The 117,219-nt window shown below is 40.9% G+C and overlaps 2 protein-coding genes across 9 annotated transcripts; one reads left to right on the forward strand and one right to left on the reverse strand.

Moving 5' to 3' along the window:
* The first annotated feature begins 5,866 nt into the window (after window positions 1-5,866).
* NOPCHAP1 (NOP protein chaperone 1) lies at window positions 5,867-17,162 on the forward strand. 3 transcript variants are annotated; one of them, XM_086401120.1, is made up of 5 exons: window positions 5,867-6,003; window positions 6,205-6,328; window positions 8,113-8,199; window positions 10,647-10,783; window positions 13,480-17,162. In XM_086401120.1, exons 4-5 carry the CDS (start codon window positions 10,679-10,681, stop codon window positions 13,717-13,719), a joined length of 345 nt encoding a protein of 114 aa, XP_086257246.1. In that variant the 5' UTR covers window positions 5,867-6,003; window positions 6,205-6,328; window positions 8,113-8,199; window positions 10,647-10,678; the 3' UTR covers window positions 13,720-17,162. The 3 variants fall into 3 exon arrangements, with proteins under 3 accessions (XP_086257246.1, XP_086257245.1, XP_086257247.1); XM_086401119.1 differs by lacking the exon at window positions 6,205-6,328; XM_086401121.1 differs by lacking the exons at window positions 5,867-6,003; window positions 6,205-6,328 and adding an exon at window positions 6,574-6,820 and having other exon boundaries at window positions 13,480-16,982.
* Window positions 17,163-18,793: 1,631 nt separating this feature from the next.
* Window positions 18,794-81,647, reverse strand: ALDH1L2 (aldehyde dehydrogenase 1 family member L2). 6 transcript variants are annotated; one of them, XR_015164021.1, is made up of 23 exons: window positions 81,479-81,641; window positions 66,939-67,083; window positions 65,506-65,740; window positions 63,361-63,526; window positions 58,876-58,977; window positions 58,585-58,674; window positions 56,067-56,201; window positions 54,524-54,649; window positions 53,673-53,764; window positions 50,885-51,032; window positions 46,297-46,416; window positions 45,552-45,679; window positions 43,734-43,884; window positions 40,069-40,139; window positions 39,882-39,987; window positions 35,754-35,841; window positions 35,130-35,223; window positions 33,868-33,967; window positions 33,163-33,261; window positions 30,794-30,915; window positions 28,827-28,932; window positions 25,920-26,119; window positions 18,794-23,076 (listed from the first exon to the last, which is right to left on the reverse strand). XR_015164021.1 is itself a non-coding variant. In XM_086401115.1 (23 exons), the coding sequence occupies exons 1-23, from the start codon at window positions 81,524-81,526 to the stop codon at window positions 23,021-23,023; spliced, it is 2,772 nt and encodes a 923-aa protein (XP_086257241.1). In that variant the 5' UTR covers window positions 81,527-81,647; the 3' UTR covers window positions 18,794-23,020. The 6 variants fall into 6 exon arrangements, 4 of the variants coding, with proteins under 4 accessions (XP_086257241.1, XP_086257240.1, XP_086257244.1 ...); XM_086401115.1 differs by having other exon boundaries at window positions 30,794-30,959; window positions 81,479-81,647; XM_086401114.1 differs by lacking the exon at window positions 18,794-23,076 and adding an exon at window positions 24,724-24,909 and having other exon boundaries at window positions 30,794-30,959.
* Window positions 81,648-117,219: the final 35,572 nt, after the last annotated feature.

Here is a 117,219-nt window from a genome sequence, read left to right on the forward strand (position 1 = left end):
TCTAGTTTTTAATGTACTCTTGGATTCTCTTGCTAGTATTTAATTTGTTTCATCTTAAAGAGATGGGAATACCAGACCACCCTATCTGCCTCCTGAGAAACCTATGTGCAGGTCAAGAAGCAATAGTTAGAACTGAACATGAAACAATGGACTGGTTCCAAACTGGGAAAGGAGTACATCAAGGCTGTAAATTGTCACCTTGCTTATTTAACTTACATGCAGAGTACATCATGTGAAATGCCAGGCTGGATGAGGCACAAGTTGGAATCAAGATTGCTGGGAAAAATATCAATAACCTCAGATATGCAGATGACACTACCCTCATGGCAGAAAGTGAAGAAGAACTAAAGAGCCTCTTGATGAAAGTAAAAGAGGAGAGTGGAAAAGCTGGCTTCAAACTCAACATTCAAAAAATGAAGATCATAGCATCCAGTCCCATCACTTCATGGCAAATAGATAGGGAAACAATGGAAACAGTGAGAGACTTATTTGGGGGGGCTCCAAAATCACTGTAGATGGTGACAGCAGCCATGAAATAAAAAGACACTTGCTCCTTGGAAGAAAAGCTATGACAAACCTAGACAGTGTATTAAAAAGCAGAGACATTACTTTGCCAAGAAAGTTCCATCTAGTCAAAGCTTATGGTTTTTCCAATAGTCATGTATGGATGTGAGAGTAGGACCATAAAGAAGGCTGAGCACTGAAGAATTGATGCTTTTAAACTGTGGTGTTGGAGATGACTCTTGAGAGTCCTGTGGACTGAAAGGAGATCCAACCAGTCAATCCTAAAGGGAAACAATCCTGAATATTCATTGGAAGGACTGATGCTGAAGCTCCAATACTTTGGCCACCTGATGCTAAGAGCCGACTCATTAGAAAAGACCCTGGATGCTGGGAAAGATTGAGGACAGGAGCAGAGGATGACAGAGGATGAGATAGTTGGATGGCATCACCAACTAAATGGACATGAGTTTGAGCAAGCTCCAGGAGATGGTGAAGGACACAGAAGCCTGGCATGCTGCTCCATGGGGTCGCAAAGAGTTGGACACGACTGAGCGACTGAACAACAACAAATCTCTCGCATCAATATTCATAATTAAGACTGGTCTTGTCATAAAGGTTGTCAGTGCCTCACCCACATCCCATTGGCACTTACTATTTATATACACTTCTGCCCAATTTTCTTTTTTCAAAAAATTGTTTTAATTAATTAATTTAATTTAATTTAATTTTTAGCTGCACTGGGTCTTTATTGCTGGCATGGGCTTTCTCATTGTTGCCATGAGCAGGGGCTGCTCTCCAGTTGCCAAGCATGGGTTTCTCATTGCAGTGGCATCTCTTGTTGCAGAGCATGGGCTAGAGCTCATGGACTCAGTAGTTGCAGCAGGTGGGCTTCAGAGTTGTAGCCCAAGGGCTTAATTGTCCTGAGGTATGTGGAATATACCTCAGAGCAGGGATCGAATCTGTGTGCCCTGCTTTGGCAGGAGGCTTCTTAACCACTGGATCACCAGGAAAGCCCCTGCCCAATTTTCAATGACCAGCATTTGTAACTCTCTGCCTGAAGATTTTCTCTTGCCACTGGAGCCCACTTAACTAGAAAGCAAAGAACAGGCTGGTAATGCTGGGCAACTTGTACCACGTAGGAGCAGCCCTCAACCAATAACTGACATGAGCTAGTAGACAAATACCTAGGCTCACTGAGGGTAACTGAGAATTCCCCAGCAGTATTAAGTTCCAGTTGCCCTTAGCCACAATTTACTTGATAGTAACACATTATTGTTAATTCTCAGGTGGCGCTAGTGGTCAAAGAATCCGCCTGCCAATACAAGAGACTTCAGAGAAGCAGATTTGATTCCCTGGGTTGGGAAGATACCCTTACCCTGCAGTAAATTCTTGCCTGGGAAATTCCGTGGACAGAGGAGCATGGACAGTCCACGGGGCCACAAAGAGTCGGACACAACTGAGCACATAACACAATACTGGTTCCTTTCCTTCTTTGTTTCTCTTCCCCCTTCTGGCTTCAAAGCTACTTGCACTTGAACCTCATCTCTAGGCTGGCTTCTAGGGAAACCAATTAAGCCAGTTCTATGATTTTCTTTTTTGTACAGTCTTTCTGAAGTTTGGGTATCAATGCTATATTCATTTCTTAGAACTTGGGAATTTTACTTTTATTTCCCATGCTCTGAAATAGTTTAAGTAGCATTAGGTTTATCTGATCTTTGAAAGTTTGATAGAAATCCCCTTGTAAAACCAACTGAGCATGGTGTTTTTATGTGAGAGCTCTGACAACCCTCTCTGTGACATCTATAAAAATTGCTCTATTTAGACTTGCTATTGAATTCTGGGGAAATTTTGTAAATTATATATTTCTGGAACATTAACCATTTCAAATGGTTTCATTTAGGCTTTCAATTTCCTTTGCATAGAGTTGTGCAAAGTAGCGTTTATACGTTTTTATATATTTCCTCTGATTTTATGGTTATTGTTTCATTACCTTTTATTTCATATATTTATACCTTCAAACCTTCCTTCACCCCTGTATTTTGACTCACATTAAGCTAGTGGTTAGTTTTTTAAGGGCAAAGGTTCATTTCATTATTTCCTTTTAATGCAAGGATTGATTAGCAGTGTGTTTTTACATTTTTAGGTGGAAGAGACTTTTTTAAAAGTCATTATTTGCTAGTTATATAGAATTGTGATCACAGAAGGCCACTTATATCATTTATACTTTTGGAATGTATTGAAATTTTGTGGACTATAATACAGCAATTTTGTGAATTTTTCATGTGACTTAGAAGAAGGTTTAATCTCTGTTATCAGGATTCAGTGTTTACATTTATTATATTTATGTGTGTGTGCTCAATTGAATCTAACTCTTTGTAACCCCATGGACCGTAGCCTACCAAGCTCATCCGTATGTGGAATTTTCCAGGCCAGAATACTGGAGCAGCTTGGCATTTTCTACTTCAGGGTATGTTCCTGACCCAGGGATCAAACCTGTGTCTCTTACGTCTCCTGAATTGGTAAGGTGGATTTTTCACCTCTACTTTATTTATAATTTTGTTTAGGTCTTCTGTAACCACATAATTTTTTGTTCAATTAGATATAGTCTGTTCTGAAACAGTGTTAAAATTTCCAATTATTAGAGTTTTTTTGCTTAATTTTCTTTGCATTCCTTTTTAGTTTCTGTTTTATAATACTTGTTGCTATTTTATTAGGCACGTGGATATTAATGATAGTTTCCTCTTTGCAGATTCTAGTATTTAGCATTATATTTATATTTAGCATTATAAAGTATCTTTTTGTTTCCTTTTAGGGGAAAGAGCCTGAATTCTTTTCTTTCTATCTTATTAATTTTTATTTTTATGAATATTTTTATTTTGTTCTAATAACTGTACTCAATATCATTCAGTCCCCTTTTATTTTGATATTGTCTTACTATGAACAACATTGTAACTTACAAGTAACCTCCTCTTTCTCTTCTCTCCATTACCCCCAACATCTAACTTAAAATACTATCCTTTTATTTCAAGTTTTTAAAAAGTCAGATTTCCTCTTACTATATAGTCTCTGCTTCTCCCCCTTTTTTGTTTTATATCCGCACTATCAAAACCTATAAAAATTAAAGACTATTCTTTCAACCTTATTCTCACTGTTTTCCCACAATTCTACTGTAAAATGCTCACTACCAAAACTTAAGTTGCATTTCTCCAATTATTTTCTGAATCATATTTTCTAGGAAATTCCTCAAGGAGGGTTTGGGAGCAATATTTCCTGAGTTCTTGTATGTTCATAATGGTCTATGTCTATTATCATATATCTGATAAGAAAATATAAATAATTCCTACAATTCAACACCAACAAAGCTACCTGAACTAAAACAGGCAGTGGATGTGAATACACATTTCTGCAAAGTAGATACACAAATGGCCAATGAACACATGAAAACATGCTCAACATCACTAATTGTTAGAGAAATGCAAATCTAAACTACAGTGAGTTATCACCTCACACCAACTAGAAAGAAAGAAAGAAAAAAAGTGAAGTCTCTCAGTTGTGTCCAACTCTTTGCGACCCCATGGACTGTAGCCTACTAGCTCCTCTGTCCCTGGGATTTTCCAGGCAAGAATACTGGAGTGGGTTGCCATTTCCTTCTCCAGGGGATCTTCCCAGTCCAGGGATCGAACCCAGGTCTCCCACATTGCAGGCAGATGCTTTACCATCTGAGCCACCAGAGAAGAACTCAACTAGGATGGATGGCCACTATTAAAAAAAAAAAGAAAGAAAAAGCAAATAAACATTGACGAAGATGTGGAGAAATTGGAGCCCTTGTGCCCTAGTGGTAGGAATAAGATAGTGCAATCACTATGGAAACACACTGAAGGGTCTTAAAAAGTTAAAAATAGAATTACCATATAGTCAGTAATCACACTTCTGGGTATAATATATCCAAACAAATTGAAAGCAGGGACTTCCCTGGTGGTCCAGTGGCTAAGATTCCATGCTTCCAGTGCAGGGGGCCCATGTTTGATCCCTAGTCAGCGAAGTAGATCCCATACACTGCAATGAAGATGGAAGATCCTGCATGCCACAACTAGGACCTGGCACAGCCAAATAGATAAATATTAAACAAAAAGGAATTAAAAGCAGTACCTGGAAGATATATTTGCATATCTATGTTCACTGCCTCATTGTTCAGGGTACCCAGAAGGAAGCAACCCAAACACCTGCCAAGGGATGAAATGCATAAAGAAAGTGTGGTATATGCATGGAATGGAATACTATTCAGTCTTTAAAAAGATGCTGCTGCTGCTGCTAAGTCGCTTCAGTCGTGTCCGACTCTGTGCAACCCCATAGACAGCAGCCCACCAGGATGCCCCGTCCCTGGGATTCTCCAGGCAAGAACACTGGAATGGGTTGCCATGTCCTTCTCCAGTGCATGAAAGTGAAAAGTGAAAGTGAAGTCGCTCAGTCGTGTCCGACCCTCAGCAACCCCATGGACTGCAGCCCACCAGGCTCCTCCGTCCACGGGATTTTCCAAGCAAGAGTACTGGAGTGGGTTGCCATCGCCTTCTCCGTTAAAAAGATGGGAATCCTATTACTTGCTACAACATGGATAAACTTTGAGAATGCTATACTAAGTGAAATTTGCCAGTCAAGAAAAGGCAAATTTTGTATGATTTCGCTTATATGAGATATCTGAAGTAGTTAAACTCACAGAAACAGAAATTAGAATGGTGGAGGCAGGATGCAATGGTGGGGGAGGGGTGGGGGTGGGGCGTTGCTCAATGAATATAGAGTTTCAGTTTTGCAAAAATTCTACGGATCTGTTACATAACAATGTAAATAGTTAACACTTCTGAACTATACCCATAAAAATAGGATTATATGGTTTTTTTTAAGATTTCTTTTTGGTGTGGATCATTTTTAAAAGTCTTTATTGAAATTGTTGTAATATTGCTTCTATTTTATATTTTTATTTTCGTGGCTGGGAGGCATGTGGGATCTTAGCTCCCAGACCGGGAATCCAACCTATACCCCCTGAACTGAAAGTCCTAGTCTTAACCACTGGACCGTCAAAGTGTGTTCTATATCACAGAGGTTTGAAGAGGAGGGCAGCCCCTATGGTGCGCTCTTCACTTTTAAATCCAGCCTTGCTAGCTCTTTCATCGAATCACAGGATCTCTAGAGCCTCCACCTACCTTTTCTCCGGATAGGAATGGCCTCCTCACTCCGCTAGGTGCCGCCCTCTCCGCGGGCCTCCCTCGCCCTGCCCCTAGCCCCGCTCCTACGAGTTTCCTCCAATCGCAGTCCTGGCCCCGCCTCCTACCCCAGCCTTTTTCCTGCATCCGGGCTTGGAGAGGCCGCTGTGAAGACCAGCGAGCAGCATGGAGGTTTCCGGCGAATCCCACTCCGGCCCAAGCTGTTCGTCGTCCTCGCGGGATGGCTCCGGGGTTTCGGTCTCCAAGGAGTTGCTGATGGCGGGGAGCGGCGGCCGCGGAGGTGACGAATGGGTGGTCGGCAGCGGCGTGGGGCGCGCACGTGCAGCTGGGGGCGGCGCTGCTGGAGCTGCGGGTCAGGGGCTACCTGCCTAGCTAGCGAGGGACCCGGACATCACCCCGGCTGCGGGGTTGGGGGACTGGCTGGCCTAGGTATGGGCATCCGGCCTCGAGCCCGAAGGTGGTTTGTGTTTTCATGTTTTAGGCACAGTGCTGAGTGCCCAGTGCTGAGCGCCGCAGCACGACCTTCCCCCGCACCCCTCCTCCTCCCAAGGGGACGACCTTAGAATCAGGTCTGGGTTCCAGCAGTTGGCTAGTAAGGGGAGCAGGTGAGTATTATGGATTGAGCACCCTCTCTCTGCAGATGCTCACAGAGCCATCCTTAGTGCGCTCCCTTAGTGCGCTGCTCTGGTAGAGGGAGACGCGTCCAGGAAACCCTCACAGGTTTTTAGACATCATAATAGAGAGCTAAAAAAAACTAGGGTTCGAATCCCAACCCCACGAGTAATTAGCTGTCGAACTTTTTTTGGAGGAGGGCGGTGTTTGAAGAGAATAAAGTTCATTCGAGTGGTAGACGCTGTTAGAACAGATGGCTGGCTCAAGGAAGAGCAGAACCAGCTGTGGAACTTTTTTGTGGCTCGGTGTCCGACGCTTTGCGACCCCATGGACTGCAGCACTCCAGGCTTCCCTGTCCTTCACTATCTCCCAGAGTTTCCTGAAACTCATGTCCGTTGAGTCGATGATGCCATCCAACCATCTCATCCTCTGTCGCCCTCTTCTCCTCCTGCCCTCAATCTTTCTCAGCATCAGAGTCTTTTCCAGTGAGTCGGGCTCTTCACATCAGGTGGCCAAAATATTGGAGCTTCAACTTCAGCGTCAGTGCTTCCAATGAGTATTTCAGTGTTGATTTCCTTTAGGATTGACTGGTTTGATCTCCTTGCAGTCCAAGGGACTCTCAAGAGTCTTCAGCACCATAGTAGGAGAGTTGTTTACATCCCCAAAGCTTCAGTTTTTACATTTGGAAAATGGAAGTAGTAGTACCTATAGTGTTTGTTTTTGTTTTTTTTTTTTTTCTGAGAAGAAGAATGAGTGTAATGTCTTGGACATATCCTCATTAAATATTAACTTGAAAAAACATTCTTTGAGAATCCAGAGCATCCGATAATAGCTGAAGCTTCTTAGTGCCTACTCTGCCCCAGGAATTAATTCGCTAAATTTAATCCTCACAACTTCCCTGTGTGGAGTTGGTTCTGTTAGGGCAGTTGTACAGATGAGGAAACTGAGACCTGGTGTATCACACAGATAAGTAACTTGTTGGAGATCATGTGGCTGGAAAGTGGCAAAATTGGCATTTGAATCCAATCGGTGTGGCCCCAGAGTCCATGCTCTTTTCACTAATCCAATTATTAGGTATAAGCTATTGATAGTAGCTAGGAGTGTGGAGCTGCTGCTTTGAGGGTGAACAGGATTTTTATGCCAGAGTGAAGAGATTTTCCAGGTGTGGGAACCGGGGTGCATAAAGCCTTGGGTTTTGAAAGTAAGTCCTGTTCTCTGTGCTCTGATGGGCTGGAGAGTTGGGTTGATTTGAGGAGCTGTGAAAAGGCTAAAGGGGTTCTCTTTAAAGGGCTGTTTTGTCTACATCAGACATCTTGACTGAAAGGGAACTTACCAGGCAGAGATGTTTTATAAATGAAGAAATTAATACTCAAAAAGTGTAGGTGATTTGCCCAATATAATGTAGCTGGTAAACCATTTCTGGCTTTACTTAACCCTTATGTATTCTGTACTGCTTCCTGCATTCTGTCATTGCCGACCTACATTTGTTGCTGGTAGATTTCTGGCCCAGAAAGGTGCAGTTTAGTGGGCATTTACTACCTGGCATTGGTGAGGCAGAGATGTAAGAGACAGGTTTAAAGGGGGGAGATCTGCAGAAAGAACTAAAATGTTGTCATGGAACTTGGAATGTTCCTTCTTTTTTTGTTGTTGTTTAATGTGTTAGAAAGTGAGGAAGGAACAGTCAAGACTTGAGGGTGGAGGGTGGTCTTGCAAAGTTTGCTCTTGGGCTCCTATTTCTTTGTGCTGTAATAAAGGAAGTGTGTGTGTGTGTTTGCAGGTATATGGGACAGGTTGCTCATCAACTCCAAGCCTAATTCCAGAAAGAATTCTACTCTTCAAACAGTTCGGATAGAGAGGAGTCCCTGTAAGTACCCTTCCCTCTCTTCTCTTTCTCTCTCTCTCTCAAGAACCCTCTGTGATATGAAATTCTGCCTAATTAATCACTTATTTGTTGGGACAGTGTCTGCTTTTGTTGTCAGAGAGTCCATTCTAGCAAGTCTTACTTGGAAATTACATCATGAATTCAGTGCACAGGGATAAAATTTCTTGTATTATTCCCCTGCTTTAAGAGGGTGGGGCTTAAACCAGGCAGGAGACTCGGGTTTGATTCCTGGGTTGAGAAGATCCCCTGGAGACGGGAGTGGCAACCCACTCCAGTATTCTTGCCTGGAGAATCTCATGGACAGAAGAGCCTGGCAGGCTACAGTCCTTGGGGTCACAAAGAGTCAAACACGACTGAGTGTGACTAACACTTAAGAGGATAACCTTGCCCAGAAAAACTTGTGGGATGGATTTTTGGAAATCAAAATCAATTATTGTTAAACTCCATGGGGAATGTTTCCAGAGGTTACTGACTCCTAAATTTCACACACGGATGTGGGAAAACACCACCAGATTTTATTAAATTGGACACAGTTACTTAAATGGTAAACGTTACTCATAACAGGGCCAGTTCTTTTTATTAATTACTCTGTGATATTGGTGTACCACATACTCTAAATATATGTGAGTCAGACTTTGTTCAGATAGCATCATGTAACACTTAGCATTTGTGTAATTCCCTTTTAATGTTTAAAAGAAAATAAAGACAAGAATTAGTAAAAATGGTGTAAATGATACATGAGGTTATCATGTCTGTAAACTACAAAATCGTGAGTAGTCGAGGGGAAGTTAACCATAATATGCACTAAATGTACAACAGCTGAAATGATTGCATGGTGGGTCCCCATTCAAATATAAGTTTTTGTGTAGACATAGGTTTATATTTTTGGAGCGTACGTATCTCTGAGTGGAATTTTAAGAATTTTTATTTTTTAGTATTTTGGCCGTGCCACCCATCGTGTAGGATCTTAGTTCCCCAACTAGGGGTGGAACTGTCACCTCCCTGCATTGGAAGCATGGTGTTTCAGCCACTGGACCCCAAGGGAAGTCCCCAGAGTGTATTTTTTAATAGAGAAAAGATTGCCAAATTCTTTTCCAAGTTGGGTATACCATCTGGAATCCTAGCAGTCCTGTTTCACAATTCAAGGCCATTTCTTGATCCTCACCTCCATTTTCTTCTTCCATGCTCTGAACATTTTAGTCCACTGTTACATGGCTGTGTCAGTGACTTAAGTTCTGAGAGCTCATAATGTGCATGGTTATATGCTGGGCCTCTTGAGAGCTAACTCAGTAAATGACATATCCCTGTTCTTTGTCTCCCCTGTGCTTAGCACTCACAGATGAGTAAACTGAGGTTTTGATTGGTTAAATTAAATGTATTAGATTCCTGTGGTTGCACATGAATGAAACCCAGCTCCAGTTGCCTTTAGCCAACTGATGTTGGCTCATTTTTGGGGGAAAAATACCCCCAGTGATTTCAGGTACATCACCTGGGATCTGCCACTCTATATCTCTTAGTTCTACTTTCCTAGGTGACTTTATCTAGAACCAGTTCTTCCCTGATGATGGGTGGTAGCTGGGCCGGTTTATCAGCAGCTCTAGGTTTACATTCAGCAACTCACCTAGTCATTGACTCTGGAAGAATGGACATCTTTCTCAACAGTCCAAAACAGAGTCCCAGGGTGATCTCTAATTGGCTTGCCAGATCACGGTGTCATGAGACCAAATCCCAGTGGCCAAGGTTGTGGAATACATAGGCAGGAACTGGGTAGGGGCAGGAGTGACTAAGAGTGACAGAGCTTAAGAAAGTCATCATTATCAGAAGAAAGGGAAACAGATGTGGGCCTCATCAACATCCATTGCTTCATTAACCTGCCCAGGTAACTCAGGTAGTAAGACGTGGAACTGGGGTTCTCTGAAGAGCCTCAGCAGTCTGACCCCAAAGCCTCGGAGTCTCATGCATTTAACTATTAAGTCCAACTGCCTACTTAATCAGTTTACTGTCTGTTGAATGCCATTCTTCTAGGAATTTTCAGTTCTGGGCATATATGAAAACCAGAAAACTTTGAGAAATAATTGCTGAATTGTACAGTCATACTGTTTTTCATGGACAGAGGAATTCCCCAGACAAGAATACTGGCGTGGGTAACCATTCCCTTCTCCAGGAGATCTTCCTGACCCAGGGATCGAACCCGGGTCTCCTGCATTGCAGGCAGATTCTTTACTGTCTGAGCCACCAGGGACGCCCACCATTTTAAGAATTCAGAAGAGAATGAAAAGTTTTAAAATAGAAGGAATTTGAATGCTTTTTTATTGAACTGTTGTTATTATTCCTGTCAGATTGAGAAGTGTTTATATAGAAATTCTGAATTTTAAAAGTTTGGCCAAAGACTAACATAAATATTGATAAATGATATTTTCGCTCCTTAGTATTGGACCAAGTACGGACCTTTCTCCCACAGATGGCTCAGGCAAACGAAAAGCTAAGAAAAGAAATGGCAGCTGCACCACCTGGTCATTTCAATATTGAAAATACTGATGAGACTCTTGGACAAGTTATTCAAATGGTAACTATGCCTTGTTTTCATTTCATAGTATAAAATAAACAATATGTTTCATCACCTGAAAAAGAAAGAGAACTTTTAAATTTTAATTCCAAGTGTTATTTTCCTTTTTGCAAAGTCAGCTCATGTTTCCAGTACTGCACAGGTGCTCAGTCATTTGATGATTAAATGACCGAGTTATTTAATCCTAATAACCTCATAAGTCAGCAAGCTTCCCTGGGTGAAGTCTAGGAATTTAGTCGTTCAGAATCATAGAAAGGCTTTTTCCACTCCAGTAACACATGTGTTATCTAGAAGCATTTATATACTAAGTGTCCTGAGTTTTTAAAAGTTTTCCCATTCAAGGCCCAAAAGAAGTAATCAGAGTCTGATTCATTGAGAATGCAAAAATAAACAATGTGTATAACAGAAAAACTGCTTATATAACTCAGGTGTGAAAATTGTCTTTCACTTTGCTGCTGCTGCTGCTAAGTCGCTTCAGTTGTGTCCCACTCTTTGTGACCCCATAGACGGCAGCCCGCCAGGCTCCCCTGTCCCTGGGATTCTCCAGGCAAGAACACTGGAGTGGGTTGCCATGTCCTTCTCCAGAGCATGAAAGTGAAAAGTGAAAGTGAAGTCACTCAGTTGTGTCCGACTCCTAGTGACCCATGGACTGCAGCCTGCCAGGCTCTTCCATCCATGGGATTTGCCAGGCAAGAGTACTGGAGTGGGGTGCCATTGCCTTCTCCAGTCTCTCACTTTGGGCTCCTCTTATTTCTGCACTGAAATCCCCTTTATAACACTCATGTCTGGACAGATCTGACACCATTTTTAATAATCATATACCTGATCCATCAGCAGATATGGCAGCTCTGCATCTAGAGTACATCTCGAATCAAGCCACTCCTGCTCGGCACCCAGGACCCTCACTCTAGGTGATGACAGTCTCTCCTCTGGATTATCCCAGGAAGTTCCCAGCCAGGCTTTCTGCTTCCACATTTTTCCCCCCAAAGCTTGTTCTTGACACATTGTATGTGGCTCCCAGTTTGGGAACCAGGGGGCTTCCCATCACATTTCTAATTAATTCAGAGTCCTTCATGGGCCAGTGTGATCCTGCCTCCATCTCTCCATTGACCTTCTCTCCCACCAAGGACCCTCACTGATTGTACTCCAGCCTCCGTCTCCTTGGCTCTGGGCCTTTTCCCTCTTTGTAAAATCCCATCCCCAAATTCCTCCATCTTTCATCACTTGTCACCTCAATGGTTTTCTTTCTTCTTTTTTTCTTCTTTAACTTTTCACTGCCCTACACTGTGCTTTCTGAGTAATTGTTTATTGCCTTTAAAAAAATACATTTATTTATTTGGCTGTACCAGCTCTTAGGCTTTTAGTTACAGCACGTGGGATTTAGTTCCCCAACCAGGGATCAAATTTGGGCCCTCTGCATTGGGAGCGTGGGCCCACTGGACCACCGGAAAACCTGTTTCTTAACTAAAACAGAGGTCAGCAGCCATTATTTGTAGGGGGCCAGATAGTAAATAACGTTAGGCTTTGTGGACCATGCTGTCTCCGGTATGACTGTCTATTTCTGCCATTTCCATGTGAATACAGCTGTGTGTGTGCGCGCGCTCGGTAAGTCGCTTCAGTTGTGTCCAACTCTTTGCGACCCCTGGACTATAGCCTGCCAGGCTCCTCTGTCCATGGGATTCTCCAGGCAAGAATACTAAAGTGGGTTGCCATGCCCTCCTCCAGGGGATCTTCCCGACCGAGGAATTGAACCCACATCTCTTATGTCCACCTGCATTGGCAGGCAGGTTCTTTACCACCAGCGCCACCTGTGAAGCCCCAAAGACAGCTGTAGATGATACGTAATGAGTAGGCACGTTTTATATACTTTTTATGGAATCCAAAATTTGAATTTCATACAATTTTTGCATTTCATGAAATACTATTCTTTTGTTGTTTTGTTTTTTTCCTACCACTCAAAATGTAAAAGCATTCTTAGTTCATGAGCTGCATGAAAACAGGCAGGGGGCTGGGTTTGCCCTGCAGGCCATGGTTTGCCACCTCCTGCTCAAAAACATAAGTTCCACCAAGGCAAGGATTTTGTTGTTGTTGTTGTTGAGATTCTAATGTGGTGCCCGGTTAATGTTGGTATTTGTTAATATTTGTTGAGTGAGTTTTGTTGGGTAGATTCAGCTATATAGAATTCAGCTGTGAGGAACATTTTAGACTTGTAATAAAAGTAAATCCTTAGGCCAGACTCTGGCAACTGAAAGAATAATGCTGCTGCTGCTGCTGCTAAGTTGCTTCAGTCGTGTCCGACTCTGTGTGACCCCATAGATGTCTGGCAGCCCACCAGGCTCCCCCGTCCCTGGGATTCTCCAGGCAAGAACACTGGAGTGGGTTGCCATTTCCTTCTCCAGTGCATGAAAGTGAAAAGTGAAAGTGAAGTCGCTCAGTCGTGTCCGACTCTCAGCAACCCCATGGACTGCAGCCTACCAGGCTCCTCCATCCATGGGATTTTCCAGGCAAGAGTACTGGAGTAGGGTGCCATTGCCATCTCTGGAAAGAATAATAGTATTGTATTAAAAACATTTCCTGTCTTCTGTGCTTCAGTATTTGTCCTAAGTGTTGGTCATTCCCAAAGTTGTTTTTATAACTTTTTAGGGAACTGCCCCAAAATAAATCTCCCACATGGTGTGTAATTTTTTTTCTTTCAGGACGTGGCCTTGTTTGAGATGAATCAGTCTCATTCGAAAGAAGAGGACAGTTCGGAAGAGAATTCACAAGACAGTTCAGAGGAAAGTTCAGAATCTGAGGATGAAGACGACAGCACCTCTTCGGAAGGTGAAGTCACCATAGATAATATTAAGCTTCCTCATTCAGAAGATGGAAAAGGCAAGATAGAGGTTCTGGACAGTCCTGCTAGTGAAAACAAAGAAAAACAGGGAAATAAGTGATCTGAGAAACAGGTGATAGATGCCTGCTAATTAAAAGGCAACCCACTCCAGTATTCTTGCCTGGAGAATCCCATGGACAGAGGAGCCTGGTAGGCTAGTCCACGGGGTCGCAATGAGTCGGACATGACTGAGCGACTTCATTTCACTTGACTTCAATTCTATGGAAAAGAGTGTGACTCACTAGTTGTTTTGCATTTCAGATACCTATGGTGCTTTTTTGCAATATTGAATATACTTTGTTTTTTGGAGAAACAGAAGCTGGCTTTTAAAGAGCTGGAAGAGATAGCATTTGGGGATCCTCTAAGAGCACACTGTATTTGATTTCATGCTAAAGAGATTGCGTTTAGAAAGCTTAATTTTATGTATGGTAATGAGTGAGATTGTTGGCATCCTTCTTCATAGCATAGACTTCAGAAATCTCAAACTTATTTTAAGGTAAAAATACATATCACCTGTTTGTTTTTACTTTAAATTGTCCACTTGGATAAAACAACCTAGGTTGGTTTTTATTTTTTAAGTTTTTATAAAGTCAGACTTATTTATTACCATCAAAATGGGGTCAATGAGGTAGAAATCTTTTAAAGAAGTTTTTTACAAAGAAAATAATTACTTACATTTAGCCACCCTCAGACATATCTACTTTCATTAAAAAAAAAAAAAAAATTCCTTTCCAATTTGAGCGGGAAAACTGGTGTTCTGGTTTAATCACTGGTTTAAACTGGATTAAATTGGTTTAATCACTGTCGATGACTCTGTAGCCCCTTATTACATACTAATATGTAGAATTTTTATATTTCTCCCTTGCCATGGCTGTCTCATATAATACAACCAGGTGTGCTATACAGTTAAAGAAGTCATCTAAGTTCAGTTCTCTGAATTGTATGTAGAATTTACTTTTTTGGTTTTGTTTTTTCTTTTTCTCATAAAGCAATGTTTTTGTTTGTTTCAACTATTGAAATTATTCCTCACAGTTGCCCAGTTTTGAAATCTGTTCATTGTAGAGAATAGGGACACCCCAAGAAAAATAGGGAACAGTACATAAAAAGATAGTAATTGGTTTTCCCTTTCAAAAGACAAAATGATCCTACTTTGGGGTCTCCTTTCTGCCTTATTCTTGACCTTATTAAACTTGTTTGGGTTCTTATTTGCCATGGAACTGGCTTTGCTCAGGATGTAAACTAGAGAATTTAGAGGAGTGTCTCCAAGTGCATTGAGCTGATGGGACTTTGTTCCCTAATGTTTTAGGGTTTTTTTTTTTAACTGTTTTTTTTCTTACTCCTCACCTTATCCTTGTGAATACTCTGAAGATTATTCTCAAGGTTCTTTCTGGTATTTCCCATTGGAAATTGGAACCCAGGCTGTGCCTTAAAAGTATGCAGAGTGAACAGATCTGGAAACCAGATTTCTTAGCTAGAAAAGATACTATGTTGTACCTGGTAGCACCAAACACAGCTGTGATGAATTATTGGTGTAAATATGTATTTAAATAAATTAACAAATATTTAAATAATGTCTTCTACCAGCTAATATTTATGCCACATTGTGGGAAGAATTGCATTTGTCTGGTTCACTCCTTAGCATGGTGCATGGTATACAGTAGGCACTGAATGATGTAGATAAATGAATCAACAGGTATATGGGGATGTACAGGGCATTTTAAGCCATGGTATCCATGGGGATATGAAGGTGTAAGTTCACCAGAAATGCATACCTAAGTAGTAGACTGGTCAGTGAAAGAGACTAGTCAGTGTAGAATTACATACTAGTACGTAGAATTTTAATATTTCTCCCCTTCTTTGGCTATCTCATATAATACAACTAAGTGTTCTATACAGTTAAAGAAGTCACCTAAATTCAGTTCTCTGGACATTCTTATGACATTGGAGGAAAAAAAGAAATCTAATATGTGATAGGGTTGTCCTTTTCAGTTCAGTTCAGTCGCTCAGTTGTGTCCGACTCCTTGCAACCCCATGAATCGCAGCACGCCAGGCCTCCCTGTCCATCACCAAATCCCGGAGTTCACCCAAACCCGTGTCCATCGAGTCGGTGATGCCATCCAGCCATCTCATCCTCTTTCGTCACCCTTCTCCTCCTGCCCCCAATCCCTCCCAGCATCAGAGTCTTTTCCAATGAGTCAACTCTTCGCATCAGGTGGCCAAAGTATTGGAGTTTCAGCTTCAACATCAGTCCTTCCAATGAACACCCAGGAGTGTTTTCCTTTAGGATGGACTGGTTGGATCTTCTTGAATTCCAAGGGACTCTCAAGAGTCTTCTCCAACACCACAGTTCAAAAGCATCAATTCTTCAGTGCTCAGTTTTCTTCACCGTCCAACTCTCACATCCATACATGACCACCGGAAAAACCATAGCCTTAACTAGACGGGACCTTTGTTGGCAAAGTAATGTCTCTGCTTTTGAATATGCTGTCTAGGTTGGTCATAACTTTCCTTCCAATAGTTAAGTGTAAATTGGATCCATTATTTAATACACAGTGTCAGGGATGGCTGTTTTTAAACAAAGTTAGAATCTAGGCTCATACCATGTACTAAAGTCAAGGGACAAATTGGGAAAAATATTTGCAATAAAAGGCAAAGAATGAGTGTTATTAGTATAAAATGGGCTCTTACAAATTAGTAAAAAAAAAAAAAAAGTAATACTCTGAGTTAGTGAAATGTGAGCAGATAATTCACAGGGAAAAAATGCTCAGTCCCATTTTTCAAAGAAATGCAAATAAAACCAAGGTTATACTTTTTTACCTGTTGAAGTGGCAGGTGAAACAACAGCTAGTACTTAACTAGTACTTAACCTTTTTGTGTGCCTGCCACTATTCTGAGTGTTTTGTGAGTTACCACCACTCTCACACATAGAAAAATTTATCGAGTTACACATTTAACATCTGTGTACTTTATGTATGTTATACCTTAATGAAAAAGCTGTTTTGTTTGTACGCAGCTTGCTCTACAGTCTCTTGGAAACTGAGTCACCGTCATGCTTTGGTTGGTCTGACCCTGTGCATTCTCTGCCTGATTCTTAGGTGTAAGGTGACGGCTGCCATTTGAACAGTCTTGTTCCTGCTAAGGCTGCTCAAATGTTCTCTTTAGCCTTGTGTGTTATCTTTTTATGGCTCTTTGACAGTCATAAACTGGGTAATTAGGTTTAATGGTCTTGGAAGCAAAAATATTCTTAATGAATCTCCTCTATCCTCATAATACTTTGTGCATCAAATGTGGTATTTATTAAAAAAAAAAAAACTGCCTTGCCAAGTAGCTTGTATTCCTGTGCCTGAGTCCACGGCTGTGGCAGAAAAGACAAAGAGATTGAGTCTTTCACTTGTATTTCCCTCAGTGCCTGGCATGGTGCCTTTCACTCGGAATGTACAGTAAATGTTCATGAAAAAAAACTTTTTTTTTCCTCTTGACGCCAATAAAGTAATACATCTTAAACATCAGTGGTCACCAGTCCTGAAGAAAGACAGGTTTACTACTGTCTTTTGTCTAACTGATTAGTAGACTTTTCCCCAGAGTTTAATGTTGGCGTCTTTGTGGGTGACTCCCCACCGTATGGGCTTCCCTGGTGGCTCAGACAGTAAAGAATCTGTCTGCAGTGCAGGAGACCCGGGTTCGATCCCTGGGTCGGAAAGATCCCCTGGAGAAAGGAATGGCAACCCACGCCAGTATTCTTGCCTGGAGAATTCCATGGGCAGAGGAACCTGGCAGGCTACCGTCCATGGGGTCACAAAGAGTTGGATACGACTGAGTGAGTGACACTTTCACTTTCTCCACCATTTGTTCATGGAAAATCCTGGCAGTGATTGGTTTGGGCGATGGGTATGTGACAACCTTCAGAAAGCGGCACAAGCCAAGTCTTATTAGTAAACTTTCTGGAAAGAAAAGGATTTCTTATTCCGAAGAAGGAGGCACATGAAAAAATGGCTCCTTCTTTGGAACCGTGGATATCTTGTGGTTGGATATGGCTCTTGCCACTCTGACCTAGTGGGCATACCTGGAGCCACAGTCAGCACGCCGAGGAGAGCACAGAGAAGCAAGGAACATCACTGAATTACTGCATCAAATAACTTGACAAAGCTATCACTGGATTTCTAGTTTTGTGACAGTGAACTTCTTTTTTATTTAAAAAAAAAAAAAAGGCCACTACCTTATGAGATACTCTTATAGCTACTTCACAGATTTAAAGAAAAAAGTGGCAGGGAGACACTAAGCAAAAATTTTAAAGCCTCCCAATAGGTAAGTGGTGGAGAGACTTCCCTGGTGGTCCAATGGCTGACTGTCCTTCCAGTGCAGGGCGCCCGGGTTCAATCCCTGGTCCAGGAATTAGATTGCACATTCTGCAACTAAGACCCCATGCAACTTACGTGGTGGAGCCACATTTTCAATTCAGTCAGCCCCACACTGCCATTATGGGTCTTTGTGCCAGTCACAAAGCCACAAGCGTAGGCTCTGAAGCAGGATCAATCCCAGCCCAGCCACTTACATTAGTTTTTCCATTTGTAAGATGGGAATAATAGTATCTCCCTTATGTGGTTTTAGTATTAATAAGAAATGAATGACTTAATACCTATCACGTGCTTAGAACAGTGTTTGGTAAGTGTGAGGTGTTATGCTATAAGAAAAATACAGTGGTGGCAAAAATGTGGAGAAACTGTTGGCAAGATTGCTATATCCTTTTAATCAGAGATTACACCTCTAGGAATTTATTCTAATTAAGCAAATACAGTTTTGTTCACAAACTTCTATATAAGATTGATTGCGGGGACCTCCCTGGTGTCCAGTGGTTAAGAATCTGCCTTGCAGTACAGGGGACTGGGGTTCAGTCCCTGGTCAGGGGACTAAGATTCCACATGCCTCGGAGCAACTAAGCCCGTGTGCTGCACCTACTGAGCCCACACACTGCAACTAGAGAGTCTGTGTGCTGAGACAAAACATCCTGCGTGTCGGATCAAGTAAGACCCAGTGCAGCCAAATTAATATTTTTGGGGGGAAAAAAAGATTGATTGCAGTGTTTAAAACAGTCAAAAAGCAAATATAAATGTCCAACAATAAGAGAACAAGTTGAATTAAAGCCAGTGAACATATGTAGAGGTATTTATTGACATAGAAAGATGGTTACATATTTTTAATTGAAAAAAGCAGATAAAGTTATGTACAGTATATATTAGTTCTAAAAAAAAGTATATTCATAGAAAAAAATCTGGAACAATTTCAGATATCATCTGGTTATTTGTGGAGAGTGGTTGAATCTTACCTTCTCATTTTATTATTTTTACAAAATAAGGTGTGACTTAATCATTAAAAGTCCACTTAGGTATTATTTGCATGATAGTAATAATCATAATAATTCATCCTTTCAATCATGTTCATGTCTGATAACCTACTTCTAGACCAGGTTCCCTTGAGAGCTTCTGTTTTCTTAAAAAGGCAGGTATAGGGAAACCAATTTGTTTCCTTGCCCTCTTTTTTTTTTTTTTCTTGCCCTGTCTCTTGATGTTTCCACAAAAGCTCTCACATGTTCCACTCAGTTTAGCTTTGAGTTTGACAAATATTTAACACATGCCTACTCTTCATTATCCAGGGTCTGATTTGGTTATGGGCAACAACGGGATCTTAGCTTGGTTAAAAGACTTTCAGCTTCATTGCTTGAGTACCTGCTCTGCCACTGAATAGCTGTTTGATCTGGGCTGGTTACTTAACCTCCTTCATTTGAAAACAAATATTTATTGAACTCCTCCTATGTGTTAGACACTGGAGATACAGCATTGAACAAAAGCCCCTGTTCACAAAGCTTCAGTTCTAATGGGAAGAGCTGGATGGTTAATAACCATGTGGTGATAAGTGCTGCAAAAACAATGCAGGAGAAGGCAAATGACAAAATGAGAGGACAAATGAGGTGTGGATGTGGGAATCTCATGTGCTATTTTAGGAAGAGTGATCAGCGAATGGACCTCCACTGAGATGGTGTTTGAGCAGAGACCTGGAGATGAGGCAGCCTGTTGGGAGGTGGTGTGTGGGACAAGTTTCAAAAAGAAGCAGTGGTGTACTGGCTGTAGCCCACACTTGTTCTAATCACACGTATCTCTTCCCAATTCTGTGTTCAGTGAAGTTTGTACCTTGAAAGCAGCCAGTATGAGAGCATTTATACACAGAAATCAGAAAATGCTACAAGTCAGAATTTTGTTTTTGATTTTTTTCCCCAGAGAGCCACTTGTTAAATATTTACCAGCACGCTGCTGGGAAGAAGGAGCAGTAAGTGCAAAGGCCCTGCACTTAGGAGTTAGGAGTGTGCTTGATCAGTTTGAGGAACATCAAGGCAGCCAGGGTGGCTAAACAGAATGAGAGGGTAGATGGTAGGAGATGAGGTTAGAGGTAGCCAGGAACAAAGTTGATAGGACTTTGCAGGCATGGTAAGTGGTAGACTTTATTGTAAGCGAAATGGGGGCCATTAGGAGGTTTTGTGCAGAGGAGTGACACGTTTCTAACTTAGGGTTTGAACCACACAGGGAGGGATCAGGAAGGCCAGTCAGGAAGCGCAATAACCTCTTGGTGGGGTGGAGCCAGTAAAAAGAGCGCCTCGATTTATTCATCTTTTCAGATGTGAAGTTTAAGTAAGTTGGCTTAGCATAGTGACTAGCATACAGCAGCCCCTACATAAGTGATAGCTGTTATTATTGACAGATGCCAATCCTGGGAGTGGGGAAGGGGTTCTCATATCTAATTAGGAAGATCAATCATTCCAGCACCACGCGGTAAGAACTGTGTTCCAGACAAAGTATAGAGGAGAGATACTTAAAACCAAGTTGGGCACAAGAAAGGTCAGGAAGGGTGTTTGAACAAAAGGGCAGCACTGGGAAATGGAAGGAAAATAGAACGTTTAAAAGTGTCCACACCTCCTCAACTCCCCAGTTAAGGGAACAAATCACAGCTTTATCCTTTAGCAAAATAATCAGTGATGTGAAGAAATGGTGATAAATTACTCTGTATGTTAATTAAATTATCTAGCAGGCTGTGTATCATTATATTCTCATTCAAATTCACTTGTCATTTTATAAATCCCATGTAGCCTTTGACTCTGGTCAGCAATTGGATATAAAAACTCAAGCCACTAAGAACTTCAAAACTCACTATGGAAAAATGAGTTCTTAATCTAGAGCTCAAGCATGGGTTTTAGGAGGTCTGTGAATTTCTTGAAGATATTTGCAGAATTAGGTGTGCAGGTGTGAGTTTTGGACAGGGGGATCCATAGCTTTTATCAGATTCTCAAAAGAGGTTTATGACCCCCCCCCCAAAAGATTAAAAGCACTGCTACTGAGATTAATATTAGAAGGTAAAAGTCAGTCTAAAAGAAATGGGCATGTTTTTGTTTGCCATTTCATCTATCAGTAAAATATTCAGTGATATAAAATAAAGTGATATTTTAAATCACATGAAATCAGTAAAAAAACTGCATTTAAAATGTGGTTCCTTTATAATAAGAACTTTGTCATTTTATTCAAATATGAACTATCAATTTGGACCCTGTTGGGTCCAAATTTAGAATTTTACCTGTGCCAGCTTGCTTACAGGCAAAATTTGCTCTATTGATCATGCCAGGATCATACCTAATATTCTTCCTTTTGAAAGTTTTCTGTCCCTGATTTTGTTATTGTTGTTTATTGATTAACAATTCCCTGCACTCTTCTTGGTTAAACTGCTGAGTTCCAAAGTAGTTAAGTAATCCCTAAGGGCTTCTTCAAAGCCAGAGAGATAGGAATGTTTACTGAAATTTTACTTTAAAAAGAGAATTAATGGAAATTAATTGCTCTGACAAACTTCTAGAGACTCTTCAAGTCAGGATCTCACCTTCTGCTAGTCACACCTGGACTACTTACCCACCTATTTTTGTCTGACATCAGGCAATTATGAAGTGCTTCATGAGTTGTAATAATTCCTCTTTCTTGAGCACAGAGAATGATCTAGACACCTTGTTGAGTGCATTATGTATATAATCCCATTGAATCCTTACGACACCTAATGAGATAGGAACTTTATCCCTATTTTATAGATTCCACCTCTCAGCTTTATATTGATATATTAGGTAACCAATCTGCCCTTTATTGAGTATTTACCATGAACAAAGCCCAGTGCAAGGTGCTTTACTAAGATTATTGCATTGAATCCTCACCTCATCATAAGGTTCCTGAGGGAGGCATTACTGTCCCCATTTTACATACAAGGAAACTGAGGCTTGGAGAAATTGCATCGGTTTCCCCAAGTCACATAGATAGTAAGATGGTATGATATGAACCAAGATCAGCCTCCAAAAACTACTTACTTAATAATATATCATACTGTAAAATTCACTTTAAAAGCTGTTGACAAGAATTTCAACTATTTGGGGTCAAAGATCATGTCATTAAACTTTGTGTACTCCTCAGGACATAATATAGCACCTCGTACTTAGTAGGTACTCAAGAACTGTTTATGAGCTGGTCACTTATCACAGTGGGTTGAAAAATAGAACATCAAGGGCATAATGATGTATCTTATTTCCGAAAGAAAATAAAAAAACTTCCTTCGCTTTCCTTGGGGGATATACTGTTTCTTGAGAGCAAAATAATAGGGGAAGAAAGATTGTGGCAAATGGAGAAGGTGGTATTGACATGTATGTGCTACCATGTGTGAAACAGACAGCTGGTGAGAAGCTGGTATATAGCACGGAAGCCCAGCTTGTGCCCTCTGATGACCCAGATGGGTGGGATGAGGGAAAGGGAGGGAGGCTCAAGAGGGAGGTGATACACGTATAATTATGGCTGATTTGCCTTGTTCTGTGGCAGAAACCAATACTATATTGTACAGCAATTATCCTCCAATTAAAAAATATATTTAAAAGATTACAGAAAATCTTTTTAATAACCCCCACATGCCTGGTTCATAGGTTAAAACCTTACCTATTATACAAGGGTTCCCAACTTTCTGTACTATAACTGCATCATATTGATGTTTGCAAAACGAACAACCTTGATTAGGATTAGTCTTGGTGGGGGAAAAAAAGCAGCTCAATATTTTAGAAATACGTGTGGTATACAACATAGTCAAAACCCAACATCATTTTAAGGTATAAAAGGGGTATTAGAAAACACTCAGGCACAGGTGTAAATGCTTAGACATGTGGCCCCACCCTCCTCATGGTCCCTGTGCATGTTTTTTGGCTGGCGGCTGGCACCTCTGTCCTCGGCACAGCCAGGCTTCTTCAGTGGGAGAGCTGAAGAGTGGTGGGCCCGCGAGGAGTTCCTGAGGATGGCACTGCTCTAGTACTCCAACGTCACAGACTTGGTTTTGAGGTATTCGTTTAGAGCTTCCTCACCTAGGAAAGAGAAAAGCAGTTGATGGACTGTGTTCACAGGTGGACGTGATGGCGCCAGGTGTAGTGTATCTCACTGAGCAAGAGAGTGGGGCTGAGACAGTGCTTCTCAAACGTTCGATTTCATGTGAATCACCTGATCTTATGACACTGTAGAGTCTGATTGGATTAAATCCAGCAGAGGCCCCAAGGTTATAAGTGAAAGTTGCTCAGTCGTGTCTGACTCTCAAACCCCATGAACCATAGCCCACCAGGCTCCTCTGTCCCTGGGGATTCTCCAGGCAAGACTACTGGAGTGGGTTGCCATGCCATCCTCCAGGGGATCTTCTCAGCCCAGGAATAAAACCTGCATCTCCTGCATTGCAGGCAGATTCATTGCCATCTGAGCCACCAAGGAATCCCTATATGCTTCTAACCATTCCCCAAATGCTGATGCTCATGGTCTACACTTTGAGGATAAGGGTTTAGACCAGCTACCAGGCCTTCTAAGGACCACACTGTTGACTTATCAACCTCTACCCAAAACCCTTCTTTATGTCCTGGCTTGATGATAAATCTTCATCTCTCTTCCTCGCCATTTAAGCTGAACAAAAGTGATCAGGATACTGTCCTTCCAATTACATTAAATGTAATTATATTAAATGCAGTTAAATGCATTAAATCCAATTACAATAAATGCAGAATAGAGTGAAGTTTGAGATCATTTTGTTTCATTTTGTTAGAGAAAAGAGAAATGTATTTTTCCTGACTTACATAGTATGTTAAAGACACAGAAGGCATGCATGCGTGCATGTAGTTACTATAGTCGTGTCTGACTCCTAGCAACCCTATGGACTGAAGCCCTCCAGGCTCCTCTGTCCATGGGATTCTCCAGGCAAGAATACTGGAGTGGGTTGCCTTGCCCTCCTCCAGGGGATCTTCCTGACCCAGGGATTGAACCTGGGCCACTTGTGTCTCCTGCATTGTAGGCGGTTTCTTTACCCACTGAGGCACCTGGGAAATCCACAGAAGGCATATCCAGGCAAAAAATAGGTCTGCCATTTTGTTTCTGTGCCATTCCTGTTTTGAGCTTCCGCAATCATCGATTTCTACAGCAGTTAAGGGGCATGAATACCATGAGTGAAACTGATGAGTATATGATTCTGGAGTTAAGCTTAAACTCAGGGTTCTTACTGTTAAATTAGAATCACCTTAGGGAGCTTTTAAAATTCCTGATCCCAGGTCACACCTCAGACCAGTTAAATCAGCATCTTTGCATTTTTTTTTTTAAAGCTCCCAGGTGATTCTAATCCAGTGTGCAGCTGGGAACCATTGAGCTGAGGGAGTTTCAAATTCAGAGAGGAAGAAACTGTTAAGACAAAGTCTACTGTGTTATAATAAAACAGACAAATCGATCATTCTCTATCAAAAGACAAATGGAACACTGTTGCCTTCCTGATAATGCTAACACTATTGCTTCCTGATAATAATTTCCCTAAGAAAATCTCCCCCTGTAGTTTAGATCCAGGGATGAAAGCCAGATTGAAGACATGAAAAGAAAAAAAAGAATTAAACTTCAACTCAATGGAATTTAAAACGGGAGTCACTCTTATTGTTGCAAATAAATTGTCAAATGTCATCAGGAAAGAGAAGATGTAAAAATACCCCAAATTAACAAGCAGACTGTAATTTTGGTAAATCACAAACATTTCAACTTTTGAAACAACATGCCAGACTGTGAGGGGTGAGGACATGGGCTACACAGCTGGAAGACCTCGCTTTGCAGTCTTGTTGTCCATGGCTGGCTGGCTGACTGTGGGCAAGTTGCCCAGTCTCTCTGAGGGCCATTTTCCTCATCTGTAAAATAAAGATAATAATAGCACCTGGGTTCCCATGGCTGGGACTTCCCTGGTGGCTCGGTGGTAAAGAATCTGCCTGCCAATGCAGGAGATTCGGGTTCGATCCCTTGATCAGAAAGATCCCTTGGAGAAGAAAATGGCAACCCACTCCAGTATTCCTGCTTGGGAAATCCCATGGGCAAAGGAGCCTGGCATGCTACAGTCCATGGGGTCGAAAGGAGTTGGACACAATTTAGCAACTGGATAGCAAGCTCCCATGGCTATTGTGAGGGCTGCTGATATGCTCTTATAGGCCTGGTATGTATTTAGTTTTCAAAATAAGCTATTACTGGAAATGCGATAATGTTGCTGCCCACTGTAAATTACATTTTTGGGGGCTTTCTGCAAACTCTGAGCTCCCAGAGGCCCAGAAAACTCTGCCAGTTTCAGTGTGGACTCTGAAAGACTGCCAAGTGGTTCAGAGACAGCATACATTCTTGGAGCTAGCTGGTTGTTGCCTTCTACCCATTTTCCTTTCTTGGTTCCACTTGGTCCCATGACACCTAAACCAAGTTCATGCTGAATGTCAGGTTAAAAGAAACAACCGAACATATTTTAGCTAAATTGTCAGTGTTTTCTTTTCGATAGGAATCTTCTTTTTTAAAAGGAAGCCCTTTTCCATACAATTTGTGTTCTTTTCTATATGTACGTTATGTTCAATAAAATGTTTAACCATTGATATGTGGCAACCTGGGATGGGAGGGGAGTTTGGGGAGAATGGATATGTGTATATGTGTGGCTGAGTCCCTTTGCCGTCCACGTGAAATTATCAATATTGTTAATCAGCATACTCCAAATAAAATAAAAAGTTTTTAAAAAATGTTTAACATTGAAAGAAAAATCAATGCCCTTGAAACCCCAGATCAACTACCATGTGGGAAATGCCCTTTAAAGCAACATACAAGTGTTGGACAAAGCACGAAGCGGGCTTTTTATGATGTGCAGTAGAAAGGTAAGGCATATTCATACCTAAGTCTTTTCCAAACCCAGACTGCTTAAATCCGCCGAAAGGAGCAGCCACATCCGTCTTGTTGTAGGTGTTAATAAAAACAGTTCCTGCTTCTAGTTTTTCACTCACATACATGGCTTTATTTATGTCTCTTGTAAAAACTCCTGAGGCCAAGCCGTATTCTGTATTATTTGCTCGCTGTAACACTCCATCGACGTCCCTATAAGATGTTTTTAGGAAGACATAAAACCTCATTAAATGTAAAAGCAAAACACTTTCATTTTATGTTCTAATATTTTTCCCCTCTGTGTTAGAAACAGGAAAACGTTACTGCCAGTGTGCTTACATTTTTATAAATGAAATATTCCAGGCTTACACCAAAAGAAACGCCCAATGAGATATTACAACCCTAGTATTGTATTTTTTCACATATATCATGTGACACCCTTTAAAATCTGAGTTGAAGTCATCTTTTCAATCTTCTTCATTGGGTTTCCTTCATGACTACCCCATTTGTCTTTCCCCTGAGTTCCATATATAGATATTATATATTCTCAGAGCACCCTCTCAGTCCCTCCATCTATTCAGATTTTACATGCACAGTTCACGGGCTCATTCCATGCCTCACCCTGAAGCCTTCTCAGATCCCATCAGTGCTACTGCTTAGGCGGTAGAGTGGAGTGGCCCAGTGAGAAGGCTCAGCAGCCAGACTGCCTGGGTGACCTTTGGGCAAATGACCCCATCTCCCCCAGCTTTTCTGTATTCTTGTGAAAAAATGGAAATAGTAATAATAGCACCTGTCTGTTGTCATAAGGATTAAATGAGCCAGTAGTGTCTGGAACAAAGGAAATGCTCAGTGAAAGTCAGCTATAATCGGGTAGCCCACGTTCCTCCAACTCAGTCACCTTCCAACTAGACAGGAAGTTCCCAAGGAGAAAGAGAACATTTCATTTTTCTTTATACTAGGATGTGGCAACATCACATGTGAACTCAATTAATAGGCTAATCCCATAAAAGGGTAGTAAAATCATTCCTTCAGTGGGTCTGGTGACTTCCCTGCCTTCTGTCTCAGTATGTGTGCATGGCCAAGTCAGTGCAGACATGAACCCACTCGTGTCTCCGCTTGTTCCAGTTCCCATGTGCCTGCCATACTGTATCTCATCTTTATGAGTGTCATCCTAATGTTAAAAAAAAAAAAAAAAAAAACATGAAATTTCTACAACATGGCCAGTAAATGCAAGCCAAGATTTCATCTGGGGATCTGGCAAGGAAATGGGATTTCTGTTCCAAAGCTGGAAGAAAAATTAGTTGTGCTGAATTCTTTGAAGAGACAACAAAGGCTTGAATGTGGTGCCTCCCCTAGGGATTTTCAAAGGTAATCTTGTCTCTATCCAATTTTCAACTTTCATGAGAAATGTGGAATCTCACTTGGAGTGGACTAGACTCTGCTAAAACTCTCACACTTGATGCACTGCACTTGATCGCACTGAAGATATTCATAGATTGGACTAAGGCTGAAAGATGGCTGGATGCCAGTGCCCACTGAGGACTGCTGAGATCACACAGCTTCATAGTACACCTTGTCCACTTTTAGAATAATAACAATGATTGCAACTGCACCAGCAGCAAACACATTTAAATCTTCAGTCGCTCAGTCGTGTCTGGCTCTTTGCGACCCCATGGACTGCAGCACGCCAGGCTTCCCTGTCCATCACCAACAATGACCCCAAAACATAGATACTATTAATAACTAGCCCAACTTCACAAATAGATAAACTTTACAAATAGAGAAACTTAATAGAGGAATTACGCTAGTAACCCAAACCCACAGGGGTGGTCAGTGCAGACTCCACCCACTGCATTTCCCACCTACACCCTCTTGGGTTAACTGCCTGTCTCTTTGTCTGTCTCCCCTATTAGATGGTGACCTCCTTGAGGATAGGATCTGTGATTTATGTAGGCTTACATTCTCTAAACCTGGCTTCTAATATCTGCATGGTTAACACGACTATCATATAGGGGAATTTATAATTAGGAAAAGAGGTTAAAAGAGCATCTTTCGATCAGTATGTCAAAATGTTACTACAATTTAGTGTCCCCAAAGTTCTCTTACAATCTATCAAAGACCAAGAAGCCCTTCTGAACTGGGTATTCTGTTTTTTACCACCTTCTCATTGGTTAAAGAAAAACTAAAGCCATAATTCTAAAGAACTGTGTGCAGTATACCAGAGAGTCTATTATATTAAATATTATGATAGGAACTCAGTTACCATATGGACTTCTTTGATATGCTAAACACTTTGGGAAGTTTCAGGGACCCTGACAAACCAGTACGTCATTTACGGTTGTTTATAAGGTGACTGTGGGCTTTCTACAAAGAGTTGAGTTTTAGGTTTTTGGGGGCATGATCCCCTGTGGAGAAAACACTCCACTCTTTCTTTGGGAAAATCAGATTTCATAGATGATGCCTTCTCTAAAAATGTAAATGCAAAAACCACTTCTGTTAGTCTCAGTTACTGGCCTTATTCCAGAGATGTTTCAAATGCCAACTGTACAAAAATTAAAACTAGCAAATACCATATGATGTCAGCCATTAATTTAAGCTAAGGAGCAAAAATTTATTTCAACTTACATTGTAAGTTAGCATTCTCTTCTAATTATTTGTCAATTATTATTATGGTAGAAATTGTATCGGAGAAGGCAATGGCACCCCGCTATGGTGTTCTTGCCTGGAGAATCCCAGGGACGGGGGAGCCTGGTGGGCTGCCGTCTATGGGGTCGCACAGAGTCGGACACGACTGAAGTGACTTAGCAGCAGCAGCAGAAATTGTATGTTCTTTAACTGTATGCTCTGTATATAGCACAGTGGTAGGGAAAAAAAAAACCTGTATCTAGCCAACCCAGTTAAATTATGCCTAGGAACATACCCATTTTGGAATTTAGAAATGACCATAATAGGCCCAAAGGATTCCTCTTTGGCAAGATACATGTGGTCTTCCACATCTGTGAAGACAGTAGGTTCCATAAAAAAGCCTATTTGAAAACCAGAAGAAAATAACATCAATTATAGTGTAATTTTCAATTAGTAGTTCTCTCATTTAATTACATTACAACTTTTATTTCTTCCCTTCTGGGTCAGTAAAACCAAGAAGACTTTCATTTTCCTATTTGGTGTTAACAATCCTAGGTTCTTATACTTTTAATGTCCTTATTACAAAAATTTCAAACATATGTAAAAGTAGAGAAAATAGTATAATGAATAGTAAAATAAATCTTTATGTATATATTTTGCTAGATTTGATTCATTTTTTCCTTGCTGATATAGTTTAAAGCAAATTCCAGAGACATAGATTTGTACTAGAATACTTGGAGTATAAATTGTAATGTACATTATCATACCTAACAAAATTAATGCTAATCCCTTATTCATAGTTTGTTTCAATTTAACTTCTAATTTTTAAATTGAGATATAATTGACACATAACATTAATTTCAGATGTACAACATAATGATTTGATATTTGTATTCAATTTCTGATTTCTAGAAAATATCTCTTTGTAGTTGATTTGTTTGATTCAGGGATTCAAATAAGTTACACTTTGCATTTGGTTGTTAGATAGCTTTAATCTGGAACATTTCCTCCCTTATGCCCACCCCTTAATTTTCATGGCACTGACTTGTTAAACCGGTGAATTCACAGTGGGAAAGAATCTACTTGCTAATGCAAGAGATTCAAGAGACACAGGTTCGATCCCTGGTGTGGGAAGATTCCCCTGGAGTAGGAAATCGTAACCCACTCTGATATTCTTGCCTGAAAAATCCCATGGACAGAGGAGCCTGGTAGGCTACAGTCCATAGGGTTGCAAAGAGTCGGACATGACTGAAGTGACTTAGCACACATGCATGACTTTGTTAAACAAACTGATTCAGCTGTCCGGCAGAACATCTTAGGCATTTCAGATTTGTCATTGCTTCTTTGGGATGATATTTGATTTGTTTCCCTATCCCCTGTGCTGCTTTAAATAGAAAATATGATATAAAGGCATGGTTAGATTCATGGTTAAATGTTTTTGGCAAGAATACTTCATCGGTGATGCTGTGTTACACACTGGATCCCATAGAAGACACATCATATCCAGTCGTACGGCTGGTACTCAGTCTATCACAGTAAGACAGGAGGTTTTACACCTGTTGTTTGTTCATTTTTCTCTCCTTTTGGGTATCATGGCATGGAGTCATTCACATACTTCTGTAACAAGTACTGGGTTCAGTTCAGTTCAGTCGCTCAGTCATGCCCGACTCTTTGCAACCCCATGGCCTGCAGCACACCAGGCTTCCCTGTCCTTCACCAACTCACAGAACTTGCTCAAACTCATGTCCATCGAGTTAGTGATGCCATCCAACCATTTCATCCTCTGTCATCCCCTTCTCCTCCTGCCTTCAACCTTTCCCAGCATCAGGGTCTTTTCTAATGAGTCAGTTCTTCATTAACAGTTACACAACAGTAATGAATCCTTCCCAGGATAAACTGGCTAAGATTAAGCCTCACATTGCCAGGAATGAAAACCGCCAGCTCCTGAAACACACTTATCCATTACGCTTGTTCACTGCATAGCTAAGGGCCTGTCACATCATTTTATTTGATTTTCACAGCCTTGTAAAGCAGGATGTGCGCATTTCATCGCATTTTACAACTAGGGCTCACCAAAACTATTGTCGAAGGTGTCACAGCTTAAAAGTGGCCAAGCAGGATCTAGAATGTATTTCTTCTGACCATAACATAAATGCCACTGTTTACTTCTGAGGCAAGATGGTGCTGTAATGAAGCCTGTTACCAATTATTCCAACTTAAGAAGCCAGGCCCCCAGCATCCCTCCCCTGGAGGTGATCATACCTGGCCTTTGGACTTGTCTTCCTCCATACACCAGGGTGGCCCCCTCTTTCACTCCAGCTTCACAGTACTGCAGAAGCTTTTCCAGATGGGCCTTATGATTTTGGGGCCCATGATCGGTAGATCTGTCAAGTGGATCACCAATTTTCATCTTTTTAATTTCTTCCACCTGTATATCACCCAGTTTGCAGAACACAATTGACTGTTAATAATAGTAATGTATACCCTTCACCGAGCTTCCGCTGGGTGATGGGTGTTGTACTGAGCTCTTCCCAGATGGTCCTCACTTAGTCTTCATGGTAGCATTGGAGGTAGATATTTATTTCCATCTTACATATGAGGAAACTGAGGATCAGAGGGGCTAAGTGACTAGCCCAAGGGCACATGACCACTAAATACTGTAGAGTTTTCTTGATGTGAAAGCCCAAGCTTTTAACCACTGAGTTTTAAACAGAACAAAAGCCACATGCATTATATTAAGATTATCTTGAACGTTAATCCATTAAAATAGCAAACCTGATGTTCTGGAATTTTTGTCAATACAGCATACTCTTCATGGCAAAGTAATTTCTAAAATGGCCACATTGTTGTCTTTTTCCTCTCCCTAAATGTGGCCGACTGCCCTTGTGAAAATCTCATGGTATAGCCACACTGGAGGACATACTAGAATATTCTGATGAAAAACCATCTTTATATGGAACATTCATCACTCACACATGCTCCTTGGTTATCTTTTTTTTTTTTTAACTTTTTATTTTGGAGTATAGCCAATTCACAATGTCGTGATAGTTCCAGCCAATTAACAATGCTGTGATAGTTTCAGGTAGACAGCAAAGAGACTCAGTCACACATATACAAGTATCTATCTATTCTTTCCCAAACTCCCCTCCCACTCAGGCTGCCACATAACATTGAGCAGAGTTCTCTGTGCTATACAGCAGGACCTTGTTATCCATTTTAAATACAGCAGCATGTACATGTCCATCCCAAACTCCCTAACTATCCTGTCCCCCCATCCTTCCTGCCCTGGAAAGCATAAGTTTGTTCTCCAAATCTGTGAGCCTGTTTGTTTTGTAAATAGGTTCATTTTGTATCATTTCCTTTTAGATTCCAATATAAGGGAAGTCACACAATATTTCTCCTTTTCTGTCTGACTTACTTCACTCAGAATGACAATCTCTAGGGCTCCTTAGTTATCTTAGTCTGTTTCTGAATTTCTTGTTGTTAAGACCAATTCTAATAAGGAGAAAGAATGGGAGTTACCATAACCTCACAGGGCCATGAATTTTGAATTTAGGTCTGGCTAAAATCCCTCAGTAAATGCTCAAAAAATAGCCATTGAATAAAGAAATTAATTTGTTCCTATGTGTGCAAAACATATTATTGATGGACTGATAGCAGCAAATCTGTGACATTTCTGGTCTTAGCATTTGAAATTTCAACAAGTTGTAGTTGTGAAAGCCCATGATGTGTCATGCTGTGCCCTGTATTTTACTAAGGCAGAAACGTGAATTTGCGGGGTGCTCATGAGCCGGACACTGCCCGCCGTCTGCCCTTCTGTATGGCTTCCTTGTTTCCTACTCTCATGAGGAAAGATGCCTTTGCTTCTTGGGGGTGGAATTGGGGAATTGGCTCTGAAGGAAAAGAAAAGCTGGGTGCTGGTTTTTCAACTAGAAACAAATTTGTGATTACTACAACCATAATGATGATACACTGTAGTATGTTCAGAGTTCATTTTTACCACAGAATTCATCTTAATAGTTCTATAAATGCTTCTAGTCTCATATTTACGGAATCGTGTCCAACATCAGGGGGTATGTAGGTATGTATCTATCTTAGTGGAGGAAATATATATGCTGTCATTTTACTGTAAATTCAGGATTTGTAAGAATCTAGTGGTATACCTCTCATAGGCAATTTAGGGATTTATAATAACCTAGGGGTATATATCCCATAAATATCAAGGACCTAATATACTATAAATACAGAGCAAGATAAAGGTAATAATAGCTCTTCAGTATACTTTATCAGGTTTTTTAATATAGACCTATAACTTTTTACTATGAAAAATTATAATTATATATAAAAGTAGGCAAATAATATAATGAAACTCCACGTACCCATCAGTCAGCTTCAACAACTGCCAAGCCATGGTCAATTTATTCCCTGACTTACTTCCTCCCCTTCTGCATTATTTTGGAGCAAAATCCAGATATCATAATCTAATCTGTAAATATGTCACAAAGTACTTCTAAAAAATAAGGATTGTGTTGTTTTTTAAAAATATACTATCATCACTAATAATCCCAGAAGTACTTTGAAAGTAAAGACAATTTCTATCCAACTCACAGAGCAAATCTGAAGATGCTTACCACTCTTGTCACAAATTCATCGTGGATGGATTCTTCCACAAACAGCCGACCAGCTGCAATACAATTTTCTCCTTTGTTGAAAAATACTGCCCCCATGCCCTTTGGCAGCAAAAGACAAAATACTTTGTTATTTGGGAAGTCAAGGTTGTCATAAAATTGCACACACTAAGAATTGTCTTATCATAAAATAGCAGGCAACACAGAGAAATTAGAGAAAAAACACAAGCCCTTGGTCTAGTTAGTGATGCTTAGAGATTCTTGGTTTTGATATTTTTAGAAATTTTATTTCTCCTTTCCCCTTTTCTATCCATGAGTACTTTACAAGAGATGTACCTATCAAGGATGACATACGGATAAAAAGATTTTGTGTTATAAGAAAATGTAGACTATACATTTAAATGTAATATTTGCATGCCAAATTTTGCTTTTAGAATCTCTACATCAGTTTATATAAATCATGAATGTTTATAAACCTCTTCATCTGTTTGTAAAAAGCTGGCCTCCAAGTTTTAAAAAAACCTCTAATTATAATGACATTATTTTTTAAATTAAGTGCCCTGAGCAATCCCAAATCGAAGCATAAAGAGAATGGTTTCTGTTTATGGTCAGATAAAACCAGACCTCATTTTAAGGCACCTGATGAACAAGAAGCTGAAATGTGTTTCAGAAGTAGCACCTATTTCACTGGACTTGATCTCCTCTTACCATTCGCACAGCCTTGTCAAGTTCACAGTCACTGAATATTATAAGTGGGGATTTTCCACCAAGTTCAAGGGAAACTTTCTTCAAGTTGCTCATAGCACAGCTGGAGAAAAATAAATGGAATATGGGCATTTACTCTCTCAGTTTCTTTCTCTTGTTTCTTGGACACAATTACTACTTAGGATGTAAAATATAATTGAGCCTCAGAAATATTAAGAAACTTATTCAAAGACAAAACATGCATGGTAGAATGGTGATGACAGCTGAAGCTGGGTGATGAGCACGTACATGGAGGTTCATTACACTATTCTGTGAGCTTTGTGACTGTTAGAAATCTTCTGTAAGAATTGCGTCTTTTAAAAATTCTGTGGTCAAATAATTAGAGATTCTCATGGGTGAATACAGATTCTTTGGGTGTAAGAATTTTGATTACATAAAGGCCTGGCAAAGAATTTAACATTTAACTAGATTACTGGCACACTGGAGGAAAATATCCATTTTTAGAAGTTATTAAAATTCTGTTTATTACTTCCTATTTGCAAAAAATTTGTTATTTAAAGCATTTAAAATACATTTAAAAATTCAGAAAGAAGGAAAAAAAATCACAAAATTCCATTCCATGGCTCAGTGATGACTATTTTCTTTTTTTAACCATTTTGATATACTTGTTTCTGGTCTGTTTCCAAACACAGCCTTTGCCTTAGTTAACATAGTTAGGATTACCCAATATGTACAATTTTATACCTTATTTTTCTTTCCATTTACCATTTAATAACAGTCTAGAGTTATTAAAAATTCTCCCTGACCGCACAGTATTCCATTATGTTAACAAACTTTAACCACTGCCTTATTTTAGACATTTAGATGGTTTGCATTTTTTTGAACTAATGTTACTGTTTTTCAGGAATGCATTTTATAAATAATCCAGATTTGTCTTTTATATGTCTTTTCAGTTTCTTACTTAAGCTTCCAAAACCAATTTGGGCCACAGTTTTAGTATAAAAAATTTTTTGTGCCAAATTGTTAAAGCTACCAGAAGCCTGCAGGCTTTCAATACATCTCTGGTTTTACTGACTTTGGGTTTTACACTTTAGAAAGTATTTTACTGTATTCAAACATTTCAGTACCCTGCTGTGATAGGATTTCTCTTCTACATTCGATGTGATTTTTCTCCTTCCAAAAGCACCTTATTTAAAAAAGTAAAAACAAAGCCAAAGACCTGGTTTAACAGGATCCTTAGCAAATCAGCACACTAAACCCAATACCTCTTCATGATCTGTTTGCCAATCAGAGTGGAACCAGTGAAACCAAGTTTGCGGATATCAGGGTGCTCTGAAAGGTGCTGTCCCACTACGCCACCTGTGCAATTAATGGAATAAAACGCAAATTAAAACTTTATCAAGGTCTTAGGGGAGAGGTGTCTTTGAATTCACTGAAGCAGTTTTCCAAGCTCTCATTTAAATCTTAGTTTTACATTTTCTATAATAATAACAGTGTGACAAAAATCTGAATAATGTCTTCCATGCAATTGTCAGTACCCCAAAGATGGGTTATGTCTCAATTTTTTTAATCTTCTAAAGTAATTTTAAAAAACGGACATGGGACACCATAGGGTAGTTTTACGATGTTGTACAACTTCCACCCTCCCACCCAATTCACCTGCCACTGTATTTCCACTTTAAGATATTAGCACGTGTTTCTATTGCACTGTTGCTAAACTGTATTTAGTTTTAATATTTTGGATTGGACAGAATGTTCATTCAGGTTTTTCCATAGGATGTCATGGAAAAGCCCGAATGAACTTTTTGACCAATCCAACAGCTATGTCAGGACAAGACTCGAGTGGGAAAATTGTTCATTAGTTACAGCAAAGTAGGTTCTTGGCTTACCTGAGCCTGGAATGATGTTGATTACCCCCTTCGGAAAGCCTGCTTTAACAGAGAGCTCAGCAAACTTCAAAGCAGTCAAGGGCGTGACCTGAGCAGAAGTAGACAGCAATTGCCTTCTTCAGACTCTGTCCTGTCCTGTGGATCAATACCTAGCTATCCTTTTATGGCCACACTAGTGTTGTTGTTGTTGTTGTTGTTTTTTACTAGAGTTTATTTTTTCTTTTACTTTTACGTAATTTCTGACTTATAGCAAAGTTGCAAAAAACAGTACAAAGAATTCCTATGTATCTGTCACCCACATTCTTCAAATGTTAATATTTTACTGTTTGCTTTATCCTCTTCCTCTCTCTGTGTGTTTTTGAACTGCTTAAGGAGTATAATATAATCTCAACATCCACAATATATTTTACTTATTTGCTTAGTCTTAAAATATACAGAAAATATTTTGAAAATTACTAAGCCACGTCCCTATGAAAAAGAAGCCTACTAACTTCAATATTATTTACAGTGTTTTTGCCTCCAGTCTGAGGCCATATAGACCAAATGTCAGTCAAAAGTTTCTTGGGTTAGTACTTCCTCATTGCCTTTAGCATGATGCTGTTATTAATATGAAATTTGGTTTAATTGATTTTTTTTTGTATTCAATGTTGGCCTCATCTATGTTGATTATATTTCTTTTCTTTATTTGTTCATTGTTGTTTTGTAGAGTATAGGAAACATGCTTCCAAAAGTGAGGATTATACAACAGTACATTCAGAGACATGTTGTTCTCCTGAATACCCCTTCCCCCATCCTTCCTAGGTCATCCTCTCAAGTAGTTACTCAATCTCATTAGTCTCTGGTTTATCCTTACAGTGTTTCTTTTTGCTCAAACGAACACATAATATTTTCCCTTTCTTTTTACCAAAAAGAGTGGTATAGTTATGGATCTCATCTTAAAGATCTATTACAGCAATGCATATCTCAGAAGCAAAATGAGAGTAATATGTTTACACTGAAAAACCAATGCTGATTAAGTCTTAAATTAGTATTCTGTTAGCTTGGTCTCAAAAAATGGAATGGACGAAAATTGAGTTGTGAATAGAAAAATAGTAGAGCTTCTATTTCTATATTTTAACAGAGAAAGACAGGAAATAAATCAAACATAGCTAACAGTTAATATGGGGCTGGATAACGGTACTCTCACTCTGTCTGAATGAAGGTCAGAGGATCACTGATCACAGGTAAGTGTGGTGTCCTAGGAAGGAACAGAAGCTCACAAGGCCAAGGGACAGACTGTGGCTTCCTCACTTGCTCACTATGCTTTCAGGGTATTGCCATGTGTTGGAGTTTACAGGCCTGCTTGCATATTCATAGACTATAGTGTTGTTTTAGCTAATAAAATGGTCAAGAGACTGAAAAGGAATCTATATAGAAACTGCATAATAAATAGTAATATTAATAGGACAAACACAAGCAACAACAACAAAAAAGCAGGGTTCACATTTTTCCTCCTTCTAGTAACAGGTCCATGGCAATAAACATTATGATGTTTAAAAAAATGTCAACCTAGTTATACTTGAGGAGAAATTTTTCAAATGCTCAAATATTTAAAATTGGCAAGAAGATATTTCAAATAGTGGCTTTATACCTACTATAGTTAAAGAAAATTCTAGTATGAAATCATTATGATTAGAAAGACTTTTAAAAACTGTCCTGAATTAGTAATTTCCATGGGACAGAAATTTCATGTCTTTGTCACTGATAATATGCCTGACAATTAGTGTGCACTCGATACATGTTTGTAATTTTTGAATATTCCGTGTAGTCACTGGAGTGTTCCAATGCTTAGCACTCTCTTTGGATACCACCATCTAGTGGTTCTCAACTCTGGCTGTACCTTAGAAACTAATGCGAAGAAGTTAAGTAATACCAAGGTCTGGCCTCTGACCCAGACCAGTTAAATCAGAATCTCTGCCAGTGGGGCCAAGGTATTAGTATTTTTAAAAGAGAATTCTAAAATTTAGAATTTTAAATTCTAGAGAGAATTTAAAAGACAATTCTAATGTGCAGCCAGGATTGAGCACTGCTGGGCTAAGTTATCTGCCTCCTCTCTTCATTTTACTAGTTTTTTGCTGTTTAATGAGTGCTGCTGCTTGGGAGAAACAGCACTCATACAGGATGCTGGTGAATTACTCAATCCTTGTGAAAGAATGAGCCAGTATCTATCACACAAAACATGGATCTATTAACTAAGTGATTCTGCTATTAGGAACATATCTTACAAAGATAGTTGCACATGTGCATGAAGCTGTATATTTTTTCAATTAAAAACATGTTTTTTTGCTGTGCTGCATATGGGATCTTAGTTCCCTGACCAGGGATCAAACCCACGTGCCTTACACTGGATGCTCTGAGTCTTAGTCACTGGACTGCCAGGGAAGACCCATGATGCTATATTTAAAAGGTTATTAACTGTAACACAGTTTATAACAGCAAAAAGGCAGAAAATCTCAATATCCATTAATTAGGTATAGGTTAAATAAAATACTGTTTATTTTTTAAACTGGGCTTACCTAGTGGCTCACATGGTAAAGAATCTGCCTCCAATGAAGGAGACCAGGGTTCTATCCCTGGGTTGGGAAAATCCCTTGGAGAAGGAAATGGCAACCCACTCCAGTATTCTTGCCTGAAGAATTCCATGGATAGAGGAGCCTGGCAGACTATAGTCCATGGGGTCGAAAAGACTCGGACACAACTGAGTGACTAACACATTTTTTACACTGGAAACTTTTTTTTTTTTTAAGTTTTTTCCCTTTTTGGTAAGTATGTAGAGAGTGCTTCTATTTTACTTCATTTTATTTTTATATTGTATTGTATTGTGCTAAGAACACTTAACATGACCTCTACCCTCTTAACAATTTGTTTAGTGTACAATACAACATTATGGTTGTTCAACTGCTAAGTCATGTCTGACTCTTTGTGACCCCATGGACTTCCCAGCATGCCAGGTTTCCCTGTTCTCCACCATTTCCTGGAGTTTGTGCAAATTCATGTCCAGTAATATGATGTATAGCAGACCTCTAGAACTTACTCATCTTACATAATTGAAATTTTATGCCTCTTGATTAGCAATTTCTCATTAACCCTTCTCCTCCTGTGTGGTTTTCAGTTGGTTAAAAAATATTTTTAAAATTACCTAATTATTTAATTTAAAAAATATGCTTGTATACACAGAGAATATATCTGGAATACCTCAGAAACTAATAAATAACAAAAACACTGGTTGCCTCAGGGAGGTAAACTTGTTAGCCAGGAGAATAAGAGGGAGACTTTTCATCATCTATCTCTTTGTATTTTTTTAATTTAAAAAATTTTGAATGTATATCTTTTTTTAATGAGGAAAACAAGATGGCTGTGGTCACATGACTATATAGTTGCTCCAAATGAAAAAAAAATTTTTTAATCCTAAAAGAAGAAATAAAAAAATAATAGGTAACAAACTGTAGACTCTTCTTGAATAGAGACCAAGCTTTCCCCACCAACTTGGGTACCTCAGAATGTCCACTCCTGTGCACTGTCTGGAGGAAATGCTTAGCCAGGTGTTAAGTTTGCTACGTTTTTTTTTTTCTTGAAAAGCTACTCTAGCATTGAAAAGATGTTTTTGAGAACTCTATCATTTATTTTTAAACTAACTTCCTGTTTTACACATACATATATATTTCAAACAGCTACAATTATGTACATTATTTGCATGCTTTTCCCACATCTTATTGTAAATAACTTTACAATATTTTTGACAATTAAAATTTGAATGCCTGCATAAAACTTCTTTTGCTATTTCATAACTACTCTAAATAACTCCCTCAGTTCGGGGCATGTGGCATTTTGCAAGCACTGAACTGGTTTGTAGAAATTCAGGGGATTTCACTGACATACACTATGCTGCTTCCATTCTCGTGGATGTTCTAAAGTCTGGAATCCCCATTTTGGGTAGCTATTAAAAATGAATATTTACTAATATGAAAAGATGCCCAGGATATATGAAAAGATGGTGTAATATATGATCCCATTTTTTTCAAGAAATAATATTTGTCAACGTACGTCTGTGGGAGGGGTAGATGCCACACCTGGCCTCGCGTGTCTTACCTGCGCCGGCTTGAGCACTAAGGTGTTGCCTGCTGCCAGACACGCGGCACTCTTCCATGCCAGCATCATCAGCGGGTAATTCCAGGGGATGATAATGGCACAGACTCTGCAAGAGGAGAAAGAGACAGCCTCAGTCCCCTCAAACTAACTTAACACACGCCACTCAGAGGCACTCTCCTTGTCTTACCCAAGTGGCTCCTTCTTGGTAAAGGTCAGATTGCGGTTTGGACGGGCCTGGTTGATGGGAATTGTAGAACCCTAAAGAATAAAAAAGGTTGATACTACTTTACTAATTTCATTTTTTTTTCTTTGCCATGCAGCATGTGGGATCTCAGTTCCCCAACCAGGGATCAAACTTGCACCCACCGCACTGGAAGCATGGAGTTTTAACCACTAGACTGCCAGGGAAGTTCCTACTTTATTAATTTAAATGAGTAAATTTAATCTCAATGAATCCATTTTCTATCTGCCTCTCTTACTTTCTCTTAGCTGATATTAAAAAAAGCAGTGTTCACATGGAACTCTATTCAATGTCATGTGTCAGCCTGGATGGGAGGGGAATTTGGGGGAGAATGGATACCTGTACATGGCTGAGTCCTTTAGCTGTTCACCTGAAACTACCACAACATTGGTAATCAGCTATATCCCAATACAAAATCAACAGTTTGAGAAAAGAAGCAGTGTTCAATTTATAAGAAACATAGCCACACCTAAAAAGGAACTGCTATGCCCTTCTCAAAAGAACTAAGACACAGGAGAAAAAAAACACATAATTCTAATTTGATCATCTCCATTCCCAATTTCTGGGCATGGCAGAGAATGTTAATTGCCTGCCCAATATCTATTCTCCCCTCTGTTCTTAGTAACAGAAACCCTTGGTTAATAATGGGGATGGCAATGTGCCAGGTAAAGTACTATGTTCCCCAGTTTCCATAGCAAATGGTGATGATTAACGGAAGATGTAAGTACAATGCACTGGAAGGGGAACACTCTTTAAAGTAGGCTGACTCAGCTAAAACAAGTGCTGTTTTACCCATTCCCTCACTTCTTCATTCTTCCTTCCAGAATGTTGCTAAAAAGGCTGGTGCTGCAGTGGCTATCATGACACCAAGAGGCAGCCGTGACGGTAGCAGTCACATGGTACTAAGGATGGCCTGGCAAAGAGAGAGAAGGAATCTTCCTGTCTCAGACTAGTCTTGATTGCCTGCTCTTGGACTCCTTGAAAGTGAGATAAAAAGACTCTTTGGTTGGGTTTTCTATTATATGCAGCTAAATTTGATCCCAACTGATTTTTGGCAGTAATCTTTAACTGAAACTATCCATCTGTTTTGCCACATAAAATATTATTGCTGTTACTAATACAAGTGTATAATCTCTCATCTGAAACCCTAGGGTCAGGTGTGCTTTGGGATTCAGAATTTGACTTTAGAAACATAATATAATGCATAAACAATACCTTATATAATGTTATAATATCTATAACCCCCATTAATGTTTGGGGTTGCCTCCCATAATCAAGCATATTAGTATTTATCCAGGGCTTTCCTGGTAGCTCAGCTAGTAAAGAATCCACCTGCAATGCAGGAGACCCTGGTTTGATTCCTTGGTCAGGAAGATCCTCTGGAGAAGGAATAGGCTACCCACTCCAGTCATCTTGGGCTTCTCTGGTGATTCAGATGGTAAAGAATCTACCTGCAATGCAGGAGACCTAGGTTCGATCCTTGGATTGGGAAGATCCCCTGGAGAAGGGAAAGGCAACCCACTGAACACTTATTCAGTGAACTATGAGTATTCACTCTAAAGCTGGAGTCAAGATTGCCGGGAGAAATATCAATAACCTCAGGTATGCAGATGACACCACCCTTATGGCAGAAAGTGAAGAGGAACTAAAAAGCCTCTTGATGAAAGTGAAAGTGGAGAATGAAGAAGTTGGCTTAAAGCTCAACATTCAGAAAACGAAGATCATGGCATACGGTCCCATCACTTCATGGGAAATAGATGGGGAAACAATGGAAACAGTGTCAGACTTTATTTTTTTGGGCTCCAAAATCACTGCAGATGGTGATTGCAGCCATGAAATTAAAAGACGCTTACTCTTTGGAAGGAAAGTTATGACCAACATAGATAGCATATTCAAAAGCAGAGACATTACTTTGCCAACAAAGGTCCATCTAGTCAAGGCTATGGTTTTTCCTGTGGTCATGTATGGATGTGAGAGTTGGACTGTGAAGAAGGCTGAGCACCGAAGAATTGATGCTTTTGAACTGTGGTGTGGAGAAGACTCTTGAGAGTCCCTTGGATTGCAAGGAGATCCAACCAGTCCATTCTGAAAGAGATCAGCCCTGGGATTTCTTTGGAAGGAATGATGCTGAAGCTGAAACTCCAGTACTTTGGCCACCTCATGCAAAGAGTTGACTCATTGGAAAAGACTCTGATGCTGGGAGGGATTAGGGGCAGGAGGAGAAGGGGACGACAGAGGATGAGATGGCTGGATGGCATCACTGACTCGATGGACGTGAGTCTGAGTGAACTTCTGGAGTTGATGATGGACAGGGAGGCCTGGCGTGCTGCGATTCATGGGGTCGCGAAGAGTCGGACACAACTGAGAGACTGAACTGAACTGAACTGAACTGAAGATGAATAAAACTTATAGACTCATGTTGGTTTGGGTAAGATTTTGGCACCAAATGAGTTTGAGTCAATCAAACAAATCAATTTTCAGGTTTCAGAACTATTTGGATTTCATAATTGAGAATAAAGGATGGACTTAAATTGCTCTTACTAAATACTTATGACTTTGTAGCTGAACAATAATAAAAACTACACTTATGTGCAAGACCTACTATAGTACAGACTTTAATTCTGTATATATAAACACTTGTAGTATATAAACACTCATTTCTAATTCTCATAACGTAGTTTGCAAGGTATGGATTATCATGACCATTTTACAGATGAGGAAAGTAAGGCTGAGAGAGGTAAATAACAACAACTGCTAGTAAGTGGCAAGGATGAGGCCTGGAACCAGGTGGTCTCTCTGATTCTATAAAAATGATGGTACAGCAATGTGACCAGAAAAAACTTTCCCAGTATCCTTAGCAGATAGAGACAGCCAATGGGAGATACAAACACAAAGTGTAGGGAGGATGGGAATGTTTTTTAAAGTCCTTTTACCTTTCTCCCTCTTTCCCACTTACTCCTGGCTTCTAGGAATGTGGCTGTGATGGCTGGTGCTTCAGTGGTTACCATGAGACCAGAAGTGGCATGCATTCTGCTGTTTGCTGCAAGCCCTATTTCTCTTCTATATCTCAATACCAAAGCCAAGTGTAGTTGCCATTTATCATCACACATGTGCTATTTATTTTCTTGTAAGAAGAAGGAAATTGACATTTTTATCAAATTTATGTTTTTAAGAAATTTTTCTTATAACCAGTCTGCATAGCCCAACTATGTTAGCTCTCTGACCTCCTTAGGTATTTGAGTCTTCAATTCCTCCATTATATCAAGCTTCTGTCTATATGCCAACAAGACTATTAGATGCTCTCAAGAGACATTATAGTACAAAACAAAGAACAATATTAGATTTCAAGCTCAGAAAAATCCTGAGTTCAAATCCTAGCTCTACTTACTATGTGACCATAGGTAAGTCATTCATTGTCCTCAAGCCTCAGTTTCTTCACCTGTAATAAGAGTTGACAACTATCTACCTACCTCAGATAACTGTTATGAGGATCAGATGAGAAAACCTACGGAAGTGGTGACTCTGACAAGGGGTCTTTATAAACTAACAAACATCCGTCCATTTTCCTCTAGGAATGATCTCCACGGAAACAAACAACATTTTGCACTTACCTGAATTTTGTCACACCAGCCAGCAAAGTATCTGAATGTTTGCACAGACATTCCAATGTGAGTCTTCAGAGCCAAGGTGTAGACAGCCCCTGAATCGAGGGCTTCGATGGTTGCCAGTTCTTCTTGTTTCTCTTCCATTAGGTCTGCAAGTCTGTTGGCCAGTGAAAGAAATCCATTCAACAGATGTTGAGTCTCTACTGTGTAAAAGGCGTCCTCCTAAGGGCTGAGAATTCACACAATGGACCAGGTCTCCGTCCTCATGGAGAACGTGGTCTCATAGGGAAGACAGGCATTGAACTAATAATTGCATGAACAATTTAAGAGTTATCATGAAGAGGCAGAGGGTGTTGGAAGTCTGTATCATTCGCATTATAGATGCATAAGAAGCAAGAGTGATGGAGTCACAGTCAGCCAAGGAGATCAGTGACAGAACACAGTGGGAACGTGGATAGTTCCTGAATACACTGGGAGATGTTAGAGGGCGACCCACACCCCTGGAGAACCCACGAACACCTGAGGATTTCTGGTTGGTGTAGAAATATTTCCAACACTGGCTGAAAAGGACAAGACAGAAATACATGGAATGAACTATAAACACCACAACAGGCTTCTGTTTGTCTGGTTTCTGTGGAAAGATACCCAGAAACTGACTAATGACTATGAAATAGTCAAAATTCATCTTTTGTGTCTACCTCTCCCATTTGTTTTCCTTCCTTCCTTCCTTTCATGGTTCTGACCCGTTTCTTTCAGACCATTCCAGGTCAGGCTTGAAACCTTCCTCCCTAATATTTCTTCCAGATCCTGCTCTAGGAGATCTTTTGAGCAAGATCAGCTATTTGTCATTTAGTAAGCAGAAAACTGAATCTGGGATTGAATCTGATTACGCTTGGCATACTCAGCTACCAATTTATAACACCCTTTCCAAGCCTTCATGTTTTTCCTCCTTGTTTCTACTCCTCACACATCAAGTCGATTTAAAATTTCTCTGTGGAAACAGCAGGGTGCTGGATGTTCTCCATGTGCTGCTTGTAATCCAGTCTCCGCCCTGCTCTGTGACCCCTGGAGGATGACTTTTACAGATTACATCACAGGCTTCTGGGTTCTCTCACTGGACTTGGCTAATGACAGGCCAGTGGGAGGCAGCCCCAGGAGACTGCCAAACTGGAGGATAAAGTGGTCTGGGGATGGCTGACTGGTGGGCTGTGGATCGGCAGCGGTAGCTGCTGTGTCCTTCCACTGAAACCCACAGGTGTGGTCTCCTGCAGCCACAGATCTTGCCAGATTCTAGTAACAGCTCCTTCCTCTGTCCCATTAGGCCTTGCAGTAAGAGCAGTTTCCCTGTTTTACCCCCCCAGCCTGAGTGCTTCATTATCCTTTGCTGGATTCCCTTGACCTTGCTTACATCTTTACAAATCAGTAGTCCTTTACTAAACTGCTCATACAGGGATGATGACTGAAACAAGCAAAAATACAAAAATCAGGAACTCCCATATATGGGAGTTTATATGATGGAAGTAACAAAAGATATACTATCTAATAGGTGCATAATAGAAAGTCTTGAAAAATTTTTTAAATCTTGGCAATGTTAGTCAGTATCCAAAGGCCACAGACTTGTGCTCTCTCTTTTTTTTTTTTTAATTTTTATTTATTTGGCTGCACCAGGTCTTAGCTGCAGCATACAGGATCTTCAGTTGTAGCATGTGGGATCTAGTTCCCTGACCAGGGATCAAACCTGGGCCCTCTGCATTGGGAGCGTGAAATCTTAGCCACTGGACCACCAGGGAAGTCCTCAGACTCGTACTCTTAAAAAAATCATACCGATACATCAATCTTCCTCTGTCTCGTGCATTCATTCTTCCCCATTCACCGTTTTCAAAAGCATCTTTTGCTGCTGCTACTGCTTTATCAACATCCACCAAAGAGGCATAGGATACTTTGCATATCGTCTATTTCAAGGTAAGAAAACATAGGTTATAGACTATTTTTATAGAGAGATATACAACTTTTTCTTGAGATTAATATTATGCCATAAAATTCAAAGAGTTTTGATGATGGAAAATCAATACTTACAGTAAACTTCTGGTAATATAGTAAAGAAAAAGAAACCATTTTAACACGAAAATTGTGAGCCTAAAATTCAGTACTTCTCATTCACACTACACTATGAGAAGACACATGTAGGAAACTGTACCTATTTCTTCTCCCGCCTAAGGAACGCTGAATTTCTCACCATGAGCTTGCAAATTCTGAGATTTTTCTCACATATACAGCTCCATGTGGAATTGTACCTCTGTATGTATATAGGTATAGTGACCCATCTAAATTCATCATAAATATTCATTCTTAAAAGTAAGTTACAGTAGATAACAGCAGCCAGAACCAGAGCTGAATAGTTTAAAAGAATACATGAAGTACATTTATATTAAGTGCTCAGACAGAGTAACAGAATAATAGAGAGACAGAGTAATAGAATAAGTAATTCTTAAGACTGTTTTATAATGGTGTATAAATGAAAAAAAAATCCATGATCAGTGGTTACTGCACACACTAAATCACAACTCACAGATCCATCTGTTGGGTTGATAGTATCATAAGTCTGTCCATCTTCAGCATCTGTGAACTGTCCATTTATGAAACACTGATATGGCATTTTTACTGTCATGTCATTGATCTCCTTTGAAACCTAAGAGAGAGAGTTACATTAATAAAATCAACAGATTTCTATATTTATGCAAAAAAGAAGCTTATTCACTAATGCAGACAGAAAAGTTGTCAGTGGGACTCCAGTGCTTACTGTTCAGAAGAGACAAGCAGATGTAATAGTTAGGCCTTATGATGCTTAGAGTGGCCATTGAGACAGGAGGTCAGCTTCTGTGACGACCAAAGTGGTCTGAGTCGGGCATTGTAAAGATCTGTCTCTTCCTCATTGAGATGAAAGATGACTCAGAAGATCTCCAGATAATGGAAACACCGCCATCTAGTGGCACCACTGGTGGAGTTCAGCCATTGCTGTCACGCAAATTTTTGAAATTGCCCATCAACACTCTTTACTTTCATACTGGTGACATTTTAAGTTTTCTTTCCAGTCTCCTTCCCCATTTTCAGTCTCCCCCTCTTACATATGTGCTGCTTAAATTGTAGTCTGTACTATTAGCTGGCAAGTGAATTTATATTCGTCCATTAACCTCTATAAATCTCGGTTTGTTTCAACAATAAAATGATAATATACCTGCCTCATACAATCATTAAGAGACATAATTAAAATAATATATGTGAAAGAGAACTATTGGCATAAAATCTCACTTCAATTAAAGGTATTAAAGAGAAAATTTAATGATTTAAGAAATTATTTTATATAGAGAAATTGAGGATGCTGAGAAAAGAAACAAAAAAATAGCAAACGCGTAGTTTGCTGCTCATCATCACTAATTATTAGAGAAATGCAAATCCAAACTACAGTGAGGTACCACCTCACACTGGTCAGAATGGCCATCATTAAAAAGTCTACAAATAACAAATGTTGGAGAGGGTGTGGAGAAAAGGGAACCCTCCTACATTGTTGGTGGGAAGTAAATTGGTATAGCCACAACAGGAAATGGTATGCTGCTGCTGCTGCTAAGTCGCTTCAGTCGTGTCTGACTGTGCGATCCCATAGACGGCAGCCCATCAGGCTCCCCTGTCCCTGGGATTCTCAAGGCAAGAACTCTGGAGTGGGTTGCCATTTCTTTCTCCAATGCATAAGAGTGAAAAGTGAAAGTGAAGTCGCTCAGTCATGTCCGACTCTCAGCGACGCCATGGACTGTAGCCCACCAGGCTCCTCCATCCATGGGATTTTCCAGACAAGAGTACTGGAGTCGGGTGCTGGAGGTTCCTTAAAAAACTAAAAGTAGTATTGTTAGGGGAAGCACACTGATTGAAACCGCCCACCCTGGCCAGGCACCATAGTAACAATTTGCATGAGTTGTTTTATAACAGGTGGTCTCAGTAAGGAACACAGAACTAATAAGCCTCCACCAACCAGAAGAGTTCAGGAAAGGTCAAAAGGAGACACCACATGTCCAACCACCTCCTAGAATCCTTCTCTCTGGCATCCATCTTGGCTGAACAAGGCGTGCACCACCAGGAAGGACTCTAAGTCAGATGATTGGTTAAAGACAACCTGGAAACTAATCCCATCACCATAAAACCTGAGACTGCAAGCCATGTGGCAGAGCAGTTCTCCTGGGTTCCCTTACCCTACTGCCCTCCATCTGGGCACCCTTTCCCAATAAAATCTCTTGCTTTGTCAGCACATGTGTCTCCTCGGACAATTCATTTCCAGTGTTAGACAAGAGCCCAGTTTCAGGCCCTGGAAGGTGTCCCCTTCCTGCAACAGTATCATATCATCCAGCAATCCTAGTCCTAGGCATATGTCCAGACAAAACTCTAATTATGAAAAGATAACATACACTACAGTGTTCATAGCAGCACAATTTACAATAGCCAAGACAAGGAAACAACCTAAATGTCCATCAATGTATGAAGATGTGAGATATATATATATATTTATATAATATTTTACTATACAAAAAAAAAAATATATATATATATATATAACCTACAAAGGAATACTACTTAACCATAAAAAGCAATGAGCAATAACTGAAATTTTAAAAGTCATTAGAGGGGTTCAACAGGAGAGTCAAGCAGGCAGAAGAAAGAAATAGAAAACCAAACAATGGGTCAATAGAGACATCCAGTGTGAAAATAGGAAAGAAAAATAATTTAAAAAATGAATATAGCCTTAGAAGCCTGCAGGACACTATCAAATGTACTAACATGTGCATAAAGAGAGTCTCAGAATGAGGGGAGAGGGATGAAGGGGTAGAATGAATATTTGAAGAAATAATGGCAGAAAATATCCCAAATTTTATTTTAAAAAACTAATCTGCACATCCAGGAAGCTCAATAAACTTCAAGTAGACAAATCTCAAAGAGATCCATCCTAAACACATCATGATAAAATGGTCAAAAGACAAAGACAAAAAGGGAATCTTGAAAGCAGCAAGGGAGAAGAAGCAACTCATCACGTGAAAGTGATCCTCAATAAAATTAACAGATGACTTATCCTCGGAAACTACAGAGGCCAGAAAGCAATAAGATTATATATTAAAAGTGCTGAAAGAAAGAGAATGTCAACCAAAAATTCCATATACAGCAAGAATATCCTTCAAGAACAAAGGACAAATTAAGTCATTCTCAAACGAACAAAAACTAAGATACTTCATTGCTAGCACATTGCCTTTCGAAAAAGACTAAAAGGTGTCATTGACAGAATGAAAGAACACAAGACAGTGACTTAAATCTACCTGAAAAGATAAAGAACACCAACAAAGGTAAACATAAGTCAATATAAATGTAATGTTTATTTTAAACTCCTTTCTTCTCCTATCTGATTTAAAGGAAAACTGCATAAAGCTAATTATAAGACTATGTTGATGGGCTTATACTGTATAAAGAGGTATTTGTATGACAATAATAGCACAGGTAAGTGGGTAGGGAGCAGAGCTATACTACAACAGATTTTTTCTACACTATTAGTATTAAACTGGTATTAATCTGGGCAAGAATGTTTTAAGAAAAACGTCTCTAGGAATCCTCAGCCACTAAGGAAATAACTAAAAGTATGTAGCAAAAGAAACAATGAGATTAAAAGGGCATACTAGACAATATCCATTTAACAAAAAAGAGCAGTAAGGAGGAAGAGAGGAGAGAAAGAGGCATAAATCAAGACTTATAGAAGCACAAGTGGCCAAAGCACAAACAGATTAATCAAACTTAATCACATTTTGAAACTTGTGTGTGTTAAAGGATACTATCAAAAAAGTGAAAAGAAAACCCACAGAATGGGAGAAAATATTTACAAATAATGTATCTGATTAGGGGCTACTATTTAAAATATACTAAGGTCATTTACAACTAAAAAATTAAAAAGATAAATATCCCAATTAAAAAAACAGGTGAAGGGTTTGAGGGACTTCCCTGGTGGTCCAGTGGTTAGGACTAGGCATTCTCACGGCCAGGGGCTCGGGTTCCATCCCTGGTTGAGAAACTAAGACCCCACAAGCCACCTGGTACAGCCAAACAACAAAGGAGTTGAGCAGATATTTCTCCAAAGAATATATACAAATGGCCAATAAGCACATGAAAAGATGTGTATCACTAGTCATTAGGAAAATGTAAAGCAAAACCACAGTGAGATACTACTTCACACCCACTAGGACAGCTGAAATAGAAAAAACCAGACAACAGCATATGCTGGCGAGGACACGAGAAATCAGAAGCTTCCTACATGGCTAGTGGCAGTGTAACATGGTCTAGGCACTTGGGAAAGCAGACTGGTCGTTCCTAAAAAGTTAAACACAAGAGCTCCCATATGACTCACCAATTCCACTTCTAGATATTTACCCAAGAGAATTGAGAACATATGTTCACACAAAAACTTATATTGGCCAAAAAGTCCATTCAGGTTTTTCTGTTACATCTTACCAAAAACACAAATGAACTTTTTGGCCAATCCTACGTGACTTTTCATAGCAGCGTAATTTATAATAGCCAAAAAGCAGAAACAACTCAAATGTACACCAACCAAGGAAAGGATAAATAAAACATAGTTATCCACATGAGGGACTATTGCTTGGCCAGGAAAAGGGATAAAGTGATAATCTACTCTAGAATGTCGATGAACCTTGAACACATTAGGCTGAGTGAAAGAATCCACCTGCAAAAGGGCACTTATCGCCTAATTTCACGTGTATGAAATGTCTCAAATAGGCAAATCCATAGAAACAGAAAGTAAATTGGTGGTTTCCTGGTGCCAGGGCCCAGGAGAGGAGAGCATGAATGCCAGTGGATATGGAGTTTCTTTGGGGGAGGTTAAAAAAAAAAATGTTCCATAATCAGATCGAGGTCATGGTCGCACAACTCAGTGAATATACTAAAAAACAATGAATTGTACATTTTTTAAAAGGTGAAATGTATGGTATCTGAATTATAATCTCAAAACTGTCATTTTAAGAAAGTTGTAAATGTAAAAGCATGAAAGGCACAGCATTCTTCTATAGCATGAAGGTCTTAACCATGTAGCTTTTCAACACCACGGACAGGCTTACATAATCCACCACCAGCTCTGCTTCCTGATCCTCTCCTCTCAGTTTCCTCACGACCTTTTGGATGAAGTCTTCAAATTTGGTGGCCATATAAACATCCTCATTCTGTAACTGAAGCCCTCCACACTTCTGTCTTATCTCTTCAACCAGTCTGAAAAGAAAAACCAGCTCACATTACTTACATTTTTTTAAAGAGTTTTGAGGAGTGTATGATTACATTTAGGTTGCTTTGAAGTAGGACGTATGTCACATACTTATTTATAGTCCATGAGATCGTCTATATTAGTAAGAGAAATTAATGAGATTGAGAGGAAAAAAATGTTAAAGCGTTCTCAAAAGACAGTGGCAATTTTTTTTAATACAAGAAACTGAAGCAAAGATATTTTCATTACTTTCGAGAGAAGAGTTGGACACCACTCTTCGCTGAGCGACTAAGCACAGCACACAGCAGGTGATAAAGGGCACATAAAATCTGTTTCTATCCTTTCAAAAGTACTCAAGGAATAAAGAATAAAGAAAAGTTCTGAACTGTGATCATTATGAGAGACCAAAGTCACATCATAGACTGTTTTCTCTGGATCCGGTGTAAGAATAAAACAAACATTTGTTTGTATTACATGGCTAAGTGAAAGTTTTAGTTGCTCAGTTGTGTTCAACTCTTTGGGACCCCATGGACTGTAGCCTGCCAGGCTCCTCCATCCATGGAATTACCCAGGCAAGAATACTGGAAGGGGTAGCCATACCCTTCTTCAGGGGATCTTCCCAACCCAGGGATCAAACCCTCATCTCCTATACTGCAGGCGGATTCTTTACCCTCTGAGCCACCAGGAAAGCCCACATGGCTAAGGTGGGTACTAAACAGAACCTTCCCAAGCAGTGTAGTTAGCAAAGAATCTGCCTGCCAGTGCAGGAGATGCAGGAGACGTGGGTTTGTCCCTGGGTCAGGAAGATCCCCTGGAATACAAAATGGCAACCCACTCCAGTGTTCTTGCCTGGAAAATTCCATGGACAGAGGAGCCTGGTGGGCTACTGTCTATGGGGCCACAAAAAGTTGGACCACAACTGAGTGTGTACACACACACACACATGTATATAAGATAGATAACTAATAAGAAGAACCTACTGTATAGCACAAGGAACTCTACCCAATGCTCTGTAGTGACCTATATGAGTATAAAATCTAAACAAGAGTGAACATATGTGCATGTGTGAAATGAAAATATCTCCTGCCATTTCAGTAAACAAAAAATGTCATGCTGCTGCTAAGTCGCTTCAGTCATGTCCAATTCTGTGAGACCCCATAGATGGCAGCCCACCAGGCTCCCCCGTCCCTAGGGTTCTCCAGGTAAGAACACTGGAGTGGGTTGCTATTTCCTTCTCCAATGCAGAAAGTGAAAAGTGAAAGTGAAGTTGCTCAGTTGTGTCCGACTCTTAGCGACCCCATGGACTGCAGCCTACCAGGCTCTTCCGTCCATGGGATTTTTCAGGCAAGAGTACTGGAAAGGGGTGCCATTGCCTTCTCCTAAAAAATGTCATAGCTATCAGTGATTTCTGGCCTCCAAATGTGAATAAGGGCTCCCAAAACTGAGATCCAGCAGATGCTGCCACCCCCATGGGGATTGTTGAGGAGCTGGGGGGTGCAAGAAGCAAGGTGAACAGGGAAACAGGATTGTGCCCAGGTAGCTGAGCTGCATGTGAAAGGAATGAATTCAGCGAGCCCAGAGGCGTGCATCTCCCCATACACAGAATGCCAAATTCTTTAGCTCGGATACCTGATTTTTGACGTTCAGATGGCCTGCTCCCCTTGTTGCATACTTGTATATAGCCAGACTTCCCCTCCTGCCTCCTTGGAGCAGTTTTCTCAGAGCTACTGAGATGCTGTCTCCTGGGCTCAGAGTCCTAAACATTCCCACGAAATAAAATAACTCTCTACTTTCAGGTTGCGACTGTATTTTTTAGTCAACAATGTGTAACTGATTCACTTTGCTATATAGCAGAAAATAACAGCACTGAAAGTTAACTATACTCCAATAAAAATTATTTTAAAAAATACATGAATGAATACATGAACAGAATATTCATCAAGAACACTTGCTTTGTCAACATGAAGACTTTTACCTTGTTTATTTAGTAAAAAGCCATACGGTGGCCCTCAAAGGAAAAGCACCTCTACAAGACTCTCCACTATTAGGATCCTGGTCTGCTCTTCATGCCATAGAGGGTGGCTTTCTAGTCCTCTAGCCCTTTCTACCTATTGCAAACTTCTGCAGAGAAATTCTGACTAGAGAGTGACTACCCTTACTCTTGCAAGAAGTCTGATAATCCTCATTCTAGATATACCATACTGGGTAACTTGGGGAGTTAGGAAAAAAGATTTGGGGTAAGCATAATCAATGTTAGATATCCTTTTAGATGCAATTATATAGGAAAATTCCAATTAACATTCTCCACTCAGAGCTTCCCAATTCCAATTGGAGGAGAATCAGAAATATGAGAAATTTGAAGAAATGTGAAATATGAAGACATATTTTTAAGTGAAATAAACAATTAGTAGGGTGGTTTTCTAGGTGTATAGTCAATATGAAAACACTCATAGTTAGCAACAAAGAAAAGAGAACAAATACATGTATTTGACCATGGAAACAAGCAAAGAAAGATGAAGGAAAGAGAAATATAATAGATGGGTATGATAGAGTGATGAGATCTAGTACAAAGGATTTAGATTCGATTTTCAAGGTCAAAGTGAAAATCCCTGGTGCAGGGGTGTGAGTCACTAAGGTGGTGGTTTTACCTGGCAACATCCATTGAGCTTGCTCCAGATTTAAAGAAGTCTGTTGAATCTTCAATAGCAGGGACATTGCTCAAAATTCCAGCCCAGATGACCTACACGACACGAGGGAAACTTTATGAGGGAGCTGCCGTGTAGAACACTGGCAGAGACCAGCTAGCTTCTCACGAAACCTACTTCTTTACATGTCTCAGCATCTCTTCAATTAGAGAGGGCCGTTTGACCAACTTCTAGCCAGTGAATATGAATGCAAGTGACCTGTGCTGTCAATCTTGCTTCTCTAGTGGCTCAGTGGTTAAAAAGATCCACCTGCCAATGCAGGAGATGTGGGTTCAATCTCTGGATTGGGAAGATCCCCTGGAGAAGGAAATGGCAACCCGCTCCAGCATTCTTGCCTGGGAAATCCCATGGACACAGGAGCCTGGTGGGCTACAGTCCACGGGGTTGCAAAAGAGTCAGGCGTGACTTAGCGACTAAACAACAATAACACTGTCAATCGTGGCCCATGCAAAACCTTTGTCACACAATTTTCTGTGCTCTTTTGCTCTTCCTGGCTGTCTGGGATGGAGATAACACCCAGCAGGTCCTTGAAGATAGTTCTTGCTTGACTCCACCCCTAACCCTCATATTCCCACTTTACCCCCATGCAAACCTAGAACTGCCTTGGATTACTTATATGAATGAGAAATAAATGTGCATATAAATTTTGGCATTGATTTCCTTTTGCAGCTAATACAAAAAAAGAGGAAATAAAAGTTTCATCCCACCTCCTTTGAGGATTAATGGTACGAGTTACAAAAATGGTTACAAGAATTGTTCCAAGACAAGGAACTTTAAAAACTTCATGTGTTCACCTTGATGGTCTCCGCCACCTTCACCTCTTCGGCTGTGAGTTCCACCATTGACATCTCACCCGATGAAAAGTACTGAGAGGCAGGAATCATTTTTCCATCTTCAAACTGCAGATTTCTCACCATCAGCTGTAAAATAAAGACAAAACAAGCAGAAGAATTGAGAATTAGGACAATTCAAAAGTGAGATTGGTGTCAGAGTCTTATGTGAGTATGCTGCTAAGTCGCTTCACTTGTGTCCGACTCTGTGCGACCCCATAGACAGCAGCCCACCAGGCTCTGCCGTCCCTGGGATTCTCCAGGCAAGAACACTGGAGTGGGTTGCCATTTCCTTCTCCATTGCGTGAAAGTGAAAAGTGAAAGTGAATTCATTCAGTTGTGACCGACTCGTAGTGACCCCATGGACTGTAGCCCACCAGGCTCCTCCATCCATGGGATTTTCTAGGCAAGAGTACTGGAGTGGCTTGCCATTGCCTTCTCTGTATGTGAGTATAAGGACCAGCTTATTTGGCAAATAGGAAAATATGGATTAAAAGCACTACCTACTATGTGTAAAAGGGCTGAAATGGTATTTCAGTTATGGCTGCAGAGAGGAGAAAGTTAAGTCCAGGGGTAGATATATCTCAAAATGGATGATAAACACCCCTAAAATTGACACTTGCATACAGGAATTGGGTCTAAAGCTGACAATGACTACCACTGCTACTAATAGCACTATTACTGCCTCTACTACCATCTTCTGAACTCTTAGTCTGCAGCATGCACAGTGCTAAGTGCGTATATGCTGAGTATCTTATTCAGTCTCCTAAATCCTGACAGATGCAGAGAATGGGGATAATGTCCTTATTTTCCCCATTTTACTGATAAGCAAATGAAGGCTCAGTGAGGTTTAGTAATTTGCCCAGTGCCTCAAAGCAAGTAACAGAGCTGAGGTTACAACCCAGGACTAGCTGGACTCTGAGGCCTACCATCTTAATAACTGATGTATCCTGTGAGCCAGGACAAGGTATCTGTGAGCTGCAAATTCCCTTTTGTTTTGCTCACTGGGCACCTGCCCAAGAGCCCACCGAGGGCCAGAGTTCATGCTCCCAAGTGCAGGCAGTGCAGACGGGCATCTCCCTATTGGCAAAGGGAGGACCATCTGAGGCGGCTCACACCACCTGATCCTCCCAGACCAGACCACGCTCTCCGTTCTGTAGATGGAGAAACGGAGCCTCAGAGGGAGAGGCATCCTGCTCATACCAGTGAGTGACAGAGCAGGGATTCACACCCTGGCTCCTGACCAAACGCTAAGCTCTTTCTACTGTATCACAGAGCAGGCCGTGCAGGTCCTGTGGGTCCATCCTGAGATGCCTGGTTCTCAATCAAGGCACATAAAGCCAGCTCATCCCCAGAGAGAAATGGGCCACAGACATCTTAAACCTCCTATATCCCACTGCACAGCCAGATTGTCCTGGGAGTCTGCCCTGCCAGACTCCCTCAAGAGCTTGGGTAATTGAAGGAAACCACCAAAGTGATTTTATAGGTAACCCTATTGAACACTCACTGCTTTTCCATCGTTACCGAAAAGAACAAGTCCATTTTTGGTAACAAGACCAGGCTTCTCAGCACCTTTAATTTCCAGTGGTTCTCCAGGAGGGACGGAGCTATTCAGCAATGACGAGCCATAGAAAGTGACCACCTAGTAAAGAGACCAAACCCAAGTTGTGAAAGGAGGAAATGAAGGCTGTTTATAAGGGTGTATGAAAGCAGCATGCCCTGCAAAAAAAAAAAAAAAAAAACAGCTGACATTCTCATTTATGCCAAAATGAGGGACCTCCCACTGCCAGTGTAAGAGACTATATCAAGCATCTATCGGAATGACACAAAGCAAGAGACAGTCTGTGAGGGTATGACTGAAGAGTTGAAAAACACCCCACATCCAGGGGATGCAAGTATACATGTATCATTTATTTGCATTGACACACAAGTGAATGACATGAAAGCTTTCACAGACTTTGCAGCCTGAAGGTAGAGTTTTTGTGGGAAGTGGAGGTATTGATGTGGGCTCAGGGAGGCAGGTGCAGCGTAGTAAACAGACTATTGCATTGCAGTGGAATGTGTGACGGAGGTGCAGGAAGCTTTGTGGGTAAGCTCATGGAAACAAGACCGGATCCAGACTGGAACTAAGAGAACTGGATATTAATTGACTTGTTATTGTTATTATAATAATTACTATAATTCTATGCTTGCGTGTGTGCTCAGTCACTCAGTCGTGTCTGACTCTCTGTGACCTCATGGACTGTAGCCTGCCAGGCTCCTTTGTCCATGGGATTTCCCAGGCAAGAATACAAGAGCCAACCCAAGGACTGAACCTGTGTCTCTTACATCTTCTACATTGGTAGGCAGATTCTTATATAATTCCATATATAATTCTTATATAATTCTCTTATAATTCCATGGTCATTAGTTACCATTTATTGACAACTCTATTATTTAATATTTATTGAATATTTATTCTATGTCAGGGACTAAGTTCTTAGATGAATTAACATGTATTAACTCATTGCATCTTTACAACAACCCCAAACCAATGAGGGAGGCACTATTATCAGTCTCATTCTGCAACAAGGAAACCAAGGTACTCAATGGTTAAGTAGCCTGCCCATGGTTATACAGCAAATAGAGGCAATGCCAGAATTTTACTGGAAACATTCTGGCTTCAGATCCCACACTTTTGGTGTGTCTGTGAGTATAACTGCTTTGAAAAACAAGGCATTATCAATTGTGATAAAACATATTCATATGCTATATGATGTCACTGTAGTCCAAGATGTATATCCAGTATTCCTCATGTAATCAAGAGTACATTTGTATAAGGATGTCCATGACAAAATGTTTTATTGAAGTACAATATGTACTTGTAGCTTACTTTATACATAATAATTTGTACCTCTCAATTCCCTACTCCTGTCTTGCTCCTCCCCTCTTCCCTCTCCCCACTGGTAACCACTAGTTTGTTCTCTATATTTGGAGTCTGTTTATTTCTTATTATATTCACTACTTTGTTGTATTTTTTAGATTCCATATATAAGTGATATCATATGGCATTTGTCTTTCTCTGATTTATTTCACTTAGCGTAGTACCCTCCGATTCCTTACTCTTAACCATGGCACTGGACTTCCACCTTTGGTTCTCCACTGAGCCCATATAGTTTTATTGATATCTAATATGCACTGAGGACCCAGCTGAAGGGCTGAGACTATCAAGACAACAGCATGATGCCCTTGCCCTTGAGGGGCTCCCAGTCTATGGTGGGTAGAGGGATAGATACATAAAGAAATGCTTACAATAGACAATATGCTGAGTCAGAGCTAGGCAGGGCATTACTGGAAAGGAGAAAACGGATACCCAGTCCTGCCAGGCTGGGAGTATGAGGTCAGGAGACTTCCTAGAGGAGGCGAAGCTGGAGAAGCTGAGTTGAGTGGAGTTTCCCCAGGTATCAGAAGGCTTTTCCTGCCCCTGCCCACCACCCCTGCAGCATCTCTTCCCCATCCTCTCACTCCCAGTCCTCACATCTGAGGCCCCAGCTTCTCTGAACTCTACTGCAAGTTCCTGTCTGGGTAACATGCTCTCCTACCTCTGGTCTTTAACTCTGTGTCTCATTCTCTACTTGTTGACCTCTTCTTGAAGTGCAAGCCAAACAACTTTTCTAGGAAGCCTTTCCTAAGATACCTGAGCCTGGACCTCAGTTACAGCGTTTGTCTTACTGTCTTGTGAGTGCTTATTCATTTCCCTGCTTTCTCCATAAAACTGCAGTCTCCCTGAGAGCAGAGGCTGTGCCTAGTGTCTGCCTCACATCAAATGCTCCATATGTGTGGAGTAAAAAATGGACCACATGACCATGTGTACCTAGGCTCTTTTAGCTGGCCAGTGTACCTAAACTCCTTTAGTTGGTCACGTGTACCTAGAACACAAACTCTCCTCACAAGCAAAGGAAGAACCAGGGGAAGCCTAGACTCATGAGTAATGCCTCTTACAAAGGTCACATGCTGAAAGAAAACATTGGGCCCCTAGAACGTACCTGTCCATTTATCTCTGCCCAAGCTCCAGGGACTTTATCATGACCTCGGATCCAGTTATGTAAAGCTTCAGCAGACTGATTCCAAGAGATCTAGGAATGTGCAAAGCACAGGTTGAACTTCTCAAGTCTCAAAGGCAGTAGAAACATTTCTCTTCATCAGTGGCAGACATGGGTAGGGATAGGGCAGGGGGCTTGGAGATTTTCCTTTCATTGAGGAAATGGTACACTGAGAACTGCTCGAAGGTGGGGGACAGTGAATTCTGAGATGCGTAACTGAGTTGATATAAATACCTTAGCATTTTCCTTTTTCTGGATACCTTCATATGTTGCTCCTTCTTCTGTCTGGGGAATGCGAGGAGCTTTACCATCAGCTATGAGTTGGACAGCTTCCACCTAAAGCCAAACATGTTACCGGTGTTAGAGTCCAGTGGTCAACAATGACATGGTCTGTTTAACTGAAGTTTCTATTTAACAGAATTACTACATATAAATCTGTCCAGAGAGTCAGACTTTGATAAAATAACTACCATTTCTTTGAATCCATAATTGTACCAGGCAGTGTGTTAGGTGGGGCTTCCCAGGTGAGAGAGTCAATTCCTAGGCAGGTTGATAAGAAGTCCGGGGTTCCCCAAGGACAGAGGGGTCTGGGGTTCTCAAGGAGGAGCTAGGGGTCTGGAATTGTTAGCCCCCATCTGTAAGAGAGAAAGAAGCAACCAGCAGACCATCTCTCTACCGGAGGCATCCCTCCCTGATCTACATGGGGGTGTAGACAGACTTTACACCAAAGCTTCCCTTCCTTGGTCGGACTTAGTCTGTCCCTTACTGATGCAGGTGCTGTACTCGTCCCTCCCAGTTCTACCACCGAGGCAGGGCAGAGATGCACCAGGGGTAGACCTGATGACATCCTAGACTGATGTCCAGTTCCTCACCATTAAAACCTTGCTTGCCTCTGATGCCACCTGAGGTGCAATCAGTAACCTTCCGGAATGCCTCCCAAGCTAAGACTGCTGGGGGAAACATTAGGCACAACCTGAGTATATTCCTGACCACAATAAGACCAGTATGAACATAAAACTGAGATGTTTCTTCCAAGCATCACCACACCGGAATAAGCAATAGCAAAAGAGATGGTGAAGGGTTGGCCAGTGAGGAAAAATTGATTTTTGTCCTCGAGTTATTAGGGCCAGTCCTTCCATTTCATTCCCACAGATTCCACAGAAAGAATATCTAAGGAGTTGGGACAAAAGCCACTGGAAAGCCTCCTCTGGCCCACTAAGAGCTAGCATTACCAACGGAAGAAACCCATTGCACTTCCAATCTGAGTAACCTTTAACCTCAGAGATGCTCCATCTAGCTTCTGAACTTTTGACTCCTAGCAAGGCTAGGTGCTTCCTGACTACCAATCCAAGTTGGGGTCCTAAGTAACAGTACACAGTAACAGCATAGATCACAAGTCCCTTGAAAGTCTGTGATCTGACAGATAGGTTAGTAGTTCTAATTCCCAAGGACTTATGAAATGGTCAAAGAAACTGGAAAGTTTGACTGAGAAAGGAGAGTTCAGTCCACACTCTTTGCCCATTTCTGGTCGGTCCCTGAAGGATACGTTGGGTGCCTCTTGGCATTGGCAGGTCGGTATAAACCCCCGATAGGTTTCTGCCATAAGCCATATGAGGTCACTGCAGAACCTCAGAGCAGGGCTCCTCCTCACTTGTTTTGCTCAAGGAGTGTATTCATTCACACAAGCATACTGTAGAGTTAGTAAAGTACAGCAGAAAACGTGTTTGCTAGGAGAACAAAGAACTAGAGCTCCAAGCATCCTTACCTTGTCCTGAAGAATCCCGGACGAACCCCAAGATGAAAGGTTGTTACTGAACCATGAAAGACGCCGGGATTCTTGGCCTCCGGGGGAGCAGAATTCAATCCGGGGCCAGAGACGAGGCTTGATCGCTCAGAGCTTTTGTGTAATAAAGTTTTATTAAAGTATAAAAGAGATAGAGAAAGCTTCTAACATAGACATCAGAAGGCGGCAGAAAGAGTGCCCTCTCGCTAGTGTTAGCAATGGAGTTACATACTTTCTAATTAGTTATTACAGTGAATCAGAAGAATATCTGGAGGTTGTAAAGACATTACTAGGCCCACTCCCATAATTTACATTTTAAGATAACAGGATTAACCAGAAGGTTTTTTCCAGAAACTGTCCTCAAGCAGGATATATTACTGTTATATAATCCTAAGGAATGTAGAGGGGAAAAAAAGTTTGTCCTTTCCTCCTTGAGAATTCCAGACCCCTCTCTCCTTGGGGACCCCCAGACTTCTTATCAACCTGCCTAGGAATTGACTGTCTCACAGGCGGCGCTAGTAGTAAAGAATCTGCCTGCTTGCCAATGCAAGAGGCATAAGAGACTCAGGTTCAATCTCCAGGTAGGGAAGATCTCCTGGAATAGGAAATGGCAACCCACTCCAGTATATTTGCCTGGCAAATCCCATGGACAGAGGAGTCTGGTGGGCTGCAGTCCAAAGGGTCGCAAAGAATTGTACACAACTGAAGCGACTTAACACACACACACACACCTGGGTTAGCTTCTTTATGTAAAATATCCTTTGGTGGCTCAGAGAGTAAAGAATCTGCCTGCAATGCAGGAGACCTGGGTTCGATCCTAGAAGAAGGAAATGGCAGTCTACTCCAATATTCTTGTCTGGAGAATTCCATGGACAGAAAAGCCTGGTCAGCTACAATCCATGGGGTCACGAAGAGTCGGACATGACTGAGTGACTAACTAACTAACATCACACAAGTCCTACAAGGTGGATATTATCAGTCTTGTTTTACATAGGAGGTTGCAAAAAGCCTCAAGCAACTAGCTTGAGAAAAAGCAACTAGCTCAAGATCACAGAGAAGGCACTGGCGACCCACTCCAGTACTCTTGCCTGGGAAATCCCATGGATGGAGGAGCCTGGTAGGCTGCAGTCCATGTGGTCGCTAAGAATTGGACATGACTGAGCAACTTCACTTTCACTTTTCACTTTCATGAACTGGAGAAGGAAATGGTAACCCACTCCAGTGTTCTTGTCTGGAGAATCCCAGGGACAGGGGAGCCTGGGGCTGCCATCTATGGGGTCACACAGAGTCGGACATGACTGAAACGACTTAGCAGCAGCAGCAGCAAGATCACAGAGATAGCTGGTAGGTGTCAGAGAAGGGTCTGTATCCAGATCTATCTACTGTCAATATCCAGCCTGCACTTTTAAACATGACTCCTTTATTTAAACACATTTCAATCTTCTCTTGCTTTTTCAATGGAAATTTTAGGAAGATAATTGTAAAATAAGTCATTGCAGGTTATTTCTGCTCATCATGATGATTCTAGAAAATAATACATTGTTATGTTTAAGGAATTCCCCTTGCTTTATAGTTTAGGACACCTGGAATAAAAAAAAAAATTAAAGTCTGTCCATGAGTCTGATTGCCTTTGGGATGTGTCCTGTGTCCCCTTCTGTGCACCATTTATTTTTACCTTGAGTTGAGAGCCTGTGTCCTTCACTGGGAAACCTATGTGAGCTCATGTTCTCAGTTTTCTCTCTAAATACTCACAGCTAAGTACTCCAACCTCTTCAAGAGCATGTGGAGGGAGCCACCTGGGACAGGTTCAAGCTAAGCTCATTCGTTCCACCCATTTCTGGCTATAATCCAGGTTTGCACAAATGCTACTGAACACACAGAATACTACTTTGATTATAATGATCATTTTGAGCACCTACTGTGTGCCAGATGCTTTACACAAATGTCATTTAATTTTCACAACAACAACCTTGTAAGTCAGGCAGTAGTGTCCACATTTTATAGATGAGGAAACCAAGGCTAAACAGGCTAAATGACTTCCCTCTTTAAACAAATGGTAGAACAAGAACTACTCTCTTAATCATTGTGTCAGTCACTCAGTCGTGTCCAACTCTTTGTGACCCCATGGATTGTAGCCAGCCAGGCTCCTCTGTCCATGGGATCCTGCAGGCAAGAATATTGGAGTGGGTTGCCATTTCCTTCTCCAGGGGATCTTCCCAACCCAGGGATCAAACCCAGGTCTCCTGCCTTGCAGGTAGATGTCTTACCGTCTGAGCTACTAGGGAAGCACCCCCCCCTTAATCATTAAATGATAACAAACAAAATACTGCTCTCCTCTCTCCTAAATCAATGGCTGCTGTTTTATATTATCTTATTGTCCACCTCTGTGCTGTACTTCTACCATATCAAACACTAGAAGATATTAAATAATACTGAAATTATCTTTCAATGTTTTTACAGGTTAATATATCACTTCTTTATGATGTGCATGTTTTGAGTTTTTAATTCAGAGCATACCTGAACAAATAAAGCAGTGTCAAATTTTGCCCTATCACATAGACTGATTTTAAATGTTTTTGAAGGAAGTCCAAATTACATAGCAAAATTTCTTCACATTCTGCTACTTCTTAACAATTAGTCATTATAAACAGGATGGAGATCCAAATAGGTGGTAAAATAAATGAAGTTTGATGACTACCTTATCCAGTTGATCACTATCCTCAGAAGAATAAGTCAGCTTCACAGAATAAGAAATTCTGAAGTTCAGATTTCCTCCCTCAATGTACCATCCTATTAGTAAATATAATAAAATCTAATTTTGTTTTTCAGACTTATTTTTAGTAAAAAGTCATAGGAGCAAATTCTCAATAAAAGAGAAACATTGCCAAAACTTTAAAGGTTTACTAGATTCTCCTTGATGGCATAATTGTACTGACCATGGCCTTGATTCCTTCTGGAAAAAGAAATCGATTATAAAGCGCATCTACTGTATCATTGGGCTCCACATCACACGACCTCTGGAGAAGGATGGGTCCTGTGTCTAAACCGTCATCAGCCCAGAAAACAGAAAACCCAGCTTTCTTATCTCCCATGATCAGAGTCCTGTGAAAAGAGTTGCAACGTAACACATTGGTTAACTGTATCATAAGGTGAATTAGTAACATGAAAGTACAATGTGGTCACAGTGGAAAATAGACAGTGAATGAAGCTACTGTGAAAATTAGAGCAGGGCTGGGCGATATCAGCATTCAAAAAAATACAACTTAATGGCTCTGTGATTTTATACATCCCCATCTCTGTAATCTTTCTTATTAACACACAGTAATGAAAAGGCATCAGAGACTATCAGTACTACGTCTCACTGACTCCCAGGTGTTGGCTTTCTATTGCAACATCAAGTAATTTTGCCCACCAGGGCCCAATTCCCACATTGCACCTGACCCTGTATTAGGCAGAATAAGATCATGAAAGCTAAAACAGAGGATAGTCATTGCAGTGTTGAAAGGAGAATGATGTTTAATTTAGGTTGTATAATTCAGGTATAGGCATCACTTAGAGCTGGAATTAGATTGTCTATAAATAAATAATAGTAAAAGAGAGTGGATTAATTCAACTACTTGTATTACGTGTTCTATAAATTTAGCCTAAGAGGAAATACTGACCCTACAGACCTTACGGCTTCCCAGGTGGCGCTAGTGGTAAAGAACCTGCCTGCAGGTGCAGGAGACATGAGAGACTCGGGCTCAATCCCTGGGTCTGGAAGATTCCCTGGAGAGAGTCATGGCAACCCACTCTAGTATTCTTGCCTGGAGAATCTCATGGACAGAGGAGCCTGGAGGGCTACAATCCATAGCGTCACAAAGAATCAGACACGGCTGAAGCAACTTTGTATGGACACACACAGGCCTTATAATATATACAATAAACCAGATAGATGGGAATACATATATAAAAGCATATCAGAGAGCAGGCTAATATAGACAGAGTATGAAGTGATAGGTCAGCCATACTCTTCACTGAGATCATTGTTACCTCTCTGAGCTACTAGCCAAGAAGACCAACTCAATCAACTGACCAATCAACTACTCATTGCAGAAATCTTGAGGAACTAATTGGCACTGTGTTATCAAGAGCCTTGAAAATATTCATATACTTTGAGTCAATGATTCTGCACATGGAAGCAATGTGAAATGAGAAAAAAATACATGTTTAAATACAAAGATATTCACTAAAGTACTATTTACAAGAGCCAAAAAGAAATCAATTCATGTAATCAGTCTTGAAGCATTGGGTTGGGCAAAAAGTTCACATGGGTTTTTCCATAGTATGTTATAGAAAAATCTGAATGACATTTTTGGCCAGCCCAATATAATTAAATGTTTTTCACCACATTTAAACCAAGGGTAGATTTTCTGCCTATATGATAACTTGACCCTGAGAGAGAGCTGGGGGTTATGCAGGTAAAGGAGAGATGGTAGAGAAGATGAGAAAGGCCCACCTTGACCCACAGGATAGTGTACCTATGATACTGGGCAGGAGCAGGCAGTGTTCTTGAACCTGGGCCTTATGGCAGTAAAAATGTTAGACCATAGTCCTTTCTCCCCTCAAGAAACTTAACCTTGAATGGGGGAAGATAGACCACGAGAAAGATAACTTCAGGTAATTCAGCATTTCCTGAAATGTACCTGAGATACTCTATGCAAAAAAAGTTCTATGGCCAAATAAATTGAGGAACACTTTGTACTCACATTCCTCCTTGGAGATTAGGATGCTCACATGAAAGCACATGTTAAATTCTCTAAGTTCTGAGAAACAGAAATCCAGCATAAACCAGACTCGTCTGAACACAGGACCTTTGCTTGCTAAATACCTAGTTACATCCAGTGGAGCCAATAGGCCATAGAAGATTCTTGGGAATGCTGTTCTGGCTTATGCAGTACCTCAAGATCTCAGGGAGTTCATGCAATCAGGATCTCACAATTGTTCAAGCATACCTAGTTCCTTAATCTTCTAGGTTAAAAACAGAAAGATTACAGGCAACAGAAATGGGTCCATCTTGGTTATTTAAAGAAAAATCTCACCAGTTGATAGCAGAAGCTCCTCTGTGCCTGGGAAGGATAGACGGGTGATAAATGATGGAACCATGCTTTGGGCCATCAATTACATCCATGGGGATGAATTGTGTGCAGAAAGGAAGCACATTGAGCTCAGCACCCACGGATCTGTAGGCCTCTGCCACCTCCTTTATGGTCTTGCCCTTGACTCTCCATCTAGGGAACTTGAACACAGGGGTCCCATTTTTCTCTGCAGCCAATGCTGAGCATGAAAGAGAAGATTATTTTCATCAAAAAAGTTTGGGCCATAATTTTGTATTACTATGAGTTCACACATTGTAATTTCATGAAACATCTACAAATAAAACATGATGAAGAACAATTTAGATTCTGACCATCTCATGGCCCAAGGTAGCTGCTTTAAGCCCCACTGTATAAGTTTAAGGTGTACAGCATAATGATTTGACTGACATACATCATGAAAATGATTATCACAGTAAGCTCAGTAAACATTCTTCATCTCATATACATACAAAATAAAGGAAGTAGAAAAGATTTTTTATTATGATGATAATGCTTTGGATTTACCCTCTTAACAACTTTCATATGTAACATACAGCAGTATTCATTATATTTATCAGGTTGTACATTATATCCCTACTCCTTACTTATCTTATAATTGGGAGTTTTTACTTTCTGACTGCCTTTATCCAATTCTCCCAGTAACAGGAACTAGAATAAACACCAGAGCTGCTTCTTTCAAGAAAAAAAACTTAGAGTTATCATAGATATTATTTCCCAACCAATATATTGCATCATACCAGTGATTTATAAAGATTCAAGTCACAAGCCAAGGTTTCTAGATGCTAGTTCTTATTCTCTACCTGTAGACTGTTTCTACTGGGTTGACCAAAAAGCTCATTTGGGTTTTCTGTACCATCTTACCAAAAAAATGAACCAACTCTTTGGTTAACCTAATATCTGTTTCTTGCCCTTTTTTTCAACATAGCTAAAGTGAGCAAATCAGAATCACACTGTAGGTTTTCTTTGAGGATGGCTATTTTCTTTACCTACTGTTAAGAGTCAAGCAGCCATCGCTATAATTTGTCTGAGATAAATGTGTTCTTTATAAGCCCACATCAATTGCTATCATTGGATGTGGGCTTCCCTGCATTCATATTGGCACCTCTGCATCAGACATTATTCTACATGTCTTATAGAACCTTTGGAAAGTCACAAGCGTAACTCAGGAAAAACATATGCTTGGAAATTCCTCTGATGGACCTGATGATTACCACATTGGTAAGTGGAGAAACTCAGTACAACGGGGGCCTGCATCTTTGTCTTGAGGCCCACAAGAGAAGGGAGAATGTTTGAGTCTGTATCCACCATACAAATAGACTTGGCCCGAGAAGGCCAAGTGCAGAGTCCATGATCCAGTTGCTCCAAGATACACTCACCAAGTGGGTCAGCTTTTCCATCTTTGTCTGGAACTGTGAACACTCCCACGACTCGGTGGCCTTCTTTGCAGAGATGACTATAGACCTCCTGTCCAAAGAGGCTCTGACCAATAAGTGCCACTTTCAACTTGTTTTTGAAACAAACCTGTGAGACAATTCAGTAGTGACAGATATTAGTATGGATGGGTTTCCCTGGTGGCTCCATGGTAAAGAATCCGCCTGCAGTGCAGGAGACACAGGTCTGATCCCTAGGTGGAAAAGATCCTCTGGAGAAGGAAATGGCAACCTACTCCAGTATCCTTGCTTGGGAAATCCCATGGACAGAGGAGCCTGGCAGGTTACAGTCCATGGGGTCACAAAAAAGTCAGACATGCTTTAGCGACTAAACAACAACATTAGTATGGATAGAAGATACACGGATAATAAATAATCTTTTCTCAATAATACCAGATAGTAAGGACTACAAAAGGCTTAAAGGTTTACAAAGTAAAATATTTATTGACATACACTGAACTCAGACTACATGCTACATACTGCAAGTAATTTCACACCTAAGTATTCCTCATTTTCCCTTTGCTTTCACTCACATGATTATTCATTATAATCATTGAGATTGCATATATTTTTACAAGGTATTTCAACTCCTTGATAAAATGAAACCAGATGTTAACAAATAAGCCCAAGTTTCACAGTTAAAAAGAGTGTAATTCTCAGCAAGATCTACCTCAATAAAACAATGGTTTTATGCCCCACAATTTAGAAATAAGAGCTGATTCATCTCTTACCTCCAAAAAAAAAAAAGCCAAGAATCAACATCTAGTAAAATATAGAGGCCAAAGCCTAGTGCCACCCACCCCTTATTAGTTGTGTGACATCAAGTAAGTGACTTCTATTTGCCTTTTTTTCTCATCTATAAAATGCAGATAACACCAACTCACACAATTCTGATTGAAGTAGATGACAATATCTATTAGGCTTAAAGCAGTGTCTGACACACAGCACTGTGTAAGTAAAAGCTTTAATAATGTTTTAAAGGTTTTGCCACATAGTAGACAATTCTATGTTTTTTCACATAGTCCAGAATTCCAAAATTCTTGGTAAGTAATAGTAATCTAAACTCATTTGGTTTCAAGATCTGGATTGATCTAATAAAATGTTTTTCTATAGTCTTTGAAGGTGTCTTATAAATTAACACAAAATCATTTGGCTTCAAACTTGACTGAACTGACAATACTATTTATAGTCTTTAATATAGTATGCTTTGCTGCAGAGAAAATCAATCATGTGCTTAGTTACAGATACTAATCCAGACCCTGCTATAAAGTGCACGTAAGTTTCTACGTACCATACAAACTCTATTAAATGTGAATAACTCTGAACCCCAAACACATTTGGCCCCACAGGTTTCAGAGAAGAAATTGAGGTCTGCCCATTATTTCATTCATTTAATCTTCACAACTGTCCTGTTTTCTTACCCCTCATTTTGTATCATTCTATGAATGAAGAAACCAAGGCTTAGAAAAATCTAGTTTATCACCAAGGTCATACTGGCAAAACAAGGCAAAGGTGGGACTTGAATCCAGGGCTGTCAGACTCCAAAGCCCACATATGTACTTAAAATGAGCCAGCACTGCCCATCTCTTCCAACTTATTTTTTTCAAATTAAAAAAAGAAATTGGAGTATAATTGCTTTACAATGTTGTGTTAGTCTGCCTTCTTTTTAGAACACTACAGTGATGCACAAAAATACACTGATGGCCAATAAATATAAACATCATATAGATAAGAATGGCACTAACAGAGTTAAAGTTTTTAAGGACTGTCTTTAAGCAATTATACCTTTTGTAAATTCTCCCAAGAGGAAGTCTTTTCACAAAGCTTAAGGTAACGTGTTGACGTGACGATTGTTAAGATGGTGAAGAGAGTCACCAGGTGAAGCAGGCTGGATGCAGGATTGTGCATGTAGGGATGGTAATCAGAGAGTCATGACCTCCTATGTGAATCCTGTTTTGGCAAAGAACCAACCCCAGCTTCCCAGAGTTCTTTTCATCTTTCATTCCACCACATTAGAATTCAGCTCCACAGGATTTGGACATAGAACATTTTTCCTTCAGTTTGAATAGGATTCATTAATGTTCCAGAAAGTCATTCTAAATTAGCAAAGCCTCACTGTTAAACTCTGACTATGAGAAACTTAAATTTCCCTTATTTCCTATTTTATTTATTTATTGGTTTAAATTTTTTTAATTAAAAAAATTTTTTTAACTTTTTATTTTATATTGGAATATAGCCAATTAACAGAGTTGTGATAGTTTCAGGTGGACAGAAAAGGGACTCAGCCATACATATACATCTATCCATTCTCCCCCAAACTCCCCTCCCATCCAAGTTGCCACACTGAGCGGAGATTGCTGTGCTACACAGTAGGATTTCGTTGGTTATTCATTTAAACTATAGCAATATGTATATGTAGGTTCCAAACTCCCTAACTATCATGTCTTCCCCTCATTCTTCCCTCCTGGCAACCATAAGTCATTGTCTGTTTCTGTTTTGTAAATAATTTGTATCATTTCTTTTTAGATTCTGTAGAAATATCATATGACATCCCTTATATAGGAATTCACTTTACTAAGGGCATAAATGACATCCCTTTTTAGGCATGAACTTAAAAGCATGCAGGTTCACACCTTCCCTGTGAGCTCATAATTAATCAATTAGGGTTTGGGTTTAAAAATTCCTTTCAAGGGCCAGCCAAAGTTTCTATCCCCAAAGAGCCTAAAGCTTCAACATCTAACAGATTCTTACAAACAGACAGATTTACTCTGTAAGAACAGCTCAATTTGCCTACAGATAACACGTAACTATTCATTTCCTCTCATTCAAAAACTCAAAATGTTTGGTAAATACTCTATTTTCAGATCCTATAATTAATGCTGTTGCTTGATACAGAACCAATGCGCTTGCTAGCCTAGAAAATTTGGCTTTTACCTCACACCATTACCAATGCCAAATATTTTAAGACTTCCTAAATATTAGTCGTAAAACAATCAAGGGCCATGAGGATGAGCTGACTCAAATGTAGTGTGCCCCCAGCTGTCATCTCGTTATTGGGATTTCAATTCCTAAATCAACAGTCCCCCAGAAAGTGTTTAAAGAAACCATGTCAGTATCTCTGGAAATTCTACATTCACTGAAACACTTTCTGAGCTTAGTGGTAAAACTGAAACTATAAAGGCAAGTTTCTAACAGAAAATTTCAGAGTTAATGATTTTAAGTGTTTATCGTGAGTTAGTATAATTCTAAAGAACTGTACTGGGATGTTTTACTTTAGTCTTATTTCTCCAAGTATGATCTGAGGACTGACGGTCCGTGTTGGCAGAATCAGCTGGAAGGAAATGTTAAAAATGTGGTTTCCTGGGTCCCACCCCTGATTTACTGAGTCAGACCCTCAGGAAGTTGGCATTAACTCAAAAGCATATGAAGAAGTTTGGACCCTGTCTCTGCACCATATTAGCCCAGGAAGCTGCATTTTAACAAGCTCTCCATTGACTGACAGGCATATGCAAATCAGCAAATCTCTGGTGTTTAGAGTGTGTGTCCATCCCTCCAAAATGTGTCTGCCCTGGGGAGTCTGGGTCAGAAAGAAGTGGTGAAGTAATAGCAAACATTTTAATGAAACCCTGGGGTGTGTCAGGTATTTAATATATGTTATCTCATTTTGATTGCCCAATGACTCTCAGAGACAGCCATTAATAAGTTGTTTTACAGATGAAGTGGAGAAGGGGATGGCAACCCACTCCAGTATTCTTGCCTGGAGAATCTCATGGGCAGAGGAGCCTGGCAGGCAACAGTCACCAAGAGTCAGACATGACTGAAGCAACGTAGCACAGATGAAGAAATTAAAATAGAGAGATTAAGATACAGCCTGGAGTCCAATCATTACTAAGTGGTAGCTCTGAGATTCTAACCCAGTTATCACGTCAGTGCCATCATTCTTCTATAACACCAGCTGCTGGGTATCACTTAAAATCTGAATAATAATAGTAACTTATCCTATAACTTACTATTATTATTGTCATAAGGATTTAGTGGGATAAAGCCTGTAATGTGGCAATGCGTGGTGTGTGGCAATAGTAAATGCTCAAAAAATGAAAACTATACAGAAGAACTATACAAAAAAAGATCTTCATGACTCAGATAACCATGATGGTGTGATCACTCACCTAGAGCCAGACATCCTGGAATGTGAAGTCAAGTGGGCCCTAGGAAGCATCACTACAAACAAAGCTAGTGGAGGTGATGGAATTCCAGTTGAGCTATTTCAAATCCTGAAAGATGATGCTGTGAAAGTGCTGCACTCAGTATGCCAGCAAATTTGGAAAACTCAGCAGTGGCCACAGGACTGGAAAAGGTCAGTTTTCATTCTGATCCCAAAGAAAGGCAATGCCAAAGAATGCTCAAACTACTGCACAATTGTGCTCATCTCACACACTAGCAAAGTAATGCTCAAAATTCTCCAAGCCATTTCAACAGTACGTGAACTGTGAACTTCCAGATGTTCAAGCTGGATTTAGAAAAGGCAGAGGAACCAGAGATCAAATTGCCAACATCTGTTGAATCATTGAAAAAGCAAGAGAGTTCCAGAAAAACCATCTACTTCTGCTTTATTGATTACACCAAAGCCTTTGACTGTGTGGATCATAATAAACTGTGGAAAATTCTGAAAGAGATGGGAATACCGGACCACCTGATCTGCCTCCTGAGAAATCTGTATGCAGGTCAAGAAGCAAGTTAGAACTGGACATGGAACAACAGACTGGTTCCAAATAGGAAAAGGAGTACGTCAAGGCTGTATATTGTCACCCTGCTTATTTAACTTAAATGCAGAGTACATCATGTGAAATGCCAGGCTGGATGAAACACAAGCTGGAATCAAGATTGCTGGGAGAAATATCAATAACCTCAGATATGCAGATGATACCACCTTTATGGCAGAAAGTGAACAGGAACTAAAGAGCCTCTTGATGAAAGTGAAAGAGGAGAATGAAAAAGCTGGCTTCAAACTCAACATTCAAAAAATGAAGATCATGGCATCCAGTCCCATCACTTCATGAGAAATAGATGGGGAAACAACGGAAACAGTGAGAGACTTTATTTTTGGGGGCTCCAAAATCACTGCAGATGGTGACTGTAGCCATTAAATCAAAAGACGATTGCTCCTTTGAAGAAAGCTATGACCAACCTAGACAGCATATTAAAAAGCAGAGACATTACTTTGCTGACAAAGGTCTGTCTAATCAAAGCTATGGTTTTTCCAGTAGTCATGTATGGATGTGAGAGTTGGACTATAAAAAAAGCTGAGCACCAAAGAATTAATGCTTTTGAACTGTGGTGTTGGAGAAGACCCTTGAGAGTTCCTTGGCCTGCAAGGAGATCAAACCAGTCCATCCTAAAGGAAATCAATCCTGAATATTCATTGGAAGGACTGATGCTGAAGCTGAAACTCCAATACTTTGGCCACCTGATGTGAAGAACTGTCTCCTTGGAAAAGATCCTGATGCTGGGAATGACTGAAGGCAGGAGGAGAATGGGACAACAGAGGATCAGATGGTTGGATGGCATCACCAATTCGATGGACATGAGTTTGAGTAAACTCCGGAAGTTGGTGATGGACAGGGCGTGCTGCAGTCCATGGGGTCGCAAAGAGTCAGACATGACTGAGCGACTGAACTGAACTGAACTGAACTGAAATGTCAGCTAGTATTCTTATTATACTACAAGTAATACCCAGGTAAATAAAAACGATGATAATGAACCTTTCCTATGGGAGTGTACCATGAGGCAGGCACTCTATTGAACCCCTTTCACTAATTAAAAAAATGTATCAAATCCTTATCATACATCATTAAGACTCACTGTGATCCATTTTACAAATGAGAAAACAGGACTCAGGGAAGTTAAGTAACCTGGCCACAGATAATAATAATAATCATCTCAGATCAGATCAATCACTCAGTCATGTCTGACTCTTTGCGACCCCATGAATCGCAGCACACCAGGCCTCCCTGTCTATCATCAACTCCCGGAGTTTACCCAGACTCATGTCCATCGAGTCAGTGATGCCATCCAGCCATCTCATCCTCTGTCGTCCCCTTCTCCTCCTGCCCCTAATCCCTCCCAGCATCAGAGTCTTTTCCAATGAGTCAACTCTCCGCGTAAGGTGGCCAAAGTACTGGAGTTTCAGCTTTAGCATCATTCCTTCCAAAGAAATCCCAGGGCTGATCTCCTTCAGAATGGACTGGTTGGATCTCCTTGCAGTCCAAGGGACTCTCAAGAGTCTTCTCCAACACCACAGTTCAAAAGCATCAATTCTTCGGTGCTCAGCCTTCTTCACAGTCCAACTCTCACATCCATACATGACCACAGGAAAAACCATAGCCTTGACTAGACGAACCTTTGTTGGCATAGTAATGTGTCTACTTTTGAATATGCTATCTAGGTTGGTCATAACTTTCCTTCCAATTTCATGGCTGCAGTCACCATCTGCGGTGATTTTGGAGCCCAAAAAAATAAACTCTGACACTGTTTCCACTGTTTCTCCATCTATTTCCCATGAAGTGATGGGACCGGATGCCATGATCTTCGTTTTCTGGATGTTCAGCTTTAAGCCAACTTTTTCACTCTCCACTTTCACCTTCATCAAGAGGCTTTTTAGTTCCTCTTCACTTTCTGCCATAAGGGTGGTATCATCTGCATATCTGAGATTATTGATATTTCTCCCAGCAATCTTGATTCCAGCTTGTGTTTCTTCCAGTCCAGTGTTTCTCATGATGTACTCTGCATATAAGTTAAATAAGCAGGGTGACAATATACAGCCTTGACATACTCCTTTTCCTATTTGGAACCAGTCTGTTGTTCCATGTCCAATAATAATAAGGAGTAAAGGCAGGATTCAAACTCAGATCTATTTCACTTCAGCAGATGTACTTCTATTGCTTTCCTGTGTTGATGGTCTTCCTCCTCCCATCTTTTCTTTTTTTTTTTAAAGAAAAATTTGGCAATAGTTTAACAGGTCAGTTATGGGATACAGTTTCATCAGACTTTCTAATGGATTACCATGGTGGTCCTGACATGGGAGACAGTTATCATTTGTTAAAGGGTGAAGGCTGGTGACCAGAGGACATTCTTTGAGATACTCTCAGTGCTTGTTTTGTTTGTTTGTCATAGTCAGAATTTATTAGGATTTGCAGAAGCACGAGAGGATGTACCACAAAAGTTTGACTTTACAACGAGGAAGTATGGTATCAATGTACAGTGTTGTCAGCAAAACTGGGATACAGAGCAGAGGTTCACATTTTTTAAAGCTGATGGATGACATCTACTCTTAAAATAAAATCCTTAAAATAAAAATGGGGAGTCCAGCAGAATCTGTTACATTGGTGAGAAAGAAGAAGGGGGCATAAAATGATTCAGAGTATTTCTAAATCTGGGTGATAAGTGCTATTATCCTGGAATTCCCTTGAGATAATCTGCATTAGAAGAGCCTTTTGCAGGATATAGGGCTTTTGCTTCTTAAACTATTAATATCAAATATTGCATTCCCGCAGCTATCCACATCCTGGTGAAACTCTCTTGGGAAGCAAGTTAATATGAACTCATTATGCTCTAATGATTGGAAAAAAAAAAAAAAACACGCAGTCTTCTACAGAAAACTTAAAGGCACTTAAAGGCACAGTGCTAAGAGTCTGAGCTAATCCAAAGCCCTTCTTAATAAAACCATTTGAGCAGGGTGTAAAATAAGGTCAAAGCTGCCTATGTTAGAAATTGTGAGAACTGGCAGTTTTTCCAATGGGAAAGGACCTTTTTCACAAAAGAATAAAACAAAATGAATTTTTCTGCGACAGCGAGATACCTAACTCTTAAGGGACCCTCTGGCATGTGGTTTCCCAAATCATGCCTGACAGCGTGCAAGATCTGTTCAAGAAACATGTTTTGGGCATTTGCCAAGCTCTGGGCACAGTGTGTGGTTGCTGTTGTTGTTCAGTCGCTCAGTCATGTCCAACCCTTTGTGATCCCAAGGACTGCAGCACACCAGGCTTCCCTGTCCTTCACTATCTCATGGAGTTTGGTCAAACTCATGTCCATTGAATCGGTGATGCCATCCAACCATCTCATCCTCTGTCTTCTCCTTCTCCTCCTGCCCTCAATCTTTTCCAGCACCAGGGTCTTTTCCAAAGAGTCAGCTCTTGGCATCAAATGGCCAAAGTATTAGAGCTTCAGCAACAGTCCTTCCAATAAATATTCAGGGTTGATTTCTTTTTGGATTGACTGAATTAATCTTACTGTGCAAAGGACTCTCAAGAACCTTCTCAAGCACCATAAATCAAAATCATCAACTTTTGGGCACTCAGCCTTCTTCATTATCCAACTCTCACATCTGTACAGGACTATTGCGTGGTGAAGTGAAGTGAAAGTCGCTCAGTCATGTCTGACTCTTTGTGACCCCATGGACTGTACAGTCCGTGGAATTCTCCAGGCCAGAATACTGGAGTGGGTGGCCTTTCCCTTCTCCAGGTGGATCTTCCCAACCTAGAGATAGAACCCAGGTCTCCCACATTGCAGGCGGATTTTTTACCAGCTGACCCACCAGGGAAGCCCAAGAATACCGGAGTGGGTAGCCTTCCCTTCTCCAGGGGATCTTCCTGACCCAGGAATTGAATCAGGGTCTCCTGCATTGCAGGAGGATTCTGTAACAACTGAACTATCAGGGAAGCTCCCTGTTGCATGGTAGGGGCTGCAAATCAGTGACCTGACAAGAGGATTATATTTGGCCCACAGAGCATTAGTAAAAGAACTATGATAAGATTTTTGGGAGGTTTTGCATTAGCAGGCTGAATTTCTGACTTCTCTTTAAAAATCAGGAGGCTTGTCAACCATGATCAACATTTCCAAGTGGCAATGGTCAGCTGGAGCTGACCAGGGGATGCTGTCCTTCAACTCTGAATGTGGTTTACTCAGTCCAGCCCAAATGCCTCATTCGTCTTACCTGTGTGGCCTCTGTGGGCATTTTTGTTTGGGATTCCTACGCTAAAGGCAACCAGAAGAGTCCCTGTCCTAGTTTGGTTGAATGCCTATTCGTATTTTATTCCCCATTTGTATTTCCATTTTGTTATTATTCTTTACCTAAAGGCAAGTTTAATCATTTGTCCTAGTAATCTATGAACTCCTTGAAAGCAGGGACTATTTATCTCTTCTTTTTTTCCCTTCTTTTTTGGCTATGAGACTCTGAAAAAGTTTTTTAACTTCTCTGCATCTCAGTTTCCTGTTTTGTAAAATGAGCATATTAATATTACTTACCTCACTGAGATGTTATGAAGACTAAATGAGTATATGCAAAGCATTTGTAACAGTGCCTATTGCATATAAAGTCCTAGACCAATGGTATTTATTATTATTTCTTCAGGATTTAGACAGTACATAATATATATAAGTGCTCAGTACATAATATATAATTTAATGTGGTTTGAAGTTGAATTTGAGGGTCCTAAATTAAACTAGACACCAAAGCAGAGGGTCATGCAATAAAGAAACAAGTCAAGGACCTAGTTGCTAGAACTAGGATGTAAAGTCAGTACTTGGTTCTAAGAAGCAGGGAAGGGTCCTCTTGAAATGGATCATAAAGTAACCCCAAGTCCTGAACCCAGAGCACCAGTCATGCTTGTCTCAGATACTGGCAGAGGAGCTAAGTAACAGGTTGCCAAATAAATATAATGCCTAAGTAGCCCCCGTCATTGGGAGAAATTAAGAAGCAGTCAGCCAGGCAAGATACTGGAGGTGGACAATAATAGCTCATTGACAAGGGTTTTATTGCTAGATACAGTGAGAGTTGGACTGTGAAGAAAGCTGAGCGCTGCAGAATTGGTGCTTTTGAACTGTGGTGTTGGAGAAGACTCTTGAGAGTCCCTTGGACTGCAAGGAGATCCAACCAGTCCCTCCTAAAGGAGATCAGTCCTGGGTGTTCTTTGGAAGGACTGATGCTAAAGCTGAAACTCCAATACTTTGGCCACCTCATGCGAATAGTTGGCTCATTGGAAAAGACTCTGATGCTGGGAGGGATTGGGGGCAGGAGGAGAAGGGGACAACAGAGGATGAGATGGCTGGATGGCATCACCGACTCGATGGACGTGAGTTTGGGTAAACTCTGGGAGTTGGTGATGGACAGGGAGGCCTGGTGTGCTGCGATTCATGGGGTCCCAAAGAGTTGGACACAACTGAGAGACTGAACTGATAGTTGCACTATTTAAAAAGATCCAGCCATATCATTAAGCTGAGATCATTAAATAACTGTAAGTCCATTTCTTTAAGACAGAGAATTAATTATGCCAGGAAGTGTTTTAAGTAAATTTTCTCCTTGGATTTTATTAAATTCTGAGAGATTTTTTTTTTTTTCATTCTTCCTTCATTCTGGTTTAATACAAACTCAAAAGTGCTGTGTGATTTTAAAAAGTTTTTTAAGATGAAGGTACAATGTATAAAAAAGATCTTCATGACTCAGATAATCACGATGGTGTGATCATTGACCTAGAGCCAGACATCCTGGAATGTGATGTCAAGTGGGCCTTAGGAAGCATCACTACAGTGGAGGTGATGGAATTCCAGTTGAGCTATTTCAAATCCTGAAAGATGATGCTGTGAAAGTGCTGCACTCAATATGCCAGCAAATTTGGAAAACTCAGCAGTGGCCACAGGACTGGAAAGGTCAGTTTTCATTCTCATCCCAAAGAAAGGCAATGCCAAAGAATGCTCAAACTACTGCACAATTGTGCTCATCTCACACACTAGCAAAGTAATGCTCAAAATTCTCCAAGCCAGGCTTCAGCAATATGTGAACCATGAACTTCCTGATGTTCAAGCTGGTTTTAGAAAAGGCAGAGGAACCAGAGATCAAATTGCCAACATCTGCTGGATCATGGAAAAAGCAAGAGAGTTCCAGAAAAACATCTGTTTCTGCTTTATTGACTATGCTGAAGCCTTTGACTGTGTGGATCACAATAAACAGTGGAAAATTCTTCAAGAGATGGGAATACCAGACCACCTGACCCTGCCTCTTGAGAAATCTGTATGCAGGTCAGGAAGCAACAGTTAGAACTGGACATGGAACAACAGACTGGTTCCAAATAGGAAAAGGAGTACGTCAAGGCTGTATATTGTCACCCTGCTTATTTAACTTATATGCAGAGTACATCATGAGAAACGCTGGACTGGAAGAAACACAAGCTGGAATCAAGATTGCTGGGAGAAATATCAATAATCTCAGATATGCAGATGACACCACCCTTATGGCAGAATGTGAAGAGGAACTAAAAAGCCTCTTGATGAAAGTGAAAGTGCAGAGTGAAAAAGTTGGCTTAAAGTTCAACATTCAGAAAACGAAGATCGTGGCATCCGGTCCCATTACTTCATGGGAAAGAGATGGGGAAACAGTGGAAACAGTGTCAGACTTTATTTTTTGGGGCTCAAAATCACCACAGATGGTGACTGCAGCCATGAAATTAAAAGACACTTACTCCTTGGAAGGAAAGTTATGACCATCCTAGATAGCATATTCAAAAGCAGAGACATTACTTTGCCAACAAAGGTTCATCTAGTTAAGACAATGGTTTTTCCTGTGGTCATGTATGGATGTGAGAGTTGGACTGTGAAGAAGGCTGAGTGCTGAAGAATTGATGCTTTTGAACTGTGGTGTTGGAGAAGACTCTTGAGAGTCCCTTGGACTGCAAGGAGATCCAACCAGTCCATTCTGAAGGAGATCAGCCCTGGGATTTCTTTCAAAGGAATGATGCTGAAGCTGAAACTCCAGTACTTTGGCCACCTCATGCAAAGAGTTGACTCACTGGAAAAGGCTCTGATGCTGGGAGGGATTGAGGGCAAGAAGAGAAGGGGACGACAGAGGATGAGATGGCTGGATGGCATCACTGACTCGATGGAGGTGAGTCTGGGTGAACTCTGGGAGTTGGTGGTGGACAGGGAGGCCTGGCGTGCTGCGATTCATGGGGTCGCTAAGAGTCGGACATGACTGAGCGACTGAACTGAACTGAACTGACAATGTATATACAATAAAACACCATCTTCAGAGTAAAATTCTGTGAGTTTGGACAATCATACAGTCATGTAACTCCTGCTACAATCAAGATATAAAACAATTCCATCATCTCGCCAAATTCCATTCTGTCCCTCTACAGTCCCTCCCTCCCCCTAACTCCAACCCCTGATAATCACTGGTCTTTTTTTCTATCACTATAGTTCACTCTCTCCAAAGTGTCAGATGAATGTGGCATGATATGTGCTCAGTTGCTCATTCGTGTCCAACTCTGTGTAACACCACGGACTCTAGCCTGCTAGGCTCCTCTGTCCATGGGATTTTCCAGGCAAGAATACTGCAGTGGGTGGCCTGAGGGGATCTTCCTGATCCAGGGATTGAACCCATGTCTCCTGTACTGGCAGAGGGATTCTTTACCACTGAACCACCTGAGGACCCATATAAATATGAAACACTTTGGGTTTGTCTTCTTACATTTAGCATACATATTTGAGCTTCATCCCTATTGTTTTTATCAATAGTTCATTACATTTTTTTTTCTGAGTAAGAGTCTACCATATGGATAGATATACCACAGTTTGCTTATCTTGACACCAACTGAAAGACATTTAAATAGGTAATTATGAAGAAAGCCTCTGTAAACATCCAGGACAGGACCGGGAAGCCTGGAGTGCCGCAGTCCATGGGGTCGAAGGGAGTCTGACATGACCGAGTGACTGAACAACAACAACAACAAGCATCCATAAATAGATATTCCGATGAACATAAGATTTCATTTCTCTAGGGTAAATACCTCTGAGGGCAATTGCTGGGTCATGTCATAGGTGTATGTTTACCTTTATAAAAAAAAGGTCAGTTGTCCAAAGTAACTGTACCATTTTGCACTCCTATCAGCCGTGTTTGATTTCAAACAATTCTTATAGAATACAGTCTAAAGGATGGATCTCCATTTTCTACAGAGTAAAACATCCCAAATGCAACACCTAATATTCCATGTTCTCCTTTTGGCCACTGAAGAACTTGCCTTCTCCCCAGCCATATGGCACAGCTCTCCCACATGTATTCCTGGAGACAGACTCAGGCACCTGACCTCGGACCATGCCTGGTGCTTGCCCACTTGGGTGTTTTTGTTTATGCCATTTGCTACCTGGGATGTTCATCTTTTATTACTGAAAGCTTATATAATCCCACTATTGACATCTTTTCATCCTTCAAGAATCCTGTCTGCTTCCAAAAAAGACAATTAAAGATGTTGACAGAGGAGGCCAATGAAACAGGCAAACACAAGCCCCTTGCTCTCTGTACCATTCAACACAGATTCCCATGTGCCACGTAGCAAGAGAGAGCTAAGGAGGAGTCCAGAGCACTGCAAAGGAAAAACAGCAAAGTCTTTGCCACAACAGGTCTCTTTCCCCTTATTACAAAAATAGCTAGAACTGGCAGCATGGGATAAAGTGAATTCTCATTACTTGTGGCTGTCTGGGAGACCAAAGCTTTCCCATTTATGCAACTTTTGGCCAGTTCTGGATGGGACTCAAGACCTCTCTGCTCCAAGTTTTTTTGTTTTTTTTTTTTAATATCTGGATAGGTACACATGCACACATGACTCTAGCAGAGAAGAGGAATCAAAATGCCAACTCTTTTATAACACAGCAAACATGCACTTCCTATAAAAGAGATGAGGTACATGGGATGGATCTGTTTTCTTCCCTTAACAGCTCGGACTCTGCCTAGATGCATAGATGCATCTCTTCCCCAGGCCCCCTGAAGTGCTGAAGTCAGCCCCACATGCAACGTGTCCGCCTTCATTTCATCGCTGGAGAAGCTGATGCAATTCCAAAGCGCCGGGCCGGGCCAGGCCAGGGCTCTGTTCTTGCATCATTGTTTACCAGTATTCCAGGGTGGCTGCTTCTGCAGCGCCTGGTAATCGTAGAAAGCTTGCCATCTGCAGCTCCGGAATAATGAGTTGGCAGTCACCGGCTGGGACTGCCATTGTGTGAATGGGCACTGCATGCCCATCGGGAGCGCTGACACCTGTCGGGCTGCGGAGGAGGACCCGGTCGACTTGATGCCACTCTCCTCCAAGAGGTGGACTCGGTCCTGGACCTCCGCTCCATCTCGTAACCAGGCAGGGGTCTCAGCATTGAAATGAAAGCTGAAAGGAAGCCGATTCTGTGCCCCTGGTCGATTGACTGTTTCCACCCTGTCAATCCCAGACAGACATCCTCAGCCCCTCCCGCTAGAGGACAATGGCTCGTTCGACAAGCCCATTCGGGACCCTCCTACGACCTTTACCTCCACTCTACCAGTTTAAAACAAACAAACAAACGTTGTCTTGCAAAGTAAACAGCTGCCCACCCTAGCCCCGCCGCCCGGCCCACCCCGAATCTGGAAAGCAGCCCCCGGGTGAGAGCCGGGACGCTCGCCCGGGCGAACTCACCCGGCCGGTGGAGAAGCGCCTGAGCGCCTGGCCGCCCCGCCACAACATGCTGGAAAGGAGCGCTCGCGCGGGCAGCCCGGGAGCAGCTCAGCCCAGACTCGGCCTGCAGCCTCCGGGTCCCCGGCGAGTCCCGGGACCCCCGTTACGACCCCGCCCCCTCGCCTGGCCGGCCTCCCGCGGCCAATCCCGTGCGACGGGGCGGGGCGTGCGCTGATCTCCCGGAGCTGCCCTGGTGTCCAGCCAGAGGGACGGCTTCTGGCGGCTGCCTCTGTTCCACCCTCACTAGTTGAGGGATCTTCTACCAGTTACTCACACTTCTGAGGTATGTAAGGATCTGCCTTAAAGGTCAATCTGACACCCCAACTCATGTGCTTAACACAGTCCTGAAAAGACAACGTGGAGCCACGGAAGTAAGGGGTGGGGGCACCTTCGCAACGTAAGGGTCCCGATTCCTACCTCGTAGTCTAATAAGAACATTTAATGAGATTGTGTATAAAGCACCTGACAAAGGGCCTGGCACAGAGATGATCCCTGATAGACGACAGACAGATAGATGGGTCCTTTCCCCTCACCTCCCTGAAGAAATGCTCAAGGCAGGCTTTAGCTGAACACCTGTATCAAACACAACTCCTTAGCCTGGCATTCAAGGCATCTGTAGTTTGGCATTTACTCTTATTTCTTGCAATTCCTTTGCACCTGTAATTCAGTCTGAATGTAGTACTTGTCTATGATTTCTTGGACAATACCTCCCAGGAAAAGTTGCCGCCTGACCAAATTCCTTCTCTGCTTAAAGGTATACCTCAAATGTTGCCTCCTGGAGAAAACAAATGTTTTCCTGATTATTTTTCCTCCCCCACCTCCTGACATCCCCAAAGTAATCTTTCACTCCTCTGAACTGGGAAAGATTTTTCCCTATGCATGTCTTCAGTTCAGTTCAGTCGCTCAGTCGTGTCCGACTCTTTGCCACCCCATGAACTGCAACATCCCAGGCCTCCCTGTCCATCACCGCTCCCGGAGTTTACCCAAACTCATGTCCATTGAGTCAGCGATGCCATCCAACCATCTCATCCTCTGTCGTCCCCTTCCCCTCCTGCCCTCAATCTTCCCCAGCATTAGGGTCTTTTCCGGTGAGTCAGCTCTTCACATCAGGTGGCCAAAACAAAGTATTGGAGTTTCAGCTTCAGTTGATGTTGAAGGTTCAGCTTAAACATCAGTCCTTCCAATGAACACTCAGGACTGATCTCCTTTAGAATGGACTGGTTGGATCTCCTTGCAGTCCAAGGGACTCTCAAGAGTCTTCTCCAATGCCCCAGTTCAAAAGCATCAATTCTTCGGCGCTCAGCTTTCTTTGTAGTCCAACTCTCACATCCATACAACTCAAAGGTCCATTGACTAGACGGACATTTGTTAGCAAAGTAATGTCTCTGCTTTTTAATATGCTGTCTAGGTTGGTCATAACTTTCCTTCCAAGGAGTAAGCATCTTTTAATTTCATGGCTGCAATCACCATCTGCAATGATTTTGGAGCCCAAAAAAATAAAGTCTGACATCGTTTTCCTATCTATTTCCCATGAAGTGATGGGACTGGAAGTCATGATCTTCGTTTTCTGAATGTTGAGCTTTAAGCCAACTTTTTCACTCTCCTCTTTCACTTTCATCAAGAGGCTCTTTAGTTCTTCTTCACTTTCTGCCTTAAGGGTGGTGTCATCTGCATATCTGAGGTTATTGATATTTCTCCTGGAAATCTTGATTCCAGCTTGTGCTTCATCCAGCCCAACGTTTCTCATGATGTACTCTGTATATGAGTTAAATAAGCAGGGTGACAATATACAGCCTTGATGTACTCCTTTTCCTGTTTGGAACCAGTCTGTTGTTCCATGTCCAGTTCTAACTGTTGCTTCCTGACCTGCATACAGATTTCTCCAGGCAGGTCAGGAGTTCTGGTATTCCAATCTCTTGAAGAATTTCCCACAGTTTATTGTGATCCACACAGTCAAAGGCTTTGGCATAGTCAATAAAGCAGATGTTTTTCTGGAGTTCTCTTGCTTTTTCGATGATCCAGCAGATGTTCTTAGTTTGATTTCTTGTTCCTCCGCCTTTTCTAAAACCAGCTTGAACAGCTGGAAGTTCACAGTTCATGTACTGCTGAAGCCTGGTTTGGAGAATTTTGAGCATTACTTTGCTAGCGTGTGAGATGAGTGCAATTGTGCGGTAGTTTGAGCATTCTTTGGCATTCCCTTTCTTTGGGATTGGAATGAAAACTGACCTTTTCCAGTCCTATGGCCACTGCTGAGTTTTCCAAAGTTGCTGGCATATTGAGTGCAGCACTTTCACAGCATCATCTTTCAGGATTTGAAATAGCTCAACTGGAATTCCATCACCTCCACTAGCTTTCTTCATAGTGATGCTTCCTAAGGCCCACTTGACTTCATATTCCAGGATGTCTGGCTCTAGGTGAGTGATCACACCATTGTGATTATCGGGGTCATGAAGCTCTTTTTTGTACAGTTCTTCTGTGTGTTCTTGCCACCTTTTCTTAATATCTTCTGCTTCTGTTAGGTCCATACCATTTCTGTCCTTTAATGTGCCCATCTTTGCATGAAATGTTCCCTTGGTATCTCTAATTTTCTTGAAGATATCTCTAGTTTTTCCCATTCTATTGTTTTCCTCTATTTCTTTGCTTTGATCGCTGAGGAAGGCTTTCTTATCTCTCCTTGCTATTCTTTGGAACTCTGCATAATCTTTCCCTTTCTCTTTTGCTTTTCTCTTCTCTTCTTTTCACAGCTATTTGTAAGGTCTCCTCAGACAGGCATTTTGCTTTTTTGCATTTCTTTTTCTTGGGGATGGTCTTGATTATTGTCACGAACCTCCGTCCATAGTTCATCAGGCACTCTATCTTTCAGATCTAGTCCCTTAAATCTATTTCTCACTTCCACTGTATAACCATAAGGGATTTGATTTAGGTCATCTTAGGATGCCTCAGCATATTTGGAAAACTCAGCAGTGGCCACAGGACTGGAAAAGGTCAGTTTTCATTCTCATCCCAAAGAAAGGCAATGCCAAAGAATGCTCAAACTACCGCACAATTGCACTCATCTCACACGTTAGTAAAGTAAGGCTCAAAATTCTCCAAGCCAGGCTTCAGCAATACGTGAACCGTGAACTTCCTGATGTTCAAGCTGGTTTTAGAAAAGGCAGAGGAACCAGAGATCAAATTACCAACATCTGCTGGATCATGGAAAAAGCAAGAGAGTTCCAGAAAAACATCTATTTCTGCTTTATTGCTATGCGGAAGCCTTTGACTGTGTGGATCACAATATATTGTGGAAAATTCTTCAAGAGATGGGAATACCAGACCACCTGACCCTGCCTCTTGAGAAATCTGTATGCAGGTCAGGAAGCAACAGTTAGAACTGGACATAGAACAACAGACTGGTTCCAAATAGGAAAAGGAGTACGTCAAGGCTGCATATTTTCACCCTGCTTATTTAACTTATATGCAGAGTACATCATGAGAAATGCTAGACTGGAAGAAGCACAAGCTGGAATCAAGATTTCCGGGAGAAATATCAATAACCTCAGATATGCAGATGATACCACCCTTATGGCAGAAAGTGAAGAGGAACTAAAAAGCCTCTTGATGAAAGTGAAAGTGCAGAGTGAAAAAGTTGGCTTAAAGCTCAACATTCAGAAAATGAAGATCATGGCATCCGGTCCCATCACTTCATGGGAAAGAGATGGGGAAACAGTGGAAACAGTGTCAGACTTTATTTTTTTTGGGCTCCAAAATCACCACAGATGGTGACTGAGGCCATTAAATTAAAAGACGCTTACTCCTTGGAAGGAAAGTTATGACCAACCTAGATAGCATATTCAAAAGCAGAGACATTACTTTGCCAACAAAGGTTCGTCTAGTCAAGGCTATGGTTTTTCCAGTAGTCATGTATGGATGTGAGAGTTGGACTGTGAAGAAGGCTGAGCGCCGAAGAATTGATGCTTTTGAACTGTGGTGTTGGAGAAAACTCTTGAGAGTCCCTTGGACACCAAGGAGATCCAACCAGTCCATTCTGAAGGAGATCAGCCCTGGGATTTCTTTGGAAGGAAGGATGCTAAAGCTGAAACTCCAGTACTTTGGCCACCTCATGCGAAGAGTTGACTCACTGGAAAAGACTCTGATGCTGGAAGGGGTTGGGGGCAGGAGGAGAAGGGGATGACAGAGGATGAGATGGCTGGATGGCATCACTGACTCGATGGACGTGAGTCTGGGTGAACTCTGGGAGTTGGTGATGGACAGGGAGGCCTGGTGTGCTGTGATTCATGGGGTCGCAAAGAGTTGGACACGACTGAGCGACTGAACTGAACTGAGGATGCCTCAGTCAGTTACTGGTATTTATGTACCTTTCATCTTCTCTCCTGGAAGCTCTTTGAAGGCTGAATCCATGCCTTATTTATCAGGATTTACAGTACTTAGCACTAAGCAGAGCTCAGAAAATACTTGTTGAAAGAGAGAACAAATCAATGAATGCATGTGTTTAAGAAGGTAAGAAGGAAAGAAAAATAACTTAAAAATTATTGAAGTGTAGTTTATGTACAATGTAATGTTAATTTCATATGTACGGCAAAACCACTCAGTTATACAGATATGTATACATGTATACTAGAAAAGAACCATTCTTAAAGCCTGGAGAATTGCAACAAACATCCAGGGTTTTGGTTTAGATACTCTCTGTCCCTTGACAATTTAACCCATTTCCCTGACTGCATTTTGTGACTCCTTGCTTCTCTTAAACTTCTAAATATTGATACTCATTTTGAATTATTCTGAACCAGGGAGGATAAGCAAGGAATGTGGTTTTTCCTGAGTGAAGATTCCATAGTTATATACTTCAGTTCCCAACTTTGGAAAATGAGTTTATGTTTACACAGATATAAGAAAACATACATGATGCCTAAAATTTTCTCTATAAAAGCCAGAAATGTAGTTCTTTTTATAATTGGAAGTTAACTCCAGTACTTTGGCCACCTCATGTGAAGAGTTGACTCATTGGAAATGACTCTGATGCTGGGAGGAATTGGGGGCAGGAGGAGAAGGGGACGACAGAGGATGAGATGGCTGGATGGCATCACTGACTCGATGGACGTGAGTCTGAGTGAACTCCAGGAGCTGGTGATGGACAGGGAGGCCTGGCGTGCTGTGATTCATGGGGTCGCAAAGAGTCGGACACAACTGAACGACTGAACTGAACTGAACTGAAGCCAAATGCAACTAGAGAGGTTAACAAACAAAAACTAAAACACCTGCTAATCTAGACTTTCTGCATGCGTGCCCAGTTGCTCAGTCGTGTCTGACTCTTTGTGACCCCATGGACTGTAGCCAACCAAGCTCCTCTGTCCATGGGATGTTCCAGGCAAGAATACTGGAGTGAGTTACCATTTCCTTCTCCAGGGGAACCCCAACCAAAGGATCGAACCCTATTGCTGGCAAAAATGGAGATGAAATAAAGCAAACTTTAAAATAAAAAACTTGAGAGACTTTGTTATCAGTAGACATACAAAAAGGAATATTAGAGTGTCCTTCAAGTAAGAGAAAAATTACTGACTTGGAAGCCCAGACTGACAAAAAGGCAAATACGTGAGGGAATTTAAGTAAACACTGACCATATGAACAAAACCAATAATAAAGTCTTGGAGATATATGTATATATCAACAAGATATATACATGAAAATATAAAAGCAATAATAAAAAATTGTTGGATAAGTTGGGAAGGCTGGGAGGAATGGAATAGTCTTCAGGCAGAAAGAAAATTAATACTAGATGGAAGCTCAGAAATGGAGTGAAGAGCACTAGAGAGGGTAAATATGAGGACAAATTTAAATGAGTATTATATAGAATGATTCTAATAATGGTGGTCTCATATAATCTCTATTGTGTTACTTTCTTGTGTCTTTTTCTTTTCAGATTTTGTAAAACAGAAGTTTAAGATCACAGATTAGAAGATATCACACATTTCAAAGAAATGTGAAAGACTTGTGCCTCTATAGCCGATCTTGATTTCCCTTAAACTTGTTTCATTTTTAAAAGTAGAATTTTTTTCTTGGGCAATATTTCCCCATTCCTGTCTAACTTTGTGTGACACTGATGTTTACTCAAGAGAGCCCATGGTCCTAGTGTTTTTCACTTCTCTAGTATTAGAATATCTTTTTGTTTTTGTTGAAGATGCAAACGAAGTATGTACACGCATAACCTGTTGAATTCACTTTTGTGCGATTTTTGTGAATATAGTAATTGGTACAACCTTTTGCAAATGTCAGAACTGATTTTACACATCAGGTGATAGAAGATGTGCCAAATGGAAACCCAAGAGATTCCACACAAAGCTCTGTGTGTAGAGCTGTGTATAGGAAGAGCGGTTTATGGTCTTGGGCTTCTAGAATATCACACTGAAATCTTTACTCAGTTTGCCATCAGTAAGTGTCTACTTCTGTGACTGGCATCTGACTTTCAGGGGCTTTGTTCAATTATGATATGTTGCCCAGCAATCTATTTAATGTTAAATTGTAGGTAGCACATTCATTGATAATTTTATGAAACTGCAAGTCATATAATCTATAAATTTTTTAAGCATTTAAAATTTTTACTTTCACAGTCAACTTCAGGATTTTAGAATAAAATTCTGTGAGTTTTCACTCTCCTTTTATTTGACTGTTTTTTTGACTCAAACTGATGTGCAGTCATTTTTACTGTTTGGAAACATAGCCGTCTGTGTTTATTCTTAATTTGTGCTGCTGAATACTCTATGTTATTCATTTTTAGAATGGTGTTTTGACTATAAATTCTCATTTTAATTAACCCACTCTTGAAAACAGGTATTATTAGTAATGTTTGATTATTATTCAAGTGAAATTAATTTCATGATAAAAGAAATACTTGAGAGCACCAACCCAGGGATCTACAACAGGAAGAACTGGAGTAGAGGTCAAAAGGCAAAAAGTAGAGGTCAAAAGGCAGAGAAACCAGCAGATTTCAGCAATTTCATGGGGGTAGAGAGAACAACTGGAGTTTGAGCAGCCAGAATGTGAGGAGCCAAGATCTCAGCAGTAAGGGAGATACAGAAATGCACTTAGCTCTTGACACTTGTTTTCAGTTTCAGATATTTGCTGATTCTTCAGATACATGGATTAGAGGCTATACAACTAAGGAGAAAATTTCTAAAATGCAAAACAGTGTTTTCAATACCCAGAAACTGGAGTTGAACATCTGCTAAGAAGGAGGGAGTCTAGGAAACATCTCATCCCTCTCAACTGATACTCATGAAAGACACCTCCCTAGAAAGAGTGCAATCTAGAGGTGGAGCTATTAGGGGAAACACTGACTGAAACTGCCCATCCTGGCCAGGCACATAGTAACCATTTGCATGAGTTATTTTAGGATAGGAGGTCCTGGTAAGGAACACAGAACTAACAAGTCATCACCAACCAGAAGAATTCAGGAAATGTGAGAAGGAGATGCCACATATCCTGCCAACCTCCCAGAATCCACCTCGCTGGAATCCATCTTGGCTAAGCAATGCATGCATTCAGGAAGGACCCTGAGTCAGAATGATTGGCCAGAGACAACCCGAAAGCTAATCCCATCACCATAAAACTTGAGATTGCAAGCCACAAGGCACAGCAGTTCTCCTGGATTCCTTTACCCTGTTCTCTGCCCAGGTGCCCCTTCCTAATAAAGTCTCTTGATTTGTCAGCATGTTTTTCTCCTCAGACAATTCATTTCTGAGTGTTAGGAGCCCACTCTAGGACCCCGGAAGGGGTCCCCGTTCCTGCAGCAGAGCAACTCATAGCCTGATTCACATGAGCTCAGCCCTCACTGTAATGAACTAATCTGCCCTACTTTAGCTGCCTGCCAAAAAAGAAGGTCAATGTTTTCTGTAGAAAGATAACATTATCCAAAACCTTTGCAATTGTTCATTTGTTCTCCCACATTCAATCAAAAAATGCCAGGGACATCAAGAAAAATGGCCCAAAGAAGCAAACAGTATCATATGAGAACTGCTTAGGGTAGAAATGACCACTGCTGCTGCTGCTAAGTCACTTCAGTCGCGTCCAACTCTGTGCGACCCTATAGACGGCAACCCACCAGGCTCCCCCATCCCTGGGATTCTCCAGGCAAGAACACTGGAGTGGGTTGCCATTTCCTTCTCCGATGCGTGAAAGTGAAAAGTGAAAGTGAAGTCACTCAGTCGTTCCCGACCCTCAACGACCCCATGGACTGTGGCCTTCCAGGCTCCTCCATCCATGGGATTTTCCAGGCAAGAGTACTGGAGTGGGATGCCATTGACCAGTCATCTCTGTGCAATAAATAAATAATATACTGCTTTATCATGTCTGCCCCTACCAAACTGTGTCCCATTTAAGTGCAAGTGTTCAATAAATAATGTCTGAGCACCTACTATGTTCTAGGTACTGTGGTAGAAGCTGGGCATGGAGAGATGAGAAGACAGATGATTCACTTCCCTCATGCTGCTTATAGTCCAGCAGACGATGGCAAATAAGCAAAGTGTGATCAGTGCTATAAAAGATGAAAACAGGGTTTCATGGAAACATGAAGCAGGAAGATCTAACTCAGGTCTAGTGAGTATGCTGATCACCTTGCACCCCAGGATTCAGCATAATTCTTTTTTTTTAATTTTTATTCATTTATTTTATTTTTGGCTGCACTGGGTCTTCCTTGCTGTGAGCAGAATTTCTTAAATTGCAGTGAGCACAGGCTACTCTGTAGTTGCGGTGCTGAGGCTTCCACTGCAGTGGCTTCTCTTGTTGCAGAGCATGAGCTCTAGGCATGCAGGTTTCAGTAGCTGCAGCAGACAAACTCAGTCATTGCGGCTTGCAGTCTCTAGAGCGAGGGCTCAGTTGTTGTAGTGGACAGGTTTAGTTGCTCCAAGGCATGTGGAATCTAATTCTTGACACATGGAATACATATTCATGGAACACAGAAGTAAGTGAATGTGGTGACTGGATAGAGGGTGAGGAACAGAGAGAAAGGAGTGACTGGCTCAGTTTCACATCATAAGGGAGGATTTTCACAGAAGATTTAACACTCTTCCCACTTTGACCTCCCACTCTAAAAGATAAGTTTTGAAGTGAAAGAGTTTTCCTAAAGGTGGAAAGAGAATCAGTGGTACAAGAAACAGCAAGTGAAAGTTATGAAGGACAGAAAGAACTCTGGGCAAGATCAGAAAACACTTTCTTAAGGCTAGGTGAGATAACGACTGTTAAACTTTTATTTAGAGGCAAAAATGTATTCTTTAAAGGAAATATTATGAAGAACCCCAATATATTCAAAAATAAATGGCAAGGGTATGGGTTCACTTCATTTCTGAGTGAAGGAGAGCCCTCAATCTCCTGCTGTGACCTCCAAGGCACTTCTAAAAGAGACTTTGTTAAGCTCATTTTGTAAGCCAGTGGGCTACAGAGTGTTCATGGGGGTCAGGGGGAGTAGGCAAAGCCAGGAAGGCCGCGTGGGTTCTTGTAGGGCTCGTATACCATGCTAAGTAGGTGATGAAAAGGGCTAAATCTTTTTCATACAGTCAGTATTGAATATTGTAAAATGTCAAAATGTATAAAGAGCAAAAACATCAAATCACCAATCCTGTAATTCAACATTTGGGTCTTTTTCCTCACTGAAGCACAGTTAAGCAGTGCAGGGGGTGGGGGGCAATTCCACTGCACTTTAAGAAAATGCTTTTGTTTGCAGCATGGAAGGTGGTAGGTGACTCCAGAGGCTGTTTAGGAAGAACTGCAATAGGTCAAAAAAGTCATCTCTGTTACAGTGGGAAGAAAAAGAAGGAACTGATTTGAAAGACATCATTACAATCAACTAAACCCTGTGACTGATGGATGGATGAGAATAAGAGATAGAAGGTATACCTACAGTGTGCTTCTGTAGGAAATGAACCCACTTACTAAAACATGGATTGCATACAGAATGAGAAGCAGATTTTGGAATGGAAGATTATGAGTTCACTAGTGAATGAGTTAAATTTGATAAGATGCCTACGGTTCCTGTGGAGCTGTCTAGTTGGATACAGAAAAATCATGAGGGATACACCTAAAACCACTGTGAATCTCAAATTTTGGTGACAGGGAAATCTTTTTTTCAGATTCCTGGGATTCTCCAAACCATATTCCTGCCAAGAGAATTTCTTGTGTAAATCATTATCCTTCAAAATGATCACCATTCAACTTCCCAGTTCAGTTCAGTTCAGTCGCTAGGTTGTGTTCGACTCTTTGCAACCTCATGAATTGCAGCACACCAGGCCTCCCTGTCCATCACCAACTCCCGGAGTTCACTCAAACTCACGTCCATCGAGTCGGTGATGCCAACCAGCCATCTCATCCTCTGTCGTCCCCTTCTCCTCCTGCCCCCAGTCCCTCCCAGCATCAGAGTTTTTTCCAATGAGTCAACTCTCCACATGAGGTGGCCAAAGTACTGGAGTTTCAGCTTTAGCATCCTTCCTTCCGAAGAACACCCAGGACTGATCTCCTTTTAGAATGGACTGGTTGGATCTCCTTGCAGTCCAAGGGACTCTCAAGAGTCTTCTCCAACACCACAGTTCAAAAGCATCAATTCTTTGGCATTCAGCCTTCTTCACAGTCCAACTCTCACATCCATACATGACTACTGGAAAAACCATAGCCTTGACTAGACGGACCTTTGTTGACAAAGTAATGTCTCTGCTTCTGAATATGCTATCTAGGTGGGTCATAACTTTCCTCCCAAGGACTAAGCATCTTTTAATTTCATGGCTGCAATCACCATCTGCAGTGATTTCGGAGCCCCCAAAAATAAAGTCTGACACTGTTTCCACTGTTTCCCCATCTATTTCCCATGAAGTGATGGGACCAGATGCCATGATCTTCGTTTTCTGAATGTTGAGCTTTAAGCCAACTTTTTCACTCTGCACTTTCACTTTCATCAAGAGGCTTTTGAGTTCCTCTTCACTTTCTGCCGTAAGGGTGGTGTCATCTGCATATCTGAGGTTATTGATATTTCTCCTGGCAATCTTGATACCAGCTTGTGCTTCTTCCAGCCCAGAGTTTCTCACCCCCCACCAATTTAATCTCTCTTTTGACAATCATCTTTATTAGAGAAAACAATTCATTGCACAATTTCCTTTGAGCTGCTGCTGCTGCTGCTAAGTCGCTTCAGTCGTGTCCAACTCTGTGTGACTCCATAGATGGTAGCCCACCAGGCTCTGCCGTCCCTGGGATTCTCCAGGCAAGAACACTGGAGTGGGTTGCCATTTCCTTCTCCAACACATGAAAGTGAAAAGTGAAAGTGAAGTCGCTCAGTCGTGTCCGACTCTTAATGATTGGGGCTTCCCAGATGGCACAGTGGTAAAGAATCCACCTGCTCTTTATCTCTCTTAGGCTAGATTTGACATTATATTGATATGAGACCAAAGTTGCCAAGGACTAGTATATGCAACTTAAAGAAGGTAGCAAAAACTGTTCAAGAGATGGAAAAGAAATGGCGAAAAGTCAAGACCTGACATCACAAGGGCCCCAGTCCCACCACTGTGTTCAGATCAGATCAGATCAGTCGCTCAGTCATGTCCGACTCTTTGTGACCCCATGAATCGCAGCATGCCAGGCATCCCTGTCCATCACCAACTCCCAGAGTTCACTCAGACTCACGTCCATCGAGTCAGTGATGCCATCCAGCCATCTCATCCTCTGTCGTCCCCTTCTCTTCTTGCCCCCAATCCCTCCCAGCATCAGAGTCTTTTCCAATGAGTCAACTCTTCACATGAGGTGGCCAAAGTACTGGAGTTTCAGCTTTAGCATCCTTCCTTCCAAAGAAATCCCAGGGCTGATCTCCTTCAGAATGGACTGGTTGGCTCTCCTTGCAGTCCAAGGGACTCTCAAGAGTCTTCTCCAACACCACAGTTCAAAAGCATCAATTCTTCGGCACTCAGCCTTCTTCACAGTCCAACTCTCACATCCATACATGACCACAGGAAAAACCATGGCCTTGACTAGATGAACCTTTGTTGGCAAATTAACGTCTCTGCTTTTGAATATGCTATCTAGGTTGGTCATAACTTTCCTTCCAAGGAGTAAGCGTCTTTTAATTTCATGGCTTCAGTCACGATCTGTAGTGATTTTGGAGCCCAGAAAAATAAAGTCTGACATAGTTTCCACTGTTTCCCCATCTCTTTCCCATAAAGTGATGGGACCGGATGCCATGATCTTCGTTTTCCGAATGTTGAGCTTGAAGCCAACTTTTTCACTCTGCACTTTCACTTTCATCAAGAGGCTTTTTAGTTCCTCTTCACTTTCTGCCATAAGAGTGGTGTCATCTGCATATCTGAGGTTATTGATATTTCTCCTGGCAATCTTGATTCCAACTTGTGTTTCTAACACCAAAATCAACTTGATTATATTCTTTGCAGCCAAAGATGGAGAAGCTCTATACAGTCAGCAAAAACAAGACCAGGAGCTGACTGTGGCTCAGACCATCAACTCCTTATTGCCAAATTCAGACTGAAATTGAAGAAAGTAGGGAAAACCACTAGACCATTCAGGTATGACCTAAATCAAATCCCTTATGATTATACAGTGGAAGTGAGAAATAGATTTAAGGGACTAGATCTGATAGATACAGTGCCTGATGAACTATGGAATGAGGTTCGTGACATTGTACAGGAGACAGGGATCAAGACCATTCCCATAGAAAAGAAATGCAAAAAAGCAAAATGGCTGTCTGGGGAGGCCTTACAAATAGCTGTGAAAAGAAGAGAAGTGAAAAGCAAAGGAGAAAAGGAAAGATATAAACATCTGAATGCAGAGTTCCAAAGAATAGCAAGAAGAGATAAGAAAGCCTTCTTCAGTGATCAATGCAAAGAAATAGAGGAAAACAACGGAATGGGAAAGACTAGGGATCTCTTCAAGAAAATCAGAGATACCAAAGGAACATTTCATGCAAAGATGAGCTTGATAAAGGACAGAAATAGTATGAACCTAACAGAAGCAGAAGATATTAAGAAGAGATGGCAAGAATACACAGAAGAACTGTACAAAAAAGATCTTCACGACCCAGATAATCACGATGGTGTGATCACTGACCTAGAGCCAGACATCCTGGAATGTGAAGTCAAGTGGGCCTTAGAAAGCATCACTATGAACAAAGCTAGTGGAGGTGATGGAATTCCAGTTGAGCTATTCCAAATCCTGAAAGACGATGCTGTGAAAGTGTTGCACTCAATATGCCAGCAAATTTGGAAAACTCAGCAGTGGCCACAGGACTGGAAAAGGTCAGTTTTCATTCCAATCCCAAAGAAATCAATGCCAAAGAATGCTCAAACTATTGCACAATTGCACTCATCTCACACGCTAGTAAAGTCATACTCAAAATTTTCCAAGCCAGGCTTCAGCAATATGTGAACCGTGAACTTCCTGATGTTCAAGCTGGTTTTAGAGAAGGCAGAGGAACCAGAGATCAAATTGCCAACATATGCTGGATCATGGAAAAAGCAAGAGAGTTCCAGAAAAACATCTCTTTCTGCTTTATTGACTATGCCAAAGCCTTTGACTGTGTGGATCACAATAAACTGTGGAAAATTCTGAAAGAGATGGGAATACCAGACCACCTGATCTGCCTCTTGAGAAATTTGTATGCAGGTCAGGAAGCAACAGTTAGAACTGGACATGGAAAAACAGACTGGTTACAAATAGGAAAAGGAGTTCGTCAAGACTGTATATTTCACCCTGTTTATTTAACCACTATGTTAACATAAAGTAAAAATTGACTTTGTTTTTGGTGTACACTTGTGTAAGTTTTAACATATGTATAGATTTTGTATAAGGAACACCACAGCCAGAATACAGAACAGTTGCATTCCTGCCATACACAAAACACTCCCCCATACACAAAAACATCCTTCTCCTATCCCTTTGTAGTCATGTCTACCAACCACCCTGAACACTGATAACCACTGATACATTGTGTCCTTGTAGTTTTATCTTTTCAAGAATGTCAAATAAATGGACTCATGTAGTATGTATTAATAAGTTCTTAGAGAGACTTCCCTGGTGGTCCAGTGGTTAAGAGTCCACCTTCCAATACAGGGGATATGATCTTGCCTAGAGAATCCCAGCGACGGCGGGGCCTGGTGGGCTGGCGTCTATGGGGTCACACAGAGTCGGACACGACTGAAGCGACTTAGCAGCAGCAGGGCTTGATCCTTGGTCAGGGAACTAATATCCCACATGCTGTGAGGTAACTAAGCCTGCATGCCACAATTAGAGAGCCCATGTGCTGCAACTGTACAGCTCATGCTCTGGAGCTTGGGTGCCACAACTAGAGAGAAGCCCACAACACAGAGAAGATCCCATGCTGCAAATAAAACCTGACGTGGTCAAAAATAAATAAATATTTTAAAAAGGTATTAGACTGGTTGTCTTCATTCAGCATAATGCCCTTGAGATTCATGCTAATATTTAGAAATCTTCCAGGGATTTTGAGGTTCTTCTGTTATTGATTTTAATGTAATTCCACTGTGGTCAGAGAATGTCACTGTAACATTTCAATCCATTTAAATGTATTGAGGGTTGTTTTATGGCCTGTCTTGCTGGATATTCTTTGTATACTTGGGAAAAAAATGTCTGTTTATCTGTTTGGTGATAAAATGTTTTATAAATACCAATTAAGACAAGTTAGTTGAGAGTATCATTCAAATATATATTCTGCCTGTGCTTAGTCACTCAGTCATGTCCAACTCTTTGTGACCCCATGGACTGTTGCCTGCCAGATTCCTCTGTCCATGAGGATTCTCCAGGCAAGGATACTGGAGTAAGTTGCCATGCCTTCCTCCAGGGGATCTTCTGAACCCAGGAATAGAACCCAGGTCTCCCACATTGCAGGTGGATTCTTTACTGTCTGAGCCACCAGGGAAGCCCATATTCTGTCTGCTTTATACCAAATACCAAGAGAGGTATTAAAATTTCCAACTATAATTATAATTTTATCTATATCTTCTAATTCTGTCAGATTTTAACCAATTATAACTATCATTGTTGTGAAAAAAAGTAAATTCACTGGTATTCTGGATTCTGTTATGGTCTTCAGAAAATTATTAGGGTTTTGATTTTTAAAGTAGTAAATTTGCTTGGATTCAAACTCTGTAGCATGTAGTGGCTTATATTTCTTCTTAAGTCTTCACTTAAAGATTTGGCCAGTGTTTTTTCTCAGATGATGGGGTTCACCCTCTTTGCTGTTCCCCTGATGATCTGTTTTCCTTTCTAAATGTCAAGCTGCTCTGCCAGCCCAGTCTCTGTTCTCTGCTGTCTTAAACCCACAAGGCTTAGCTCTTGCTACCTAAGGTGCACATGTATTGGGGCATATATGCTGTCAGAGGACGGCAAACACATCTCTGACCCAGTATTGTTGTTTCTCAAGGGCTCCTGAACAGCTCTTTCAGCAGGACCTGGGCATGTAGTTCAGAGGTCAGCCAGGGATTTTTAATTTCACCCCTTCTGTGGGACCTTTGTTTCAGGATTCCCTCCCAAGTTTCCAGGTTCTCTTCCAATAAACTTGAACTTAGTTTGCTACCACCTTGAGCCAGTAAGACTGCAGTCTGTCACTCCCAGATTTGAAGGGGTGAGAACACTGTCAGCTAAGAAGTCACAGACTCATAATTATTACCAGCTGCTCAGGAAATTCTCCTATGGTTTCTGCCTAAATTTATTATCTTTCAGGTTTTTCAAAAGTTATCTTTATTTTGTCTACTTTTTTTGTTATTAGCAGCAAGCAGCAACCCACTTGCTTTAGGCGGCCTCCAGTACCTCTTGAGGACACAGAAGTATCTTTGTGAATTACTTTAATATGTTAATTATAAGATTTTTCTAATAGTTATATTTTTGGTTTTTTAATTAGGATATGATTGTTTTATGACATTGTGTTAGTTTTTGCTGTAAATTAGGTTATTTCAACCCACTTTGTAGACTAAAACTCACATGGGTTTCCCTTGTGGCTCAGCTGGTAAAGAATCTGCCTGCAATGTGGGAGACCTGGGTTTGATCCCTGGGTTGGAAAGATCCCCTGGAGAAGGGAAAGGCTACCCACTCCTGTATTCTGGCCTAGAGAATTCCATGGGCTGTATAGTCCATGGGGTTGCAAAGAGTCAGACAGGACTGAGCAACTTTCACTTTCATATATATGTATATATACTATATATATATAGAGAGAGAGAGTTCATTTTGATCTTTTGGAATTAAAACAAGGGTTGGCAAGCTTTTTCTTAAAGGGCCAGATAGTAGAGATATTTTGGGCTTGTGAGCCTAAAATGGTCACTGTTGCAACCACTCAACTCTGCCCATTGTATTATGAAGCAATCATGGACAAAATGTAAATAAATGGGCATGATTGTGTTCTAAAAAACTTTAGTTACAAAAACAGATGGTGGATCTGCTTACTCTGTTGATCCCTAAGTTAAAATATCTTAATAATTTATCTTACCAGACAACCGGGCTCTTTGAAAGAGTTTAGTCAATATGATGTATCGAATAGAGAAGATCCTGATTAAATATTGCTGGAAGAAATGAACAATTTTAAAAGCCACTTTAGAGGTGGTCCTAAGATGGTGGAGGAATAAGATGGGGAGACCACTTTTTCCCCAACAAATTCATCAAAAAAAACATTTAAATGCTGAGTACATTCCACAAAACAACTTCTGAATGCCGGCAGAGGACATCAGGCACCCAGAAAAGCAGCCCATTGTCTTCGAAAGGAGGTAGGAAAAAATATAAAAGACAAAAAGAGAGACAAAAGAGGTAGGGACGGAGCTCCATCCCAGGAAGGGAGTCTTAAAAAGAGAGAAGTTTACAAACACCAGGAAACACTCTCACTGCCGAGTCTGTGGAGAGCCTTGGAACCACAGAGGGCAACATAACTGGGAGGAAAAATAAATAAATAATTAAAACCCACAGATTACGTGCCCAACGGTAAGTCCCTCAGTGGAGAAGCAGCACAGACGCCTGCACCCGCCACTAGCAAGTGCGGGCTGGGCAGGGAGGCGCAGGCTGCATTGCTTAGAGTAAGGACCAGGCCTGAATGCCCCGAGAGCAATTTGAGGGAACTAGCTTGGGCTAGCAAACCAGACTGTGGGATAGCTACCACGCGAAAAGCCCTAACCTAAGACACCGCCAGGCCCGCTCACAGAATAAAGTACTAAACAGATAGCCTGCTGCAGACCATCCCCCTCCGGTGACAGGCAGCCAGAGCCGGAAGTGGGCAATCTCAGCCCCAGAGAGGCATTATCTACCAAACTGCAAGCAGGCTTCTTTGCTAACTAAGACTTCTTGGGGTTCTGGACATCAACATCTGCCTGAGAAGGCGTGTCGGTGGTACACCCAGAAAACCGAGCGGCAGGGATGGGGGAGGTGGTAAGTTGCTACCGCGCTCACCAAACACCTCATCACCTGAGCTGCTCGGACTTGGGAAGGGCACAAAACATGGGCCCAACCAAGTCTGTGCCTCTGAGGACTACCCGAGTGCCTGAACCTGAGCGGCCTAGACCTGGGAGGTGCATGCAGCCCAGGGTCAGCCTCAGAAGGTTCCCCGCGGAGCAACCTAGAGCCTGAGCAGTGTGGGCAGGGAGGGCACATGCGCCAGAAGTGGGGGCAGGCCCAGTGTGGCTGAGACACTGCGAGCACATGCCAGTGTTATTTGTTTGCAGGGTCCCTCCCTCCCCACAGCGCGACTGAACAAGTGAGCCTAAAAAAAGTGTCCACCAGCGGCCGCCTTGTGTTAGGGCGGAAATCACACTGAAGAGACCGGCAAACAGAAGAAGCTAAAACAGAGGGAACTGTCTTATAAGTGACAGGTGCAATAGATTAAAACCCTGTCGTTAGTACCGACTACATAGGAAGGGGCCTATAGATCTTGAGAAATATAAGCCAGACCAAGGAACTATCTGAAAATGAACTGACCCCACACTGCCCACAAAAACACCAGAGAAAGTCCTAGATATATTTTTACTATCATTTTTTTAATTAAAAAAATTTAAATCCTCTAGTACTCCTTTAATTTTCATTTTTATAACCTACTATTACTTTGCAAAAAAAAAAAAGAGAGACCCTATTTTTTAAAGCAAACTTCATATATATATATATTTTTTTAAATAATTTTTGTGACTTTTTTTTTCTTTTCTTTAATATTGTGGTTTTGAAAATCCAACCTCTACTCTAGATTTTTTTTGAATTTATTTTATTCAATTTTTTAACTTTATAATATTGTGTTGGTTTTGCCATATATCAACATGAATCCACTACAGGTATACACGTGTTCCACATCCTGAACCTCCTCCCGCTTCCCTCCCCATACCATCCCTCTAGATTTTTAATCTTTGCTTTTTGGTATTTGTTATCAATTTTATACCTTTAAGAACCCAATCTTCAGTACCCATTTTTACCTGAGAGCGAGATTACTGGCTTGACTGCTCTCTCCCCCTTTGGACTCTCCTTTTTCTCCACCAGATCACCTCTATCTCCTCCCTCCCCCTTCTCTTCTGTACCCAACTCTGTGAATCTCTTTGTGTGTTCCAGACAGTGGAGAACACTTAGAGAACTGATTACTGGCTGGATCTGTCTCTCTCCTTTTGATTCCCCCCTTTATCCTCCTGGCCACCTCTGTCTCCTTCCTTCCTCTTCTCTGTATAACTCCGTGAACATCTCTGAGCGACCCAGACTGTGGAGCCCACATAAGGAAGTGATTACTGGCTAGCTTGCTCTCTCCTCTTTTGATTCCCCCTCATCTCATCCACCTATCTTCCTCCTCCTTCTCTTCTCCATGTAACTCTGTGAATCTCTCTGGGTGTCCCTCACTGTGGAGAAACTTTTCATCTTTAACCTAGATGTTTTATCAATGGTGCTGTATAGATGGAGAAGTTTTGAGGCTACTGTAAAAGTAAGACTGAAAACCAGAAGCAGGAGGCTTAAGTCCAAATCCTGAGAACCCAGAGAACTCCTGACTCCAGGGAACATTAATTGACAGGAGCTCATCAAACGCCTCCATGCCTACACTGACACCAAGCACCACCCAAGGGCCCACAAGTTCCAGAGCAAGACATACCATGCAAATTTTTCAGCAACACAGGAACACAGACCTGAGCTTCAATATACAGGCTGCCCAAAGTCACTCCAAACCCATTGACATCTCATAACTCATTACTGGACACTTCATTGCACTGCAGAGAGAGGAAATCCAGGTCCACCCACCAGAACACTGACACAAGCTTCCCTAAACAGGAAACCTTGTCAAACCACCCGTACAACCCCACCCACAGCGAGGAAACTCCACAATAAAAAGAACTCCTCAAACTGCCAGAATACAGAAAGGCCACCTCAAACACAGCAATATAAACAGGATGAAGAGACAGAGGAATACCCAGCAGGTAAAGGAACAGGATAAATGCCAACCAAACCAAACAAAAGAGGAAGAGATACGGAATCTACCTGATAAAGAATTCTGAACAATGATAGTGAAAATGATCCAAAATCTTGAAATCAAAATGGAATCACATATAAATAGCCTGGAGACAAGGATTGAGAAGATGCAAGAAAGGTTTAACAAGGACTTAGAGGAAATAAAAAAGAGTCAATATATAATGAATAATGCAATAAATGAGATCAAAAACAAACTGGAGGGAACAAATAGTAGAATATAGTAGAGGCAGAAGATAGAATTAGTGAAGTAGAAGATAGAATGGTAGAAATAAATGAATCAGAGAGGAAAAAAGAAAAATGAATTAAAAGAAATGAGGACAATCTCAGAGACCTCCAGGACAATATTAAACACCCTAACATTCGAACCATAGGCATCCAGAAGAAGAAGACAAAAAGAAAGACCATGAGAAAATACTTGAGGAGATAATAGTTGAAAACAGTTGAAATCAACAAAGCCAAAAGCTGGTTCTTTGAAAGGATAAATAAAATTGACAAACCATTAGCCACACTCATCAAGAAACAAAGCGAGAAAAATCAAATCAATAAAATTAGAAATGAAAATGGAGGGATCACAACAGACAACACAGAAATACAAAGGATCATAAGAGACTACTATCAGCAATTATATGCCAATAAAATGAACAACTTGGAAGAAATGGACAAATTTTTAGAAAAGTACAGCTTTCCATAACTGAACCAGGAAGAAATAGAAAATCTTAACAGACCCATCACAAGCACAGAAATTGAAACTGTAATCAGAAACTTCCAGCCAACAAAAGCCAAGGTCCAGATGGCTTCACAGCTGAATTCTACCACAAATTTAGAGAAAAGCTAACACCTATCCTACTCAAATTCTTCCAGAAAATTGCAGAGGAAGGTAAACTTCCAAACTCATACTATAAGGCCACCATCCCCCTAATACCAAAACCTGACAAAGATGCCACAAAAAAAGAAAACTACAGGCCAATATCACTGATGAACATAGATGCAAAAATCCTTAACAAAATTCTAGCAATCAGAATCCAACAACACATTAAAAAGATCATACACTATGACCAAGTGGGCTTTATCCCAGGGATGCAAGGATTCTTCAGTATCTGCAAATCAATCAATGTAATACACCACATTAACAAATTGAAAAATAAAAGCCATATGAGTATCTCAATAGATGCAGAGAAAGCCTTTGACAAAATTCAACATCCATTTATGATAAAAACTCTCCAGAAAGCAGGAATAGAAGGAACATACCTCAACATAATAAAAGCTATATATGACAAAGCCATAGCAAACATTATCCTCAATGGTGAAAAATTGAAAGCATTTCCCCTAAAGTCAGGAACAAGACAAGGGTGCCCACTTTCACCACTACTATTCAACATAGTTTTGGAGGTTTTGGCCACAGCAATCAGAGCAGAAAAAGAAATAAAAGGTATCCAAATTGGAAAAAAAGAAGTAAAACTCTCACTGTTTGCAGATGACATGATCCTCTACACAGAAAACCCTAAAGACTCCACCAGAAAATTACTAATCAATGAATATAGTAAAGTTGCAGGGTATAAAATCAACACACAGAAATCCCTTGCATTCCTGTACACTAATAATGAGAAAACAGAAAGAGAAATTAAGGAAACAAGTCCATTCACCATTGCAACGAAAAGAATAAAATACTTAGGAATATATCTACCTAAAGAAACAAAAGACCTATATATAGAAAACTATAAAACACTGGTGAAAGAAATCAAAGAGGACACTAGTAGATGGAGAAATATACCATGTTCATGGATTGGAAGAATCAATATAGTGAAAATGAGTATACTACCCAAAGCAATCTATAGATTCAATGCAATCCCTATCAAGCTACCAACGGTATTCTTCACAGAGCTAGAACAAATAATTTCACAATTTGTATGGAAATACAAAAAACCTCGAATAGCCAAAGCAATCTTTAGAAAGAAGACTGGAACTGGAGGAATCAACCTGCCTGACTTCAGGCTCTACTACAAAGCCACAGTCATCAAGACAGTATGGTACTGGCACAAAGACAGAAATATAGATCAATGGAACAAAATAGAAAGCCCAGAGATAAATCCACACACCTATGGACACCTTATTTTTGACAAAGGAGGCAAGAATATACAATGGAGAAAAGACAATCTCTTTAACAAGTGGTGCTGGGAAAACTGGTCAACCACTGGTAAAAGAATGAAACTAGAACACTTTCTAACACCATACACAAAAATAAACTCAAAATGGATTAAAGATCTAAACAAAGACAAGAAACTTTATAAAACTCCTAGAGGAGAACATAGGCAAAACACTCTCTGACATAAATCACAGCAGGATCCTCTATGACCCACCTCCCAGAATATTGGAAATAAAAGCAAAAATAAACAAATGGTACCTAATTAAACTTAAAAGCTTCTGCACAAAAAAGGAAACTATAAGCATCGTGAAAAGACAGCCTTAAGAATGGGAGAAAATAATAGCAAATGAAGCAACAGACAAACAACTAATCTCAAAAATATACAAGCAACTCCTGTAGCTAAATTCCAGAAAAATAAATGACCCAATCAAAAAATGGGCCAAAGGACTAAATAGACATTTCTCCAAAGAAGACATACAGATGGCTGACAAACACATGAAAAGATGCTCAACATCACTCATTATCAGAGAAAAGCAAATCAAACAACAACAAAGTACCATTTCACGCCAGTCAGAATGGCTGCGATCCAAAAGTCTACAAATAATAAATGCTGGAGAGGGTGTGGAGAAAAGAGAACCCTCTTACACTGTTGGTGGGAATGCAAACTAGTATAGCGCTATGGAGAACAGTGTGGAGATTCCTTAAAAAACTGGAAATAGAACTGCCATACGACCCAGCAATCCCACTGCTGGGCATACACACCTAGGAAACCAGAATTGAAAGAGACACGTGTACCCCAATCTTCATCGCAGCACTGTTTATAATAGCCAGGACATGGAAGCAACCTAGATGTCCATCAGCAGATGAATGGATAAGAAAGCTATGGTACATATATACAATGGAGTATTATTTAGCCATTAAAAAGAATACATTTGAATCTGTTCTAATGAGGTGGATGAATCTGGAGCCTATTATACAGAGTGAAGTAAGCCAGAAAGAAAAACACCAATACAGTATACTAATGCATATATATGGAATTTAGAAAGATGGTAACAATAACCCTGTATGGGAGACAGCAAAAAAGACAGAGATGTATAGAATGGTTTTTTGGACTCTGGGAGAGGGAGAGGGTGGAATGATTTGGGAGAATGGCATTGAAACATATATCATATACGAAACGAATCGCCAGTCCAGGTTCGATGCATGATACAGGATGCTTGGGGCTGGTGCACTGGGATGACCCAGAAGGATGGTACGGGGAGGGAGGTGGGAGGGGGGTTCAGGATGGGGAACAAGTGTATACCTGTGGTGGATTCATGTTGACGTATGGCAAAACCAATACAATATTGTAAAGTAATTAGCCTCCAATTAAAATAAATAAATTTATATTAAAAAAGCAAAAAATAAAAACAGCAAATAAATAAGTAAATAAAGGCTCTTTATTATTTTTGATACTTACAAATTCTTTAACCAACAGTGCCACCTACTGACAAACTAAGAGTAAATAATTTTCTTGTAAAATGAATATTATGGGTATGTGCTCAGTTGCTAAATCAAGTTCAATTATTTGCAACCCATGGGCTGTAGCCTGCCAGGCTCCTTTGTCCTTGGGATTTCTCAGGTAAGAATACTGGAGTGGTTTGCCATTTCCTTCTTCAGGGGATCTTCCCAACCCAGGGATCGAACTCGTGTCTCCTGCATCATTAGCAGGTAAGTTCTTTATCACTGAGGCACCAGGGAAGTCCTCAAAAAATGAATATTATAGAGAAATTGAAAAATATATATATTATTTATTCTTTCAACAAATATATCCTTGGAAGGAAAGTTATGACCAACCTAGATAGCATATTCAAAAGCAGAGACATTAATTTGCCAACAAAGCTTCGTCTAGTCAAGGCTATGGTTTTTCCTGTGGTCATGTATGGATGTGAGAGTTGGACTGTGAAGAAGGCTGAGCACTGAAGAATTGATGCTTTTGAACTGTGGTGTTGGAGAAGACTCTTGAGAGTCCCTTGGACTGCAAGGAGATCCAACCAGTCCATTCTGAAGGAGATCAGCCCTGGGATTTCTTTGGAAGTAAGGATGCTAAAGCTGAAACTCCAGTACTTTGGCCACCTCATGCGGAGAGTTGACTCACTGGAAAAGACTCTGATGCTGGGAGGGATTGGGGGCAAGAGGAGAAGGGGACGACAGAGGATGAGATGGCTGGATGGCATCACTGACTCGATGAACATGAGTCTGGGTGAACTCCGGGAGTTGATGATAGACAGGGAGGCCTGGTGTGCTGCGATTCATGGGGTCGCAAAGATCCGGACACAACTGAGCAACTGAACTGATCTGATCTGATGTATATGTGTGTGTATATATATATATATATATATACACACAATCTGTGTACCAAGCACTGTACTTGGCATTAAACTGTATCAAAGATACATGGCATGGATGTTTAGAATCTAGTGGGAGGGATAGAGATTTAGCAAGTAACCCTCTAGATATATGATTAAAAATTTTGGTAAGAGTTACAAAGGAAAGAAACATAGTGAATTTCATACAATAGGAGTATATATCTGGGCTTGTGTCATCGAGGATGTCCTTACTAAAAAAGATATTTAATCAGAGATCTGAAAGATAACTGGAATTGAGCCAGTTGATGAGGGAATAGAACTTTTCAGGCAAAAAGAGGACACAGTACACGTGCAAGCCTTCATGTGGAAAAAGAGCTTGGTTTTCTGGAGGAAGTGAACCACCAATGCGGCTGGATCATAAGGAGTGGAAAGAAAAGAGGCTGAAGATGATGCTAGTGAGGCAGACAGGATTTTGCTATAGATGCTGTGTTTTATTGTAAGCACAACTGGAAGCCACTGACAGTTTTTTTTTTTTTTAAACAAAGGAATAGAATACTGATTATATTTTAAAAATCAAACTCTGACTAAGTCAAGAATTAGAGTGGGGGAAAGAATGGAAACAGGGAAGTAAGCAACTATATTATTAAAAGCAAAAATAGAAACACCTTCAGGGCTTCTGGCTATGATTGCCTAGCTTCTGTCAGAACAACTCTCCTGCTGACAACAACTAGAAGAGCTGGTAAAATACATTTTAAAATCTTTTTAGGAGGAGAATGTTTAATTGTAGTAAAAAGCACATAATATGAAATTTACCTTCTTACATGTACATTTTAGCAGTGTTAACCATATTCACATTGTTGTGTAATTTAGACGTGACTAAATTACATTTAGTCATGACTCTAGCATTTTTTTCACCTTGCAAAGCTGAACCTCTATAATCCACAGCACAATTCCCCATTTCCCCTCCCCTCAATCCCTGGCAACCACCATTCTACTTTTCCACAATTCTGGCTACTTTAGATACCTTATGTAAGTGGAACAGAATATTTGTCCTTTGTTATTGGCTAATTTTACTCAGTACAATGTCTTCAAGGCTCATCCAGTATTACAGCAGGTGGCAAAATTTCCTTCTTTTTAAAAATTGAATAGTATTCCATTGTATGTGTATACTACAGTTTCTTTATCCATTTATCTGTAGACAGGCATTTGAGCCACGTCTTCTCTTGACTATTGTGAATAATGTACACAGAACACAGGTGTGCTAATGTCTCTTCAAAACCTTGCTTTCAAGATGGATAAAGAAGTTCTGAAAACTATGATCTTTCTAGTAGTCATGTATGGATGTGAGAGTTGGATCATAAAAAAGCTGAGTGCTGAAGAATTGTTGTGTTTGAACTGCAGTGTTGGAGAGGACTCTTGGGAGTCCTTTGGACTGCAAGGAGGTCAAAGCAGTCAATCCTGAAGGAAATCAACCCTGGATATTTACTGGGAGGACTGTTGCTGAAGCTGAAGCTCCAATACTTTGGCCACCTGATTTGAAGAGCTGACTCATCAGAAAAGACCCTGATGCTGGGAAAGATTGAGATCAGAAAGAGATGGTTGGATGGCATCACCGACTCAATGGACATGAGTTTAAGCAGGCTCTGGGAAATGGTGAAGGACAGGGAAACCTGGCATGCTTCAGTCCATGGGGTCGCAAAGAGTTGGATATGACTGAGTGACTGAACAACAACAACAACAAAAGAAAGAAGTTGTGGTATAGATACACAATGGAATATTACTCAGCCATAAAAAGGAACACGGCTGAATCAGTTCTAATGAGGCGGATTAAACTCGAGTCTATTATACAGAGTGAAGTAAGTCAGAAAGACAAAAATAAATATTATATATTAACACACATGTATGAAATCTAGAAAGATGGTACCAGTGAACCTATTTGCAAAGCAGCAATGGAGATGCAGACCTAGAGAACAGACTTGTGACCACAGTGGGAGAACGAGGGGGAGGGACAAATTAAAAGAGTAACATTGAAACATATACATTACCTTATGTAAAATAGATAGTGGGAATTTGCTGTATGACAGGGAGCTCAAACCCCGTACTCTGTGACAACCTATATGGGTGGGATGGGGTGGGAAGTGGGAGGGAGGCTCCAGAGGGAGGGGACAAATATATATGTACCTATGGTTGATTCATGTGGATGTATGGCAGAAACTAACACAATATTTTAAAGCAATCATCCTCCAACTAAAAAACATTTTGATATATACCTAGAAGTGGATTATATTCTAATTTTAGTTTTTTAAGGAACCTCCATAGTGTTTTCCATAGAGGCATATTTTCAAATGCTTGTTGACCATTTGTATATCTTTTGGTGAAATGTCTATGCAGATTTTTTGCTTATTTTTAATTGAGTTACTTTTTTAATGCTTCAATTGTAGCAGCTCTTTGAATATACTGGATATTCACCCCTTATCAGATACATGATTTGCATTTTCTTTCATCCCATAGGTTGAGGTTTCACTCTTGATTGTTTCCTTTAATGTGCAGAGGTTTTGAAGTTTGGTATAGTCTCATTTATCCATTTTTGCTTTTGTTGCTAAAAATCTTTCTGAAGGCATTGGTGTCCTAGTACAGTAAGGATCTGAGGAACTGAGATTCAGCAGAGAAAGTCCAGAGAAGTGAACCTCAAAGCATTTACTGATTGGTATGTGGTAGCTGAGGTTCTCAGAGAAGGCAATGGCACTCCACTCCAGTACTCTTGCCTGGAAAATCCCATGGACGGAAGAGCCTGGTAGGCTGCAGTCTATGGAGTCGCTCAGAGTTGGACACGACTGAGTGACTTCACTTTCACTTTTCACTTTCATGCATTGGAGAAGGAAATGGCAACCCACTCCAGTGTTCTTGCCTGGAGAATCCCAGGGACGGGGGAGCCTGGCGGGCTGCCGTCTCAGGGGTCGCGCAGAGTCAGACACAACTTAAGTGACTTAGCAGCAGCAGCAGCAGCTGAGGTTCTAAGAGGCTGAGAGGCAGAAAGCAGAAGCTCTGAGGTTGAAAAGCTGAGCAGAGGTTTGACAGGACTTGTCAAGCACACCTGCAGAGCTGTATCTGAGAATTAAGATGATGCAGAAATAGGCCAGCCTCACAAAGACAGAAACCCATCTTGGAATTGCACTAGTTCTAGACGGAGTTAACGTAATCTGCCCCTACTCTCATAACTTCCCAGAAGAGGTATTAATAGTAATCCTCTCTGGAGGAAGATAACATCATTCAGGCCCTCAACTTATCTCTATAATTTTTCACACTTAAAGACCAAGAAGCACTAAAAAATGATCAGGCTCATCAGAAAATAAGACCAAATGGTAGAAAACCAAGAGGGAAAAGAAACCGCCCACACACCAAACAACAGAATAGAGACATATAGATAAATCCAGATATTGGAATTATCAGAAAAGATGTCCTATATATACCGAGCTGAATAATAGATGCCCAAATATGTCTATGTCTTAATCCTCAAACCTGTGATTATTCTGTCTTATCTGTTTAAAGGGACTCTGTGGATGTGATTAAGTTAAGGCTCTTGAGAAAGGGAGATTAACCAGGATTACCTGCCTGAATGTGAAGTCGCTCAGTCATGTCCAACTCTTTGCTACCCTGTGGACTATAGCCCACCAGGGTCCTCTGTCCATGGGATTTTCCAGGCAAGAACACCGGAGTGGGTTGCCATTTCCTTCTCCAGGGGATCCTCCCAACCCAGAGATCCAACCCAGGTCTCCTGCATTGCAGGCAGACACTTTAACCTCTGAGCCACCAGGGAAGCCCTTATCTGCATGGGCCCGGTGTAATTACAAGGTCCTTAGAAGAGGACCTTCTTCCCTGGTGGAAGACCTCTTCCCTGGTGGCTCAGATGGTAAAGCATCTGCCTATAATGCAGATAGACCTGGGTTCGATCCATGGGCCGGAAGGATCCCCTGGAGAAGGAAATGGCAACCTACTCCAGTACTCTTGCCTGGAAAATCCTATGGATGGAGGAGCCGAGCAGGCTACAGTCCATGGGCTCACAAAGAGTCAGGCATGACTGAGCAACTTCACTTAGAAGAGGAAATCAGGAGAATCGATGTCTGTGGTCAATGTGATGGCAGAAGCTAGAGATTGGCATAATGCATGGAAGCCAAAAAAGGCAGGAAAGTGGAGTCTTCCCCAGTGTTTCTAGAAGGACTCAGCCCTGCCAATATCTTGATTTTAGCCCAGTGAGGTTCGTCTTGGACTGCTAATCTCCCTAACTGTAAGATAATAAATCTGTTCTAAGCCACTGAGTCTGTGGCAATCTATCATAGCAATGGGAAACCAACAGATAGCCTAATAGGGGACACAATTATATCAACATACAATTTCCAAGAAGTAAATACTATGAAGCACAGGGCTGGACTGCTCAGTCCAATCTGGGATTCACAGAATGAGGAATACTCACACATATGATAATAACCCACATAATCCCATAATCATTGGTCACTCGTGAGTATAGGAATACAAGGATGCTGAATGGCAGATTTTTGGAATAACTAGGAAGCTGAATTGGAGAAGGAAATGGCAACCCACTCCAGAATTCTTGCCTGGAGAATCCCAGGGACGGCGGAGCCTGGTGGGCTGCTGTCTATGGGGTCGCACAGAGTTGGACATGACTGAAGCGACTTAGCAGCAGCAGCAGGAGACTGAAACAAAACTTCATTTTATCTTTAATTAACAAGTTGGATTTAATGAACATAGGACTCTGCATTCAGTACTTAAGGAACATATTTTTTTTCTAGGCTCATACGCATTTTCTCATTTCATCACTTATTAGGCTACAAATTAGGATACAAATGAAGTCTCAAAATATTTGAAAGAATTGATATCCTACAGACCATCATGCAGGACCACATGCATAATTCAACTGACCACATGCAGTTGAATTAGATTTCAATTTTGAATGATAAATCAAAAAATCCCCCTACATTTGGAAACTTAAAAACACATTCAAGGGAATTCCCTGGTGGTCCAGTGGTTAAAACTTCATGCTTCCAATGCAGTGGGATTGAGTTTGATCCCTGCTCTGGGAACTAAGATATAAGATCCCACATGTCAAGCAGTACCAAAAAACCACAAGGTAGTTACATCCTCATCTCCCATAGTGAGGGAAGACAATATATAATTCCCAACATCAAAAATTGAAGAAGTAATACTGCAATTATGCTATTTAGAGAAATGGAAGTAAATACTAAAATAATCAGCTAAAAAGATAAAACAATTGCCTTTGGGGAGAGGAAAATGGGAGAGCAGTCAGTAAGACTTTGCTATTTTTCACAACAAACTTTGTATAACTGCATTATTCTAGACCAGGGGTTGGCAAATCTTTTCTCTAAAAGGCTAGGCAGTAAACATTCTAAGCTTTGCAGGCCATATGGTAGACTTGTTGCAACTACTTGCTGCTGCTGCTGCTGCTAAGTCGCTTCAGTCGTGTCCGACTCTGTGCGACCCCATAGACGGCAGCCCACCAGCCTCTCCCATCCTTGGGATTCTCAAGGCAAGAACACTGAAGTAGGTTGCCATTTCCTTCTCCAATGCATGAAAGTGAAAAGTGAAAGTGAAGTCGCTCAGTCATGTCCGACTCCTAGCGACCCCATGGACTGTAGCCCACCAGGCTCCTCCATCCATGGGATTTTCCAGGCAAGAGTACTGGCTTAACAAAAGCAGCTAGAGACCATTCTTAAATATAGCTGTATTCCAATAAAGCATTATTATAGACACAGAAATTTGAATTTCATGTCATTTCAGGTGTCATAAAATATTTTTTCTTTTGAGTTTTTCATCCATTTAAAAATCGTAGTTTTGAAGCTGTATAAAAATAGACTGGATTTGGACTGAGCTGTTGTTTGCTGATAACTGCTCTAAATGATCGGAGAAGGGAATGGCACCCCACTCTGGTACTCTTGCCTGGAAAATCCCATGGATGGAGGAGGCTGGTAGGCTGCAGTCCATGGGATCGCTAAGAGTCAGACACGACTGAGTGACTTCTCTTTCACTTTCATTTTCATGCATTGGAGAAGGAAATGGCAACCCACTCCAGTGTTCTTGCCTGGAGAATCCCAGGGACGGGGAACCCTGGTGGGCTGCCGTCTATGAGGTTGCACAGAGTCGGACACGACTGAAGTGACTTAGCAGCAGCAGCAGCTCTAAATGATGTGTCTTTATAACTATTAAAATAAATAAAACCCAATACACCTCTTGCAAAGAAAGCTAAGACTAGCAGGAGACTTTATTTTTATCTTGATGAAGTGTACATTTTAAAACACTATAGCAAACAGCTTTATTTTCATAATCAAAACTTGTATATATATACTTCCTTCAGAAAATCGGGAGCAAGACAAAGATGTCTGTTATCACCACTTCTATTCAGCAGTGTACAAGGCTCTAGAGAATGCAGTAAGACAATAAGAAAAAAATATAAGGATTAAAAAGGAAAACCAAAAATATCCTTATGCACAGACAAAATGTTTAGGAAAAGATGCAAAAGAATCTGCAATTTGTTACAGTTAAATGGAGAATTTGACTGAATATAAGTTCCATATATAATAATCTATTACTTTGATACACCTGCAAGAAACTGTTAGAAAACATTAGAAGTAATATGGTTTATAATTGCAATCATTGAAAGCAAATTTACTTTAAGAAAAAGTCTATATGACTTCTCTGGTGGATCAGTGAATAAGAGTCCGCCTGCCAATGGAGGGGACACGGGTTCAATACCTGGCCTGGGAAGATTCCGTATGCTGCAGAGCAACTCAGCCTGTGTGCCACAACTACTGAAGCCCTCAGGCCCTGGAGCCTGTGTTCCTTAACAAGAGAAGCCGCGGCAATGAGAAGCCCGAGCATCCCAACAAAGAGTAGCTCCCATTCACCGCAACTAGAGAAGGCCTGTGTGCAGCAACAAAGATGCACAGCACAGCCAAAAATAAATTCATTAATAAAAGAATAAGTCTATGTGCCTCAACCAAGACCCGGCACAGCCAAATAAATAAAAATATTTTTAAAAAAGAATAAGCCTGACAAAAGATATGCAAGAAATTTACGAAAAGGAACCTCTGAAGTTTAGAAAGAAAAGAAAATTATACACTTGCTGAAAGACTTTAGGGAAAACCCCAATAAACGATAGTGTTAGGAAGATTCAATACCAATGGAAGAGAAATCTATTCCTGCCAAACTGATGTAGTGCCATCTCAATTAGAATTCCAACAGGGTTTCCCATGGAGCTCTACAAACTGACTAAAATGTATTTGGAAAATCAAAGGGTCAAAAATAAAAATACCCTTGAGGAGAAAACAGGAATAGGGGTTGTCTAACTAGACAGCAACACTTAAAAATTTATTGTAATTAAGAGTGGAGTTTTCGGCATTGGGATGCATGTCTGACTCTTTGTGACCCCATGGACCATAGCCCTTCAGGCTTCTCTGTCCAAGGAACTCTCCAGGCAAGAATACTGGAGTGGGGTGCTATTTCCTTCTGCAGGGGTATCATCCCACCCCAACCCAGGGATGGAACCTGGATCTCTTGCATTGCAGGCAGATTCTTTACCATCTGAGCCATGAGGGAAATACATGAATTAACATTGTTGTTCAGTCACTGAGTTATGTCCAGCTCTTTATTACCCAATGGACTGCAGCACTCCAGGCTTCCCTGTCCTGCACTGTCTCCTGGAGTTTGCTCAAACTCACGTCCATTGAGTCGATGATGCCACCAACCATTTGTCCTCTGCTGCCCTCTTCTCCTTTTACCTTCAGTTCTTCCCAGCATCAGGGTCTTTTCTAGTGAGTTGGCTCTTCCAATCAGGTGGCCAAAGTATTGGAGCTTCAGCTTCGGCATCAGTTCTTCCAATTAATATTCATGATTGATTTCCTTTAGAATTGACTGGTTTGATTTCCTTGCAATCCAAGTGATTCTCAAAAATCTTCTCCAGCTCCACAATTTGAAGGCATCAATTCTTCAGCATTCAGCCTTTTTTATGGTCCAATTCTCACATCCATACATGACTACCGGAAAAATCATAGCTTTTACTATATGGACCTTTGTTGGCAAAGTGATGTCTCTGCTTTTTAATACACTTTCTGGGTTTGTCATAGCTTCCCTTGCAAGAAGCAAGAGTATTAACATATTAGGAATCTTTTTGACAGATACACATAGGACTCTGACAAATTACTAACAGAAATGTCTTTAGTGAGTTATTACCATAGATTTTCTATTGTAAGAAACATATTTTAAACATATATTAAGAAACTAGTTCATCAATACCTTAGCACTAGTATCTATCTATACTATATTTAGGTATGAAATAAACTTGTAGTTAAGTTTAAGTTGTGGGTAGAAGAGTTAAGTGAAAGGATTGCTAGGTGCCCGTGGGCAGGCACATTCTAAGGGCAATTGTTTTAAAGTTCTTTGAAGCTGTCAAAATAGCATGATACTGTCCATATAAAATATTGCCCCTTCTAGTTTCAAGCTTATCTTTCAGAAAGCACTGTTAAGAGTGATGAAAAGTAGAAAGAAGGGTATTTAATTTTCAGAATGATTATTTGCCTTCGATAGCCTAAGCCTAAGAAATACAGAAAATCTATTGTAATAAATAACTTTCAGATAGCACATTTCAGTTAATAGTTAATGTGCTTTAGATTTAGTCTCTGACTTGTAATTCTGTAATAAAATTTGAAATTCTAGGTATGGAATTTGATTTAAAGATATGCAAGCTTAAGACTGGCAATCCCTGTGGTTTATTTTAAAATTAGGTGATAATGATTCCAAACAGCAAGCATTTCTATAGCATGTGGTTGTCATTGCTCTATACTTCTTACATGTATGAACTAAATTAGTCCTCATAACAATTTTACGAGGATTTTCCTATTATTTGTCCCACTTTACAAATGAGGAAATTGAGGCAGAGGTTAAATTCAGTTCAGTTCAGTCACTCAGTTGTGTCCCACTCTTTGCGACCCCATGAATCCCAGCATGCCAGGCCTCCCTGTCCATCACCAACTCCCAGAGTTCACTCAGACTCACGTCCATCGAGTCAGTGATGCCATCCAGCCATCTCATCCTCTGTCATCCCCTTCTCCTCCTGCCCCCAATCCCTCCCAGCATCAGAGTCTTTTCCAATGAGTCAACTCTTCGCATGAGGTGCCCAAAGTACTGGAGTTTCAGCTTCAGCATCATTCCTTCGAAAGAAATCCCAGGGCTGATCTCCTTCAGAATGGACTGGTTGGATCTCCTTGCAGTCCAAGGGACTCTCAAGAGTCTTCTCCAACACCACAGTTCAAAAGCATCAATTCTTCAGTGCTCAGCCTTCTTCACAGTCCAACTCTCACATTCATACATGACCACAGGAAAAACTACCTGGCCCCAAACTCCATGGCTAGTAGGCGGCAGAGCTATGATTCAGACCTACACAGTTTGACTGTAGAAACTGTGCTTTTAATTATTAAATGAAACTGCCTCTCGCTCTGATTTAATAGATTAGTGAATATGCAGATTCAAATTGCTCTGACCTTTAATTTCAATGTATCATAATGAGCTACTAGGGGATTAATTACAGTGATTAGCACAAACATGAAGAATATAGCACAGTCAAATTCATGATCACACAGAAGTAAAAGGAAAAAGTTTGCTAACCATTCAGCACTGATGTTTCCTGTTATTTTCAAAATTTTTATTTTTTTCCTTTCTAAAATGCCCACTAAGACTGCAAGTACCACAGGGGTGGGATCCACCTTTCTGGTCTGTTTTTTCCATAACAATCTCTACATATAGCATGGTGCCTGGTACCTAGTGGGTCCTCAAATATTTGACCAACTGCAGATTCAGGGGCCTCAAGGAATGTTCCTCAAGAGGCTGTTTACTTGCTTTGTTATTTTTGGTCCTATTTAAGACTACAGAAGACCTTCACAAATTCTCTTTGCTAAAGATTAAAAAAATGTAAGTAGACACAATAAAACTTGAAAATTCACTTTCTAAGCACCAATACATACTCTTTTCCAGTTGACCACTGTCCTGTTCAGTAATTTCTCTTTCTTTTATTTACATGCGCATATGCTGGTGAAAAAGTTGGCTTAAAGCTCAACATTCAGAAAACGAAGATCATGGCATCCGGTCCCACCACTTCATGGCAAATAGATGGGGAAACAGTGGAAACAGTGTCAGACTTTATTTTTCTGGGCTCCAAAATCACTACAGATGGTGACTGCAGCCATGAAATTAAAAGACGCTTACTCCTTGGAAGGAAAGTTATGACCAACCTAGATAGCATATTCAAAAGCAGAGACATTACTTTGCCAACAAAGGTCCGTCTAGTCAAGGCTATGGTTTTTCCTGTGGTCATGTACGGATGTGAGAGTTGGACTGTGAAGAAGGCTGAGCACTGAAGAATTGATGCTTTTGAACTGTGGTGTTGGAGAAGACTTTTGAGAGTCCCTTGCACTGCAAGGAGATCCAACCAGTCCATTCTGAAGGAGATCAGCCCTGGGATTTCTTTGGAAGTAAGGATGCTAAAGCTGAAACTCCAGTACTTTGGCCACCTCATGCGAAGAGTTGACTCACTGGAAAAGACTCTGATGCTGGGAGGGATTGGGGGCAGGAGGAGAAGGGGATGACAGAGGATGAGATGGCTGGATGGCATCACTGACTCGATGGACGTGAGTCTGAGTGAACTCCGGGAGTTGGTGATGGACAGGGAGGCCTGGCGTGCTGGGATTCATGGGGTTGCAGAGTCGGACGCGACTGAGCGACTGATCTGATCTGATCTGATGCTGGTACAGGTTTATATGAAAACACAAATGTAACCACAAATACACACTTTCCTGCAACTACCTCCTGTTAGTTTCTCATGTCTCTATAAATCTACTCCATTTCTTTGAACAGTTATCTAGTATTTCACTGTACAGACATATTAAACTTTATGTAATTACTCCCCATGGATGGACATGCACAGGGTTTCTTATTAGTATCTACTGAAAACCATGCAGCAATGAACACTGCTGTTCAAATACATGTAGACATGTAGCATTATTGAGTAACACAGATCCCTGCTCACTGAAAAGCCTGTTAGCAGGTAGGCACAGGTAGCTCCTTGGACAGCAAGGAGATCAAACCAGTCAATCTTACAGGAAATCAACCCTGAATACTGGTTGGAAGGACTGATGTTGAAGCTGAAACTCTAGTATTTTGGTCATCTGATGCCAACAGCTGACTCATTGGATAAGTCCCTGAAGCTGGGAAAGACTGAGTGCAGAAGAAGAATGAGATGGATGGATGGCCTCACTGATGCAATGGACATGAACATGGGCAAACTTCAGCAGATGGTGAGGGCCAGAGAGGCCTGGCGGGCTGTAGTCCACGGGGTCTCAAAGAGTTGGACATGACTACGCAGCTGAACAACAACAACAGGTAGCCACTTCAACTGCACTTCTTCCCTCTGGCTTTTTAAGAAGAGGTATGAATAGAGCCGGGGCTTCCCAGGTGGCTCAGTGATAAAGGATCCACCTGCCAATGCAGGAGATGCCGGTTCAGTCCCTGGGTTGGGAAGATCACCTGGTGGGCTATGGTCCATAGGGTCGAAGAGAGTCGGACATGACTGAGCACGAAGCACGAAAGATGAGAGCTGAGTGCAAAATAAACAGAGTAGTAAAATTCCTCGTTTAAATGTGTTCATAAAGTAACTCCTCTTG

The sequence above is a fragment of the Bos grunniens genome, chromosome 5 (genome assembly GCF_055505025.1).
Source record: "Bos grunniens cultivar Pamir isolate PY7600 chromosome 5, Bosgru_T2T1.0, whole genome shotgun sequence".
NCBI lineage: Eukaryota > Metazoa > Chordata > Mammalia > Artiodactyla > Bovidae > Bos > Bos grunniens.

What these genes read in the sequence shown, in the direction of transcription:
- NOPCHAP1 (XM_086401121.1), top strand. Translation starts at nt 6,589, where the DNA reads ATGGCTGGCTCAAGGAAGAGCAGAACCAGCTGTGGAACTTTTTTGTGG. An exon ending in TCGGATAGAGAGGAGTCCCT is followed by an intron (nt 8,200 to 10,646) that starts GTAAGTACCCTT and finishes TTCGCTCCTTAG; the next exon opens with TATTGGACCAAGTACGGACC. An exon ending in TTGGACAAGTTATTCAAATG is followed by an intron (nt 10,784 to 13,479) that starts GTAACTATGCCT and finishes TTTTTCTTTCAG; the next exon opens with GACGTGGCCTTGTTTGAGAT.
- ALDH1L2 (XM_086401114.1), bottom strand. Translation starts at nt 81,526, where the DNA reads ATGTTGTGGCGGGGCGGCCAGGCGCTCAGGCGCTTCTCCACCGGCCGG. An exon ending in GGCGCTTCTCCACCGGCCGG is followed by an intron (nt 67,084 to 81,478) that starts GTGAGTTCGCCC and finishes ATTGTCTCACAG; the next exon opens with GTTTGTTTCAAAAACAAGTT. An exon ending in TCAACCCAACAGATGGATCT is followed by an intron (nt 45,680 to 46,296) that starts GTGAGTTGTGAT and finishes ACCTTGAAATAG; the next exon opens with ACGATATGCAAAGTATCCTA.